Source organism: Canis lupus, chromosome 1, assembly GCF_003254725.2.
Source record: "Canis lupus dingo isolate Sandy chromosome 1, ASM325472v2, whole genome shotgun sequence".
Taxonomy (NCBI): Eukaryota; Metazoa; Chordata; class Mammalia; order Carnivora; family Canidae; genus Canis; species Canis lupus.
In genome coordinates, this window is record NC_064243.1 from 105334339 (window position 1) to 105456234 (window position 121896).

Sequence of the window (121896 nt, forward strand, 5' to 3'; positions counted from 1 at the left end):
TACTTAGGTGTGTATTTCATAGAAACAATTTTTCATATACCCAAAATAGTTTTAAAAATCATCAAAATCAGAATATTGACATTGATACAGAACTATTACCCAATCTACAGAGCTTACTCAAATTTTACTGATTGTCTCATTAGTGTTTTTTATAGTAAATAGAAACAAATATTTTTCTAGACTTTTCCTTAGTATCCTGCTCATTCTGTAGCAGGTACACTGGCTTTCATTCGAATGACAAGGCTCACTAATTATTGCTCAAATGCTTTAGGTAAGAAACCATGTGGATCCAATGAATGTGCGGTGAATGCTTATGAACCCCTCATGACCATGTGTCAGAGAACTCATGCAGGAAAGAAATCCCATGAATGCTGTGATTGTAGGACAGCCTTTCCCAGCAAGTTAAAGGTAACTATTTATCAACAGACTCACACAGGAGAGAGACCATTTGGATGCAATCAATGTCAAAAACCCTTCATTACAAAGTCAGCACTCATCTGTCATCAGAAAACTCATCATAGAGAAGGGAAGTCCTATGAATGCAGTAAATGTGGGAAAGCTTTTCCTTGGAAGTCAAAACTCACTTTACATCAGAGAACTCATTCGGGAGAGAGACCTTTCAGATGTAGAATATGTGATAAAGCCTTCATGGTTCAGACACATCTGACTGTACATCAGAGAACTCACACAGGAGAGAAACCATATGAATGCTCAGATTGTGAGAAAGCCTTCTCAAAAAAGGCCCAGCTCATAATCCATCAGCGAATTCATACAGGAGAGAGACCATATGGATGCAGTCAATGTCAAAAAGCATTCATTACAAAATCAGCACTCATCTATCATCAGAAAACTCGTCATAGAGAAGGGAAATCCTATGGATGCAGTAAATGTGGGAAAGCTTTTCCTTGGAAGTCAAAACTCACTTTACATCAGAGAACTCATTCGGGAGAGAGACCTTTCAGATGCAGAATATGTGATAAAGCCTTCATGATTCAGACACATCTCACTGTGCATCAGAGAACTCACACAGGAGAGAAACCATATGAATGCTCGGATTGTGAGAAAGCCTTCTCAAAAAAGGCTCAACTCATGATTCATCAGCGAATTCATACAGGAGAGAGACCATACGGATGCAGTCAGTGTCAACAAGCCTTCATCCAGAAGTCAGATCTCACTAATCATAAGAAAACTCAGCATGCAGTAGGGAAATCTCATGGATGCAGTGAATGTGGGAAGATTTTGTCCTCTAAGTCCACTCTCATTATACATCAGAGAACCCATACAGGTGAGAAGCCCTTCAAATGCAGTGTGTGTGACAAAGCTTTCACATCAAAGGCACATCTTATTGTCCATCAAAGAATTCATACAGGAGAGAAGCCCTATGAATGTTTGGACTGTGAGAAAGCCTTCTCCACTAAGGCACATCTTATGATTCATCAGAGAATTCACACAGGAGAGAGACCATATGGATGCAACGAATGCCAACAGGCTTTCATCCAGAAGTCAGGTCTCACTAACCATTTGCAAAATTGTCACGCAAGAGTGAAATCTCACGGATGCAGTGAATGTGGAAAGGTTTTGTCCTGTAAGTCAACTCTCATTATACACCAGAGAACCCATACAGGTGAGAAGCCTTTCAAATGTAGTATATGTGATAAAGCCTTCACAGCTAAATCCTATCTCACTGTACATCAGAGAATTCATACAGGAGAGAAACCATATGAGTGCTGTGATTGTAAGAAAGCATTTGCTACTTTGTCAACTCTCATTGGTCACCGGAGAACTCACACAGGAGAAAGGCCCTATGGATGCAATGAATGTCAAAAAGCCTTCTTTCGGAAGTCAGCTCTTCTTAATCATCAGCAAACTCAGCATAGAGGAAAATTCTCTGTGCAATGACTATAGAAATGTGAGAAATAGTTTTTGGTTAGTCCTATATGTTCAGAGAACTCATATAGAATAGAAATGCCATGAATGCTGTGATTATACTAGAACTTTATGGAACTTCTATAGGAAATGAATGTTGTAAGCCTTTCATCTGAAGACTCTTCCCAGTATACCACAAGGGATCTTACCAAAAGAGAGAAACAGAGATGCAGTGATTGTCAAAAATTTCATTTGAATTTCAGAGGCTATGTATTTAAGAGGCAACACTTGTGGATGTAGTGAAAGAGGGAAAACATTCTTTTCAAATCACATTTTTATACATTAGGGTGTTCATTTGGGGGAGGGACCTTGCAGATGCAGTGAGTGCAGAAAAGCCAAGAAAAATCACATCTTGTTGTACATAAAAATTTTAGGAATGTTGTGATGATGATAGCATTCTCTAGAAAGTAAAAACTCTTTTACCATCTTGTACAGGAGAAAGATCCTACAGATGCTATGAATATCGTATGGTCTTTCTAGTTAATGCATATCTTCCTTACATCAGCAAACTCATGTAGGAGGAAAACTCTATTCATGTATTAAAATGTAGTAAAAGCCTTCATCTGGATGTCAAAGCCACTAATTTTCTGCAAACTCATATAATAGATAAATCCTTTGGCCCCAAAATTCTTTGCATACCAAGAAAGAAATGTCATTAATTGCAGTGATTATCTAAAATGCTTTATTTACAAAAAATGCTTTGTTTACAATTCAGAGCTTTTTAAAATAATTTTGTATTTTATTGAACAGATCTAAATTTCACATTTTCTGAAATGTAAAGCAAAACCAGGACTTTAAGAATGTAGAATAGTAAGGAGGGTGAAGTCATATTCACACATTTAGTGAGTAGTAAACTAGAAAGTACATAAAACTTTGAGTTGGAATCAAAGGAAAACTTGTTCAGGACTGAAGGAAGGTACTTGGTTTCTTATTACAAAAATCTCCCATTGACTGAAGGCTACATAAATAAAAAAGTGTCAGTTTATGAGGAAGAAAGACCCTCTGAATTGCACAAAAGCCCATTAGGCAGGAAAATTGGCCAGGATAGAAAAATGTGGGCTGTGGGGGCAGGGTTATGGAGGGAGGCCAAGGCTCAGATCCAGGACCTGTAGGTAGGAGCAGGCTGAGAAGAAGTCTGGAAGTAGAAGTTAGTGCAGATCTTTCTAATTGCTCTCTAACTCATGTAGCAGAGAAATCCTATTCTCTGGGAACAATTTCCAGGTTCAGTTAAGTTATGAAATCCTTAAGGAATCATACTGTATATTATAGAAATACTGTGATTATGGTCACTAAAAATGCTTTCTATGGAGGATTGGATATCATTAAACATCATAAGCTCTACACAGCAATAAATGTGGCAAAAGCATCAATGATTGTGTTTTATCTTTGTATTTCTGGATTTGTTTCTTTACATCTGACTGTATCTTCAATTGTGACGCATGTTATATTTGATGGAATGTCATCATTTAGTTGTTACTACTTTTCTATGTTTGATGGCATTTTAGATTTGGGTAATTAGTTAAATTCAAAACTATGTATAGAATGAAATTATTTTGTAAGGGCTTAACATAAGTGTTTTAGAAAGGATTCCAGAGAATATTCTACTATAAATATTAAATACTTTCACTGCAAATATGATGCCATTTGAATATATGAAAAAATAAGAATAAGTTGAATAGTGATAAGGGTATGTAGGGGTTATATTGTGGACTACACTATATAACATGGACTTTATGTATTTGACTTTATTACTTTTTGGAATTACATGAAGGAATATAATTTTTAGGGTTTAATAAATTCTCAACATAGACATAGAATATTAGGTAATAAAATTTCACGTAAACAGGAATGTTCTATTTCCTTATAAATCAGAATGTCGGGATCCCTGGGTGGCACAGCAGTTTGGCGCCTGCCTTTGGCCCAGGGCGCAATCCTGGAGACCCGGGATCGAATCCCGCATCGGGCTCCCGGTGCATGGAGCCTGCTTCTCCCTCTGCCTGTGTCTCTGCCTCTCTCTCTCTCTCTCTCTCTCTCTCTGTGACTATCATAAATAAATAAAAGTTAAAAAATAAATAAATAAATCAGAATGTCTTGTAATAGATAATTTGACTCAATAAGAATTCTAAAGAATTAGACTGCGTAAGTTTGCTCTCCTTATTTTTACTGTCTTTTGTAATGTTTCTGCCAAGTGTGATGATCCATCACTCCTTGAAACCTCCTTATTTCTTAAATATGCAAAAGTGATAAAAGGTTTACATGAAGTACTAAAAAATAAGCAACATATGAGATGAGAGGGGAGAAAAGACTTGAGTTCATGTGTGCAACCATGTATATTTATTGCAAGTGCTGTATAATGCAGGAACTTTGAATTTATTATGAAAACGTATCCTGGGAACTAGAAACATTTTCTCTGTTAGCATTTCCTAAAATGCCCAATATTTACCAATATAAAAAATAACATTTTATGGTGCCTGGGTAATCAGTCAGTTGAATGTCTGCTTTTGGCTCAGGTCATGATCCTGGGGCCCTGGGATTGAGCCCGACATTGGGCTCCCTACTCAGTGGGGAGTCTACTTTTCCCTCTACCTCTCTCTCCCTCTGCCTCTCTCTCTCTCATGTGCTTGCTCTCTCAAATAAATAAAATCTTTTTTAAAAAATAACATTTCAGAAATTTGAATTCTTGAACATAGCTTGAATGGAAAGTGGTTCAGTTGCCTTGGAAAACAATTTGGCAGTTCCTCTAAAAACTTAAACATAGGATTATCATTGACCCTGGAATTCCACTCCCAGCTATATTTTCAACAAAATTGAAAGCAGGTACTTCAGTACTTGTACATGAAATGTTCACAGCAGCACTGTTCACAATAACCAAAAGGTGAAAATAATCCAAGTGTCTGTCAGTGAATGAATGGATAAACAAAATGTGGTGTGTGTGTGTGTGTACAAGTGAAGTGTCGTTAAATGTTATAAGCCTCAAAAAATGATAAGTGAAAGAAGCCAGACACAAAAGATCACATTTCATATTCCTGTTTATATGAAATGTGCAGAATAGGTAAATCTTTAGAGATAGAAGGCAAATTGGTGGCTACCAGGGCCTGAGAAGAGGACACAGAGACTGAGTAATGGTTATGGGTTTGTTTGTTTTTTTAGAATGATGAAAATATTTTGAAACTAGGTGGAGGTGATAATTGCATAATATTGTGAATGTAATAAATGTCACTGGATTGTATACTTTGAAATGCTAATTTTATATTATGTGAATTTTTACATCAATAAAAATATATTCAAAAAAGTATCATTGCAAGAACTCTGGCATTCAAAATACAGATAAAAATCAACATTTATTTATGAAAAAGATAACTGCTTAGCAAAACAGACATAAATACATCTTCAACTTAATAGATACTAGCTACCAAAGCTGGGCAGTGAATATCACATCTAATGATAAAATTTTAGAGATGTTCCCTAGTTGTCCAGCAGTGAGGTCTGCTGCAACTTTTCTCCAGAACATTCCTGGAGATCTTAACTAGCACAGTATGACAATAATAAAAATGAAAGAACTTAAAATTGGGAACCAAGGAAAAACGTGTCATTATTTGCAGATGATATAATTGCCTATGTGGAATGACAGGAAGATCCACAGACAACCATGTAGAATAGTAAGAGAATCATCTCTGGATACTTGATCAATATGCAGCTTCAGTTGAGTGCTAGGCAATAATCAGAACATTTTTGAAAAGTATTCACAATAAAAATTATAGAATTTGAAAGGTTTGTACCACTTTATTAAAAATTTTCAAGATAACCAAAATAAAGGAAGAGGTAGATTGGTTATTAAATGTGAGGGCTTAATGTCACAAAGATAACCTTTACCTCAAATAAGTCTTTTAAGTTCTGAGATGCAGTCAAACACTGTTGAACATACAAGAACTGATGGATGGGGCACCTGGGTGGCTCAGTGGTTGAGCATCTGCCTTTGGCTCAGGGCGTGATCCTGGAGTCCTGGATCGAGTGCTGCATCAGGGAGCCTGCTTCTCCCTCTGTCTATGTCTCTGTCTTTCATGAATAAATAAATAAAATCTTTTAAAAACTGATGGAGTATAATTCCTATGAACTTCTCAAAGAAGTTCCTGAAATGTGAATTTTACCCACAAGAGATGAACAGGTAAACAAGAACTGAGATTAAGCATTGAATTCCTCTAAGCAGAGCTATAAGAGCTTTGGCAGATTGTGGGAATTTTAGTCTCAGAGCCTAAAATGCTAAAACAATGATCACATAGAAATTGTAAAACAAAAATTTGGGAGAGAATTGGGGAAAGAAGATAAAAATTTGTGTAAGAATCTTGCTCTCATCATTTTAGTTTAGGGAGGGAGGTAAATATCTAAACTGACTTATCAGTGGAAGAGCAAGTACACATAAAGTATAAAAAGAAACATCAAGAAAAACCTGCAGTTAGGGGGGATCCCTGGGTGGCTCAGCGGTTTAGCGCTTGTTGGCCCACGGCGCGATCCTGGAGTCCCCGGATTGAGCCCCGCGTCGGGCTCCCTGCATGGAGCCTGCTTCTCCCTCCTCCTGTGTCTCTGCCTCTCTCTCTCTGTCTATGTCTATCATGAATAAATAAATAAATCTTTAATTAAAAAAAAGAAAAATCTGCAGTTAATCCTGGGCAATGGAAGGAAAGGAAGTGGGACCGTGTGAATGGCATTATTACTCATAGCAGGGATTCAAGGATTAGGGTGGAAGCACCTTCAGAAATGCCAAGTGGAGGGCTGCCTGGGTGTCTCAGTCAGTTGGGTGTCTGCCTTCGGCTCAGGTCATGGTGCTGGGGTCCTGGGACCAAGCCCCATGTCCAGCATCCTACTCAGCATGATGTTTGCTCCTCCCTCTTCCTCTGCCCCTCCCCCTTCTCACTCACTCTCAATGAATACATTTTAAAATCTTAAAAAAAAAAAAAAAGGGGGGGATCCCTGGGTGGCGCAGCGGTTTAGCGCGCCTGCCTTTGGCCCAGGGCGCGATCCTGGAGACCCAGGATCGAATCCCACGTCGGGCTCCCGGTGCATGGAGCCTGCTTCTCCCTCTGCCTGTGTCTCTGCCTCTCTCTCTCTCTGTGTGTGTGACTATCATAAATAAATTAAAAAAAAAAAAAAGACAGAAGCTTTAAAAAAAAAAAAAAGGCAAGTGGAGTCACTTGTTTACTGTGCTACCTTGGCCCCTGGACAATTCAAGAAGACAAATTTGGAAATGGCCTGAGAGGGGTGTGGGACAGGCAGCAAGGGCCAGGGCTCCTGCAAGAAGGTTAGGATAGCATTTGTCTGGATGACTCAGACATCAACAAAGATCACACCCTTAACAATGAAACATCAAAACTTAGTGTCTACTGTGAATGTGACACATCTCAACACCATGACCCTTGAGTGGGAGCGGAACTTGGAGATTAAGATTCACTTTGCAGACCCCAGTAGGACCTTTCTCAGCACAGATCTGTGTGTCCTGTGCTCCCTTAGACACAGGGTTCACTGGGTCAACTCAGCAAAGTTTCCTACAGCTGCACCTGCTAATTAGTTTGTGTCTTAGTAACCCCCAGGAACTGCTGATGCTGACTTGTCTTGGGACTACCATTAACAGCACCACAGTCCCTTTGCAGAAGGTGTCAACACCTTGTGGGTGGCAGGGTAATTGCAGCCCATCGAGGGAGGTGAACTCAGGGAATCTTATGACATGTAACTGCTTTGGTTCTACTTAACATATATTTTGGTGGCCACAGACTTGCTTCCAGTTTCACTAGCAGTCCTGGTGAGTGTTTCATTATGACTCATAAAGTTTGTTGGAGGGGGGAGTGTTCAAAGGGAGAGGGCAGGTGCAGAACTGGACAGAACAGAGGTTTCCCCTTCGGGGTCTCAGTGCAGCTTTACCTCAGCTCTGGACTCCTTTCTGGGCTGATGGAGTAATTGGGGAGCATAACAGTGGAGACCCCACAGCAGGCAGGGGATGGTCATGGGTATGAAGCTGGATGGGGGCTGGCCATTGCTGAAGCCAAAGCCAGCCAGAGAGGAGACGATTGTAGTCCTCCCTTTATCCCCATAAGAGTGCAGACGAGGTGTTTCATTGGCTCAGACCACTGAGAACTGGACTCCGAGCAGTTGATAAGTTTGATGTCAAGATTTCAGGGTAAACGTTCAGACTCTAGTCGTGGCCCCTGTTCTCTACACATACATACAGAGACTCAAGCTACTCCATGATAGTCCTCACAGACAGATTTCAGGATTTGGAATGAAGCTGGAGAAATGGATGGTTGTGGGTCCTGCTGGGATTTGTGATAGTATATGCTTTTCTTCATCACTGAAAGGCACCATTTATTTTTTTATTTCATTAAAAAATTTATTCATGAGAGACACAGAGAGAGAGAGGCAGAGACATAGGCAGAGGGAGAAGCAGGCACAGGGAGCCTGATGTGGGACTCAATCCCAGGACCTCAGGATCACGACCTTAGCCAAAGGCAGACACTCAAACTGAGCCACCCTTGTGCCCCAAAAGGCACCATTTAAAAGCAATACTGAGTAAGAGTCCAGCCTTTGGGGCCAGAACAGATATTTTTAAATTCCTGACTCTGCCTCCTACAAACTGAGGGATTGGGAGCCCCTGACAGTGTGTCTCAGCTTCTTAACCTGTGAGCCAGAGGTAGGAACACTGTCACTCCTCACACTAAGTAGGGTGACTGAATGTTAAAGAGTGTGGCATTGCCTGCACACAGGAAATCTCTAGCAAATAGTAGTCATTGCTCCCTCTACTTGATTCTCGAGCCAGTACTTTGCAGCAAGATAGACACACAACTGGCAGCTTGTCATCAAATTCATCCCATCTCAGTATGACTCCATACTGACCTCCCAATTTCATCTTGTGTTGTTGTTTTGGAGGTTTGGGGGATGGATCTGAATGACGTGTGTGTGTGTGTGTGTGTGTGTGTGTGTGTGTGTAGCACAGAGATAGTCTGAATCTAGACATGGATATCTAGACACCTGCTTTTACAGTGTTCCAGTAAATTAATCTTCTCCCAAATATTTACAAATAATGAAACAGTATGTATCTCAGGTCATCAGACCTTGCTCACCAATTACTGGGATTGAGGGACCTTGGCAAAGTTAAATTCTGTCTTATTTTCTATCCATGTAAAATAGGATAAGAATATTCTTTGACACTGAACATTCAGTGTAAATTTACCTGAGGGCCCTAAAGCCAGACATACAGAAGGTCATCACAAAACTGTACCTGTTGGTATTTTCTCTGAATGGACTGTGAGCCACTTGTTGGCAAGCGGGTTAGAAATATAGAAATTGGTAGCTCTTCTAATATCACTTTTCCTTGATTTGTATTTCTATCTTCCTATGCGCTTTTCCTCTCATATCTCACTATGTTCCCCTTGATGTGAATAGGTTCTTCCTTTTTTTAAAAAAAGATTTTATTTATTCGAGAGAGAGAGGCAGAGGGAGAAGCAGGCTCCATGCAGGGAGCCCAACATGGGACTTGATCCCGGGTCCCCGGGATCACACCCTGAGCCAAAGGCGGTACCAAACTGCTGAGCCACCCAGGCTGCCCTAGGTTCTTCCAATTCCATTCTTCCTCATCGGTCATCTCTAAATCAGACCCAAGGATTATTTCCAGAGCTCTTGAAGCCAGGAGCTTTCTCAAACTTCACTGGCTCCAACTCGCAACTCTGACTGTGCCTAAGTCATGAGCAATGAACTTGTCCCTCACAGTTCCATTTATTTTAATTTTCATATTTATATTTGACTGATGTTGCCTTTAGGGCACATATATTAATTGAATTTTTCCCTTTCACTCCTACTTGCATTAAAATTTTTTTTTTTCATAAAGAAACCCCACAGGGACACCTGGGTGGCCCAGCGGTTGGGCATCTGCCTTCAGCTCAGGGCGTAATCCCGGGTCCAGGGATCAAGTCCCACATTGGGCTCCCTTCAGGGAGCCTGCTTCTCCCTCTGCCTGTTATCTTTGCCTCTCTCTGTGTGTCTCTCATGAATAAGTAAAATCTTTAGAAAAAAAAAAAAAAGAAAGAAAAAGAAACCCCACAAAGCACAAGCACCTGGGAGAAAAAGTAAACCTAATGGCACATTTTGGGTTCTGTTGCAGGAACTTTTCGTTCATGGCAAAACAAAGTGGATGACAGGATCCTAGGACATGGATTGAAGGGGTCAATTCCCACATCTGCCACTAACTAGTTTTGTAACTTTAAGCAAGACATTTGTACTCTCTGGGTTTCATTGTTGTTATCTGCCAAATGAGAATAATAATTAGTTAATTGGGTTATTGGAGGTTGAATGAAATCACTTCATTTAAAACCCTGAGAGCACTGGCTGGTACAGTGTCAATACCCAGTGATTTTTTACTTATTCCTTATCATCCTTACTTTCCTGGTCTCACAAAGCATAGGTTATATCGCACATTTCATTTTGATCCTGGAGCAGGGCTGGGAGTTGCTGGGATGTGATATATCAGAAGCATGTGTCAACTTTCCAGAAGGAAACACTAATTCACCCAGATCCAATCTGACTCATGACTTGGCTGTGTTACTCTGTCTCATATTCTGGAGTCTCTGATCCCAGTAGTGTTCTCACTACTGGATGAGAGGAGGGCCGTGGTGTTGACTGAGGCTAGTGTGAGAGGGTTTTACAAGAGCTCAGCAATACTGTCTGTGATCCTCACAGCTCTTTATGGAGCCTGTGTTGTTACTCTACAGAAGTCTCCCTAGGACAGATGAGCCAGTGGGTCCTGTGACAGGGCTGGAAGAGAAATGTGAGAAGGGAGACACAATTAGATCACAAAATAAGGAGATACAGCTGATAGTCAAACAGATTTGCAGATAGATCTGACTAGTCCTAGACTCTAACCCAAATCTCTGAGCTCTATTCTTTAGGGTTCGATGCTTTCTTTACTGTGTGGGACACTCTTTCCCCTTAGTATGTGGAGTCTCTCATGATATTCAAACAATACTGTCATTATATACATCTTAGTCATGTAGTGGCTTTCAGCTTCATGTAGAAAGCAATCAAATAAATATAGTACTGCATAAGTGTTAATATTTTGATGCTTTGTGGTATTTTTCTTTGAAATAATTGAGAGAAGCATGGAAATAAAGTTGGATAGAAATAATTTGGGGAATCAGAATTTTTAGTTTATTAGGGTGACTATTAAATTGGATGCAGCGGGGTACTTGGGTGGCTCAGAAGTTGAACATCTGCCTTTGGCTCGGGTCCTGATCCGAGTCCTGGGATGGAGTCCTGCATCAAGCTCCCCATGAGGAGACTGCTTCTCCCTCTGCCTATGTCTCTGCCTATCTCATGAATGAATAAATAAAATCTTTAAAAAATTAAATATAAGGGCCCTAAACATAAGGGGTGGGGGCTAAAGAACAAAGAGAGGCTTGTAGAAAAAAAAAATATATATATATATATGGCAGGAGGCCTTGCTTTAATAGGACTGTAAGACTTAGAAAGCTCCCATTGCTAAAACATAGTGCCAGCACAAGATAAGCAAGAGACCAGTGGTACAGAACGTCGGAAATCAGAGCCATGCAGAGAGCGGACACTTGACTTAGGATAGAGATGGTACAACCAACCAGTGGGGAAAATGATTAAATAATGCAAACTAGGGGGACCGCTTAGCGGTTGAGCGTCTTCCTTCGGCCCAGGGCCTGATCCTGGGGATACCGGATGAGTCTCACGTCGGGCTCCCAGCATGGAGCCTGTGTCTCTGCCTCTCTGTGTCTCTTATGAATAAATGAACAAAATTTTTAAAAATAATGCAGCTAGGATCATTACTTACACAATATTCACAAAAACAAATGACCGGACGGGCTGTGACTAACGAGGATACACAGGATCCTTCTGTAATGTCCCCCAGTTTATCTTGGGATACGGGATACAAGACTAATTCTTTTGGCGTGGATCGCGTTTGTCAGCGTCTGGTCCACAGCCGTTTCGATTATGAAGCACACGTCCAGAGAACTCTCCTGATGACGCCTCTGCTCCTTCAAATCCAATTCTAGTCTCCTAACGCTGGATTTCTCAAATGTGCCACAGATATCCTCGCCACCCCCAGTTCCCTGCCCCAGGACCGCCCTTCGCTGTACGGACCCAGACTTTCCCAATATGGCCGCGCCCTCCGAGTGGCTTCCTAAGGGCGACGAGACAGCGGGCTCAACCATTTCCGTCTCAGGCCTGGTCTGTGATTGGCTTAGCGCTCTGGTCAGCTCAGTAAGCGAGAGCGCTGAAGTCCTACTAAACATGCACCATAGCACTGACGGTCGCTGCCGAGGTGGAAGAACCGGAGTTGAGAAGTCTTGAAGAGAAAGGATGAGCTGGATTTGCACCTTTCAGTTCTGGCTGGCCGACTCCGGTCGCCTAGGGTGGCCACTTCGCTCCCCGTACGGCCCATGATCCAAGATGGCGGCACACAGTTCACAATGGCGGCTCCCACCGCAACGTTACGAAATCAGTGCGGTGGCGTAGCCCCGCGATAATTCTAACCAGCGTCAGAATGAGGGTTTGTGTGTTGATCACTCACTCCAAAGAACCACTGAATCGGCTACAGGGGTCAGCGAACCAGGTGAACGGAAGCGGAAGTGGCGTACCGAAGCTTGGGTTCCCACGGCGTAAGGTCACAGATTGGCGGTGGAAGTTACGTTAGGTTTGTACGAGCGGCTTTTAGAGTTGCGCAAGTGGAAATCCCGGGACTTGAGGTTCGGTTTGTGCTGGATATTCTTAGGGGATGGGATGATTGTTTCAGGCGGCTTCGGTGTGGTTGGGGGCCTTGGCAGAAGCTTGGGGTGGCATCAGTGTTTAGGACAAGAGACTCTTCCTACTGACAGCGACAGGTGGGCTCCGGGTCGCGCCCCAGGCCGTAGACAGAGGCATTGGGAGAGCCGCTGACCGAGGGGCCAGTCGGGGTCTGGTCGGTGAGGCAAGGATTGGGGGTTAGGCATCTGGGGTTTCTGGGATTCGGGTTTGGGCATCTGAAGGGTCCGTAATCCCCGTGAAAATAGGTGTCTGGGGGGTTGTGAATGGATGCTAGAGCGTAGTGCAAGGGTAGGGAGCAGCCCAGTGTTCGCGGGAGAGGTGCGTGGGGTTGGAACCGGAGGAGCTGCAGGGAGATGTTTGGGTGTGTATATTGGGGTGTCATATTTCCCGGCTTTTTAAAAAAAGATCTTATTTCTTCACGAGAGAGACACAGGGGCAGAGAGACATAGGCAGAGGGAGAAGCAGGCATCATGCGGGGAGCCTGATGCGGGACTGGATCCTAGTACTGAAGGATCACGACCTGAGCTAAAGGCAGACGGCCAAAAACTGAGCCATGCAGGTGCCTGTATTTCCCTGCTTTTTGTAAAAGCTGAATTTTAAGCATACAGAGAGAATAGCAAAATGATCGCCTGTATACGTGCCATCAGTACATCCATGAAGTGTTAAAATCGTATCATAAATACTTAGAATGTCTGTGTGTGTGTTAGCCAGTGTTCACACGTTTGCACACGCATGAAATCATACTAGTTCTAGCTTTTTCAGTTAGTAATAATCGTGCTTTGGATAAAGCCCATTTGCTATGACACTGTTACTGCACAAAGCTAGTCCTAGCTTTTTATGTCTGTTGTGCTACATATGTGTGACTTGGTGTAAAGTACTAAGTTCTGTAATTCTCAGTTTTCCCAATTAGTTTGGTATCTACCTCATAGATACTGCTGAGGGCCCTACCTTCAGGACCTCATCTAAACCCAGTTACCTCCCAAAGGCCTTTATTCCCAAATACACAATACACATAGGTTTGCAAAAAAAATTTTTCAGTAGATTCCACACCCAAGGCGGGGCTTGAACTCATGACTCTGAGATCAAGGTCACATCCTCTACCAACTGAACCAGCCTGGCACCCCTAAACACTAGTCCAACACTAGAGTTGGAATGTCCTTTATTTATTTATTTATTTATGGACATAAATATTATATCCATGATAGGTAGGTACTTGGCAGAAGGTAGCTATTATTATTTGAATGTATACTTTCTTAATGGGAGAAACAATTGTTAACTTTATATATATAAACATATACATACATATATACATTATTTATATGTATTTACATTTGATATTAAATGGAGTTTTCAGTTTTTTCATCACTATCATTATATACTTATCAATAAAAGCAGATAAAAGTCACTTTAAGTTCTGTAATGTTTTGAAATGTATTTTTAAACTGAATTATATTTTATGGATATTTTTCCTTTTTTAATGGATAAAAGTTGGCCAGATTAAATGCATATTTTAAAGGTTTTGGTTTAGTTTCACCAAACGCCCCAATAATGTTCCATTATCTAATGTTTATGTGCACAGTGTGCCAGGTTTTTTCTCCATCTTTAGCAACAATGAGTATATCATCCTTTTATTTTCTCATATGATACCCTGATTTAGAAAAAGTGATTAGTCTCAGCTTTTCTTTATAGTTTTGTTTACTAAAAGTCATATTTGTTTGAAAATGGAAAAGGCTCTATCCTTGTTCTGTCTTCCTAGTCCCTCCGTGTAACCCTCCCAAACTTTACAACTACTGTTCACAAATTAGTAATGTATTATTCCCTTGACTGGTATAATTTTATCACATGTATATGGATATACTCTTACCATAATGAGTACACTCTTTAGTTTTTCCAGTTTGTAAGTTTATAATAAGGATATTATAATATGGTCTTCTGAGGCTTGCTCTTCATTCAGTACAAGTCCGTGATTCATCCATCTTGCATGTAGGTTTGGTTCATTAATATGAATTTCATTACATAAATGCAACATAGTTCATGCATCCATTCTCATACTGTTGGACATTTGTTTCTGCATTTGAGCTGTTACAAGAAGTGAAGTTCTGTAAAGTCTTATACGTCTTCTAGTCATTGTGACATTTTGCATTTTGTCTAGTCTAGGGTATATACCTCGAAGTATAATTTTTGACATAAAGTAGATTTTTATCTAGAAGGAAAAGCCAAATTGCTTTTGTACCACCTTACTCTGTCATCAGCAATCTATAAAACTGCCTGTTGATTCATAAGCTTTCCAATACTAGTATTTTCAGTCTTGCTGTTTGACCATCTTTTGGGTTTAAACATCATCTCATTGTGGTCTCCATATGCACTGTTCTCATTACTAACATGGTTGATCACATTTTTATATATTCATTGGCCATTTTTTAATTTACTTTAATTTTAAATTGCAGTATAGTGGATACACAATGTTACATTGGTTTCAGGTGTACAACATAGTGATTCACCATCTTTATATATTACAGAGGCCAATTTTAAAACTGAGAAGTTTGTCTTTACTCATTTTAGAGAATAGTCACATATTTGGAATGCTAGTTATTTTGTAATAAATAATTTGACTGGCCTTTGTTCCCAGTTCCTGGGAAGTAGCCTCTAAATTGTTGGAATGTCTTGAGTACAGGAGTGTCTTTGTTATTTATGGTGGGTCTTGTAGCTAGTTATCCCAGTGAGGTGACTCAGGGTGAGGCTATTTATGCCAGAAAAACCAACCATATGATTAAAAGGTTGGGCTTTGAGCCTGGTGATAACCAGCTCAAAACTCTGAGATGGTAAAGGTGCTGGAGGTTGAGTCACATAACCAGGGATATTAGATCAGTCATGCTTACTTAATGAAATTCTAATAAAAACTATAGACATTGAAGCTCAGGTGAGCTTCTGTGGTTGGCAGTATCTTACATATTGTCACTCGTAGATATGCTGGATGAGTAATGTGTGCTGACTCCAAAGGGATAAGACAATGGAAGCATCTGGTTTGGGAGGCTCCCAGATCTTGTGTACCCTATTGTCTCTCTCAATTTGATGGGTTATGATTTGTATCCTTCTGCTATAATAATATTTTTTTAATTACTTATTTTTTTAAGAATTTATTTTTATTTTTTATTTTTTTAAATTTTTTATTTATGATAGTCACAGAGAGAGAGAGAGAGGCAGAGACATAGGCAGAGGGAGAAGCAGGCTCCATGCACCGGGAGCCCGACGTGGGATTCGATCCCGGGTCTCCAGGATTGCGCCCTGGGCCAAAGGCAGGCGCTAAACCGCTGCGCCACCCAGGGATCCCTAAGAATTTATTTGAGGGCAGCCCCGGTGGTGCAGCGGTTTAGCGCTGCCTTCAGCCCAGGGCCTGATCCTGGAGACCTGGGATCGAGTCCCACATCGGGCTCCCTGCATGGGGCCTGTTTCTCCCTCTGCCTCTCTCTCTTCTGTCTCTCATGAATAAATAAGTAAAAAAAAATCTTTTAAAAATAAAAATAAAGAAATGCTGTGGATTATTTTGTAGATACTCTTCCTTGTCTATTTCTAGTTTATTTTTTAAATTTTTAAAAGATTTTATTTACTTATTTGTGAAAGAGATAGCGAGCGAGAGAGCACAAGCAGGGGAAGGGGCAGAGGGAGGTGGAGAAGCAGACTCTTCACTGAGCAGGGAATGTGAAGCAGGGCTCGATCCCCAGAACCCTGAGATCATCACCTGAGCTGAAGTCAGATGCTTAACTGGCTGAGCCACCCAGGGTCCCTATCTCTAGTTTAGTAATTTTTTAAAAAATTGTCAGTGGAGAGACACCTGGGTGTGTCAGTCATTTGAGCAACAGATCTTGATTTCAGTTCAGGTCATGATCTCGGTTCTAGGATTGAGCCCCATATTGAGGTGTGCTTTCAGTAGGAAGCCTATTCAAGGATTCTGTCTCCCTCCCCCCCTCTAAAATAAATAAATCTTTAAATTGTCAGTGGCTGTTTTTTTCTTACATGTCTTTTCTTCATCTGTTCAGATCATTGAATGGCTCTTATTATCTTTGCATTCCTAGAATAAAATTCTTCCTATATTTGGTTTTCTTTTTATTATTTTTTTAAAGATTTTATTTATTTATTCATGAGAGACACAGAGAGAAGACAGAGTCATAGGCAGAGGGAGAAGCAGGCTCCTCGCAGGGAGCCCAATGTGAGACTCAATCCCAGAATCCTGGGATCACGCCCTGAGCCGAAGACAGATGCTCAACCGCTAAGCCACCCAGGCATCGTCCTTCTTCTTTTTTTTTTTTTTTTTTAAGATTTATTTATTTGAGAGAGAGAGCAGAGCAAGTGAGAGAACACAAGTGAGGAAGAGAGGGAGAAACACGCTCCCAACTGATCAGGGAGCCTAATGAGGGGCTCAATCCCAGGACCCCGGGATCATGACCTGAGCCAAAGGCAGATCCTTAACTGACTAGGTCATCTAGGTGCCCCTATTATATGTATTCTAACATCTCATACAAACTGAGTTACACAGTAAGTAGTTGTGTTAACAGGAGTCCCATTCCCTGGCTTCTCTTGAGCTCTGCCAAGAAAGAATTCAGAGCCAGAGTCTTAAGCAAGCAAAAGTACATTCTTGAGATGGGACAGCTGACAGGCCCAGAGGTGGCAGCTGCACTCCAGGTCAGGATTGTTTTTTCTTTTTGTGTTTGGATAGGTTATAGGTCATAGCTGGGGCAGTTTCTGACTAAGGTTGCAGCCAGTCATGTAAGAGATTCTGCCTGCCAGAGGAATTTTTTATCTTAAATGGTGTTTGTCGAAACTGTTTAGGCAGCCATTCTCTGGGGAGGGGACTAAAACCCCAATTTAAATGTATTATAATAAAGCTCGAGGCTACAGTAGGGTAGTGGTTATAGGGAAGAACACAAGCATATCCCCTGGGGTCTTTCCCAGGTGTTTGGAACTTGGCCTCTGCCCTTTTATAGTTGGAAATCACTTGTTGACTGCTCATATCTAGCTAACTGCCTACTCTGTCAGTTGCTGGTGTTTGGCTTCTTTCGCTTAGAAAAATACTTTTCAGATTCATCTATTTTGCTTAGAAAAATACTTTGCAGATTCATCTATGATTTTCCATTTATCATTAGTTTATTCCTGTCTACTGCTGAGCAGTAATGTACAGATATGCTGTGTGTAATATGTTCATTCCCCACTTGATGGATATTTTGTATTTGGGGGGTCAGTTTTGGATATTCTGAATAAAGTTGCAGTGTGTATTCATGTACAAGTCTAAGTGGCTGTACCATGTGTATTTTTACCAGCAGGAGAGTTCTTTTTCTTCATATCCTAGTCAGTATTTAGTATTTTCAGTCTTTTAAATTATAGCCATTCTGGGGTGCCTGGCTGGCTCAGTTGGTGGAGCATGCGATTCTTAATCTCAGGGTTGTGAGTTCGAGCCCCAAGTTGGGCCTACAGCCAATCAATCAGTCAATAAATGTAAATATAAATAAATCCAAACCATTCTAACAGGTATGTAGCAATATTTTATTTTGGTTTTAATTTGCTTTTGTTGTGTAACCTAAAGCAGCTATTCGTGTGTTCATTAGCCATCTCTACTATTGGGGGTAAGTGTCTAAGTCTTTTGTTCCTTTTTTACTAGATTGTCTCTTTTGTAAAGTTGGAAAAGTTCTTTGTATTTTTTAGGTAGAAGTCTTTTAGTCAAGTATGCATTTTGTTAATATTTTACTTTAGCCTCTGGCTTGATCCTTCATCTTATAAGTGTCTTTTGAGCATCAAAAACTTTTAGTACTGAGGAGGTCTAATTTATCACTTCTTTTATTGTGCATTTTGTGCCCTGTTCAAGAAATCTTTGCCTAATCCAAGGTCACTTGAAGTTTTTCTGTGCTTTCTTCTAGAAATTTCACTGTTTCCTCTTTTTAAAAAAAAAAAAAAAAAGATTTTATTTATTCATCAGAAAGATTGAGAGAGAGAGAGAGAGAGAGGCAGAGACACAGGCAGAGGGAGAAGCAGGCTCCATGCAGGGAGCCTGAAGTGGGACTCGATCCCATGACTCCAGGATCACGCCCTGAGCTGAAGGCAGTGCTAAACCACTGAGCCACCCGGGCTGCCCTGTTTCCTCTTTTTTAAAGTAATCTCTACACCCAACGTGGGGCTTGAACTCTCAACCCTGAGATCAACAGTCATGTGCTCTATAGGCTGAGTGAGCCAGGCACCCTGACAGTTTCAATTCTTACATTTATAATCTATTTATGTTAATTTTGGTATGAGATAAACACAAATGCCCTATTGTCTCAATAGCATTTGTTAAACATTTTATTATTTTTTCATCACACTTATGCTTATCTCTAACTTGTTGAATATATGGGGCATATATAAAGCATTTTTGGTGTGCTGGCCCACTGGGTCTCTCCCTTTGGCCATTTCTGTCTGTTTCTCTTGCTTGATTCCCCCCCTAGTTATGGGTTATATTTCCTTGCTTCTCTGCATGTCTGCTCTTATTGGATGTCATGTATTGTCAGTTTTACATTGTCGTTTGCAGGATTTTCTTTGATTCCTTTAACTTCCTTTGAGGTTAGTTCTGGGATGTAATCAAGTTACTCTGAAACAGTTTCTTTGAAGCCTTTCTTTTAAGCTTTATTTAGTGGGGTCAAAAGAGTCTTTTGTCTGGGATTATTTTGACCCCATTCCTGAGGTAATATTCTCCTGAGACCTCTGCATATCATGAGACCAGGCATATTAGAAGGTCTTTCCACACAGGCTAGTGGGAACACTAACTATTCCTGATCTTGTGTGATCGCCAGGTATTGGTCCACCTGTTCCCTTCCAGTGGCCTGGGTGGTTTCCTCACAGGTCAGTGGTCTTTAGCCGGAGACTCAAAGGAACCCTCTGTGCATCTGTAGAGTGAGTTTTCCCTCACTTCTCTAGTATACTGCCTGGCAAGTGTTAGCCATCTTTGCTTTCTCTGACTCTGAATTCTGTATTGTTAACTCTGCAATACTGCTAGACTCTTTTTGGGCTCCTCCTCCTCCCTGTGCTGTGGTCTAGAAAGTCTCCAGGCAGTGAACTGTGGCACACAAGGGTCTTCTCCTATTTCCCTTCTCTGATGTCTCTGTGTGAAAACAATTGTTTTAGACATGTTCCCCCCACCCTTTTTTTTAGTTGGTTAAGATAAAAGGATAATTCATAATTTGGTGATTTTCCCTGGAATCAGAGGTTCTATCAGTTGAGGGTTTGTGTTTTAATCCATGGTCCATCAGGTAGTGTGTGGCTGTTAGCTAGGTGCTGACCTTTCCTTTCTTGGTTTTCTCTAAAATGGAATAATTAGAGTCAATCCTCTAGGACTGTGAGGGTTAAGTGAAAAAAGAAGATGCTTAAAACAGTTCCTTGCATGTATAAGAACCTGCTTTTATTATTATTTCCACTTCAAACAAATCTTTCTTTGAATCCATAGATTCTGGCTTACTAGAATGAGGCACTTTCTATAAAGGAAAAAAAGTAGATCTCAAGTCTAGAAACTCATCCTTGCTGAGGATACTCTTGATGAGACACCTGAATTCTGAAAATGACCAAGTCCCAGGTGAGTGGTTTATTTCCCAGATTTCTAGAAGTTTATAGAAGTATATACAGTCTGATGGTTGTCAGAGTTGGTAAGGGGGTTCAGGGGATGGGCAGAATGAGTGAAGGGGAGTAGAAGATACAGGCTTCCAATTATAGAATGAATAAATCATGGGAATCAAAGATACAGGATAGGAAATATAATCAATGATATTGTAATAGTGTTGTATTGTGACAGTAGCTACACTTATGGTGAGCAGAGCGTAACTACAGACTTGTTGAATCACTATATTGTTCATGTGAAACCAGTGTAACATTGTGTGACAACTATGGTTAACAATTTAGAAAATGTATATAATCAAAGTGAATGATGTATATAGATATATTGCAGCTGGGAGAGATGTGTTTAGATTGGGAGACAATAATTATCTGGAGTAGCCAATCAGGAAAGGAGTTTTATCTTATCTGTATGTCTCATGTTGCAAGGTGCTAACAATTGGGACATTGCCACATAAGTGGCAGGATCCAGGAGCTGAGTTGCAGACATTTCTGTGGTAATACTGGAAACCATCACAAAAGAATAGAAACATGTTATAAGATTTACTTTGTACATAAAGAGGAAGTACATGAACTTTTTGAGTAAATATTTCCCAGACATTAAGTGTGAAGACGTATCTGTGATGGGTTTTCCTCCAGAGTATGGACCTAGTGAATGGTGATCTTCCTAAGGAAATGTGGGAGATATAGAAGGCATAGCTAGAAAACTTTAAAAATCTCTCTTATCTACAAAGAGAAGAATAGTTTTTACCTAAGGGTCATTGTGTAGATCATTGCATCAACATATTGTAAAGTGTTTAGAACAATATATAGCACATAGTAAGAGCTCTGTGTTTGCTTTTTTTGAGTATCATGATTCAATACATAGCATAGTCAATTTCTAAGAGGCAGTTCTGAGCATAACATACTTTTGTATATGAAAAACACTGCAGTGTCTACCAAGTGTGAAGGAAATGTGTACACTTGCTTCAAGGTATGTTGCTGCCTGTACCCAGGGCATCCGTTCTCTTTGTTCTCCTTTGTCTCACTGAACTTCTTGCAGTTCCTTGAACTCAGCATGGTATTTAACACTTTTAACACCTGCTCCCTCTGTAAGACCCACAGCTCCAGTGTCTTCTAGCTCTTGCTGTGGAACACACCACTAAACATGCTGCACCTCTGCCAGCTCGACCTTTTCTTCAGAACTATTAGGTCCTTACCCACTTGTGCCCATATTTGAACTTGAGTATACTCCTTTGTAACCCTTGTTAAACCATAATGTCTTGCTGTGTATAAAATCTGTAAAAGAGTATACTTGCTGCTCTGTAAGAGCAGAAGCTACTTGAAGTCAGAACTATGGTTTACTTTCTTTTTTGTTGCAGTGAATAGTAGGTAACATTAAATGCTCCTAATGTGGGTTGCAGATGCTTTTAGGTAAAGTCTGAACAACATTTTACATTGGGTGAGTGAATGAGTGAAGAAGTGACTGAAGAATGCAAAAAGGTGCTCCTGAGTGGCTCAGTCAGTTAGGCATCCAACTCTTGATTTCAGCTTAGGTCATGATCTCAGGGTCTTGAGATCAAGCCCCACATCAGGCTCTGTGCTCAGCAAGGAGACTGCTTGAGATATTCTCTCTCTCTCTCTCTCTCTCCCCCTCCCCCCCGCCACTCCCCCTGCATTCGCATGTGTGTGCTCTCTCTCAAATAAATAAATAAATAAATCTTTTTAAAAAATAAATAAATCTTAAAAAACAATGCAGAAAGGATAGTTTTAATGGATTAATTAGCTCACAAAGTATAAATCAAAACTAGATATAGAGAAATACTTGTTTATAAATTTCTATAGTAAAACTAATCAGAATAACATCCTATATATTTTCTATATTTTACTCCATTATGTAACTCCAGATTAAAAAGGATTATGTTATTACAGGGCTTGTTGTCATTCAGTGATGTGTCTGTGGATTTCACCTGGGAAGAATGGCAGCTACTAGATACTGTTCAGAGGAACCTCTACCGGGATGTGATGTTGGAAAATTATAGCAACCTAATATCATTGGGTAAAGACAATTTTCCTAAATATCTCAGCATGAGCCCATTAATTGCCTGTTTTTTTCCCCCATTGGTACAATTTATGGGTACTCTGGTATTCTTACTGATTTTGGAGTTGTATAGGTTATAAAACTTATTTTCTTTATGACTAAACAATGACGGTATTTACTTTCATTTTCTGAATGAAAAGTTTCTGTTTTGCTGAGATTTAATATCTATTCCCTGAAACAGAATTCTTCATCATAGGCCCTAATATTGCTCAGTTCTGTGTGATTATCTCTTGACAGGTTATCAAGCTACTAGGCCAGAAGCAATGGTCTACTTGGAGGAAGGAGAACAAGGAATGGTAGAGAGAGAATTCTTAAGCCAGTGTAGTCCAGGTGAGTACACCTGTGCAGTGGGAGTTAGTGGAAGCCAAGTGACAGTTGATCATTGGTGCATTGGGACCCTCGTTATTTTAATATTTTGTCTCATCATCTCTGAACCTTAAGAGGTGACTTACAGCAGGTGAAAAGAGGTCATCAGAGTGAATGGTGCTTCATTCTTTTACCATATATGACTCATTTGGTAGGCACCAAGTAGAAGATGGACCTCCTTTTATCTACTCTGGGTCAGATCTTGGCCTATTTCATTTGGTCTTTCTCTTTTGGCTTAGTTGTTCTTTTTCAGCTTGTTAGACACAACCCACCTTCCCCATATCTTATCCATATTCACATAGCTCTTCCGTTATGCTTTCAGATACTCATAGATTCCCTCAAAAGTTTGAGGACACCCATGTCCTTCAGTTCATTGCTTAATATTTATTTCTTTTACTGGATGCCTCTGACTTATCTTGTGCACTTGCTGTATCACTCTCTCCATTCTCCTTGGATAGTGACTTGAGATTCCATCCCCCTCTGTTTCATAATGGTAGGATTCACTAGTTTTTTCCCCCTAGAAGTAATGTGGCAAGTTTAGGGTTGGTATCAGGAAAATATTGAGAAGGATGAATGTGTGGAGAGAAGTAATGAAAATAATGCATTGGGAAAACTATTTTCTCTGAGCAAAAACTTTGTTCCATTTGTAGAAAGACCTCTTCAGTGTTTCTCAAGAGGAGAATGTTTGAAACAAAAGTCGGATTCAAAATTTCAGCGTAAAAACTATGCAGAAATGAATTCTGATCAATTAAACGGCCACAGGAAATCATTTTTCCATACTCTACATGAAACCTGCCATACTCAGGCCCAGTACAGTGAACATAATTTCTGTGTGAAGACTTTCAGCATGGTGAAAAATCTTAAAAGACATCACAGAATCCACACAGAAGGGAAACCTTATGAATGTAGTGAGTGCCCAAAATCCTTCAGGTATAAGTCAAAGCTCATAATACACCAGAGAACTCATACAGGAGAGAAGCCGTACAGATGCCCTGAATGTCAGAAAGCTTTCAGTACAAAATGTCATCTCACTCTACACCAGAGAACTCATACAGGAGAGAAACCGTATGGATGTATTGAGTGTCCAAAATCTTTCAGAACAAAGTATCACCTCATTCTCCACCACAGGACTCACACAGGTGAGAAACCCTTTGAATGCAAAGAGTGTGGAAAAGCTTACAGGGAGAAGACAAAGCTCAGATTGCACTACAGAACACATACAGGAGAGAAACCTTTTGAGTGTACTGATTGTGGGAAAAGTTTTATGCAGAAGTCAAACCTGATAATCCATCAAAGAACTCATACAGGAGATAGACCCTATGGATGTAGAGAATGTGAGAAGACCTTCTGTAGTAAGTCTCAGCTTGTTGTTCACCAGCGAACTCATACAGGAGAAAGGTTGTATGAATGCAAGGAATGTGGGAAAGCCTTCAATAAAAACTCACATCTCCTAACACATCAAAGAATTCATAGAGGAGAGAAACCTTATGAATGCAGTGAGTGTGGAAAAGCTTTTGTACACACATCACAACTTATTGTACATCAGAGAAATCATACAGGAAGAAAATCTTATGAATGCAAGGAATGTGGGAAAGCCTTCAATAAAAAGTCACATTTCATAACACATCAGCGAATCCATACGGGAGAAAAGCCTTATGAATGCAGTGAATGTGGGAAAGCTTTCATAGACAATTCACAGCTTATTGTGCATCGAAGAACTCACACAGGAGAGAAACCTTATGAATGCAAGGAATGTGGGAAAGCCTTTAATAAAAAGTCATCTCTCATAACACATCAGAGAATCCATACAGGAGAAAAGCCTTATAAATGTAGTGAATGTGGAAAAGCTTTTATTGACAAGTCACATCTCATTGTCCATCAGCGAACTCACACAGGAGAGAAACCCTATGAATGCAGTGAATGTGGAAAAGCTTTCATACGAAAGGCAATGCTCATTGTCCATCAGAGAACACATACAGGAGAGAAACCCTTTGTATGTCTTGAATGCCAAAAAGCCTTTAGCAGTATGGCAATGCTCAGTAGACATCAGTTGATTCACACAGGAGAGAAGCCCCATGGATGTAATGAATGTGGAAAAGCTTTCCGCCAAAAAAGCCATCTTATTATCCACCAACGGTGCCATACAGGAGAGAAACCCTATGGATGTGTTCCATGTGGTCAAATCTTCAACCAGAAGTCACAGCTCATTAGACATCAGAGACGCCACACAGGAGAGAAACCGTATCAGTGCACTCAATGTGGAAAAGCCTTTTTTGAGAAATCATACCTCAGTGTCCATCAGAGAAGTCACTCGGGACAGAAACCTTATCAGTGTAATGAGTGTGGGAAAACATTCTCTGTCAAATTTTTTCTTACTTCACATGAGGAAATTCATACCGGAAAGAAATCTCAGGAACACAGTGAGCACTGGAAAGACTTCAGTGAGATGTCAGATGAATACAAGAGAATTCATACAAGAGACATCCTATGAATGCAATAAAATTAGAATACTTCTGGTCGGTGTCAGTTTCAGAGAACTTATCCTAGGAGAGAGATCTTTTAAATGCAGTGAATATAGGGAAATTATCTGTCGCTGGTGTAGCATCATTTCATTAGGGAAAGGCATATGAATAAGGTGAAAAGTCAAAATCTTTTCTTGAGAGGTGAAATCCATTATATATTGCATAGAAATAAAACCTGAGTGCAATTTTTGATGGGTTATCCTGTAAGTTTTCTCTGAGAAGAAAAAAAAGCCTCACAAATGGTGTGAATCCTGGAATACCTTCCAAACACATGAGCTTTCATACCAAAGAAAATAGATGATGGAAGACTTGTGATAAGGGATGCCTCTGGCATGAAGTCCAAACTTAGTGTGCATCAGATAACACTTATTAAGGAGAATTAGTGTGGTGTAATGATGCTGGGAAAGGTTGCTTACATATAAACATTATAAGAAAAATTTCATTCCTGTCACATTACTATTTATTTACAGAAAATAACATGAAGTAGTCAGTTAGGAAGAACAAATAACTTTGGTATGCCAAAAGACACTTTGTTTCATGTTGGAACATATTGGATAGTCAAAGCAGTAAATTAAGAATGGTCCAAGATGAATATATTTGCTTTGAGTATTTTTGTAGTACATGTATATAATAGTTTTCAGGTTTCGTAAGATCATGAAAGACAGTTGTGTACCACAAAATCTTTGTTCATTTGTATGTGTAGTATCTGTCAAGAAATGCCAACATTGTAAATTTGTTTATATCATATAAACTGCAAGGGAAGTAATTAGACTTAAGATCAAGAATTTTTAAAAAACCCTCTTTACTGGTATAAATAAATGCATCTGGTAATAGTTTTAGCCCTTTGGAATAATAAAATTTTTAAAAATGTCTCCTGGTTGTCACTCAAGAAAAATAAATCCATTAAAAATTATTGAGAATTGGGGCAACTGGCTAGCTCAATTAGTGGAGCATGCAACTTTTTTTTTTTTAAGGTTTATTTATGTATTTGAGAGACAGCATGAGCAGGCAGGAGCAGCAGAGTGAGAGAGAGAAGCAGGCTCCCCACGGAGGAGGGAGCCCAATATGGGGCTTGATCCCAGGGTGCTGGGATCATGACCTGGGCTGAAGCCAGACGCTTAACCAGTTGAGCCACCCAGGTGCCCTGAGCATGCAACTCTTGATCTTGGAGTTTTAAGTTTGAGCCCCACATTGGGTGTAGAGATTACTTAAAAATCTTTTTAAAGGATCCCTGGGTGGCGCAGCGGTTTGGCGCCTGCCTTTGGCCCAGGGCGCGATCCTGGAGACTCGGGATCGAATCCCACGTCGGGCTCCCGGTGCATGGAGCCTGCTTCTCCTTCTGCCTGTGTCTCTGCCTCTCTCTCTCTCTCTCTGTGACTATCATAAATAAATAAAAATTTAAAAAAAAAAAAAAAAAAAAATCTTTTTAAAAACAATATTGAGGATGATGAGTAATCATGTCTTCTGTCCCTGGGTTCTGAAAAACTGGAAGCAGCTGCTATTTTCAAAGAAATGAAAACGTCTGGTAGTGGTATTTCTCAAATGAGGAATGTGGCTTAGACCTATGGCCAGGTATGCTTCCCACTGCTTTCTCTTATTTTTTGAAAGATATTTTTAAAGTCAAGTAACTTTTTTTTTTTTTTTTTTTTTTTTTTTTTTTTTTTTTTAAAGATCTTATACTTTAATTTTTTATTTATTTATGATAGTCACACAGAGAGAGAGAGAGAGGCAGAGACACAGGCAGAGGGAGAAGCAGGCTCCATGCACCGGGAGCCTGACGTGGGATTCGATCCCGGGTCTCCAGGATCGCGCCCTGGGCCAAAGGCAGGCGCCAAACCGCTGCGCCACCCAGGGATCCCGAGTCAAGTAACTTTTTAAGATTTTATTTATTCATGAAAGACACAGAGAGAGGCAGAGACACAGGCAGAGGGAGAAGCAGGGTCCATGCAGGGAGCCTGACATGGAACTCGATCCGGGGACTCCAGGATCACTCCCTGAGCTGAAGGCAGACGCCCAACCGCTGGGCCACCCAGGTGTCCCTGCTTTCTCTTATATCACCTAGTTTGTTAGCTTCCTAGGGCTGCCGTAACAAACTAGTATAAACTGAGTGGCTCAATACAACCGAAATTTAATGTCTTCTCTGGTCTAGAGGCTAAAAGTCTAAAATCAAGGTGTCATCTGGGCCATGCTCCCTCAAAAGCCTGTTGGGGAATCCTTCCTTGCCTCTTCTAGTTCTGGTGACTTGCTGGCAATTTTTATTATTCCTTACCTTGCAGCTGCATACCTGTAATCTCTGTGATGATGGCTTTACCCCTGTGTGCCCGTCTTTATAAGTACACCAGTCACTAGAGTACAGGCCCACTCTACTCCTGTAGGGCTTCATCTTTAACTCCATCTACCACTCTCTTTCCAAATACAGTCATGTTCTGCGGTATCAGAGGTTAGGTCAGCATACCTTTTTTTATTTTTGAGGGAGGGAGATAATTCATCTACAACACCTAGCAATTTGGATATAAACCTGTAGAGACAGTCTCAGTTTCAGGTCCAATACATATATCTAGGTGGGTACTCAGACTTGCCAAGCCTCCACAGTGGAGACTGGAAGAATAGTTGGCATTTACACCTCTGAGATGTAATCATGACATTACTCCCAAAGCTAAGAGATTAAATAGTGGAAATTAAAACACTGGGGATTTCCCTAAGATATATGAGCCATAAAAGCATATGGGAGATTTTGCTGCAGCATGATAAGAGGACACATTAATGTGACTAGCCCTGTTTGAACCTGGGTCTCCACTTTGTTGGGGGATCACAAAAATTGTCTTCTGCCGTTTGAAGAGGAACTCAAAAGTAAGGTCTTTGACATCTCCAACCTAGGTTGGAGACATTCAGGTGAAGTATACTTTTCTTTGATGATGTAACTAGCTTTCTGATTTCCCAGGATGTGTAACAGATTGGAGTTTGTTGTAGGGCTGGTAGATCTGCAGAGCCCACCAGATGCTTCCAGAAATTCAGTAGATCTCTGCATTTTTCCTGGGTTTAGGATTTGCAAGTCCCGCCCCCCCCTCCCCCGCCACACACACTCCACTTTGGCTCTGCTGTGGTCCCATCCCTCTGCCTCGTGGAGAGCCCCCCTACCCGCAGGCCCCGAGCTCGCCCACCTCCCCCCCCAAACCCCAGCCGCCCCTCTTCCTCACCGTCAGGCAGGGAGTCTGTCCTCCAGGTTGGCTTCCCTCTCCTACTGGCCCCGGTGCTGCTGCTTCCATGACCATCACTTTCAAATACCCTAGAGTTACTTCTATTCAGCGCACGTGTCTACTGGTGCTCTGTGCAGAGCACACCACCCTTCATCAGAGGTCTTTCCGGATTCCGCCGTCTAGCGGAAGAGCAACCACCTCTCCCTCTGGGCGGGGACCGTTTCGCCGCGGGTCGCATGCGCTACTGAGCATATGTAACGGCGTCGACGAGCTGCAGAGGTGTGGGCCTGGGAAGGCTTTCTCGAGGAAGCGAGACCTAGAGCGGAAGAAGCCTGCAGAGGCTTCTGCCCAGCCCATTATTTCAAGTCGACTGCTCCCATTGTGAAGAAGCCAATCATTGCGGGTGGCCGTATTACGCGATATGTATCGACTGTGCAGAATTCGAGTCTTTGGAAAGATGAGACCCTTTACCTCCACGTGCCCAGGAGTGAACGAGAGAAGCCGTCAGCGCTGGGTGGGACCAGAAGCAGAAGTGGCGTTGCCATCCTTCGAAATGGCGGCAGCTGCTGAGGTGGCTGCAGTTGCTCACTTACAGGTGCGGCGCCCAGCCAGGGCTCCGCGAGGGTGGCCCTTAGTTGGTGAAGGCAGCCTGGGGGCGTCTGGCGCTCGGAGGTGGCCTGGAGGCTCTGTGATGAGTGACTGCAGAGGTGGCTTGCGTGTGAGAGCAGGTGTCACGGGAGTGGGTCAGCGAGGGCTGGGGATCACTCCTCGGAGACTTTTGGTGGTCCGTGTTTGGTTGGCTGTGAGAGTCGGATAACCGAAATGTGGTGGGTCCCTGAATGGGGTCACTTGCTTCGGGATGAGATAGCAGTGTGGGCATGAGTGGTTGGACAGTCTGGTTTGTGTTTGTGATTGAGTAGCTTGTCCTGGTTGTGCACAGGTCTGACAAGTGTGGTGAATTGGGGAGATCCTGATGGGCAGGGGGCTTCAATAATTTGAGTCCAGGGGATCCCTGGGTGGCTCCGCGGTTTGGCGCCTGCCTTTGGCTGAGGGCGTGATCCTGGAGTCCCGGATCGAGTCCCACATCAGGTTCCCTGCGTGGAGCCTGCTTCTCCCTCTTGCCTGTGTCTCTGCCTCTCTCTCTCTCTTTCGTGAATAAATAAATAAAATCTTTAAAAAAAATAATTTGAGTCCACCACCTGGGAAGATGGGAACAGGTTTTCTGGGCGTATGATTGTCGTAGCTGACACACAATTTTGTCTATCATACCCAATCTTCTACGTAAGGCCTGTTTCAACTCTCCTTTGACCCCAAGTCATATTCTCTTCTTACTCTTTCTATGAAAATTGAAAATACTGTGAAGTGATTAAATTAATCTGCAAAATATATGTATTATGAAAGGTGTGGCTTCTGCCTTTAGTCCTTGGGTTTTTGTAAATTTCCCTCGTGTATTTTTCTTTCTGGTTGTTCATGAAACAGGTAGTGAGAAGCCAGCTTCCCCAAAATATGCTACCTAAAGATAACAATTGTTAGCTTTTCCTTATGTTTCTTATTTTAGGCTTTTAAAAAAGATTTATTTATTTATTTATTTATTTGAGAGAGAGAGAGAGACCCTGCTCAAGTGGGGGGAGGGGCAGAGGGAGAGGAGAGAGAATCTCAAGCAGACTTCCCATTGAGAGCCAGTGGGATTTGTGGCACGATTTCAGGACTCATGAGATCATGACCTGAGCAAAATCAAGAGTCAGAGGTTTAACCAACTGAGCCACCCAGGCACCCCAGTATATTCTGTAAAGATTTTATTTATTTATTTTAGAGAGATGAGAGCCTGAGCAGGGGGAGGAGTAGATGGGGAGAGAGAGGGGGAGATAATCTCCAGCAGACTCCACCCTGAGCACAGAGATCTGAGAGAGAGAGATCCTGAGATCAAGCCCTGCTTCAGGCTACCTGCTCAGCCAGGAATCTGCTTGAAAATTCTCTTTGCCCCTCTCCCCTTTCATGCTTGCACTTTCTCTCAAAAATAAATAAGTCTTTAAAAAAGAATCTATCTGGGCCCATTGCCAAGTTTTTATTATTATGCAGTTTTCCTTTTTTTCCTCTCTCTCTTGAGATTTTTTAGGAAAGTGGTCACAAGGGATCCCTGGGTGGCTCAGCGGTTTAGCGCCTGCCTTCAGCCCAGGGTGTTGATCCTGGAGTCCTGGGATCGAGTCCCACATCAGGCTCCCTGAATGGAGCCTGTTTCTCCCTCTGCCTGTGTCTCTGCCTCTCTCTCTCTCTGTGTCTCTCATAAATGAATGAATAAAATTTTTTAAAAAAGGAAAATGGTCACAAAATCTTTAAATTATTTTAGTGGAAAGAATGTGGATTTTTAGAGTTAAGTCTTGGTTTATATCTCAATTATACTACTAGCTAGAACATTGGGAAAGTTACCTAAACTCTGAGTGTCCAGTTTCTCACTTGTATAAACTAAATTGATAGTGACTGTGAGGGTTGTGAACTGAACATTAAGTGAAATCTATGTAGAGTAGCTAGAATAGTGGGTAACATAATTGCCACATGATAAGTGGTGGTTGTTATTACTGATATAGATGCTGGTGTAGAGCTTTTTGCACTTTTAACTGTTTCTCTTATTTTCTTTCTGTTAAACAGTTGTACTTGATATGCCATCTAAAGTAAATATTCCCCTTAAATCCACAGGTCTCACTTTCCGAGAAAAGACAGATTCTACAATGTGAGGAAGTAGAGGTTCCTGAACAAGCAGTGTCTTGTCGCTCTTGACCAGAGCTCTTAACAAGATTCAAAGAAGACCTGGAAAAGTCTTTGAGCAGATGCTGGAGTTACGGGCCATTTCCCAAGAGCAGCTGAAAATGACCAAATCTCAGGTGAGCTGGCTTCCCAAAGGATTTGAGGACATTTCTAAGAATGTACCTAATTAAGAGCAACACTACACACAGAGGAAAGTCAGGTGGGAAAAAGGCACAGAAGGAAGATTAGCATGCAGCCAGTTGGAACATAGGTGTATATACAGATAGTAGGTAAACATTAAAATATTGCTATGGGCAGCCTGGGTGGCTCAGCGGTTTAGCACCGCCTTCAGCCCAGGGCCTGATCCTGGAGACCTGGGATCCAGTCCCACATCAGGCTCCCCACATGGAACCTGCTTCTCCCTCTGCCTGTGTCTCTGCCCCCCACCCCTCTGTGTCTCTCATGAATAAATAAATAAAATCTTAAAAAAAAATAAAACATTGCTATGTAAACCACAGCGTTCGAAGTGGAGTTGCCAGTTTTCCTCTGGTGCCAATGACAGCCATAATCAAAAGAAAAACAGGCATTTTTATGAAGTACATTGTTTTTTGAAGTACATTTTCCATTAAGACAGTTCCTTACAATCAGAAAATGCTTTCTGGCACTTAAGCACGAAGTTTTTGTCAAAAAACAAAAGAGTTAAAAAAAAAAAAAAAAAAAAAAAAGAGTTGCCCAAAATCAGTATCACCAGTCTCTTCTCCCTTTCTTATTTGAACCCATTCTGGTTGCTTTTAATCTCCTCCTTCTAAAAGTGTTTTGTTGTGTTGTTTTTTTTTTAAATCAGGATCACCAATGATTTCTGTTGTTAGATCTCATGCTCATTTTTTAAAAATATTGTTTATTTATTTGAGAGAGCGAGAGTGCACAAGCAGGGGGAGCAGCAGAGGGAGAGGGAAAAGCAGACTCCCTGCTGAGCAGAGAGCCTGATGTGGGACTCAATCTCAGGACCCAGGAATCATGACCTGAGCCAAAGGCAGGTGCTCAACCAGTGAGCCACCCAGGTGCCCCAAAATGTACAAATCTTAATGAACCATTGAGTAGTTTTGACATATTATGCTTACCTGTGTTGCATGGTTTTCATGCACCCATTGTCATGACGATGTGATTTTTATCCTAATTCTGTCCATCTGGTGAGTTACACTACTTGATTTTTGAATGTCAGGATATTTTTGGTGAGTTTTAAGTTTCTTCCATAAAGACAAAACTGGATTCACCAAACCTTGGGTATGTAATGTATTGTAAAAAGGATAATAAATTTGTATGTATATTTTCCATATCACTGAGTGAAAAATCACTTGAAATAAGAATATGCCATTATTTCAATAAGAAATAAGAATATAACATTGTTATTTAAGGATGTGGTTGTAGACTTCACAGTCTACAGTAGGTGGCTACTGGATGCTGTTCAGAAGAACGTATACTGAGATGTAATGTTGGAAAATTATAGCAACCTCATGTCTATGGGTAAGGACCCTTGGTGAAACCCCAGTCTATTGCCATTCCTTTCTTAACAGCTGGAATTTATAAGTTTTCTGAAGTGTTTAATGTCTTTGAACTTAGGATTTATAGATGGTGGAACCTTTGTGTCTGTCTGAACCTAGAGCAAGGATCATGCTCTCACCTTCCAGATGAAAGCTTTTCAGTTTGCTGAGGTGCTAACTCTGAAAGAGCTCCTTCCTACATCTTCAGAGTTCCAAAGACCAAGCTCTTTGTGTCATGTTTATCCAGAAGCAGATTGTTAGGCTTCCAGTCTAGCAGCAGTCCTCCATCTGGAGCAGGGAGTCAGGAGTTGTAGAGGGGGAATCAGTAATGTCCAAGGGCCATCTAGGTGAGTGGATAAAAGGCAGGTCCATGAGTGAAAGCCTAAAGAACTAGAGCCTTTGATAGTTATTTTGAAAACACTAAAAAAATCCTTAAATCCTAAGGGCTGGCTCAGTCAGTAGAGCCTGTGACTCTTGGTCTGGCTGGCTCAGTCAGTAGAGCATGTGACTCTTGATCTCAGGGTCGTGAGTTCAAGCCCCACTTTGGGAGTAGAGATTATAAACAAACAACAAACAAACAAACTTAAAAAAAAAAGACAGAGATACATGCTTTAGGTCTTTGCACTCTGTGTTGGATCTGGAACATAACTAGGACCTGGCCTTCTTGGTTGTTCTTTCTAGCATTTATATTCTTCATCACCAATAGTGTTCACGTTGCCTTTCTCCTACTCAGAATTAAGCTTCCAGATACCCATGCATTTTTCCCCTTTACCGTGGCTCTATGCCACTCCACTTCCCTTCTGTCTTCTCCTCTTCTACTGGATGCCTTTAACTTGTATCCTATTTCCAGAATACCATTTCTATCCTTGATCCTTGATCCTCCTTATGAGAGTTTGGCCCCTTCCAGTACCTAATCATATTCATTGGTCTTTCTAGAAGACACCTGGCAAGTTGATGATGATACAGATTGACTCCAGGAAAACTCTGACAGACTGGATCCCATGGAGAGGCACCAGGAATGTGATGTGTTTGGCAGAATATTTCACCTGAGAAAAGACTTTGGTCAATTTGATTCAGATGGAAAAACTTTGAAACATAATTTAGATTTACTTTTCCAGAACAGAAAAAAAGTAAAAAAGCTGACAAGTTAAGTCTACTCAAGCAATTATTTTTCCACAGTATGCACAAAAACACCCATTCTGGAATTGTTGTGAATGTGATTGTAGAGAAGCTGTAAGTAAGACATTGTGCCTGAATATGAGTCATATAGAAATGAAATTTTATAAATGTAGTGAATGTCAAAGATGTTTTAACCATGTGTTACAAATCCTTCCATACCAAGAAGTCACATAGGAAAGAAACCCTATGGATGCAGTGAATGCAGAAAATTTTTCTCATAACTCACGGGTCATGGTACACTAGAGAATTCGCACAGGGGAGAAAATATATGAATGTGATGAATGTCTGAAAGGTTTTATTCAAAAGACAGAGCTTATTTTACATCAAAGAACTCACAAAGGAGAGAAGCTTATGAGTGCAGGGAATGTCTGGAGGCTTTTAGTAGTAAGTCTCAGCTCACTATACACACCAGAAGTGTCACCCAGGTCAGAAACCCTGTGAATGCAATGAATGTCGTAAAACTTTCATTAGTAAGCTGCATCTCATTAAGCATAAGAGAACTCATACAAGGGAAAGACCCTATGGATGTAAGGAATATGAACTTTCTTTTTTTTTAAGATTTTATTTATTTATTCATGAGAGACACACACAGAGGCAGAGACATAGGCAGAGAGAGAAGCAGGCCCCATGCAGGGAGCCCAACATGGGACTTGATCCCAGGACTCGAGGATCACACCCTGGGCCGAAGTCAGACACCCAACCACTGAGCCACCCAGGCATCCCAAGAACTTTGTCTCTTAAGTTTAGTCTCACTTTACATCATAAAGCACATAGAGGAGAAAAGCCCAATGAATGCAGTCAGATTCAGAAAGTTTTCATCCGCAGATCACAGGTCATTAACACCAAAGAACTTACACTGGAGAAAAACTCTTTTCACATAAACAATGTCCAAAGGCTTTCATCCAGCAGTCAGAGTTCGCTTTATAGCAGAGAATTCATACTGGGGAGAAACCTTATAAATGCAGTCAATGTCAGAAAGGTTTCATTTGGTAGTCAGAATGTGTTTTACATCAGAGAGTTCATACTGAGAAGAAGCCTTTCTACTGTGGTGAATGTTGAAAAGTCTTCAGCACCAAATCATCACTTAGTATATGCCAGAGAACACACTCAGGAGAGAAGCCCTACAGATGCAGTGGTTGTGGGAAAGTTTTCTCATAGAAGTCACAATTCATTGTACATCAAAGAACCCATACAGGAGGGAAACCATATGAATGCAGTGATTGTCAGAAAGCCTTCAGCTGTGAGTCCCTACTGATCAGACACTGAAGAATCCATACAGGAGAAAAGTCCTATGTATTTAGTGAATGTGGGAAAGCTTTCACCTGGAAGCCTGGTCTAAGTGACATCAAAGAACAGATACAGAGGGGCACCTGGGTGGCTCAGTGGTTGAGCATCTGCCTTTGGCTCAGGTTGTGATCTCAGGGTCCTGGGATGGAGTCCTACTTCAGGCCCCCCCACAGGGAGCCTGCTTCTCCCTCTGCCATATCTCTGCCTTTCTCTCTCTGTGTGTGTGTCTCATGAATTAAAAAAAAAAAAACACATACAGGAGAGAGACCCTACAGTGCGCTGAATGTGTGAAATCCTTTGGTGTCAAGTCATACCTCAATAGATGCCAAAGATATCATATAGTAGAGAAATCAGATAGATATGGTGAAAATGAGAAAGCATTTAAGGAGGTCATCCCAACATGAAATTGCAGGCATATGGGAGGCAGTTCTTTTTTTTTTTAATTTTTATTGATTTATGATAGTCTCACAGAGAGAGAGAGGCAGAGACATAGGCAGAGGGAGAAGCAGGCTCCATGCACCGGGAGCCCGATGTGGGATTCGATCCCGGGTCTCCAGGATCGCACCCTGGGCCAAAGGCAGGCGCCAAATCGCTGCGCCACCCAGGGATCCCTGGGAGGCAGTTCTTATAGTGACTAAAGAAAAGCTTCCACTCTGATGTTTACTTTCGTAGAGAATAAAATGAGAAATAAATCTAAATATGACAGTATTTTCAGTAGATAAATATGACAAAAATCTTCAGTAATAATCTGCTATGCAATTGTTCATCAGGAAAATGCATATACAAGAGAAACTGAATTCAGTAAATGTGCAAAAGTTTTCACACAGAAGCACACAGGGGAAAGAAACTACACAGGGGAGGAGTGTTGCAATATTTTCACAGAGAAACCAAATTTCAGATGCATGAGAGAGTTTACCCCACAGTGAATCATAGAAGAGTAACAAATGTGAGAAAAAAAAAACCTTTATTGAAAGTCAGAAGCATGTGATAGTGGAGAATTACACCAAGGAATAACTCTGGTTGCCATAAAATGCTTGAAAACCTTTTCTTTTTTGAAAACCTTGTCTTATTATGAAAAAAATGTCCACAGATAAAACATAAAGAATGCAAACCTACGGGGGTGCCTGGGTGGCTCAGTGGCTTAAACATCCAACTCTTGATTTTAGCTCAGGTTATGATCTCAGGGTGGTGACATCAAGCCCCATCTTGGGCTTCTCAATCAGCCAGGAGCCTGCTTAGGATTCTCTCTCTCTCCCTCTCAGCCCTCTCTCTTTCTGAAATAGATAATTTTTTAAAAAGGGGGTTGCTGGGGTGGCTCAAGATGCTTGGTTGAGCATCTGACTTGGTTTCACCTCAGGTTATGATTTCAGGGTCTGAGATGGTATCCTGTGTCAGGCTCTGTACTAGGTTGGGAGACTACTTAAGATTCTTTCCCTCTGCCCGTCTCTCTATTCATGCTTCTTCTCTTTTTATCTCTAATAAATAAGTCTTTAAAAGGCGTGGGGGTGGGCACTTGGGTGGCTCAGTTGGTTAAGCGTCTGCCTTCAGTTCAGGTCATGATCCCAGGGTCCTAGGATCAAGCTCTGCGTTGGACCCCCTGCTGAGCAGGTGTCTGCTTTTCCCTCTCCCCCTGACTTCTGCTTTCTCAAATAAATAAAATCTTTTAAAAAATTTAACTAAAAAAATTAAAAGACTGCAAACCTATGGATTTATTAAGTATGGTGGTGACTACACCATGAAATGCAATTTTACTGTGTATAAAATTTTATATTTAGGAAAAATTAAGGTCAATAAACTGAAGAAATCATTTCCTCTAGAAATAATTTTATATGAAGGAAGTCATGTTCTTCCTGTGAATACCATGTTGATAAAACATTTCAAAAAGGCTTTCAATATGAAGAAGAGATCAGTGTTCACTGTGGGGTATGAGACTTTTTAATTGTGTGTATAAATGGAATTTTTGGAATAAGAGAAGTTACCAACAATTTCAGCTATATATCTAGGTGTTTATTTCCTGACAATATCATGGAGCATGCTTTTTGGGCTTTGAGAATTATGACTATTTGAGCTATGTGTGTAAGTTTATTTATAAGTAAGAAGCGAACACATGTTTCGTAACTTCATTTTGATCTGATTTCAAAATTACAGAAAAGTTGCAAGGATAGTTACAAAGAACTTAAAAAAAATTTTTTTTGAGAGATTTTTTTTTTTTTGAAAGACAGCATGAGTGAGTGGGAGGAGGAGCAGATGGAGTGGAAGAGAGAATCCTAAGCAGGCTCTATGCCCAGTGCAGAGCCTAACATGGGACTTGAGGTTTGGTCTTATAGTCCTGAGATCATGACCTGAGCTGAAATCAAGACTGATTTGATGACTGAGCCACCCAGGTCCCCCATATAAAGGTTTTCGTCCAGATTCCCCAGGTATTAACATTTTACTGCTTTTGCTTTATTATATTCTCTCTCTCCACGTATATATACATACATACATACATACATACATACATACATACATACATACATATTGTTTTCTTTTTCTGAGCCATTTGAGAGTAAATTTCAGAGGTGATGCCTCTTCAGTGTGTAAATACCAAGAACAAGGACATTCTTCAACATAATCATGGTATAACTATTAAAATCAAGAACACTGATTCAGTACTATTATCTAATTTACAAATTTATTAAAAGTTTGTCATTTGTCTCTGAGAAAGGAAGAAAGAAGAAAGAGAGAAAGAAAGAGAAAGAAGGAAGGAAGGAAGGAAGGAAGGAAGGAAGGAAGGAAGGAAGGAAGGAAGAAAGAAAGAAAGAAAGAAAGAAAGAAAGAAAGAAAGAAAGAAAGAAAGAAAGAAAGAAAAAGAAAGAAAAGAGAGTAACCTGTCTGGCTCAGAAGAGAGTGCAGCTCTTGATCTTGGGGTCTTGAGCTCATGTCCCACATGGGGTATAGAGGTTACATAAATAAAAAACTTTAAAAAATATTAAAGAAAGAAACCAAGATCAGGCTGCTGGGTGTACCCCATTGTGACTGAGATGTTATAGATTTTAGTCCATCTCAGTAGACAGAACTAGAAGGTACACGTGCCCCCTCATGCCCATACATTTTAAACCAACATGATGCTTCCTTCTAGTCTTCCTCATTTTCATATTTGTTACTGTCTTCTCCAAGGGATCTTTCTCTCATTGCTGTGAAAATATTTACTTATTTTCTCAATCCCTAGAATACACAGAAAGGAATTTAAGGCAGCTAACTTTTACTGTAGTGAAAAAATTTCTGACTATACTACTATTCACTGATAGTTCTTTTTGTCCCAAATATGAAAATGTATAGTTAAAATGCTGTGTTTAAAAGTTAAGATGCTTTGGAAGGGGGTGGAGGGCATCTGGCTAGTTCAGTTGGTAGAATGTGCAGCTCTTGATTTTGAAGTCCTGAGTTCAAGCCTCACATTGGGTGTGGAGATTACTAAAAAATAAATTAAAAAGTTACTTGGGACAGTTTAAAAATTACATTGGAGTGATTATGAATAATAAAGTTAGATTAGTTATTTTCTGTTTCTGTTCTTAGAATTTTTGTACCCATCCTTGTTGATGTTGGTATTATTTTTTATATGCAAAACATTAGCATGGCTCCAGAAGTCAAACTATACCCAAAGGTATACTCAGCAAAGTAATTTATGTGATTTTTAGTTCATAGGCTTCTCATAAAAAATTCCAGCATATCTATTTTATGTCATAACAGTGCAGTATCATTGTAACTGGAGTAGTATGAATTACTATACTATCTGCAGACTATTTTTTTAGATAAGGATAAATGAGGACATATAGAGAAGTAATGGCTCTTTTCCAATATTTCTGAAAGGGTTGAAGTTCCTTTAAAAATAAGATTTTATTTATTTATTCATGAGAGACCTAGAGAGAGAGGCAGAGACATTGCTTACGTATATTGTGGAAGGATCACAGTGAATTTAGTTGACATCTGTCTCTTAGGTCAATAAAAAGAAAAAAATTTATCCTTGTGACAAGAACTCCCGGATTTACTCTTTTAACAGCTCTCAAATATACCATACTTGGGATACCTGGGTGGCTTAGCGGTTGAGCATCTGCCTTCGGCTCAGGGCATGATCCCAGGATCTAGGATAGAGTCCTATATCAGGCTCACTGCGGGGAGCCTGCTTCTCCCTCTGCCTATGTCTCTGCCTCTCTCTATGTCTCTCATGAATCAATCAATCAATCTTAAAAAAAAAAAAAAGTACGATACTGTAGTGTTCACTGTAGCCATCAGGGTGTACATTACATTCCTAGTGCTTATTTTTCTAGTAACTGAAGTTTGTACATTTTTAAAAAGACTTTATGTATTTATTCATGAGAGACAGAGATAGAGACAGAGACATAGGCAAACGGAGAAACAGGCTTCCTGCAGGGAGCCTGTTGCAGTACTGGATCCCAGGACCCCAGGATCACGACCTGAGCCAAAGGCAGATACTCAACCATTGAGTCACCCCAGCACCCCTGTTTGTTTTTAGATTCCACACATAAGTGAGGTCAAACAGCATTTGTCTTCCTCTGATTTATTTTATTTAATATAATGCCCTCAAGGTCTACCCATGTTGTCACCAAATGGCAAGATTTCCTTGTTTGTTGGTTTGTTTGTTTTATGGCTAAATAATAGAATATGTAATCTGTTTATCTGTATTTTTAACTACTTTCCTGGCTTCTGTTGTGGCCATGGTGGAAATCAACATTATGGAAACACCACCACAGACCATATTTGGGGGAGGCAGGGAGGTGAGGTTGGGAATATGAGGGCAGACAGTGTAAAACATTTATAACCTATTTTCAGTCTAGTGACAGTGAGGGGTGAGGTGAGGGCCAGTCTCTGTAATATACATTTGGATGAATGAGGATATCCTGGGTTTCTTGGAAGATTGTTTATTCAGGGAGCCCCAGAAAACTCCATCTAGAGAAGCTGACAGGGAAGGAAGCAAGTTTTGAGCCTCTCCCAGTGGGGATGAAGAAGAGAGGAGGAGATTCAGCAGAACTCTGCTTCCTTAAATGTGTCTTAGCCCCAAGCAACCACTAGGTGGGAGTTGTGTTCCAACTTGAGTTTTCATTCACTCAAGTAAAGGTAACGGGAGTAGCGTCAACCCCAAATCAAGCCTGAGTTGTTTTGCTATTGCTGTACTTTGATTCTCCCAGATTTCTCTCTTCTAAGAAGCCAAATTTTAGGTAACATAGCTCTGATATGAATAGGATGCCCTACTTCGGGCTGCCTGAACTGCTGAAGCCAAAAGGCTTCTTTAATGTAAAGGGGAATGGACATAAGAGGAATTGATTAAAAAAAAAAAAAAATTACCAGGACACCTGGGTGGCTTATCTTTTTTTAAAAAATAAGAAAGTTTTAGAGTGCCTGGGTAGCTCAGTGGTTGAGTGTCTGCCTTCAGCTCAAGTCGTGATCCTGGGGTCCTGGGATCGAGTCCTGCATCAGCTCCCTGCATGGAGCCTGCTTCTCCCTCTGCCTATGTCTCTGCTTCTCTCTCTGTGTCTCTCATGAATAAATAAATAAAATCTTTAAAAAATAACCTTCTTACTCTAAGGGATAACAAAGGTGCAGAAAAGTGAATTAAACAAGTATACAGCTTGTCCTATTCTTAAAAAACAAATATCTGAGACCCCTGGTGGCTCAGCGGTTGAGCGTCTGCCTTTGGCTCAGGGCGTGATCCCGGGTCGGGGGATCGAGTCCCGCATCGGGCTCCCTGTGAGGAGACTGCTTCTCCCTCTGCCTGTGTCTCTGCTTCTCTCTGTGTCTCTCATGAATAAATAAATAAAATATTTTAAAAAATAAAACAAATATCCATGTGCCCCCACAGAAGTCAAGATCTAGAAATTTACCAGAATCCCAAAAGCCTGCCAGCCAACCTTGCATACTTTTCAGATCAAACCTGCTCTCTACTCCTAGCTGTGATCACCCGCTTGGCTTTTATGTAATAAATCCCTTGCCTTTTACTTTTTAAATTTTTTTAAAAAGATTTTATTTATTTAACTGAGAGACAGAGGGAGGGGGGACAAGCAAACTCCCCGATGTGGGGCTTGATCTCAGGACCCCAAGATCACAACCTGTGCGAAAGTCAGATGCTTGACAGACTGTGCCACTAGGCACACTAATCCCTTGCCTTTTAAAAGTAAACCTAAGTATGTATACCTAAATGTAGTGTAGTTTAATTTTGCCTTTTGGAAAACTGTACATAAATGGAATATAACAAATCTATTCTGATATATGTGGCTTTTCATTTAACAGGATGATCTTAAGATTCATCCATGATATACAGGCTACTTTGGTCATTTCTATTGTATAGTAACTCATTTTATGAATATATTGCAATCATTCATCCTACTGTTGATAGACATTTGGTTTGTTTGTAGTTTGGGGCTATTATGAAATATGTAAGTATTTATAATCTTGGGCACACTCTGTTGTTCCGCTCTGTTTGTCACTCACATATCATGTATGTGTCCTTGTGTTCATAGGCACATGCTTGTTGGCAGGAAATATATCTAGGAGTGGATTTGTTGGGTCATAGAATGATTTTTTAAAATACTTTAATGTGCAAACTGGAAACATGTACAAGAGTAGAAAGCTTCAAAAACTGAAAACATTTTGTTGATCTTTCCAGTGAGAGAGATCAGTTTGCTTTCCCTTCCTTTTTTCCCCTGGGGAATATTTCTAATCAAATACCATATGTCATGTCATTTGGCCCTTAAATAATGTAGTATCTATAACAGATAAGGATTTTAAAAGACTAGAGTCAGGGCACCTGGGTGGCTTAGTCAGTTAAGCATCTGCCTTTGGCTCAAGTCATGATCCCAGGGTCCTGGGATCTGGCCCCACGTCAGGCTGCCTGCTTCTCCCTCTTCCTCTGCTCCTCCTGCTTGTGCTTTCTCTCACTATCTCTTTCTTTCTCTCAAATAAAAATAAAATAAAATAAAAAGACTATAGCCACCATACCATTACAATTGACAACAATTTTTAAATATATTAGGGTTCTCCAAACAAACAGAACCAATAGGTTCTGTGGTTGTATGATTTATTGCAAGGTTATCGGCTTGCGTGATTGTGGAGGCTGAGAATTTGGAGTTGGAAAGGGTGGGGAAGATATATTTCTGATTAATTGGTAATTCTGTTGGCTGTTCCTATGGAAGAGTAGAATATTGACAGCTTAACTCACCCACATTTGCCACTTTAAAACCAAAGCAACTGCAGAGGACCTTGAACAAGATACTGGGGACAGCAACTTTTCTGTCAAGATGTATTTTGCTAACTGAACTGCCCACATTGCCCTCCTAATAGCTGCCTCACCAGCCCCACAAGAAGACCATTTGTTCTTGGTGGCTGTAGACTATAAAGATATATCTGTATTTCCAAGATCTGATACTATTTCTTATTTTGTTCTTGCTGCTAATCATCAGAGGAATCTGATTGCACATCAGTTACCAGAGAGCTTTGTGAATAAATATGGATTCCTGCATTCTGCACCAGACTTTGTTAATCAGATGGCTTGATGCTGCAGTGACTTAACCCATATTAAAAAAAAAAATACCCAAGTGATTCTGACAGAGCAGTATCAGTTGTAGATTCATACTTGGGAAATAGTTACCTAGATGGTATTTGGAGCTAGGACAGCCATGAGATGGGAATGAGAGGGAAAAACACAGTTGCTCTATCTTCAGCATCCCAAGATTATGAGACATTCACACAGATCTTCTTTATCTAATAACAAGTTTATCTAGTATCTTAGGGCGGGATGAAATACAGGAGAGATCCCCACTCTCCTATCTCTGGAATGTACATTCTGGAATGTGAGGACTTCCTGGATTAGAAAGCAGTTTTCCTTGTTCAGATGCACTTAGAAATTCACTCTGGGTAGGGGTACCCAAGTGGCTCAGTTGGTTGAGTTCTGATTCTTGGTTTCTACTCAGGTCCTGATCTCAGGATTGTGAGATGGAGCCCGGCACTGGGCTCCACACTGGGCGTAGATCCTGCTTAAGATTCTGTTTTTCAAAAAAAAAAATTAAAAAAAAAAAAAAGATTCTGTTTTTCTCTCCCTCTGCTCTCCTCCCCCCACCACACACACAAAATTCACTCTGGGGGAGCTCATGGAGGAGAGAATCTGGTTTTCCTAGAGGGTCAATCCCAATGAGGCTGTAAAGCTGCGGAGGCAGGCAGACTCCCATTTCCTTGCTTTGTGTTCTGGCAGCCACAGGGTGGAGCTCAATTTCTAAGTTTGTTTTCTTTAGCACTTGAGACAAGCAAGGACACAAAAGACAGCCAAACAGGAATTGTTTACTTCTGCTTCCTTTTGACCCCCCAGCTCTCCCTGTCCTAATAAATAAAAATTTAGAGAACTGCAATGCCTCTATGAATGAGTTACCCTACTTGAGGAGTCCAGAAGCTATGAAGCTTCCTGGTACAAAGGAAAAGGAATCCAAATTTTACTGAAATATTAAAAAAAAAAAAAAAAAAAAAAGTGGGATATAACAAACCTAAGGGCAAAAATGAATAAAAGATAAACATAAAGATTAGGGACACCTAGGTGGCTCAGTCAGTTAAGCATCTGACTCTTGATTCCGGCCCAGGTCATGATCTCAGGGTGGTGAGTTCAACCCCAGGTTGAGCTCCATGCTCAGTGGAGAGTCTGCTTGAGATTTTCTTTCTCCCTCTGCTCCTTCCCTCATTCTCTCTCTCTAAAGTAAATAAATAAATCTTTTCTTAAAAAATGAAAATTAATACATTTGTGTAAAAGAAATACCCATGTACCAGCAACAAGTCAAGACATAGATCCTGATCACCATTCCAGAAGCCATCAGCCACAATATACTTTTTTTCCTGATCATTTTCCCTCCCTCCTTTCAACTGTAACCATCATCCTTCTTTTTTTTTTTAAGAATTTATTTATTCATGAGAGAGACACAGAGAGGGACAGAGAGACAGAGGCAGAAGGAGAAGCAGGCTCCCCACAGGTAGTCTGATGCAGAACTTGATCCCAGGACCCCAGGATCACGACCTGAGCCAAAGGCAGATGCTCAACCACTGAGTCACCCAGGTGCCCCTATAATCACTATCTTGATTATGGTAGTCAATTTATCACTTTCCTTTATAATTTTGCTACATAGTTACATATCTCTAAACTATGTAGTTTAATTTAATTTAAAGGCTTCCATATATCCACCAAGAAAAGTTGTCTCCCTAAGAGATGTAGCAATGGACATTATAGCCCTAGCAATAAATAAGAGCAGGAAAATCAACCAAGTTATATGTAACCTTTATTTTACCCTACAGATAAACCTATACATATTGCAAAGGAACATGTGTGTACACAGCTATTCATAGCATTGTTTGTAACAACAAAAGTCTTAAAAACAATTTAGCCAAAGGGACAGAGAAGTGATTAGAAACAATTTAAATAGTCATTAATATGTAACTGATTAAATGTTTTGATACATCAATCCAGTGGAATACCATGCAAGCATTAAAAAGAATGAGGAAGCTCTTTATATGCTGATATGATATAACCATGGCCTGTTATTGCTTAGAATTTATTGCATCTAACCGAAAGGATGGCTGAGAAAAGTATTATTTTAGGTGGATGAATTTCAACCTACTTTTTGTAATGGAGGGGGATGAATATTGGGTTGGAAGCTGGCAGTCTGTACTACATCTTACCCTCTGTCCTCTCAACATCTCTGTATACTCTTCCAAGCAGAAGTAATCCCATCCTTCCCAAGGGTGGTAGCCCCAGTGTTTTATTTTGGAGTTTTAGATGCAATAAGGTCTATAAGTGTTTCTTTGTGATAAGCATTCCATAAAGTTATAAGAATCCTCACTTCCGGAGACCTAATATATAATGGTGCAATAGGAACTGGGCATACACAATGAAGACTTCCAATGAAGAACAGAAAAATAGGATGTAGCAGGTACTATTCTGTTGCAAATAACCAAGGCCAGTGAGCAGAATCCTAAGAACCCAGCTCTGACAGTGAAGCAAGTTTCTTAATTAGCCTATTTGGAAGCGCTGGTTCTATTGAGAAGATGTACACCGTCCTTTGCGCCTGGCTTTGCACTCTTGCATTTCTTACTTGTTTCTTATTTTCTGTGGCCACACCTTAGTTGGACATTTCTTGGGAACTAAAAAAGCATTTCCAGGAGTCAAAAATGCAAATGAAATGGGTACACTGCTATGTGCTGGAAATGCAAAACTTTAGGGATGACATGAAAGAAAGGAGAAGGAAGATGACAGTAAAGCAGCATATTGAGTGAGGGACTTTTGATAACAGGACTATCTAATATTTAGTTTGAGTTCTTTCTTTCGCCAGTGCATCAGGAAAGTATGTTGCCTAGTAACATAATTTGTGAGTGATATTTGCAGAAAGAAAAAAAAAAAGCTGAGTACTATCTTGGACTGACTTTTTTCCAAAAGAAAAGCACCAGGCAACATCCAAAGTGCTTTACTTGAAGCAAAAACTCAAAACCAGAGGTGTTCATAAAAACATAAACTACATGGGAATTTGTAAATATTGTAAACTGCAGTGAGAATCCCCTGGGTACTCTCAATTCATAAAATGAGGGTGAGAGGTCATTTTAGCTAGACATTAAAGGTTTTTACTTGACACCTGGAGGACACTTTTGTTATTGATTCGTTAATTCAGTATTTATTGAGTATCCATCTGTCACTCATTAGGCACTATTTTACATATAGGTGTAGGGATCTATCAGTGAACAATATGGACCAAAATCCCTCCCTTCAGATAGCTTAGTTATGTTACATCACTCCCATTATGTGAAGGAAACCATACCAACTACTATATACAGTTATTATACTGTTTCATGCCAATAGATTTGACAGTTTGGATGAAATGGCTAAATTCCTTGAAAGTCACAGTTTACCGAAATTGACAGAAGAGGAAATAGAAATAGTTATGGGACATAACTATTAAAGAAATTGAACTCACTGCTAAAAGCCTTCCCAGAAAGAAAACCCAAGGCCAATTGGCTTCACTGGTGAAAGTCTAAACATTTATGAAAGAAAAGAGTCAGAGGAATCGCTTCCCAAGTCTGTTTAGGAGGCCATTAGAAGTTTGGTGTAAAAGGTGATAGGGACACTAAGGGAAAGAAAATAGACCCATCTTTACATACACTGAAATGCAGAAGTTCTAAACAAATCTAGTGAGATAATTTATAAATAGACCAAATACATCATGACTAAGTGTGGCTTATCCTACGACTGCAAGGGTAGTTTAACATGCAGAAATTAATCAGTGTAATGTGTAATAAAAGGATAATACTAAATGATCATCTTCATATACACATAAAATATATGATATACAATCCAATAGCTATTCATGATTTTAAAAAAGAAAACTGTTAGTACTAAAACTAAGAATACAAAGAAATTTCTATAATCTGATTAAAAACAGCTTTTTAAAAACCCTAAGCAAAATTTTAATGGTGAAATAACAAATGTTTCCCCCCTATTATACTCTCTTATGTAAACTTTACAAACACCCCATCACTTTCTTTTCTTTCTTGTACTCTTTGACAAGCTCCACTTATCCCAGGGTACAGGCTGAGGTCCAAAATTAAAATAACATCTATGTCACTTTTTCCCTCCCAAATCAAGGAATACCAAAGTATTTTTCATGATGAGTGCTTCAGTATGACCCATGGTAATGTGAAGCTGAAAATGCGAGCAGGGTAGGAGCATGCAGAGCTAAAAAATGGCTCTCAGCCCCCTCACATTGCCTGTAACTCTGCTTCTGCAGATGGTAAAGCAGATTTGGCTGTTGTGTCAGTGGTCTGGGTTACATCCTCACTAAGGGCCCTCTCCAGACTGGCAGGCAGGGAGTGGATCAGTCTCTCTCGGAAGTCTTGGCCCATGAAGACGTAGAGCATTGGGTTGAGGCAGCTGTTGAAGAAGGCCAGGGAGCTCGTTGGATTAACCAAGACGTCAAGGATTTTGTACTTACCTTCAAACAACATCTCTTTGAGCCAGACTGTGCCTAAAAGGGCAATCAGTTGAAAGGGGAACCAACAGAGAAAGAAGGAAGCCACAACAGCAGTAAGGACCCGTAAGGGACGACTGGATTTAATCATGCCTTTTTTGTGTATCTTGGCAGCAATGAGCCCGTAGCAGATAGCAACGATGGACATTGGCATGCTGAAGCCAATGATAAACCGGATGATCCCTCTGGCTGTCAACATGGTGATGGCCACCTTCAATCTCTCTTCAATACTGTTGCCCCAGGATGCAAAATTGAAAGTACAGTATATATTCCCTGTTCCATCATTTACTGTAGTCAAGAAGATGAAAACTGGCAAGGTAAGGATTAGGGCAAGAATCCAAGGTCCAATGATCACTTTTGAAGCAAGGCTTACTGTACGGTGGTTCTGGGCCCAGACTGGATGCAGGACACAAATACAGCGGTCCAGGGCAATGAAAGCAATGAGGAAGACACTTCCAAACAGGTTAATGTCCACCACAATATGAACTACCTTGCATAGGAACCAGCCAAAAGGCCACAGTTCTCTCATAGCCATTGAGACAATGAGGAATGGTAGGGTGGCAGTGAAGGAGAAGTCAGCTAAGGCCAGGTTCAGGTAACAGATTGTGGTGACTGTGCGTGCCATCCGGAATCCAGCCACCCAGATCACAAGCCCATTGCCCAGGATGCCAAGGACAAAGGTGATCCCAAGCACCACCAATGGCAGGATATGCAGAACCTTGTAGCCAGCAGACTCATGGAGCATCTCTTCGGATCCATTCAGAGGGATGGAGAGGTTGTTTTCCATCTTGCCCACACCTGAAACATTTCAATTGCCATTTCTCATCTGTGGAACCATCTTATAGCATCCCTATTCATGGCCAACATTAACTTCTACTATAGCTCCCACTCCAGCCAGGAACCCCACTCTCCTGAAACTTGGCCAGTCATACTATAAAACTGGCATTCTCTTGCCTAATATGTTGGGAAAAGATAGTTCTCCATAGTCCCATAGTTACTCAGATGTATTCCACCTGTCAGGTTGCTTAATCAAGAGAATTACAAGGCTCTTATTCACTAGCAGAAAAGTACACTTACAGTATATAGATAAGAGAAAATTGATTGGCAGACACGGCTCAGTGAGGGAAATGCTAGACTCAGAGTGAGTAGGTTCACTTCTGACCCATCATTCACTGCATAGATGTTGGCAAGCTCTGCAAAGCTCTTTCAGCCCCAGGTTCTCCCAGACTCCCAGCTTCCACTATGAGAACCCTTTGCCTGCTATTTGCTTAGTATTGACATTAAAGTTTTAGAATTTGGTTTGAGTTTATAATTGAGGATCTTGAACAGTTACGGTAATATGTAGAAACATATTACATCATGTGGATTCTATGCTGGAGGAAGTCAGCAAAGGGGGCCCTATCTCTACTTTCAGCCCTCTGTTTCCTTTGCTTGATATAGAGCTCTTCTCTGGGATGTGAAGAAGTTTTGCCCATTGCGTAATGTTCATGTTCTGTGGGATAAGGAGTATGAGAGTAATAAAATTTGTTAGTAATATCTGTGGGGTTCTCATCAGAGACCATGCATTGTATTAATTGCTATATATGGGGATCTAGTTTGATCTACATAAAAAGCTATAGTGCTCGTTATTTCTGGTTTTCATAAGAATAAGTTGATGTGGGCAGCCCCAGTGGCTCAGCGGTTTAGCACTGCCTTCGGCCCGAGGTGTGATCCTGGAGACCCGGGATCGAGTCCCACGTCAGGTTCCCTGCATGGAGCCTGCTTCTCCCTCTGCCTATGTCTCTGCCTCTCTCTGTGTGTCTCTCATGAATAAATAAATGAAATCTTTAAAAAAATGTTTTTCTTGATCTTAAAAGTAAGAATGCCCCCCCCCAAAAAAAAGAAAAAGAATTTTAAAAAATGTAGTGTCTGCATCTGGACCAGGTCACATCTATAACTACTGCATCCAAATTCAACACAGAGGTCTGTGTGGCTCTCACCTCTATGCTACATTAACAGATTTCCTAATATTATGATCTGTTAACTGTATCAGAAATATCCAGGGTGGCTGGGGTGCCTGGCTGGCTCAGTCAGTGGAGCATGTGACTCTTGATCTCAAGGTTGTGAGTTCAAGCTCCACACTGGGTGTAGAGATTACTTAAAAATAAAATCTTAAAAAAAAGAGAGAAATATCCAGTGCGGCTATTAATAGTGAATATTCATGAACCTCACCCTAGAATCTCTTTACATAAAAGCTAAGGTGGTCTTTTATGGCCTCAAAAATTTGAGAGTCAATTTACCCTGACCTATTCAGCCTCCTTAAGAGAAATTGCAGTTACTAAGCACCTGTTAACATTTAATACTCATAATCATATTGCAAAGTGTTGGGGCACCTGGGTGGCTCAGTCAATTAAATTCCTGACTCTTGATTTTGGCTCAGGTCAGGATTTCAGAGTCATGGCATGGAGCGCCATGTCAGGCTCTGCACTCAGCAGGAAGTCCGCCTAAGATTCTTTCTTTCCCTGTTCTGCCTCTCCCTGCCCCTCTCTCTAAAATAAATAAATAGGGGCACCTGGGTGTTTCAGTCAGTTAAGCATCCAAGTTTCAGTTTCAGCTCAGATCGTGATCTCAGGGTCATGAGATCGAGCCTCATGTCAGGCTGCATGCTCAGCACAGAGTCTGTTTGAGATTCTCTCTCCCTCTCCCTCTGCCCCTCCCACTCATGCTCTTTCTCTCTCTCTAAAATCAATAAATCTTTAAAAAATGGGAATAAGGGATCCCTGGGTGGCGCAGCGGTTTGGCGTCTGCCTTTGGCCCAGGGTGCGATCCTGGAGATCCGGGATCGAATCCCACGTCAGGCTCCCGGTGCATGGAGCCTGCTTCTCCCTCTGCCTGTGTCTCTGCCTCTCTCTCTCTCACTGTGTGCCTATCACGAATAAATAAAAATTTAAAAAAAATGGGAATAAGGTGGGGGAATGGGGTAATTGGTTATGGGCATTAAGGAGGGTACTTGATGTAATGAGCGCTGAGTATTATATGCAACTGATGTATCACTAAATTCTACCCCTGAAACTAATAATACAGTATATGTTAACTAACTTGAATATAAATAAAATTATATTAACATACTAATAATAATATTGCAAGGTATCTGTTATCATCCCTCTTTTTTTTTTTTTTTACGATTTTATTTATTTATTCATGAGAGACACACAGAGAGAGGCAGAGACACAGGCAGAGGGAGAAGCAGGCTCCTGGCAGGGAGCCCGATGGCGGAATTCAATCCTGGGACCCTAGGATAACACCCTGAGCTGAAGGCAGATGCTCAACCACTGAGCCACCCAGGAGTCCCAGGAACATTTTCCATGTGCCAAGAGCTCCTTTAGCCCTCACCACAACCCTCGCATATGGCACTTGAGGATTGATGTATGCCAGCATTTGAGCTCAGCCAGACAGATTCCACCAGAATTGTCCCCTCGACTCTCTTCCACTTGCCAGACTTCCTTAACAGAGTCAAATTCTCTCTACTCACTCTTTAAGCACCTATGAGGCTCTCAGAAGATATGGTGCGCTCAGTGATCTATAGATTTTGGTTTAAAAATGCTGCTACAGGGACATCTGGGTGGCTCAGCGGTTGAGCGTCTACCTTTGACTCAAGTTGTGATCCTGGAGTCCTGGGATTGAGTCCCACATTGGGCGCCCTGTGGGGAGACTGCTTATCCCTCTGCCTATGTCTCTGCCTTTCTCTCTGTGTCTTTTATGAATAATAAATAAAAATTTTTTTAAATGCTGCTACAACGAGGAAGGACAATCGTGCAATGACAGGAGGGGCAAGGCCAGTGAGGCAAAGTTGTAAACTCTGGGCCCATCCTAGTTGTAGTGTAGGAGAGAGAACCTATGAACCACACATGATACTACTGTGGATTATGAAGGCTGCTATTTGGTGAGCTCCTCAAATGTGCCAGTCACTGTACATTTTATAATCTCCAGTTACAACACCCTTGTTTTGGGATAAACATTATTGCCATGTAATATAAAAGGAAACCATGGCTCTGACAGGGGAAGTGACTGGCCAGGTGTCACAACTATTACGGCGGCACCACTAGATTATGGCAATTTCAAATGGAAACTCAGCACTTCCGTGTTAGCTTACTCTACTTCTCTCTCTCTCTCTCTTTAAAGATTTTATTCATTCATGAGAGATACACACACACAGAGAGAGAGAGAGAGAGAGAGAGAGACAGAGACACAGGCAGAGGGAGAAGCAGGCTCCATACAGGGAGCCCGATGCAAGTCTCGGGCCTGGGACTCCAGGATCACGCCCTGGGCTGAAGGCAGGGGCTAAACCGCTGAGCCACCCAGTGATCCCCAGCTTACTCTACTTTTCTAGCGTATTTGCACTTCCAGATTTTGAAATAACTGTTTCAGTTCTCCTTTTTTCCTCTCTGGTTTTACCCGGTCTTTCCCCTCCTAATCCCCACTCTCAGCTAATGCCTTTGCCTCATATTATAATGGGAAGATGGTAACCACTAGAAATTTTTAGCCTGCCCTGCTCTAAACCTTCCAATCTACCTGCACCTGTTGTAGCAAATAAAGAGTTCTCATTCTCCCAGCAGCTACCCTCCTATATTTGTTCTGTATCCCTCTCTACCTCATCTTCCCGAAAACTTTCCTCCAGCATTGTCCCTTTTCTTTTCTGCCAAAGACAAAAGCCCAAGATTTTCTTTCTACTGGGTCATTCTCACTATCCCATAAATGTTATAATCTCTTTTCCCTTTAAAAAGAAACCATCCTGGGATCCCTGGGTGGCGCAGTGGTTTGGCGCCTGCCTTTGGCCCAGGGCTCGATCCTGGAGACCCGGGATCGAATCCCACGTGGGGCTCCCGGTGCATGGAGCCTGCTTCTCCCTCTGCCTGTGTCTCTGCTTCTCTCTCTCTCTCTGTGACTATCATAAATAAATAAAAAAAAATTAAAAAAAAAAAAAAAAAAAAGAAACCATCCTGGGGCCCCTGGCTTGCTCAGCGGATAGAGCATATGACTCTTGGCTTTGGGGTCATGAGTTCAAGCCCCACATTGGACATTGAATTTACTTTAAAAAATAAAAATTTAAAAATAAAAAGAAACCATCCTTGACCCGTATTCCTTTCCAGCTTCAGCTCTATTTCTCTCAAGAGACTTCTTTCTGTGAAGAGGATTCTCAGCCAAACTTTAGAAGGGAGCCTCTCCACTCCTCGCCTCCCATTTTCTCCTAAACATACTCCAGACTGACTTTGCTGCTCAGAGCTCCACAGAATGTGCTCTCCTCAGGGATACCTGTGGCCTCCTCACTGCTGACTCCAGTGGTCCCTTCTCAGTCCTCATCTTGATACCTCAGTGACATAGGACCCATTTGACCCCTTCCTGCTTCCTAAGACACATTTTTCCTATGCCTTGAGATGATAAAATGCACCCACAACACACTCTTGGTTGTTATTATAGCTCAATTGGCCACCTCTTCTCAGCCCAATTTCTTAGCTTTTTCTCCTCTAAATTTAACTTTTTTTATTTTTAAAGATTTTTTTAAAAGATTGTATGTATTTAGAGAGAGAGAGCCTGCACATGCAAGCAGGGGAAGGGGGCAAAGGGAGAGGGAGGGAGAGAATCTTAAGCAGACTCCACACTGAGTGCGGAGCCCCACTTGGGGCTCAATCTCACAACCCCCTGAGATCATGACCTGAGCCAAAATCAAGAGTCAGATGCTTAGCCAACAGCCACCGGGTGCCCCTTAAAGATTTTATTTTATTTTATTTTTTAAGGATTTTATTTTTACATAATTTCCACACCCAATGTGAGGTTCAGACTCACAACCTCGAGATCAAAGAGTCCTGAGCTCCACCAAGCCAGGCGTCTCAGTCCTGATAACTTCTAAGCTCCTTAAAACTCTAGTCTGATATACCCACCTGACTTCTTGACTAAAACAGATCCTTGATGTCTTTCCCTTATTGCCCAGCCTAATCCAAGTCTGTCTTCTGTCTGCAAAGCAACTGAATCCACTCCCAGAATCATTCCCATTCCTTGTCCATGGCCCCCACTTCTGGCCTGCATATTTGGACCAACCTTGCAAATAGCTTGTTCCTGCTACAAATGCCTCCCCCTGAGTACCGCTCACCCAAAATCCATTCTCCAGACATTAGCCAAATGATCTTTTAAAAGATCATGATAGATCATGACCTTGTTCTGCTCAACATCCTCCAGTGGTTCCCAAAGTCCGGACTTCCAAACTCAAGTTTACCAAACACTCTTGGATCTGCACCATCTATCCTTTTGTGACCCAATTTCCAAAGTGTGAGGGAGTCCCCACATCAACAAACAATTTTTGAACATCAGCAGGTGTCTAAGAACTCAACTCCATTCTGACACTATCAGATTGCACAGGTTAAAAGTTCAGTACTAAAAGATGCTCCCTGCACCTAGGGCAATTCAGATACTAGGTACAAGTCTGGGGTACCTGTGGTTCTGACTGACTGGCTGTAAATCAGAGGTTCCTACAACCTCTTCCTCGGATTCAATCCATCTGTTGCAGTGGCTCACAGAGCCCAGAGAAATATTTTATTTGCTATATCACCAGTTTATTATAAAAGGATATCACTCAGGAACAGCAGATGAAAGAGATACATAGGGCTAGGTGTGGGGAAAGGATGTGGAGTTTTCATGTCCTCTTCAGGTGTGCTGCTCTCTCCATGTTTTCACCAACCCAGAAACTCTCTGAAGTCTGTCCTTTTGTGTTTTTATGGAGGCTTCATTACACAGGCATGATTGATTAACTCATTGGCTATTGGGGATTGAACTCAGTCTCTGTGGTTGATTTTCTCCCATCCTTAGGTGCTTTCCGAAAGTCACCTCATTAACAACAAAAGACACCTCTGCCACTCTCATCACTTAGGAAATTCCAAGAGTTTTAGGAACTCTGTGCCAGAAACAGAACGAAAACTAAATATTTCTCTTTCTTTAAGATTTTATTTATTTATTTGAGAGAGAGAGCAGAGAGCACAAGTGGGGAGTGGTGGAGGGAGAGGGAGAAGCAGGCTCCCTGCTGAGCAGGTGCCAATGCCAATGCCAGGACTCAATGTCCTCCCAGGATCATGACCTGAGCCGAAGGCAGACACCCAACTGACTAGCCACCTAGATGCCCCCCAACATCACACTCAATCATACTTCATACATCGCTCTAGTCTTACACAATGCATTCTATCCATTGAACTCCTTCGATTGCTTGAACATGCCAAGCTCATTGCCATCTTGAGGCTTCTGCATCCTCTGTTCCTCTGCCTATTATGCTCTTTCAAGCTTCCCACATTTGGCTCTTCAGTAAGAATGAGTTATTACATCTTCAGAGGCCCCCCCCCCCCCCCGGCCCACAATACAGGGCAGCTACTCCAGGCAGGCTTATTCTACGAGATATTCTTGTTTGTTTATCCATTCTTTCATTTCCTATTCTAAATATCCTCCACAATGGTATAAATGCTAGAAGACTACCAAATTTTTTCAGTGCTAAATTTCTAGAGTAATGCTGTCCAAAGGAAACATACATGCGAGCCACATATGAGGCTTACCATTCTTTCTACAAAGTAAAAGAAATTGGGATAATATATTAATTTTAATAATATATGTAACCCAGCATATCAAAAAGAATATCATTAGAACAGGTAGTCAATATAAGAATTATCAGTGAGCTATTCTGCATTCTTTCTTCATGCTAAGTCTTTTGAATATACTAAATGTCTTTTACAGCACATCTCAGGTTGGACCAGTGAGAGCTCAATAACCATATATAGCAAGTGGATTCTAGATTGGATAGCCTAGCTCTGAAGGTTTAGGAGGTATCTGCCACCTAGCAGATGTTCAAATAGTAATTTTTGAAATTGTCAGGGTCCCAACTTACCACTGGCTGAGATCCTTTTTCTCTTGTTAGTTCCTGGCTTCTTGCAAAGTGACTCAAGTTGGGCAGACACTTTATTGAACAAAGGGGGAGGAAAGATGAAGCTGGAACCAATCAGGTGACAGAAACCCGGGGCTTCTTGCAACTTCCAGAAAACACCCTGAATATGTTGTCAGTGTACTCTCCTCGGAGACTGAAGTCTGAATATTCCCCTCACCTCCAGCCCTATTACAGGAGACAGGAATTGACCCCTCTAAATATCAAGAGTCAAGAAGTGTGGGTGTCCCAGTCTTTTCTCCTTAAGAGGTTCAGGAAAATGAAGGAAACAATTATTGAAGGTAGAAGAACTCAAGGCAAGCAGTAAAAAGCAGAGATAATGGTTAAGCAAAAACTTGTTTCTCTTTTCACACAGCACTTCTGACACCAAATGTGTAGTAAAGGGCTCCATCCTACAGCAAGACTGCCCCCATTTCAGATGCTACTTGCAAGTCCCTGGTTGTCACCTGCAGCTGACTGACCAGCTATAAATCAGGGGTCTCTGAGGCCCTCTCTTCAGGTCCAATAATTGGCTAGAGTGGCTCGACAAACTTAGGAAGCCAATTTGCTTTCGTTTACCATTTTATTATAAAGGATACAGCTCAAAACCAGCTGAAGCCAGTGTCCATCTTGTCAGTTCAGAAGAAAAAATGAACAGTAGAGTGTGTATTGCCCCCAGGAATGGCGGGACCAGCTGAGGAACCTGTAGGTACGCAACGCCACTAGCTTACAAGTAGTTAATTAGCACTACCCTAAAGGTATAACCACCACATTTACTTAGTGAAATCTCTAACATAAAGAAAAATTTCCAATTCTCAGTCTCCTGAGTTGGAAAAGACCTCCAGATGACCAGATGAAGTGGTGCCAGAGCACCTGCTAACATGAACTCATGGGCCTCCAGTCAGCGGTTTTCAGCTTCTCAGGTGACTCCTGCCCCTAACTTTTGCCCTTTATCTTATTTTAAAGATTTATTTGAGAAAGACAGAGAGTGCATGAGCAGGGTGGAGTAGGAGAGAAAGGATTTCAAACAGACTCCCTGCTGAGCAGGTTGCCCAACACAGGGCTCTATCCCATGACCCTGAGATTATGACCTGAGCTGAAATCAAGAGTCAGACACTTAACCAGTTGAGCCACCCAGGCATCTCAGATAAAGCCCCTCACTTGCAAGCCATCAGGGAGTTTGGGGCTAATCAGCATTAGGTCCCCATTCTCCTAGGAGGAGCCACATCAGTAAATAACCCTCCTTTCTGCACTGCCAAAGCTCAGTGTCGGTTTTTATTGACTTGCTGCACATCAGGTAGACAAACTCTCATTTGGGTTGGTTATATGGCCAAATGGAAGGGATACATAGGCAAAGTATATAGAGGTTGGATGTGTACACTTTCCATATCCTCTCTGAGGGCACCACCATCCCAACACCATGATGTGTTCACTAACCCAGAAGCTCATCAAATCTTACGTTCAGGAGTTTTTATAGAGCTTAATCTCCAAACCCCTCCCATCTTCCCTACCCCAAAATCTGTGTGTGGGGCTGAAAGTCCCAAAGCTTTAGTCACCTAGTCCTTCAGAGGCTATCATAGGGTCCCCACTTAAGTCACTGTATTAGTATAAACTTTGGTGTGATCAAAAAGAGCTCCTTAGATATAATAAAATATATCTTTATATATTTTATGTAAAATATATTTTTTTTTCATTTATGTAAAAATGTGTTTATTTAAAATATATTTATATATTTTATCATTCAGGAAATTCCTGGGGTTTTAGGAGACTGTGCCAGGAACTAGGGACAAAGACCAAATATATTTTATAAAACATAATGCTAAAAGAAATAGAGAGGGCACCTGGGTGGCTCAGTCTTTTGAGCATCCTACTTTTGATTTTGCCTCAGGTCACTATCTTGGGGTTGTGAGATCAATGTTCAACATGGGGCCTGCTTGGGATTCTCTCTCCCTCTTCCTCTGCCCTTCCACCCTCCACCCCATGCCCACTTGCTAGAGCTCTCTCTCTCTAAAAAATAAATAAATAAAAATAAAAGGAATTGTAACCAGGAACACAGAGAGAGGTAAGGGAGATGTGTAAAAGAGGACCCTTCACCCAATATCATCATCAAGATCAATCCCCTAAACTTCTGCTCCTCAGGGAGATAACTTTGAGGCCACTGATCTGAAGAGATGGGTCCTATTGAGATTTTAAGCACCATCATACTGTTCTACAGAGTTATTCTCAAATCCAGTCGCTACAACCATGGAGAAGAGTGAAAAGCCAGAAGACAAGAGTCTAAGAGAAAGAGATGAAAACAACTATTTTCTTTTTTCTCCCAGAATCACCATACCAATGGGATGTTTTCAGTTATACGTATAGCAAACATGTGAATCCCTTAAACCATGAAGAAATTTATTATTATAAAGGTTTGGAGTTTTATTTTTTTTTAAATAAAGATTTTATTAATTTATTCATGAGAGACACTGAGAGAGAGAGGCAGAGACACAGGCAGAGGGAGAAGCAGGCTCCCTGTAAGAAGCCCAATCCGGGACTCAATCCTGGATCCCAGGATCACTCCCTGAGCTGAAGGCAGATGCTCAACCGATGAGCCATCCAGGCATCCCACCTTTCTCATTTTATAAGGGAGGAGAATCTGTCCTGGAGTCTCTGCAAACCTGCTTTTAACTTTTTACTGACAGAACTGAGTGACATAGCATTTCCAGACCAATACCAGGAAAAAAAAAAAGTCTTAATGAAGTTGCCCTGGTTGGCTTACAATGAAGGAAATTACTATCTGAATAAAATGGAATCCACTGATTAAGGAATAAGGGTGGTAGATATTATACTGGTGTAGGCCTCCAAAGGAGTTCTTGCTTGCTGCCTCCTGGGAACACAGAAATTAATCAGACACAGGCTCTGACCAACTAGATGAAAAAATGAGACAATGAAGTGAAGTGCTTGTGTCCTGACTCAGGTCCTTGGGCCCTCCAAGCAATAGAAATTTACTAGAGGCCAAACAGGAATTCTAGGGAAGGCTTTTATTGGGGCTGATGCTCAAGCACAAGGGAAACAGCACAAAGGAAAGCTGGCTCTCTGAACAAAGGCTAGAGAAAGTTTTTAAAGAGACTGAGGTGGGAAAGAAGTGACTCAAAGCAGGTAGTTGGAGAGATATGGGATATTGGCTCACAGGCGTAGCAAACAGAACATTCTTCATCATGCGTTGCATATTTCATTAATATGTTAAATCTCCATCCCTGGGAGTGTTTTTAATATTACAATCAGGAGGAGGGGCACCTGGATGGCTCAGTCCCTAGAGCACTTTAACTAGCTGCCTTTAGCACAGGTGATGATTTCAGGGTCCTGGGATGGAGCCCTGCGTTGGGCTTCCTGCTCAGCGGGGAGCCTGCTTCTGCCTCTCCCTCTGCCTGTTGCTCCCCTTGCTTCTGCTCTCTGGCTGTCTGTATCTCTCTGTCAAATAAATAAATAAAATCTTTAAAAAATATTATAATTAGGGGAAGTCGATGAAAGATTATTGCTGGGGTCCACCTTGGCACAGACTGGTTTGGCTTGTTCTTTGCCGGTCTTTGTAGTCAAGTCTACCCTTTGGTAAGCATCCTGCTTCCACATTCCTGGAAGATATGCTACTCAAAGGGGCATAGGATTTCAGCTATCAAGGCATGTTGGGTTTCATGATCAAGATTGAGGAGGACTCAAGTCCAGTCCCTGCTCTGTCTCATTTGGTCACAGTAGAGTAACAGTATACATAGTAATAGAAAGATGCCTGAGTTTTTATGAGATCCTCCAAAAGAAACAGTTAACTCAGAATGACAAGGCATAGTATCATTCAGAAAGAGGGTAACATCTAGGCTGAGTCTTAAAGACTCAGATAAAGAAGAGAAAGAAAATTGCATTCCAGGCAGAAGGGAGTGAAAATCCACATGAGAGAGGCCAAGAAATTGGTTAAATTGGTTATTGGAGCATAGGTGATGAGGCAAAGAGTGGTAAGTGATGCCAGAGGCCATCTCCTAGAGGGTCATGACTGCTACAAGGAAGACTTGGGGGCACCTGGGTGGCACAGTCGGTTGAGCATCCGATTCTTGGTTTTGGCTCAGATTGTGATCTCAGGGATGTGAGAAGTTCCATGCTCAGTGTAGAGTCTGCTTGAGATTATCTCTCCCTCTCCCTCTGCCCCTCCTGCTCATGCTCTCTAAATAAATAACTAAATAAATGTCTTTTAAAAAAATGAGCAGAGGACCTGAATAAACATTTCTCCACAGAAGCCATACAGATGGCCAACAGACACATGAGAAGACGCTCAACATCACTAATCATCAGGAAAATGCAAATCAAAACCACAATGAGATACTACTTCACCCTTTCAAAATGGCTAGAATCAAAAAGACAAATAACAAGTATGATGAAGATGTAGAGAGAAAGAAATCCTCATGTTGGTGGAAATGTAAATTGGTACAGCCACTGTCAGAAACGATATAGAAGTTCCAGAAAAATTAAAAATATAAATACTACATGATTCAGTAATTCCACTACTGGGTATTTATCCAAAGAAAACAAAACCATTAAAGTCATGTTTATTTTATTTTATTTTTTTAAGATTTTATTTATTCATGAGAGACACACAGAGAGAGGCAGAGACACAGGCAGAGGGAGAAGCAGGCTCCTCATAAGGAGCCCAATGTGGGACTCGATCTCAGGACCGGGATCATGTCCTGAGCCAAAGGCAGACGCTCAACCACTGAGCCACTCAGGTGTCCCCTAAAGTTGTGTTTAATTCTTTTTTAATTAAAAAGATAAGTGCACCCTTGGGATGCCTGGGTGGCTCAGCGATTGACCAGCTGTCTTTGGCTCAGGGCATGGTCCCGCAGTCCTGGAGTCGAGTCCCACATCGAGCTCCTTATGAGAACCTTGCTTCTCCCTCTGCCTACATCTCTGCCTCTCTCTCTGTGTCTCTCATGAATAAATAAATAAAATCTTTTAAAAAACCATAAGTACACCCTTATATTTATTGCAGTGTTATTCACAATAGCCAAGATATGGAAGCAACCAAAGTGTATCAATAGGTGAATGGATAATGAAGATGTGGTATACTTATATAAAGGGATATTAAAAAAACAAACAAACAAACAAACAAACAAAAAGGGATCCTTGGGTGGCGCAGCGGTTTGGCGCCTGCCTTTGGCCCAGGGCGCGATCCTGGAGACCCGGGATCTAATCCCACGTCGGGCTCCCGGTGCATGGAGCCTGCTTCTCCCTCTGCCTGTGTCTCTGCCTCTCTCTCTCTCTCTCTGTGTGTGTGACTATCATAAAAAAAAAGGGGGATATTATTTATCCATAAATAAGAATGAGATCTTGCCATTTGCAAAAATATAGATGGATCCAGAGGGTATTATGCTAAGTGAAATGTCAGAGAAAGACAAATACCATATGATTTCACTTAGATGTAGACTCTAAAAAACAAAAATGAACAAATAAAAAAAGCAGGAACATACCCATATATACAAACAAACTGGTTGTTTTGGGTGGGGGGTGGAGATGGTGGTGTGGGGATGGGCAAGATGGGTGAAGGGGAGTTGGAGACAAAGGCTTACAGCTATGGAATGAGTAAGTCATGGAGATGGAAGGTACAGCATAGGGAATATAGTCAATGATATGTAATAGTGTTGTATGGTGACAGATGGTAGCTACTCTTGTGGTGAGCATAGCATAATGTATAGAGTCATTGAATCATTATGTTGTGTACCTCAAACTAATATAACATTGTGTGTCAACATACTTCAATTTTAAAAAATTTTTTGAAAATAGGAGGGGAGCTTGTCAGATGTATGCTTTAGGAAAAACATTGTCCTAGAGTTCTGCAAAGCGATAGATTTGAGAATGTTCCCAATTGGAGGCAGAGACTTTCGAGTGAAGGAAGGATGTAGCAAGAGATTAAAGGAAAGTTGTTGAAGACCAGCCTAGGACAGATCTAGGGTCATAGACAGGTGTGGTCTGGGGAGAGATGTTCCTGTTACTATCGCTACATAATAATCCACTCTAAAACATAAGCAATGTCAAACAACCACTTTATTATGCTCATGAATTATGTGGGTTAGGAATTAGAACAAGGCACAGAGGAGATGCTTCTTTCTGCCCCCAAAGACTCAAAGGCTTTGGGGTGACTTGAAGGTTGGGGACTGGAGTCATCTGGATGTTCCTGCATCCACATGTCTGGTACCTGGGTGGGATTGACTAGAATGCTGAGGACCTACACAAGGCCTTTCCAGCATGGCAATCTCAGGGTAATCAGATTTCTTGCACAAGATCACCCAATCCCACCCAGATTCAAGGGGAGAAGTGCCAAAGAATTTTGTGGCTGTTTTCTTTAAAATCACAAGGGTAATTTGGTGAATTTGGGGGCTATGAGAAGAAGCAGAGTATATTCGGATGCTAAGGCTGCCTTAATAAAAGCCACAACTAGGAAGTTTATTTATTTATTTTTTTTTAAATTTTTATTTATTTATGATAGTCACAGAGAGAGAGAGAGAGAGGCAGAGACATAGGCAGAGGGAGAAGCAGGCTCCATGCACCGGGAGCCCGACGTGGGATTCGATCCCGGGTCTCCAGGATCGCGCCCTGGGCCAAAGGCAGGCGCCAAACCACTGCGCCACCCAGGGATCCCAGCTAGGAAGTTTAGACCATGGAAATTTATTTTCTTAGAGTTCTGGAGGCTGGAAGATCAAGGTGTCAGCAGGGCTGTTTTTTTCTGAGGCCTCTCTCATTGGCTTCTAGATGGATATTTTTCTTCTGTGTGTGTCTGTATCTTAATTTCCTCTTCTTATAAGGACACCAGTCAGGGGACGCTTGAGTGGCTCAGTGGTTGAGAATCTGCCTTTGGCTCAGGTCATGATCCTGGGGTCCTGAGATCAAGTCCTACATCAGGCTCCCTGCAGGGAGTCTGCTTCTCCCTCTGCCTATGTTTCTGCCTCTCTCTCTCTGTGTCTCTCATGAATAAATAAATAAAATCTTAAAAAAAAAAAAAAAGGACATCAGTCAGATTGGGTCAGGGCCAAATGCTCTGTCTCCAAATACAGTCACATTCTGAGGTAGTGGGGTTAGGGCTTCAACATATGAATTTTGGAGGGACACAGTCCCTTCCATCACATGGAATTATCAGAGGAGGTAATGAGATCAAATTCTGGAAATGGGCCTAAAGAGACAAATGAACCCAGGATGATGTGCCTGGAATTCAACAGCAAGGTTGGAGCTGGAGGCAGGGATTTGGGGATTATTAATGAGGTGTGGTTGAAGCCTTAAGTGTGGATAGGTTCACCCAGAGAGAATGTAAAACAGGGGAGGAAGAGATTCTTTTCTGATTACTAGCATATGGTAATATGTATTACACAAGAATCCATGCTAACTAATGATAATTCTTGCTAACTAATCCATGCTAATCCAGGATAACTTTGCATTATTTATCTTACTTGTTTTGCTCTAACATGTCCTCTGTGAACATTATTATCCTTAATTTACAGATGGTGTAACTGAGGCATAGTAAAGTTAAAAGAGAGGTCAAATCCAGCCCTTCATCTATTTTTGATTGGCTCATGAGCCAAGAATGGTTTCTATATTTTTTAACAGCTGAGGAAAATCAAAAGAATAATATTCTGTGTCAAATAAAAATCATATACAATTCCAATTTCAGTGTCCTTAAATAAAATTTTATGGCACATAGTCATGCTCTTCATTTATGTATTGTCAATGGCTGTATTCGTACTATAACAGCATGTTTGAATCGTCGTGATAGAGACACTATGGCCAAAAAAATATAAAATATTAACTACTGTGGCCCTTTACAGAAAATGTCGGCCAATCCCTGGGTTGGATGGCTTGATCAATTGCAGAACTAGTAAGTGGTAACTTTGGATTTCTAGCCCAGGCCATTTGGCTTCACCATCTCAGGCACTGTGATTTATTGAAAGATTTTGCTGTTCACAAAGGCCGTTTCAGATATCAGCTACCACAAGGGTCAGAGATTTTTGAAACATGGGCAGGAATTTGCCTGACCAAGGCCAAGCCCAATATCATTTCCTGTTTGGCCTTACACAGATTAGATACTGAGGACACTCAGGAATCAGTCCACTTGGACTCCTTTTTTCCACCTTAGTCACTTTGCTTCTGTCAGTTTTGCAAATCCTGGTGTGTTAATCTGGGCCATTTGGTAGCAAAGAACAAAACTCATATATGCTTCAGTAAAGAGGGCTTATGGGAGACATACAGGGGCACCCAAGAAGCCCAGTTTCAGAAGAACACCAGACTTCCAAAGACCTGGAAATTTGTCTGGGAGTTAGTCTGTGGGGTCCCATGTCTCGTTTTCTCTCAGCACCTGAGTCCTTCTCTATGCATAGTAGTGCCCTCTGCCATTCTTCACTTTAATTTCCAGTAAAACTATGACTTTCTTTTGATTCTTGGTCACATCCACACTTGTTACCCTTCCTCCTTTGGGGACCTTCTAAAATGTGTCTTATATGTAGGACCCCGAAGAAATTTTTATAAGACATAAATCTGAACATGCTCTACTTCCAATTAAAAATCTTCAGTGAAAAAAAAATCTTCAGTGAGGGGCGCCTGGGTGGCTCAGCAGTTGAGCATCTGCCTTTGGCTCACGGTGTGATCCCGGGATCCAGGATCAAGTCCCACATGAGGCTCCCTGTGGGGAGCTTGCTTCTCCCTCTGCATATGTCTCTGCCTCTCTGTGTGTGTCTTTCATGAATAATTAAATAAATCTTTAAAAAAAATCCTTCAGTGAGTCCCATTTCATCCTCATCTTCCTGGCCTGGGATGCTGTGTGTGAAGTTTGGAGCTGTGGTAGCTATCTTGCAGACATTAGGTGGCAATCTCCAGGAAGAAAGCCACCAATTAGGGATGATAAAGTGGAAGGATTAAAATAAATGTGGTTCTTGATGGTGCTTTTCCGACAGAACCTAACTTGCCAAAATTCTTGTAAAGTAGACCATAAATGTTGTGTTGGGTTTAGACATTGTTAGTTGTAATTATAAACTGTAAATGACTTATAACTGAAAGCACCCTAATTGATTCAGGGTCTTGGGAATAATGTTTTTAGGATGACTGTCTTTATTCTTCGCAGGAGACCAGAACTTATGACTGTCCAGAGCCAGTACAACAGTCTGTGGAAAGTCCAGGTGGCAAATGTATCTCTATGACTGGGGAGCTCCACCATGGCACATCATAATCGTGGGGACAAGAGACTCTTTGGAGTGAGTTATAGAGGAATGCAAGGTGAAGAAATAAAAATAGTGAATATACAGAATTCCTTCAGTATGTTTTGCTGTGAAAGAGAGCCAAGAAATTTGTTAGAAACTAAAGAAGGATGTGGAGTAGAAGAATATATATTTTTTAAGATTTTATTTTTATTTATTTGAGAGAGAGAGAGAGAGTGAGCATGAGTCGTCAGGGGAGAGTGGGGGCAGAGGCAGAGGAAGAGGGAGAAGCAGGATACCCAAGGAGCTGAGCAAGGAGCCCAATGCAGGGCTCCATCCCAGGACCCTGGGAACCAAAGGCAGATGTTTAACCGAGCCACGTAGGCACCCCTCAAAGAATACATTTTTTATAAGATAAGAGGTTCTAGACCATATTGGGGTGCAGGTGAGAATGATGGAGTAGAGAGAAAATATTGTTGCTACAGGAGAAAGGGGGAAAGTGAAGGAAGGTAGTTCTTGAGAAAGTGGGATGGGGTGAGATTCAGAAGACAAGTAGAAGGATAGGTCTTGGGAAGGGGTACTTGCTTGTTGGTCACGGAGGCAAAAGCAAAGAACAGCCATGCAGGAGCAGACAGAAGGGTGGATTTGGTGGAGTACAAAGCAAGGGCATCAGCTGTGAGTGGGCACGCTAGAGGAGGTTCAGGGCTTTAAGGAGAAAGCAGAAGGGCCAAAGGAATTATTATGGACGATGGGAAATGAGGGTAATAGGGAAGCAGTAGTCTTCCAGAGCAGTGATGCCTGGTCTCCACATGAAGACACTGGTGCAGGCTATTCCATGGGACCCATCTACAGGACTCAGCTCTGCCTCCTCAAAACTGCAGCCCTAGATCTTAGGGCAGTCGCCTCCCCTCTCCAAGCCAGAGTTTCTTCTTCTGTCATTTGGTGATGATGATGTTTAGCCAGTTTGGAACTTGCTGAGCTCAGAGGCAGGAAAAGTGGGGATGCTGCAAAGTGATGGCCCGTCGTAGAAGAGGCTCAGTAAATGGGAGCCACCATGACTTGTACTGGTTGCAGATAGCAGGCTTCCTGTCCACCCTCAAACTGTGGTGGAGTAATAGGTGCACAGTGTATCCTCTCCTGTCATTGCAGAATCTTCCTTATTCATTGCTTTGCAAATGACTGCCTTAAAGATTCTTGAGGACAAACAGTTCTCAGGGTGTCTCTGTGGTTAGTTGGGGCAGAGAGGGGCGGAGGAATATCTGCAAGTTACTTTTCAGACTGTAGGGCATTGAAGTTCCGTAGAACCATGAACCATGTATGTAACTTTAAATGGTCTGGAAGGTACTTTGAAAAAGTAAGAAACAAATGATGTTAATTTTTAGAAAATATTTTACTTAATCTCCAGTAGCCAAATAACTGTCATTTCAATATGTAGTCAATATAAAAATTACTAAGGAAATGTTTCACACTGTTTTTTTTAACATTCTAAGTCTTTGAAATCTTATGGGTGCTTTTACTCTTACAGCCCATCTCAAATAATACTAGCCATGTTTTGAGGGCTCAAAATATGGGGGTGAATGGCTGTTGTACTAGACAGCTCAGGTGCAGAGGCAGGATGACAGAGCAGGAGCAGACGGAGACTTTGGCTACAATCTGATAGCTAGAGCTGCTGAGTGACAGTAGGCAATTAACTTAATGCTCTAAGTTTCAGGTTCCTCAACTGCAAAATAACTAAAAACCAAACATTATTCAGTACATATGGTGTGTCAAGCACTGGCTCAGGTTTTGTGGTATTAACCTATTTCATTCTCCGACAACCATTTGAGAAAGGCTGTCACAAAGTTTAGAAGGGAAGTAAAGCTCTTGGCAAGAGCTCAGCATGTATTTTGCACAGCCAATCTAACTAACTCTTATCCCCAGCAACGTATTTGGACTATAATTACTACCATGCTCTTCTTCATTCCCAAGATCAACCCCACACAAGGGATGGAGAAGGGCACCCCTTCTATATCTGGTCAGGATAACCAAAGAGACAAGAGCCTGATTTCTTCTAGCACAGAATCCACAAGATATAATGCTTGATGACACATTGTTATCTCTCACAGATCCATTTTGCCTATCTTTGAAAACCATCTGAATATTGTGCCTGACCTCTCCCAATGGCAGAGGAAAGGGAGGCTCTCATGCCCCTTTAGAGAGAGGAGGGTAGGATCTGAGACCGGGAATTTGCAAGGCTTGTAGCCCTCAGGCAGAGAGTCATGGGAGGAAGAAAGTCTTAGCTCATGTCTGTCTGACTGTGAGTCACTGGAGTTGTCTCTCATCAATCAATCATTAACTAGATGTCTGTACACCTTTGTTTTTCTTCACATTTTAAAAATTGTGGTAAAATAGCACATAATATTTACCATTTTAAGTACATATGTTAGTGGCATTAAGCACATTCGTATTGCATAACCATCACCACTCTCTAGTTCTAGAATTTTCTCATCACCCCAAACAGAAACTCAATACCCACCAAACAGCAATTCCCCATTCCCCAGCCCCTGGCAATGTGAATCTGCTTTCCAACTCTGAATTTGCCTGTCCTGGATATTTCATCTACATGGAATCATATAATATGTGACCTTTTATGTATGGCTTCTTTCTCTTTTCAAGGTTCATCCACATTATAGCAAGCATCAGTGTTTTGTTCCTTTTTATGGCTGAGTAATATTCCACTGTGTGGATGGACCACACTTTGTCTCTCCATCCAATCCATTCATTAATGGACATCTGGCTTGTTTCTACCTTTGGGCTACCGTGAAGAGGGCTACTATGACCATTTGTGCATGTTTTTGATAGAGTTTTTGTTTTCTCTATATACCTTTTGCCCAGTCTTTTCTCTTGGAGGGCAAAGACACTATCTTCCTTAGCTAAGTGATTTTGTCAGTAGGTGGTTTGTGTGTTAGCAATTGTGGAAATGTCTGTGATCATGTGATTTATAATTAGAAATATATATTTGGTCTTCGCCCCTGTTTCCGGCACAGAGTTCCCAAATCTCTTGGAATTCCCTGTGATGGGAGTGATGAAGTTGATGTTATGTTAATGAGGTGATTTTTGAAAAGCACCTAAGGATGGAGGCCAGTTACCAGAGGAGCCAACTTTCAGTTCCCACTCCATCTGTCACCTCCTGGGAGGGGAGAGGGGCCTGGAGATTTAATTCAGTCACTAATGACCAAATATTTATTTTTTTAAGATTTTATTTATTTATTTATTTATTTATTTATTTATTTATTTATAAGAGGCACACAGAGAGAGGCAGAGACTTAGGCAGAGGGAGAAGCAGACTCCCCAGGGGAGCCTGATGTGGGACTCGATCCCAGGACCCGGGGATCACACCCTGAGCCAAAGGCAGATGCTCAACCACTGAGCCACCCAGGTGCCCCATAACCAAAGATTTAATCAGTCATGACTATGTAATGAAGCTTCTATTAAAGCCCAGAAGGGTGGGTTTTGGAGAACTTACAGTTTGGGGAACCAGAATGCTTTCACATGCCACCATGCTCGGCCCCCAAACTCCATGGGGACAGAAACTCCTTTGATTGGGACCTCTCCTTACATTTCACTTCATCTGGCTGTTGATTAATATCCTTTAATATCCTTGGTAATAAGATGGTAATCTAGTGAGTAAACAGGTTTCCTGAGCTCTGTGAACTACTCTCGCAAATTAATTGAACCCAACGAGGGGGTCATGGGAACCTGATTTATAGCCTGTTGGTCAGAAGCAGGTAACAATTTGGACTTGCACCTGGCATCAGAAACGGGGCGGGCAGAGAGGAGGAATCCTGTGGGACTGAGCCCCCCCCACCCCCAACCTGTGGGGTGTGACTCTAACTCAGGGTGAATAGTATTGGAATTGAGTTAAACTGTAGGACACCAGCCGTTGTCAAAGAATTGCTTAGTGGTGTGGGGAAAACCCCACATGTTGAAATGAGGTTCAGAATCAGTCACTCCTCACTTTCTGCTTCCTTGACCCACTCTTTGTCATGGCAGCCATGCATCCAGCCCCAAGTCTAAATCTCTAGTGGAGGAATTGGATTATAAATTTAATTTTAATCCATTTAAATCTAAAGAGCTGTATGTGGCTAGAGGCCACAGGCTTGGCTATGTTGCTCTAGGCTGACTGAGGGTCCCCCTCCCCCTCTCTCCACCTCACTCTGAGCTCATCGAGACTGTTCTGAATCCTGTCTGCGTCTGTGTTCTGGCCACAGAATCTGGCGTGTACAGGCCCTAGGGAATATGAAGGAATGAGTACCCTCACACTCTCCTGTTTGCCTTTGTATTCCCAAATTTCTCTCTACTTTTGACAAATGTATTTGTGAGATAGCCATTGGTGTATTCTGATAACCTTTAAAACCAGAGAGACCTGTATGTCCTCAGCCCAGAAGATCACAAATCAACCTAACATGCAGGGCCGTGAAAGGAGCATGGGGCTAAGGGGCTTGAATATGTAGATTTCTAGGAGGCTCTGGCTCAGCCACAAATGGTGCCAACACAGGCATCACATCATTGACTATTTGGAAATCAGGAAAAGCTTGGTTCCTATTACTCAAGCGGCCCCTGATCTACTTCCCCTTCTGGCCCCTCAGCTGTGCTCCTTTGGAAATCATGGAAGATTGAGAAGTTTTGCCTCTTCAGAATATAGATCCTGTGAGGGGTAGAGAACAGAGAATCTCAGCTCTAGAGAGACTAAGGGGGAGAGCTGGGGACCCAGACTCCTGGCCCTGAGGACTTCATGGCTTTGAGCCTCTGCCTTCCCACCTGTAACATGGGTCTGTGAACAATCCCACTGTAGAGGATTGTCTGCAGAATGAAGGGAGACACAATATTCACACAACAAAGTACTCCTCTACAGAAATGAGAATGAGCCACTCATGACAACACGTGTGCACAACTGTGGATGAAACTCATAGTGTTGAGCAAAAGCCAGGCACAAGAGGTGCCTGGGTGGGTCAGTCAGTTGAGCACCGACTCTTGATTTTGGCTCTGGTGATGATTTGGGGGCCTCTGGGTCTCAGGGTCATGGGACAAGCCCTGCCAGCAGGCTCTGTGCACTCAGTGGGGAGTCTGCTTGAGATTCTCTCCCTCTCCCTATGCCCCTCCTTCCACTCATGCACATTTGCTCTCTCTAAATAAATAAAATCCTTTTTTTAAAAAGAAGAAAAGCATAAAAGAGGATGCACCATATGAATTTTTAAAATTTTATGTTAATTTTTTTCTTTGAGAGAGAGAGTGAGACAGCAAAGCAGGCTTCTTATTGAGCAGGAGGCCCAATGTGGGGCTTGACCCCAGGACCCCAGGATCATGACCTGAGCCAAAGGTAGATGCCTAACCACCTGAGCCACCCAGGCACCCTGCACTGTATGAAGTTTTAAAACAGGAGTCCATTAGACTTGGGACACTGCCTCTGGCATGGGGGCAAAGGGGAGGGGGTGGGCTGCATGCACAGGGTGAGGGTTAGGGGATGGTGAGATGTCCTCTTTGATCTTCTGACCGTTTGTTGATGGTACATTTATGATAAGTATGCTCTGTACATATATTATACTTTGGTAAAATTTTCATTGAGAGAGAAAAACAAAGGAGGGCAAAGAGAAGAAAAGAGGGAGGAAGAGGGGATGGAGGGGCCCAGGGACAAAGAGAAGAGAAAGGGAGAGGGAGTACTTTCCTGGCACGGGAGAGGTAAAGGTAAAGTGTGGGTTTCAGGGTTTTTTCAGGGTTTTCTGCAGCTGCAGAGTTGAGGTGGGTGAGTTGACATAGGGCTCAGTGAAGACAGTGAAAATCATTTCCAACCTTTCCCCACCCCACCTCATTCACACAGAGGGGCTGTGAGAAACACCAGCACCGCGCACACAGAAATATCTGGGTTCCAAGCACAATCGTCAGTGACCTGAAGCATCTGGTTAGTGCCTGAGGCAGAGACCACCACAGACAAATGCCCACTATAGGCAGTATTGTTTCCACAGGCTACAGATGGCCTCAGTCCCCCAAGCCTCAAAGTAGGCAGAGACCATGATTTCTGGAATCTGACATGGTGGAGGTCTTAGGTCTCAGATACGTTCTCACAAAGAGACAGTTGTTAAAATTTCAGGAATTTATAGCCATTATTAGAAATCTACCATATAAAATTAAGTCACATTTTAAAAAGACAACAAATTCTTAAAATCCATCACTTCCTAATTTCTTTGCTATAGTGGATGAACAAATCAAGTTCCAATATCTTTGTTTCACGTTTGTCTCTCTCATTAATGTAAGTAAAAATACCACCCAACATTCATGTCAGACCTATACTCGTTCATCAGTGACATGAGCTATGTCTTTGCTGGATTAGGTAATAATCAAATATTCCTTTGCAGTCTGATATTGTGATATTACTGTTGGCGACAGAATTATAAAAATCAGTGCTGGGTTTTTCAAGAAATAGCAAGTCTCCTGAAACTATAGTTGTATGGATTTTACAACAAAGAGTATCGTGTATTGTATTATTATTATTATTTTTAAAGATTTTATTTATTTATTCATTAGAGACATAGAGAGAGAGAGGCAGAGACACAGGCAGAGTGAAAAGCAGGATCCATGCAGGGAGCCCGACATGGGACTCGATCCAATCCCGGGTCTCCAGGATCCTACCCTGGGCTGAAGTCTGCACTAAACCGCTGAGCCACCAGGGCTGCCCTACGTATTGTATTATTATTGGTAACTGTGTGCCACCTATCGTTTATAATCAGAAAATCTTTTATTGTAAACACATTGTCTTTATATACAGCATACTTTTTTTTCTGGAGCCAGATGTTAACATTTACCAGCACAGGGCAGTGCAGAAAGCACATGGACTTCCCATTCTGTAAAAGCCATGTTCAAATCCCAGCTCTTCTGCTACTTGTGTGACCCTAGATGGGTCACTTACCTTTTTGTTTTTTTTGTTTTTGTTTTTTTAAAGATTTATTTATTTATGATAGACATAGAGACAGAGAGAGAGAGAGAGAGAGAGAGAGAGGCAGAGACACAGGAGGAGGGAGAAGCAGGCTCTTTGCTGGGAGCCCATCGTGGGACTCGATCCCAGGACTCCAGGATCGCGCCCCAGGCCAAAGGCAGGCGCTAAACCGCTGAGCCACCCAGGGATTCCCTCACTTACCTTTTTGAATTTCAGTTTTCTCTAACACAGGATCTGTAATAACCATCAGAGGGAGATCTTCAGTTAGAGCTAATGAATGTGAAGTGGGTGGCCCAGGGTGTGGCATAAATCATGGTCACCACCATTTTGGCTCTTTCCACCTGCCGGAGACAGGCATGCCCTCCCTCTGCTTTCTCCGTCCTCTGAGATCCAGACCACAGTGACATGGCCCTTCCCCTCAGACCTGCCCTCGCCCATCCTCAATCCTTGTTCCCCACAGCACCTCCCTTTGGCAATCAGCAGATGAGGGGATCATTCAGCAGACTCTGCTCTGAAATCCTTGGACCATGGTTTTCAACCTTCACAAGCTAACAACCATCTGGGACATTTGTTCAAACCATTTCCAGGGGCCCTGAACTCACGGAGACAGAATATAAGGGGGTGGGATGACTGGGATGCTGTGGTGCCCACAGGCCCATGGGTAGGACTTCCCGAGGTGCTGCCCAGAGTAGCTGGTGGTCATGTGCTCTTGGGCACCTTCCTTCATCATCTCTCTGAGTGCTCATTTCATCTTTTGGAAGATGGAACTCCCCCCTGGCATCAGAGGCACAAGGGCCAGGATAAGAGCTGGGGTGTAAGCCCACAGCCTAGTGCTGGCAGTAGACAGCAAGTAGAGGCTGCGTGGTTTCCTTTCCTCATCTCCCAGCATTGCGGTCGGAGCCCCCAGAAGACGGGCGCCTGCAGCACTGACTACAGAGAGAAGGGCTACAGGCCTCTGCTCCTCCAACTTCTTCCATATGGAGCCCACAGGAGCACCCCTTCATGGCACACTATCTGTGCTACACACTGTCCACTCCACCAACTTTTCCAAGCTTCTTGAAATAGTCTGGAGTGGCCAGGTCTTTTCACCCTCCTCCAGAGATGAGAAAGCTGGGACCCAGAGATTCGCTCTGTGGCCAGCACAGTTCCATCCATGCCCATCAGTGTGGTCATGGGCTCTCCTTGTCTGTGGGTGGAAGAGGGACATGTTGCCAGGGTTGGACATGACTTGCCTAAGGCCACCAGCCTTGGAACCCAGGTGCAGCTGACTCCAGACCATGGGCCCCTCCCAGACCCTACCTGGCTGATTTCCCAGATCACAACTGAGGTGGCCAGGGCAGGCGAAGGGTCCCCTGTTGCCACCGGAATCATTCATGGAGATCCTCATACTGCAGGTTCAGGAACAGTTGACACATATCTCAAATTGCAGTGTGCCAGGCAGATGCTCTTTCTCCCTTAATCTGAAGGGACAACTTGAGATATTCCTATTTTACAGATGAGGAAAGAGAGGCTCAGGGGAATGAAATGGCTCCTTGCCAAGAACACACAAGTAACTGCTTCCTCCTTGAGGGCCCCAGACTGTCCCTCTGACTCCACATCCTCCCATCTGTCTTCTGACTCAGACAGCTGTATTCCTTCCATGGAAGCTCACCAGGCCCTGGCCTGTGCTGAAAGTGGACTTAGGTTCACGGTGGACTGCTTCCAGAAGGAAGTGGTAGACACACAGAGCCAAAGCCATGTGAGCAGGAGTAAATTTTGGGTCTCACAAAATTTTCTGTCAGAGCTCAGAACAAAGTGGATCCCCAGGCCTCCTCTTCAGCACCCAGGAGTGCAGATCCCTCCCTCAGACCCAGGAGTCCAGGTCCCCAGGCCTCCAGCCCCTCCTCCCAGACCCAGAGGCCCAGCCCCCAGCCCTTCCTCCCTCGGTGACCTCCTTTTCTGCTGCCTCTCCCAGCTGGATCACACTGGCTATGAAACTGCTCTTCTTGGGGCCTCAGGCTCCCTCTCTGTAAAAAGAGACCTCTCTCTTGCTTCCCTGGGAGAGGATAGAACTCTCAGAAAAATAAGTCTCCTTCTTTTCCCTCTCCCTCTCTCTGTCTCTCTGTTTCTGTTTCCTCCAGGGACACAAACAGGAGCAGCAGAGGAGGCTGGGATGAGGTGTCCCCAGCTGCCAGGACAGGGTTAAGGGCAGGCAGGCCAACCCCGCCCCCCACCCTTCGTGGCCTCACAGCTTCCTCCTAGAGGCAGAAGGAGGACACGCAGTCTCTGGCCAGCCCCCCCCCCCCCACGCCCTCCACCCCCGACTCAGGATTTCTGCTGAATCTTAGAGGCCTAGGTGTTTCCCAGAATGAAGTGGGGGGGAGTGGAGGAGGAAAGACCCTGTGGGCTGCTGTGCTGCCAACAGGGCTGGGACCCAAGCCCTCTCTCTGAGTTCCCCGAAGTCCAGAGGCAGTCTGCTTCCAGATTTGGATCTTTGCTGATCCTGGGGCACCTGGCTAGGGTCCCTCCTCCTCCCTGGAGCTCTGAATCCCATCCCTCTCAGGTCTGGCACTTAGGGATGCCCCTCCAGTAGCTGGACAGTAGCTGGACAGGGATGGGGGAGGGTCCCTGCACTGGGATCTCTCCCTTGTCCTCTCCCCTCAGCCCTGTCTTTCCTCCTCTCTCCATCCACCCAGTTCCTTCCTCTTCTCTCCTCTTCCTCCTCCTCTTTCTCTTTCCTCTCTCCATCTACCATTTTGTCTTCCATCAGGATCTCACTCATTCGTCTGACACAAGTTTGTTGAACACCTACTATGTGCCAGGCTCAGGTCCAGATCCTGAGGAAACAGTAGAGACAAAGGCCACTGCCTGTATGGAGCCTGCCTCCTGACAAGAGGGATGCACAATACACGAGGAAGGCAAAACGTGGGCAACTTATAGTTCATGTAGGAAGGTGAAAAATGCAGTGCAAAATAGAAAAGAGCAAAGGGAGGTAAAGGGGAACAGGAAGGGGGGGGCGGTTTCCATCTAGACACCTTTGGCCAGGTAAGCCAGCCTCCCTCTTCCCCTCTCCCCTCCTTCTCTGATTCCTCCTCTCCCTCCATCCTCCCACCCCTTGCCCCCATCCTCTAACTCTCCCAAAGCACTTCCTTCCCACTCAGGACACCAGGCAGATCCCTGCCCGGATGTGCCTGGACTCAGGTATTTAACAAAACCCCATCACTTCCTCAGGTTATTTCCTGGGGGCCCTTGTTCTTCCTAGCTCCTCAGGAGACAAGTAACCATGGAGAAGGGGGACCTGCCCCCGAAATGAGACAGATGTCTCCAGAAGGCGCTCAGTGAGCTGGTCTCCTCGCTCCTCCAAGTTCTCAGGGGCCTCTGCTCCAGCCCCGCAGCTACTGCCTGCATCCCAGCTCAGACTTGCTCAGAGAAGACCCTGATAGAACCTCGCCACTCAGACACCCCTGCCAGGAGTCCCTGATCTCTCCATCCAGTTTGTCTGGCACAGCCTCCGCTCCCAGCCTTCCCTTGCACCCTCAGAACCAAATGTTGACCCCCAAATCTGCCCATCAAAACCCTGCATGGGGTGAACCCTGCTATGCACCCCACCCCTAGCCCAGTGCCTCTACAACATCAACCCACCTGTACTTTGCTGACCAGGACATTGCTTGCCTTGCCTGCCCTTCTTTTTTTTTTTTTTTTTTAATTAATTAATTTATTTATGATAGTCACAGAGAGAGAGAGAGAGGCAGAGACACAGGCAGAGGGAGAAGCAGGCTCCATGCACCAGGAGCCTGACGTGGGATTCGATCCCGGGTCTCCAGGATCGCGCCCCGGGCCAAAGGCAGGCGCCAAACCGCTGCGCCACCCAGGGATCCCCTTGCCTGCCCTTCTACTCCACTTTTGAACCACCAGCCACATCCCCACCCTTACCTTAGCTAACTCCTCATTGGTTAGGATTCTGCTCCTCTAGGACATCACCTCTTCCAGGAAGCCCACCCTGATTCTCCAGCTGGGTTAAAGCATCCTTGCACTGCTCTTTGATCCTCTGTTTACACAGCTGTCTCCTTCGCAAGATTGGCATCTCCACAAGGGCAGGGCCCAGGTCTGAGTCATCTCTGTGTGCCTGGCATCACCCAGCCGAGAGCCTGGCCCACCAGCGGTGCAGGAGATGTCCCTATAGTGAACAAATATTCTTTTCTTCTGCCCTTTCTCCACATCTGCCTTATTATCTCCCTACTCTTCACCCCTTCTGTCCTGGTTTTCTGTAAACCAAACTCTGATGTTTTCTGGTGAGGTTGGAAATCTTGAGAGGGCCATTGTGTACCCAGGGCACGGAAGAGAGATCAGCCTCCACTGGAGTGGAGGGTTCTGGAAGAGATGGCTGTCAGTGAGGGGAGCTAGAGGTGATCCTGCCACTACCTCTTGCCTCCTGTGGGAGTGCCTGGTTTCATCTGTCCTTGTCTTGGCTACTACCAGCCATGGTCATCTCTCCCTGCAAGGAATTCTGGGACACTGGACATGTGAATCTGAGGGAGAAAGGGGTTGGGAGCTTGGACTTTTGGAAGGGAGGAGGGACTAGGGGTCTGGGCTCCTGGATCTGAGGGAGGAGGGACTGGGGTTCTGGACCCCTGGGTCTGAGGGATGAGGGGACTGGGGGCCCTAACTCCTGGGTCTGAGGGAGGAAGGGGCTGGGGGCCTGGTCTCCTGGATCCTGGAAGAGGAAGCCATTGGGGTTTAAAGCCCTGATCCCTCCTTCCTCATTCACACTCTGGTTTTAGAAACATCTGGTTTTATACAGCTGCTCCACCCGGGCAGGGTGGGGTGGGGGTTGGGCAGCCAAATGCCCGGCTTCTGAGTGGAGCCTGGGCTGCCCCCACCTCCACCCTGGGGTAGAGGAATCTCCCTCCCCTCCTGCTCTGGGCTCAGCTCCCATCGGGGGATCCATCATCCTGACACAGCCAGACACCAGGCAGCCAGGCTCCTGGCAACAGCGTCAGAGACGCAGCCCCGCCCTGGTGAGGTGGGCGGGGTGCCTCTTACTTGGGCCCCAAACTGGCCTTCTCCCTGACAGCCAGGCTCAGGCAAGACCCAACCTAGCCATGGTTCCTCACTCCCTGCCTCCCAGGGGAACCCAGGGAGTGAGGACTTGGTGTCCTGCAGGGGAAAGCTCCAGGACAGGCTGGATGAGATGGACCAGCAGGGAGAAAGCAGGACTCGGAGGCAGAAAACAGTCAGAGAGAAGCAGCAAATGAGAGAGGGTGTCAGAAAAACACATACAGAGATGGAGCCTCAGAAGAAGATGCACAGAGACAGAGACAGAGACAAAAAGATACAGAGAAAGAGAAACAGCCAGGCAGGAACAGGGAGAAACAGAGAAACACAAAGTAAACAAAGGCAGAAACACACAGGAGAGTGAAAAAGGAAGAGAGAGAGACTTAGTAAGAAAGTCAGGGAGACCAAGTCAGAAATAAAGAGACAGACACAGAGCCAGAGAGAAGCAGACAGAAATGGACACAAAGAGAGAAAGAGAGAGAAAGAGGGAGGCATGGAGAGAAACAGGAACCCACAGAGGGAGCAGACAGACAGGTGGTCAGAGAGGCAGAGCCCGAGTGACAGGAGCTCAGAGAGAGTAGGAGGTGGGCATGATCAGCTCACAGAGGAGGGACAGAAAGAATTAGATTTGGGGTGCATTTTTTGTTTTTAATCATGGAGAAAGGGGACGCCTGGGTGGCTTAGTGGTTGAGCGTCCCCCTTCGGCTCAGGTCCTGATCCTGAGGTCCTGGGATCGAGTACTGCATCAGGCTCCCCTCAGGCTCCCTGCTTCTCCCTCTGCCTAGGTCTTTGCCTCTCTCTGTGTCTCATGAATAAGGAAATAAAATCTTGAAAAAAAAAATCATGGAAAAAGAAGGGCATGGAAACAGTGACATTTATCACTGAGTGGGGATACTGGTCTTGAGATGCCCCAGGACCCCGTGTCTTTGGCCTCCAAACGAGGCCACTGCCACCTTCACTGTGACTCAGGTTTCCTGAAGGTTCCCCGGGGCAGCGGCGCCACTACGCTGAGTTCTCCCCGTGCCCTTAGGGGGACCCGTCTCGGCGCCCAGCCCCCTCCCCGGCCCTGGCACAGGCGCACACATGCAGACCCACAAGCACTCACAGCTCTTTCCAGACAGCAGGCCTCGCCGCCAGCGCCCGGCCACACCCACAAGCACGCACGTGTGCGCATTTCCTCCATCCCTAGGGCTTCGAGGGGAGCGGCTGGGGTGCGGGAGAGGGGGCAGAAGAATGGGGCAGACGTGAGGAAAGACGCAGTGGGGCAGACAGCGAGGGAGAGGAAGGCAGGAATGGAGAGAAGAGAGCGCAGAGAGCGCAGAGAGTGCAGAGCGGGAGAAGGAGGCCTGGGAGGGCAGGGGAGGGCGCGACTGCGGCCCTGGGAACCGAGGCCGTCGGGCGCGGGGCGGCGGGCAGTGGCGGGAAGCGGGTGGAGCTGCCCGGCTCATCCGTGACCTCAGAGCCCCTGGCCCAGCTCCGCCCTGACGTCAGCCCTCCTCCGCCCCCGCCCGCATCGGTCTTCAAATGACCCCCGGGCTCCCGGGCCACAGCGAGACCCGGGAGCGAGGAGCAGGAGAGGAGCGCACGCTGGACCCGCAGCGATGACACAGGTGCGTGCGGGTCTGCCGGCACCTGTGCGACCACGTGGGTGGGGACCCCGGGCGCGCTGCTGTAGTGACGGCGACCCCCGCTGGGGCGTCCGGGTTCCATCCCCCCTTGTAGGTGGCCATCCCACCTGTAGTGTATGAGAGGGGACAGGCCCACGCTGATCCTGCAGTAAGCCCGCGTCCGTGTGCGGGGTGCGGCTGCGCGAGGCAGGGCTGTATTCGCTTGACATGGGGCCCGGATTTCTTCTGTTACGGCTGTTCAATAACTATGAAGTTGAACCAAATGAAATCGCGGCTATCTGGTCACGTTTGCCCTTTGAAAATGGTCATTTCATATGGCTCAACCTTAACTGTTACGGTTTTCTGAAACTCTGTCCCTTTGCTGGGACCCACGGGTGGGTGCTTAAGTGTTTGTGGCCCTGAGGGCATCCGATCCCTGGCTTAGCTCCTTTCTGCTCAAGGGGGTGTGTTTCCAAATTCACCTGTGTGGCTGTTGGTGAGAGTCTCAGGGTCACTAAGTTCTAAGAACAGAGGTTCTTAGAGGACATGAATGTTTTCTTTTGTGGGCACGCTCTGTGTGTCTCTTGGCAGAGACAGGAATATATGTGGGAATATATGTGTGGGGCTGTGTATGTGTGTTTCTGAGTGTTGACATTAGAGCCCTCCAGTGGTCCAGCTATCTCAGTGAACCCCAGCATGAATTGGGCCACCCTCCAGAAACTCAGGCAGGGCCAGGTTTGGATCAAAAGGACATAGAAGGAGAATTCCAGAAGTAATAATAATATGATTATTAATATTGAGTGATTACTATGCTAAAAACTCTACCTTATAGAAGTTAAAACTGTGTCCTATAATGTGAGCCACTTACATAGTTAAAAATTTTTTAGTGGCCACATTTTAAAAAGTAGAAAGAAAAAGATGAACTTAATTTCAATAATATATTTTATATAACCCAATGTATCAGGGGTCATCAAACTTTTTCTGTAGAAAGCTAGATAATCAATATTTAAGTTTTTTGTGTGCATATGGTCTCTCCTGCAACTACTCAACTTCGGTGTAGCATGAAATCAGCCATAAACAGTATGTAAACAGATGAGTGTGGCTGTGTGCCAGTAAAACTTGATTTAAGGATGCTGAAGTTTGAATGTCTAATTTTCATATGCCACAAAATATTCTTTTGACTTTTTTCACCCATTCAAAAATGTAAAAACTAGAGATGCCCAGCTGGCTCAGTTGGTAGAGCATATGACTCTTGATCTCCGGGTTGTAAGTTTGAGCCCCACACTGGGTGTAGAGATTACTTAAAAATAAAATCTTTGAAAAAACAAAAACAAAAATCCTAAAAACTAGTCTTAGCTTGCAGAGCTGTAGTGAAAAGGGTAGCAGGCATTTGGCCCGAGGGATGTAGGGTGCTGACCCTTGCTATCTCAGACATATCATATGCATGAATAGATGCATCAGACCATATTTACTACAAAGTAACATAAAACTTCATAACAAGATTTTTAAAACTGTCATTTCAGTATGCAACAATACAAATAATTTTTTAAAGATTTTATTTATTTATTCATGAGAGACAGAGAGAGAGAGAGAGAGGCAGAGACACAGGCAGAGGGGGAAGCAGGCTCCATGCAGGGAGCCTGATGTGGGACTTGATACTGGGTCTCCAGGATCACACCCTGGGCTGAAGATGGTGCTAAACCACTGAGCCACCTGGGCTGCCCCAATACAAATATTAATGAGATATTTAACTCTTTCTTTTCTCAACAAAGCCTTAAAAATCCAGATGTATAGCACACCTCACACAGATGCTATATACTTTCATTGGAGATACTTGATCTGGACCTCTATTTAGGTTTCATAAAATTGACAGGTGAAAAAGAAGCTTCACACACCCTACTTGTTTCAAACATACTTAAAAACTTTCCAATATTGAATCAAGTATCAGTTTCTATAGTTAAATATTTAAATAAAATTAAAAAGTCAGCTCCTCTGTCATACTGGCTGCTTTTCAAGCACCCAGTAGCTACATGTGGCTGGTGACTCCTGTATTGGACAACACAAGTCTGTATCCTAATGACTCATTTAACTCATAAAGAAGCCCATGAGATGGAAGCTGATGACACAGGAGGCAGTTTAGCTTAGAGGACCATGGAGCCAGACTGCCTGAGTGGCCTTGGGCAAGAGAATCACCTCACCTATGTAACAGGAACAAGTAACAGTATCTGCCACATTTGGAGCAGTACTTGATGTGTAGAAGGGGCTAAATCCCCAATTTACAAGACGAGAAAACAGAGTCATGTCTCTCTCTGATTCTGAGGTCTTCCAGCAATGTGTATTAGGCACTTGAGCCTGTTGGAGACCTGAGCAGTGAAGGAGACCATGGCCATGCCCTTGGGAAGTTGGAGAAAAGACTCCCCCTACCTGTGAGCTTCGTGACCTTGAGCAAGCCATTCTTCCTGACTAACCAGTCTTCAGTTTTGCTATGGGTATGATGGCACTGAAAACATTATCTGTTGCCTCCTGCACCCTCAGGCTCTCCTGGGGAGTAAAGCTTCAATATATAAGCTGATGGTTCAGTGACCAGATTCTTAGGGTTCAAACCCTAGCTTCTTTGCTATCCAGGTGTGACCTTGGGCAGGTTGCTGCATCTTTCTCTGACTCAGCTGCCTCATCTGTAAAATGGGGATGATTGTACCTACCTCATAGGGCTGTCGTGAGGACTAAATTAAATTAAATTAATAAAATAAAATAAAATAAAATAAAATAAAATAAAAGGCTTATCTGGTACATACCACATTGCATTATTTTTAAGATGATGATGATTAACAATCTCAACCCTAAGAAACCTCTGTGAGATGAGTGATTATTTCATGTACCACTAAGAAGCAGGAGGGGAGGAGAATCCTTATTAATTAAACATTCCTTCAGTGTAATCCTCGTGGATTGAAGAGCTGTTTAAAATGTGAGGAAATGTCCCAGATCGAGCTCCCCCCCCCAATTGGACACTCTGCGGGACACTTCTTCCTCTGCCTAGGTCTCTGCCTCTCTGTGTCTCTCATGAATATATAAATAAATCTTTAAAAAAAAATAATAATATAAAATGTGAGGAAATGGGTGCCTGGGTATCTCAGTGGTTGAGCCTCTGCTTTTGGCTCAGGTCATGATCCTGGGTTTCTGGGATCAGTCCCGCGTGGGGCTCCTCCCAGGGAGCCCACTTCTTCCTCTGCCTATGTCTCAGCCAATCTCTCTCTCTCTCAGGAATAAATTAAAATCTTTTTTTTTAATGTAGGGAAAAATATATTAGAATCAATATAATATAATCAGGCATCGAGCTTGCTGTTTGCCACAATTACTTTCATTGGTGAAAATAACTTTGCAGGGATCCCTGGGTGGCGCAGCCGTTTGGCGCCTGCCTTTGGCCCAGGGCGGGATCCTGGAGACGCGGGATCGAATCCCATGTCGGGCTCCCGGTGCATGGAGCCTGCTTCTCCCTCTGCCTGTGTCTCTGCTTCTCTCTCTCTCTCTCTCTCTCTGTGTGTGTGTGTGTGACTATCATAAATAAATAAAGAAAATAACTTTGCAGTACCCACAGGATTTTCTTTACAAAAAGGGGATGTTGTATTGACTTGGGGCGGGGGCGGGGAGGCATTCGGGGGAGACCTAGGTCTTCGCTTCCCGCTTCCCGGAGGAGGACTTCAGGACCCTTTCCCCTTTGCTATCCCCCAGCAGGAGCTGCCCAAGCCCACCCCGGCCGCCCGCCACTGCTCCGGCCTGGCCCGGCGAGTGCTGACCATCACCTTCGCGCTGCTCATCTTGGGCCTCATGACCTGGGCCTACGCCGCCGGGGTGCCGCTGGCCTCCGACCGCTACGGCCTCCTGGCCTTTGGTCTCTACGGGGCCTTCCTCTCCGCGCACCTGGTGGCGCAGAGCCTCTTCGCGTACCTGGAGCACCGGCGGGTGGCGGCGGCGGCGAGGCGGGCGGCAGCGCGGGGGCCCCTGGACGCGGCGGCGGCGCGCAGCGTGGCGCTGACCATCTCGGCCGTACCAGGAGGACCCTGCGTACCTGCGCCAGTGCCTGGCGTCCGCCCGCGCTCTGCAGTACCCGCGCGCGCGGCTGCGCGTCCTCATGGTGGTGGACGGCAACCGCCCCGAGGACCTCTACATGGTGGACATGTTCCGCGAGGTCTTCGCCGACGAGGACCCGGCCACCTACGTGTGGGACGGCAACTACCACCAGCCCTGGGAGCCGGCGGCGGCGGGCGCGGCAGGCGCGGGCGCCTACCGGGAGGTGGAGGCCGAAGACCCCGGGCGGCTGGCGGTGGAGGCGCTGGTGAGGACGCACAGGTGCGTGTGCGTGGCGCAGCGCTGGGGCGGCAAGCGCGAGGTCATGTACACGGCCTTCAAGGCGCTCGGCGACTCTGTGGACTACGTGCAGGTGAGTGCAAGGCGCCCGCGCGCACCGCCCGGACGGCCCGACGCCGGAGTAGGGCCGCCCCCCTTCTGTAGGATTCTTGGTTGGGTGCAGGGATTGGAAGGGGCCTCTTTCGGACTGTCTTTGTTTATCCAGCCATTCAGTGTAGGGACTCCTTCCGTCACTCGTTCATTCCTACATCCCTCTATCCGTCCACCCAATAAGGAGACGGCTCATTTGTTTCAGTCATTCGTGTAGTGACTCATTAATTCCTCCCTTTCTTCATTCATTCATCCTTCAGCTGCATACTCTTCCTTTCACTCCTACTCATACATTCTTTTTTAAATTGTTGTTGACATCACTCATACCTTCTTACATCCATCTTCCCAGTTGGAGGTCATTCGTTTATTTTATTCATTCATTTGTTGGATGCAGGCTCTTTCCTTCTCCCTCACCCACCCATCCATCCATCTAGTCATCCACCCAATCTAAAGATTTGTTCATTTATCCATCCAATGTAGAAGTCACTCATTGCTTTATTCATTCACCTTTTCAATGTAGAGATCTCTTCTTGTCCTCATCCAGTATAGGAATTGGTTCAGTAATGCACCACATTAGTTACCTATTGCTGCCTAACAAATGAAAACCACAAATTTGGCAGCTTGAAAGAAAACACTTATTATCTCCTAGTTTCCATGTCAGGAGTCTGGGCAGAGCTTAACTGGCTCTTCTGTTCCGGTACCATCAGGCCATGATCATGATGTCAGCTGGAGCTGGGTCGTATCTACAGCTCAGGGGCCTCTCCTAGGCTCCTATGTTTGTGGGCAGGGTTGATCTTCTTGTAGTTGTAAAACTTCTTCCAGGCAAGCAAGAAAAAGTCTCTAACTTCTAGACCTTCTTTTATAAAGGGCTCACCTGATTAGGCCAGACCCACCCAGGAGCTCTCAACAGATTAGGGATCTTAATTACATTGCAGAACTCCTTTACTATTTGTGTATTAGGTAATATAATCACAGGAGTTATGTGTCATCACTTTTGCCACATCCTATGGGTTAGAAGCAAGTTATAGATCTCACCCACATGCCAGAGGAAGGTATTGTACAAGGGTGTGGATCTTAGGGAGGCCATCTTGAAAGTGACTACAAAATTGGAAGTTAGGGCAGCCCTGGTGGCCCAGCAGTTTAGCGCCACCATCAGCCCGGGGTGTGATCCTAGAGTCCCGCGATCGAGTCCCATGTGGGTTCCCTGCATGGAGCCTGCTTCTGCCTCTGCCTGTGTCTCTGCCTCTCTGTCATAAATAAATAAATAAAATCTTTTTTAAAAATTGGAAGTTATGTTCAGATTGGGTGCAGTGTCCCAGCAGTTCCCTACCCTGTGATGTCCTCCCCTCAAGTACCAACCTGGCCTGATCCTGGCTCCTTCCACCCCACAGGTGTGTGACTCAGACACAAGGCTGGACCCCATGGCACTGCTGGAGCTGGTGCAGGTGCTGGACGAGGACCCCAGGGTAGGGGCCGTTGGGGGGGATGTGCGGATCCTTAATCCCCTGGACTCCTGGGTCAGCTTCCTAAGCAGCCTGCGGTACTGGGTGGCCTTCAATGTGGAGCGGGCTTGTCAGAGCTACTTCCACTGTGTGTCCTGCATCAGTGGTCCCCTAGGTGAGCAGGGGTAGGGCTGGGGAGGGCCATGGATAGAGTGGAGGGGGTGAGAGAGAGTCAGAATGGGATGTAATTGAGATTGAGGATGGAGCTGCAACAGGGATGGGGGATAGGGATGAGACTGGAAGTTGGAGGTGGGATGGTGTTTGGTGGGGTTGGAGGAAGGGTGTGGATGGGGATAGGGCTTGGGGCTGAGGAAAGGTTTGGGGGAAGAGAATGGGTTGGAGTTGGGAGTCAAGGACAGGGCTGGGGCCAAGTTTGGGGTTGGTGGTGGGTTTTTGGAAGGAGATGAGTAGGGAATAGGGCTGAGAATGGATATGGGGTTGATGATGGAGTTGGGATAGTTTTGCTGTCAAAGTGGATATGGGTCAGGGATAGGATTGGGGCAAATTTTGGGATGAGTGTGGGGTTGAGGAAGGATTGCTGTTGAGAATGGGATTGGGGCTGGAGTTGTCGCTGGAGACAGGGCTGAGGACAGGATTGAGATGGTTGAGGATGGGGCCAAAATTGGAGGTGAGTCGGGTTAGAGATAGGATGGGGGACAGTAGAGGCTGATGCTCCTGTTCTCCCCACCTCCACCCAGGCCTATACAGAAACAACCTCCTGCAGCAGTTCCTTGAGGCCTGGTACAACCAGAAGTTTCTGGGTACCCACTGTACCTTTGGGGATGACCGACACCTTACTAACCGGATGCTCAGCATGGGCTATGCCACCAAGTAAGCCGAGGGGATCAGGTGGTTGGGTGTGTGTGGAGGCCAGTGACTCTGTGTGTGTGTGTGTGTGTGTCTTTTGGGAATTCTCCAAATCCAAAGTATCTGGCAGGACAGTGGGCTCTACCAAGTGAGACATTAGGGGAGAATGGAAGATACTGGAAGGGGCAGGGTTGGCTGATTGTGTGACCCAGTGGACTCTACTAAGTGAGGCAAGGTGGGGGGTGGGGAATTCCACCTAGAAGGTACAACATGAGATGGGGCACAGTGGCTCTACCGCGGCCTCACAGATTACTCCGAGTGAGGTGGGAAGGGAGAGTGGGATCTAGTGGGAGAGTGAGCAAGAAGAATGGAGTACTTCAGGAAGAGTCGTAATCCAGTGAGACTGGGTCAGGTTCAGGGGAAAGAGATTCTACAAAACTAGGCCCTGTGAAAGGGCCGGAGAGAACTTAGGGTATACCAAAGGAACCCATGCATTCATTCACAAGGCAAATATTTATTACAAAGTGGGTTTTTAAAAGTTTAAGTAACCTCCATACCCAGTGTGGGGCTTGAACTCACAACCCCAAGATCAAGAGCGGCAGGCTCTTCCCATGTAACGAGCCAGGCGCCCCTCATTACAATGTTTTAGGCTCTGGGGATGCAGCCATTAACAAGAGACACAAATTCATGCTTACGCATACTGCTTACTAGGGAGACCATGACCAAGGAGTATCCAGTAGTACACTGGATAATGCACATGCCAGGAAAGGGGAGGTAGAGTCTGGAAGCAGGGAATGAAATGTTAACTAGGATGCCCTTCCTAGGCATAGAGGTTGGATATGATGCGGCCGGAACCCTAGCAAGGGAGAGAGCATCCGGGAAGGAGGACAGAGTGGTAATGGAGTGCACTCCAGAAAGGCTTACAGGCCACCCAAGCACTTTGAATGAAGACAGGGAGCCATGGGAGGACTGTGGACAGAGGGGTGATGTGTTGTTTAACAGGATGCCTCTGGCAGCTGTTTTGGGTACGGACTGCAGGAGACCAAGGGCAGGGCAGGGAGGCTCCTGAGGATGCCTGGCAGCCAGGGTTAAGAGACTGGACAACAGTGTCAAGTAATACCCGCGGGGAGAGAATAGTGGGACGCCTCCTAAGAAACGCAACTGTTAGCGGCCACCTGATGACATTCCAGGAGCAGGATTCTAGCCTTGTGTGGGCTTTGCCACACACTGGGTGGGGACTGACTAGGATGTCTGCTGCGGCTGCAGGAAGGAGGCTTGATGGGTCCCTTGAGCTCTAACACATGGGATGCCCTGGGTAGGAACAGCGCCTGGCTTATTCCTCACCACAGGGCCTGCCAGTAAGAGCAAGCGCTAGAGTATTCGTAACAGATTAGTGATAGCATTAGTAATAGGTCAGTAACTGTGACGATATTAGTAATGGCAGTAGTGATATTAGTCATAGCGCAAACCGTAGTAGTTGCTAATATTTATTGAGCAAGTACGACATACCATCCTAAGCACTTGGCCTCTAATCCCGATTCAGTTCTCACAACAGCCCTGTTAGGTAGGAATCCTGGTCAGTCCCATTTTACTTAGGAGAACATGAGGCCCAGGGAGGTCAAGAATGCTTGCAGCCCAGCAGTTGTCCGGCAGTGGCCTCTTCTGGCTCTAGTCTCTGTCCTGGCCACCGAGAGGGCCGTCCTGATGCCTGTCCTGTCCCTTCCATCCAGGTACACCTCCCGGTCCCGCTGCTACTCTGAGACTCCCTCTTCCTTCCTGCGCTGGCTGAGCCAGCAGACACGCTGGTCCAAATCATACTTCCGCGAGTGGCTGTACAACGCGCTCTGGTGGCACCGGCACCACGCGTGGATGACCTATGAGGCAGTGGTCTCGGGCCTCTTCCCCTTCTTCGTGGCGGCTACGGTGTTGCGGCTCTTCTATGCAGGCCGCCCATGGGCGCTGCTGTGGGTGCTGCTGTGCGTGCAGGGTGTGGCGCTGGCTAAGGCGGCCTTTGCGGCCTGGCTGCGCGGCTGCCCACGCATGGTGCTGCTCTCGCTCTACGCGCCGCTCTACATGTGCGGCCTCCTGCCCGCCAAGTTCCTGGCGCTGGCCACCATGAACCAGAGTGGCTGGGGCACCTCTGGCCGGCGGAAGCTAGCCGCCAACTACGTCCCCCTGCTGCCACTGGCCCTCTGGGCTTTGCTGCTCCTGGGGGGCCTGGTCCGCAGCTTGGTGCATGAGGCCCGGGCTGACTGGAGCGGCCCTTCCCGGGCTGCCGAGGCCCACCACCTGGCCGCAGGGGCTGGCGCCTACGTGGGCTACTGGGTGCTCATGCTGACGCTCTACTGGGTGGGTGTGCGGAGGCTCTGCCGGCGGCGCTCAGGTGGCTACAGAGTCCAGGTGTGAGTCTGGGTGTGCAGGGTGCCCACCCAGGGGACTTCAAGGGAGGCAAAAGAGGAAACCAGCAGGGGCCCCAGGAGCCACAGACTTGCTGGGTGATTCTCTGGGGCTCAGTTTCCCTCCTCTGTGAAGCGAGGGGGTGTTGACCCAAGATTCTTGAGGCTGGGACTTCAGGGTCTCTGGGAAGGGGGTATTTATTGATCAGGGCATGGATTTTTAGGGGTGGGGGACAAGGGTCTCCACATGCTGTCCTGGGGCCTGCTTTCTCCCTGTTTTTATTTAATATCCATTTGTACTGTGTGACTAGGATATAATAAAGAATTTTATTTATTTTCTCCTGAGTCTCCCCCTTTTCTTTGAGACCTGAGGGGTTATAGGGCTGAAGGTTGGGGACTTGTGGCTCTGTCCTAGGTGCCAGCTGTTTGAACCTAGAAGGGTCCTTCTTCGGGAAACAGGGATAATAATCCCATGGGTCGGAGATGTGAGGGTGAAAATTCTCAGCACAGATACTTAATGGAGTACCTGCTATGTGGTGACACTGTTAGGTACTGAGGAGGGCCTTTTCCTGGTCTACTTGGCTGCTCTCTAAGAAAGGGAAGCCATACCTCATCTCCTCAAACCCCTAGCACCTCACCCTTACTTTGCTTTCCATCTCACTGAGAAAACAAAAGTGACAAGAAAAAAACCAGTCCCACCTGCATATCTTTCCACTGATCTCCATCTGTGCCCACACAGGCCACACCTTCCTCATTACTGACCGCAAACTGACTGTGCTCCAATGCCAGCCCATCCCACTGGGGCATTAAGTCTCATGCCTTCAGGTCTACTCAAAGATCTCACTCCTTCCATTCTTCCCACATCATCAATTCTTCCCTCCCCATGAGGTCTTTCCCACCAGCATCCAAATGTGCTATCACTCTGTGACTTTTAGGACACCCTGTCTTGACCTATTTCCTCCTGAGCTACTGTTTTTTTTTTTTTTTTTTCCTTTTTTCAAAGTAATCTCTCCCCCTCAGTGGGGCTCAAACTCATGACCAGGAGATCAAGATCTTTTGCATGCTCCACCGACTGAGCCAGCTAGATGCCCCATACTGTTTCATTTCTAACAGCAAAACTCCTTGAGAGCTGTTTATCTTTGTCTCCAATTTCTCTTCCACAAAGTTCAGCCACATTAAGTGCCTAATTCAATGGTCTTTAGTAACTTTATAGACTCCTGCAGCCATTACCATAATCTAATTTTAGAACATTTTCATCACCCCCCAAAAGGAACTCCACATTCACTGGCAGTCACTTGCATTCCTCACCCCGAACCCACCTCCATGCCCTAGGCAACCACAATCTATGCTTTATCTCCACAGATTTGTCTCTTCTGGACATTTCACATAAATGGAATCATGCAATATATATTTTTTTGTGACACAAAGTTCATCTGTGTTGTTGCATGTATCATTGGCTCATTCCCTTTTACTTCCAAATAATATTCCTCTGTAGGGATATATTACATTTGGTTTACACATTTATCAGTCGATGGATATTTGGGATGTTTCCATTTTTTGGCTGTTGTGAATAATGCTATAGACATTCACAGACACGTTTCTGTGTGAACAGAAACTGTGTGTTAGATGTGTCTTAGATTCTCTGTGTGTTAGATTCTCTCAGGTGGGCTTCTCTAGGAGTGGAGTTGCTGAGTCATATGGTGGTCCTGTTTAATTCTTAAGAAACTGACAGGTGGTTTTCACAGCGCCTGTACCATTTTATATTCCCATTAGCAAAGTAGGAGGGTTCTGATTTCCCTATATTGTCACCAACATTTGTTATCACCTGATTTTGTTTAAAAAAGATTTTATTTGAGAGAGACAGTGAACATGAGTAAGGTGAGGAGTAGAGGGAGAGGGAAAAGCAGACTCTGCTGAGCAGGGAGCCCAAGGCGAGGCTTGATTCCAGGACCCTGGGATCATGACCTGAGCCCAAGGCAGATGCTTAACCAACTAAGCCACTCAGGTGCCCCTCACCTGACTTTTTGATTATAGCCTCCCAGGGGGTGTGAAATGGTATCTCATTGTGGCTTTGATTTGCATTTCTCTGATGACTAGTGTTGCCTCCCACTGACTTTCAAATCCATGCCAATCAGATGGCTCCCAGCCATGGCTCTTTGGAAATGGCTCCAGTCAAGTTTATCAGTGATGTCCATGTTGCTGAAACCAATGGCCAATTCTCAGGCCTCCTCTCTCATGATGCAGCAGCATCTGACCAGCTGATCACTCTCTTCTTGAAGTGCTTTCTTCATTTGGCTTTCAGGGATGCCACAGCTGCCTTCTCAGCTTCTCATGGTTCAAATGGCTTAACTTTGGAGAAACTTCCTCCTATCCACTTCTCTTACGGATTTACACTCATTTCCTCTGTGCATTCAGTGGCATGGCTCTGAAACTTTTTTTTTTAATTTTTTATTTATTTATGATAGTCACACAGAGAGAGAGAGAGGCAGAGAGACATAGGCAGAGGGAGAAGCAGGCTCCATGCACCGGGAGCCCGACGTGGGATTCGATCCCGGGTCTCCAGGATCGCGTCCTGGGCCAAAGGCAGGCGCTAAACCGCTGCGCCACCCAGGGTTCCCATGGCTCTGAAACTTGTATCTTCAGATCAGACCTCACTCCAGAATTCCCGACTTGTATACCCAATTGCCTCCAAGTCACTTCCTCATCACCAGACCCAACGCCTCATCTGTCCTCCTCTTCCTCCCTCCTTGAAACCTTCCAAGAAAACTGCTCCTCCCACAGCATCCGTTATCTCAGTAAACAGAACTCTGACATTCTAGCTGCTCACATCAAAAATGCTAGAACTGCACTGCACACAACATATCCCCTACCACAGAGGACTATTTAATTTTTTTAATTCATTCTTTGATGACGTCAATCAGTCATGAAACCATTTACCAAGTATGTACTGAATTACACATTTTGCCAGGTTTGCAAATGCAGAAATGAGTAAGAGGCAGCCCCTGCCTTCCAGGAGCTCCTTGTCAAGTAAACAAAGAGTGTGATCCAGAGTTACACAAAGACACATGCCTCTGTGATTTCTATTTTCACAGCTGAGGGACAACTTAAATTATTAAAGCTATAAAAGATTATAAATTTAGATCCTCAGTTGCACTGGCCACATCTGACCCACTTCATGGCCACAGGTAGCTGGTAGCCACCACAATGGACAGTACATATCTAGAACATTGCCATCATGGCAGAGGATTCTACTGGACCCTCTGCTGCCCTGACCATGGACACTGCCCCTTCTCTTTTCTTCCTCTCACACCTAACATTCCAATCTATCAGCGAACCCCACTGATCCTACCTTCAGGACAGATCTAGAGCTCCTCACTGTCAGGGGCACCTGGGAGGCTCAGTCAGTTAAGTATCTGCTTTTGGCTCAGGTCGTGATCCTGGGGTCCTGGGATCGAGCCCCACATTGGGCTTCCTGCTTGGTGGGGAGTCTGCTTCTCCCTCTCATGCTCTGCTCTCTCTCAAATAGATAAAATTTTTAAAAAAGAAAAAAAAAAAAACCAAAAACCCAAACTCGTCACTGTCACCACAGTTGTCCCTGAGCTGCATCTCCTTCCCAAATTATAGCTGTCTAGATTATCACAGCACCTCATAGTGGTTCCTGCCCCCTACAGTTCATTGTCCATGCAGTAGCCATACAAATCAAATCAAATCATGACTTTCCTGGCCTCAAAAACTGCCCATTACTCTCATCTTAGAGGGAAATCCAGACCTTACAGTGGCCAAGGTCCTGCACATTCTCTCTGACTTCATTGTGTACTCGTTTCCTAAAGTCCTGCTCCAGATGCCTCCTGGCCACGTCTCCAATATTAGGTGCACTAGAGGGATTTTGCCCTTGCCGTTTCTCATTTGATCCGTGTCTTATTTTGTTTAATTTTCTTTTTATTGTCTGACCATCCATTACAATCTAAACTCCACAGGCACCTGGCTAGCTCAGTCAGTTAAGCATCTGACTCCTGATTTCATCTCAGGTCATGATTTCAGGGATATGAAATTGAGCCCCATGTCGGGCTCCACAAGATTCTTTCTCTACCTCTGTGCACTAGCCCCTCAAAGAATCTAAACTCCTTTAGGGAGCAGATTTTTGTCTATTGTGATTTTTTTTTTAAAGATTTTATTTATTTGTTCATGAGAGACACACAGAGAGAGGCAGAGATACAGGCAGAGAGAGGAGCAGGCTCCCCATGGGACTCGATCCCAGCACCCCGGGATCACAACCGTAGCCAAAGGCAGACACACAACTACTGAACCATCCCAGCACCCCATCTGTTCTGATTTCTTCACTGCTGTCTCTACAGTGCCTTGAAAATGCCTGGCACATAGAAGTACTCAGTAAAAAAAAAAAAAAAAAAAAAAAAGAAGTACTCAGTAAATATTCTCTGAATGAATGAAGGAGTGAGCAAAGGGGAATATATTAGTGAACAAGAATGAGCAGATGCCCAGAAGTAACTTATCTTTTAGGTGAGAAGACACAAACCAAAATAAAAAACACAGGTTGACATCAAGTCCCATGAGTAAAATGCACAAGTGAAAATAGAGAGGGGGATGTCAGCTGACAGGGAGGGAAATGGTCAGTGAAGATGACATTTGAGCTGGGACCTGTGCAGTGAGAGGGAGGTAGCTTTGTGAGTTTCACAGTCAAGTCACATCAAGTATGAAGAACATCATGTGCAAAGGCTGGAACGTGGGACTGAGCTTTGCATGTTCAAGAGACAAAAAAAATGACTAGTGGGGCCAGAGAGTAAAGAGGACAAAAAAAGGGAGGTGGAGTCCAGCTGCCTGCCAGACACAGAGTTGTCAGAGGGATGAAATTGGTTAATACATGTAAAGGTTTTTCAGAGGAAATCATAAGTGAGTTTAGACACAGAAGGGAGAAAACGTGATTCTAGGCAGGAAACAACAGCGAACCAGGTCCTGGAGAGGGTGACAAGAATCATGACAAATTTAAGGAATAAGCAAAGGCCAGACAAACTGCAGGGTGGAAAGATCTACCCATGACGCCTGCAGGGTAGAAAGACAAGGCTCACCAGATCAGCAAGGCCCAGAACCTGGGGCATCTTGGAGGCCCTAACAGGGAACTGGATTTTGTTCCAGCGGCAATAGAGAGCTAAAGGGTTTTGAGCAAAGGAGTGACCCGATCAGACATACTTCAAAATATTCCCCTGGCTGCTATGTGGAGGATGGACTGTAGTGCACTGAGTGGAGGCAGGGAGGTGAGTGGAGATGCTGCTGGAATAACCCAGGCAAGAGATGATGGTAACTGGGACCACAGAGAGAGGGTGGCTGCACAAGATGTTTAGGAGTTAAAAAGGCTGAGGCATGGAAGTAGAAGTGGAGGAGGAATTAAACTCTTAGGTTTCCAGTTGAGCAGCTGGGTGGTTGGTGGTACCCTCAGTAGGAAAGCCTTGGGGAGGAACAGGCTCTCAAAGAGACAACAAGGACTCCATTTGAGTGTGTGCTCTGCAGGTTGAAATGTCAAAGAGACTGCCAGAAATCTGGGGAGGGGCCTGAGCTTGTACCCAAAGTCCTCAGCACAGAACGTTGCACTGTGTCAGCTCTACACGTTACTGTTATTAGGGGAATATTCACCTGGGTATATTTGTGGTCTGGTGCCCCTCCTTCTACCTTCATTAGTAGTGAACACCTTCAAAGATGAGGTAATCTAGAGAGCTGACATATATTCTTTATTATAGGAATGAAAACAGGATAAGAAAGTGAGAAAAAGATACCTTTGTTAGTTGCCCTGGAAGTACCATCGAAAGAACATCCTGGGGAAACAAGGAGGTACTTGTGTTAGGGGGAAAGGTTGGGGACTAGATATATGGGTCACAAAGGTAGATAAGGCCTGCACTCTTGGATCTGAGGGAAAAGGGCCTGGTGGCCTGGGGGCCTGGACTCCTGGGTCTGAGGGTCTAGACTACTGGGTCTGAGGATGGAGGGCACTGGGGACCTACACTTCTAGGTCTGAGGGAGGACTGGATCTGAGGGAGGAGGGGCTGGGGGCCTGTACTCTTGGATCTGAGGGCAGAAGGGTCTGAGGGAGGAGGTGACTGGGGACCTGGACTCCTGGATCTGAGGGAGAAAGGGGCTGGGGGCCTAGATTCTTGGGTTGGAGGGAGGAGGGGGCTGGGGGCCTAGACTCTTAGATCTGAGGGAGGAAGGGTCTGAGGGAGGAGGTGGCTGGGGACCTGGACTCCTGGGTATGAGGGAGGAGAGGGCTGGGGCCTGGACTCCTGGATTTAAGGGTGCAGGACACCAGGTCTGAGGAAGGAAAGCAGATAGATACTGGGACCCCCGGGTCCCTGGGACTTACCACACCACAAGCGTCGCACTGGCTGATGCTAAGGCCGCGGCGGCGGCGAGCAGACACTGGTTGCTGGGCGTCAGAGCCCCGGAACTGGCCAGCAGCTCGCCCAGGCTTGGCCTCCAAGATTCGATCATCTCCGCCTCCCGGGGCGCCCAGTCCAGCACTTTCCGAAAGGAGACCTGCAGCTTGGTCTCCCCACGCGGGGGCGCACCTGTCACTGCGGAGGCGCGCACGTCAGTCGCGCGCGAGCCCCACCCCTCGCAGAGCCCCCCTCCCCGCGCAGCCCCGCCCGCACCGTTAAGAAAGAAATAGACCCGCGCCACGGGGAACTGGTCTTGCGAGATCTCGCAGCAGTAGGTCCCGCGGTGCTTGGGCTGCACCGGCCGGATCCGCACCAGGGGTCCTCGGGCCTGCAGGATGTCTCGGAAGTAGGACTGGTCCTGCGTCCGGACCTGCGAGACGCTCGGGCTGAAGCAGCCGGAGGAGAGGAGCCTCGCCCGAGCCCAGGTCAGATCCTCTCGGCCGGGTGTTGCCGAACCACCGTGCTCAAGTCCCGCCCCGAGCTAGGCCACGCCTTCTCGAGCCCTGGCCCCGCCCCACCCCCTTTTTCGCTGACCCTTCACGCATGACCACGCCCCTCCAAGCCGCCTCCCGAGCCTCGCCTGCGCTTCCAAATCCCCGGACCTTCCCCGGGCACGAAGCCTGAATCTAGCCCGAGCTCCCCTGCGTCCTGACCCCCATTTTCTAGAAAACCAAAACCCGCCTCCCACACCCTTCGCGCTGGCCCCGCTCCGACTCACACCTCCTCCTGCGAACTTCCAGGAATACGTGATTTCCTCCTTAGGCAGCGAGAAGTTCACAGAGCAAGAGAACTTAGCCTGTTGACCTCGAGTCACTGTCAAGTCCTGGACTGCAGACAGGTCCGCGTCACCGCCCGAGCCCGCCCCGTCCGGCCCAGCCCCTTTGCCGGCTCAGCTCCCGTCCCTCCGGTTCGTCCGGTTCCTGCCCCTTGCAGGCTCCGCCCCTCACCTGGGCAATCCAGCGAGAGTTCGCACACGTCGGAGTAGCACCCGCGGCAGCGGAAACTCCGGCTCGCCTCCTGGACCCCTGTGGGACGGAAGCGCTGCACCTGGGATCCATCCGTGTTCCCCGCCCTGGTCCCTTGGGCCAACTTAAGTGTGTTAAGCCTCCCGGGCTCTAACGGCCAGACAAGCCCTGGGCGCCGCCTTCCCTGTTCTCCCTGGCTGGCTCTCAAAACTCTCCGGCCTCTAGGACTCCTATTGGCTCGCTTTTGCTTTCGGACCCGCCTTGTATGAGATTTGTGAGCAATATCTGGTCTAATTACTCTTGTTCAGGGCTCTTATTGGTCTTCCACTCGAAGTCACAGGTGTCGCGCCCAACCACCCGCCTTCCCACTCGGTTCCGAGCTTTGAACGAAGTGCTTACCGCAGGGAGGGATGCAGGCCTCGACTGTGGAGAGAGAGGAAGCGTTACTACCCTGGAGGAAAGTGCGCATCCGAAACTCCCCCACGGGATAGGCTAACTGGGCCAGGTGGCGTTCCTCCGGGGGGCGGTGCCAGGTCTGGTACCGCCCACCCCAGGGGCGGAGCCAAGCCTGCTGCTTTCCTCCTGCAGGCGGGGCCAGGACTGCTGCCCGCTAAGGTCAGGCGCCGGCCTGAGGCTTACTAGGGATTCGGGGCCAACCCAGGTGTAGTTCAGTGAGGGGGCGGGGCAGTGCCCTGGGCCATAGTTTCAGGGGAGGCAGCCCGGTTGGAAAGGAAACGTCACAAAGTGCACGGGGCCAGACTGAGACCCGGGCTGATCTGGGACAGGACTATCGGAAGATGGGGTCCTAGCTGGAAACCTTCCGTTGAAGCAGGGACCTGATCCTAGAGAGGTCCTCGCAGGGGAAGATGCTGTGTCAGGAGTGACCCTCCAAGGGACGTGGCTCGGAGGGACTGGGCCGAAAGGAGAGAGAGGATGGCTGGCTCAGGAGTTTTGTGTGTGTGTGTGTGTGTGTGTGTGTGTGGTGTGTGCGCGCACAGCCCAGCTTCTTTTACCTTCTTTAAGCTTCTTAATAACTTCCTGCATTTTCTTCGCAGCGTTGGGAAAAGCAACCTTAAAGGAGCCTAGAAGGGGGAGGGGCCCTTGTAAGTAAAAACCCACCTCCAAGGCCGGTCAGTTGCTATTGCAGTGTTCCTCTCTTCCACAGCCACTCCCCATCCCCTCATCTCATCTCCCACTCTGTCTACCTGGAAGACTGACAGATCCCCAGGCCTCCTCCGGTCTGCTTCTGAACTCTCTGTGACTGAACTACTCTGCCTTCTCTGCATTGATCTTGTTGGAGGGAAAGGGGAGGATGGAGATCAAATTCCTCACCAAGTTCTGCTAGGCCCTACATGATCTGGTCTAGTTTCCTCTATTCCATCCGTTGCCCATCTTTCATTTCCCCTAGTATGAAAACAACCATATTCTCTAGCACCTCAGGACCTTAGCACATGGGGGCTCTTTCTAGCCCATCTTCCCCCCCATCCCACTCATCCTTCATCTCCTACCTCGCGTCATCTCCTTTGAGATTTTCCCTGACCATAAATCTAATCTAATCCATGTGCCCCTATTTTTGTCTATCAAGGTGTTCCATCCATCCCAGAGTTCTCGCTAGTTTACAACTGTGTGTGTGTATATCACACAGTGATCATCTCAGTCTGTCTCTTCAGGGAATAAACATATCATTCTTCAGTGCTGTATCCCCACAACCCAGAGAGGGCCCTGAGTCTTAGAAAGTGCTCACTAAGTATATGTAGAATGAATTCCAGGATCCAGCTGGAATGGAGATCACAACTGGTGGCCCGTGGCTCCAGTCCATCCCTTGAATGTGTTATATTTGGACTGGAAAGTATTTTTTAAAATGAACCAGTTTCCATCATATAAAATTTGGGAAAGTCACCATAAAATGTTTGGCATCTCTTTTTAGAAAAGTGGAAGAGCTATAATACAAGAGACTATATTTTCATGAGGCAGCAATTAGCTAGAGCTTAGTGGCAGCCACCCCCTTTACACAGGGCATGCACCTGCCACTTCCACACGGTCTCCAGACTTTATTAATTTAAATTTTCTTTTACTCTCTTTATCTCTGTTCTTACGGGTGTTGGAGTTTTGACCATTGGAATGGCCTCCAAACTGTAAGGTTTTGTGGCTCTTCCCAAAGTGGATGGGTGGCCACTTATTTACCAGTGGAGGTGGTTCTGGAAATTAGAAATGTGGGAGATGTGCGGTGCCTGGGTGGCTCCTTTGGTTAAGCATCCAAGTCTTCTAACTCTTGATTTTGGCTGAGGTCATGATCTCAGGGTCATGAGACTGAGCCCTGCATTGGACTCCAAGCTCAGTGCAGGCATGCATATAGCGTGCTCTCACTCAAATAAACAAACAAACAAAAATTTTTTTAAAAGAAATGTGGCAGGTGTTATGCACCGAATTGTGTCCCTCTCAAATTCATAATGCTAAAGCCCTAACTCCAGGACCTGGGGCTATGACTTGGAGATACAGCCTTAAAGAGGTAATTAAGTTAAAATGAGATCAGGGTGGGCTCGGGTCCAGTATCACATTGCTTATAAGAGGAAATCTGGATACAGACACACAGAGGGAAGATCATGTGACCAGGGGGAGAGAAGATGGTCATCTACCAGCCAAAGAGGGAGGCCTCAGAAGGAACCAAACCTGTTCACCCTGACACTTTGATCTTGGACTCCTAACCTCCAGAATTGTGAACAAATACATTTCTGTTGTTTAAGCAACCCTGTATATGACACTTTGTTACAGCAGCCCTAGCAAACTAATACACAGGGATTGCTAGTTGCCTCCAAATACCTCTTTAGTAACATCACACTGCATTTCAGCTGGGAAAGCACCCCTGGCCCCTCCAACCACCCAGCTAAAAGACTATATTCCTCAACATCCCATGCAGCTAGTTGTGGTCATGTGACCCAGTTGTGATCATATAACCAAGTTTTGGTCACCAGTGGAAATGGAAGTGTCATGTGCAAGTCATAGGAAGTAGCCTTGAGAAGAGAAATGTACCATCTTATGGATCTTCCCCTTCCTCTATCCTGCTGCCTGAAACTTGGATTTGATGGCTGGGGGGGGGGCTCCAGCAGGCATGCAGAACCATGAAGATAAGGGCTGCATCCTAGGATAGCAAAGTAGGAAGTTGGAAGGGGTTTGGGTCCCCAAGAAAATGAAGTGGTGCCTCCATACAAAACTTAAGTGCCTGCCTACCTCAAGATTTCTAGCTTGCTTAACCATTGCACGTTCCTCTGTGATTTCAAACCGCACAGAAAGGGAAGGGAACTGAGAATATTGGCAAGAGGGCGGCTGATGTGATGATCCTTGGGTATAAACTAGAGCCAGGAAGTGGGTTCAAAGTGAGAGGTCAAGGACTTAGAGGTCTCTCTTTGGCCACAGGGCAGGCGTGTGGTCTGGAGATGGCAGGATAGCCAGAAGGATGTGGTCAGAGTGGGGTGCTCAAATGAGAGGCCAGGATGTTGGAAGAGTCATCCAAGGAATGTCTTTGTGCCAAACCTAGTGACTCACAGGGAGGATGAGTGTAGGATTATGCCAAGTGAGCCACGATTGGGGGGGGGGTGGGGTGTACGTGTGTGTGTGTGTGTGTGTGTGTGTGTGTGTGTGTGTTATATCTAAGCAAACCGTGGGAAGAAAGCAGGGATGGAGTGAAATGTCCAAAGAGGCCAAAGGGTGGAGGTTATATCAAGTGAACCACAAGGGGGCATGGGTGGTTGTGAAGTCTACCCAAAAGAGGTGTGTATCAATAGGAACCTCAACTGTTTCTGACCATGTGGGTTTCAGTCCTGGCTCATCCATCTGTGAGAACACCTGCCTCCCATCTGAGATATCCATTTCAAGTCCTCTTCCTTACATGACCTTGTCCAAATATGTAACTTTCCTGATCCTCAGTTGGTAAAATGGAGACAGTATCAGTGTCTACCTATTAGGGTTGGCGGGAGGCAGAGGTGATTTAATGCCATACTATATAAAAACATCTTCATGCCAAACTATGTGCCATTTAATGGCTGCATGAGAGAGTATCTGTAAGTGCTTAGGATGGTGTCTGTCACACCATGAGTGTTATAGAGATATTACCATTCTCCAAGTTTGAGATGGAGAAACTGAGGCACTTCCTACTCCTCCTCCCACCCCACCCAAGCTTGCCCCTTTCAGCTCAGCCCTCGTCTTGGTCCACCTGGACCACTGCCACTGGTCCAAACCACCATGAACCTTCTCCACACTGGTCCGCTGCTTCTGCCTTTGGTCCACATGGCCTCAATCAGGCCCTGTCTCTCTCTCCCTAAAATCCTCTGATGGCTTGAACATCAGTTCAAGGGTCGAAAAGAATGGTTCTCAAACTGTGCTCCTGGAGCTGCAGCAGCATCACTTGGGAACTTGTTAGAAAGGTCTACTTCTGTGGGACACATGGGTGGCTCAGTGGTTGAGCATCTGTCTGCCTTCGGCTCAGGGCAAGATCCTGGAGTTGCAGGATCAAGTCCCACATTGGAATCCCTACATGGTGCCTGCTTCTCCCTCTGCCTGTGTCTCTGCCTCTCTCTGTGTGTCTCTCTCATGAATAAATAAATAAATTAAAAATCTTAAAAAAAAAAAAAGTTCACTTCCCGGCCCTTACCTCAGACCCACTGGTCAGAAATGGAGAGTAGGACCCAGGAGTCTGCATTTTAACAAGGCATCAGGAGATTCTGACACACGCCGGGGCTTGAGAACCACTGGCCTATGAGCTCCAACAGGATGTGGTTCTTTGCAGCCTCTGATTTCATCTCCTCCTGCTTTTTCCCTTGTTGATTCCACTCCAGCCCTTGGCACTGGCTCTGCCCTCTGCCTGGAAAGCTCTTTCCCCAGATTATCTGCGTGGCTGTCACCTGGTTCAGGTCTTTGCTCAATTAGACCTTCTCATTTGCAACTGCCCTGACCAACCTATTTACAATAATTATCCCACTGGGCACCCTGTTCCCTGCCCTCGTTTTCCTCCATATCCTGGATGACCATCTGACACCCTAGTATTTCATTGATTATATTTATTGTCTGTCCCTCCCACCCCCCAATCCAAGCAACCTGAGGGCTAGTGGTTTGCACATTTGGACACAGCTATATCCACAGTGTTGTTTCTGGCACATTCAATGAATACCTGTCGGTCATATTGCACTGGCTTCCCTCGGCCTCCAGTCTGTCCTCCATACAATCCCAGAGGGTCTTTCTACACCCAGAGCTAAGCCTGCCCTTCCCTTGCTCACAGCCTTGCTCCTCCAGGACAGTCTCAAGTCTCCTTGACCTTTCAGCTAAATCCTGGGCCTGTGTGTCTAGCTGCCTCCTGGATGTCCCTCGAGTCCCACACACTGTCACTGTGTCCTAGCCCAGCTCACCATCTTCTCCCACTCCTGCTCTTTCTCCCTGGTTCCTCATCTCAGGGGAGCTGGACCCTGGGCACTGTCCATTACACCCCCACCCCAGTCCCCAAATGGACCATCAGACCCAAGGCCCTGGATGACTCTCCCCTTCATCCATGCCCACTTCTCCATCTTCACATAGGCACCCCCCCAGCCCAGGCCTCCCTCACCTCAGCCTCCTCCCTGGCCTCCCAGCTTCTGCTGTCTCCCTGAGCCACTGTGTCCCACACACAGCTCTAAGGGGGTCTTCTACAGGCAGAACTGGACTTGTTCCTCCTTTCTTCAAAACCTTGTATGACAAGATGGCCCAAGTAGGGAGAAAGAGTGTTTTCGGGATTCCTGAGCACCTCCCCCCACCCCAGCTCTGAGTTGCTCAGGCCTCTCCTTGGGGGTGGGGGATATGTAGCTGAAGTTCATGCTGACTCCCAATACCCCCTTCCCTCCCCCCGGGTGGACAGGAACCTCCCTGTTTTTCAGGATCATTGTCAGAAAGCTTGGTGGGCAAGAGCAGAAAACAAAAGGCATAACAGCAGATGTAGAAATGAGCCCTGAGCCCTGGACCTCTGACTGGCCAGTTCATGCCGCAAACAGCACTCAGCCTCCCCCCTCCCTCTCCCTCTGAGGTCTGTCTGGTCAGGAGGCTCCTCCCTCTGAGGGAGGCAGCAACACACCCAGAACCTCATAGCCAGGGAGAGGGGGAGCCACACAGCCAGTTCAGAGCTCCTCTACGTGATCCCAGCGAGGCTTCAGACTCTGGTCATTTCTGCGCTGTCCTTTGACCTCCCCACCAGCATCCGCCCATCCCTACTCCACAACAAGTAATCAAGTTCACTCAGCTTACCAGCACTATCTCCTCCCGATCCTCCCACATTCTGGGGCCCCCCCTGCACACACATCCACCTCTTGGGGGCTTCCACCCCACATCCACCAAAAACCATCCCCAGCCCACTCACCCTGGGCCATGGCCATCTCCTGGAGAGAGTGGGTCATCTGGGTGAAGGCATCATGCAGGTGGTTTCTCTCATAGTCATCTGGGAGTAAGGGTGGAGGGCAGAGGCTGGCAAATGCATACACCTCAACACCACATCCACAGTGTGGACAGTTCCTATCTCTCTAAGATACCTTCCATCTCCAAGTCTCTGTCCCCTCCCTACTGCTACCCCCCATCTCTGACCCAGTCTCAGCTCTCTTCTCCCCTCGAGTCCCTACCCCCTCACCCCTCTATTCTCCCCCCTTTGTGGGAATCTCAGTGGTTCTCAGCACTGTCTGGTATCACTCAGTGTTATCCCCCAGGACCCCGGAGGATGGTGGCAGTTCTCCTCACTGATTTCAATGTCTAGGAGGCCCTTAAAGGCGGTGATGAACGCCTTCTGACACTTCTCCAGCTCAGGGCCCTCTACACCAGCAAAGATCTGGCAGATGCGGACACGCTCCTCATAGGATGTGAAGCAGAAGAGACAGGCCCAGGCGGGGCCCCTGAAGACCATGAGGGCCACCAGGGCAGATGGGACAGTACTGCCTTGGGCCAGCAGGGCCATAACTGAGGGTCTGGGTCCCCGAGCAAAGTGGGTGACCTTTGTGAGGTCACCACTGGGTGGGGGAGGGGCATGCAGTCTGGGGTCAGAGGTTGGATTTCGGAGGCTGGTCAAATGTCAAGCTCTGGATTTTCAGGGAGAAAGGGTGTGAGGAGTCAGGGGTCGGGCGGGCAATCCCCAGGCTTGTGGTTACGCCAGACGCCAGGCTCCCAAGAACCTCACCTGTGACCCTGGATGTCCTCACAGGTTAAAGGGTCTCAGGGACCCAGAGGCCGGCAGTGTGGTGTGTGGTGGCCTGACAGGCCCTGGTGTGGGGTGGGGGTGGGGGTGTCAGAGTGGAAATGGCACAAAGATACTGAGAAAGCCCAAGAGACAGAAACTGAGACGTGGAGAGATATCAGAAAGCACAATAAGAGAGAGATGGAGAGACAATCTGAGAGGCTGCTGTGTAGACCCACAGAAGACTCCAGAGACACAGCGGAGATGGAGAGATAGAGAAAGCGAAGTAGAGGTTTCTTCTTGGGAGAGGAACTCTTTGAGGGCAGTGGGAAGAGGGGATGCAAGGACAGGACAGGCGAGAAGCCCAGCTCCTCCTCCCAGGGTCCCCCGGCATGGGGCAGTGGTCAGGGGCTGGGGTCCCCGCCGGGCGTCCCGTGCAGGGCGCAGCCTGGGGAAAGCTAGGAGGCCGTATAGTGATCTCCGTGGGTGTCCTCCTCAACTATACAACCTCCTACCTCAGCCCGGGGGGCGCGGCAGGTGGACAGACAGACGGATGGAGGGACAGATGGGGGCCAGGAGGGCCAGGGAGGGTGGGGAGGGCCGGGAAGACCCCAGCCGCGATGGTGAGCCCCCGACACAGACCCACAGACTCGAGCTTGTGTGCGGCGAAGGCCCCGCAAGGTCGGTTCTACGGGTGGGTGCCAGGACCCAGGAATCCGGGCCCCCGGCCCCCTCCTCCCAAGGAACCCAAGAATCAGCCCCTTGGCTCCTTCCTCAGCAGAGACCCAGGAGTTTCAGGCCCCTAGCCCCTTCCTCCTCAAAGGTGCATGGAGTCCAGGCCAGTGGACCCTCCTCTTTCAGACTCAGATGTCTGGGCAGCCCCCTCTTCCCTCAGGCCCTGAGAGTCCAATCAGGCCTGCTTCCCTGGGGAAGGCGGAGCCTGGCTCCCTGGATGTGGAGTCAGAGGGAACCTCACCTGTTCCGGAGCTCAGTCCCTTGGGCAAGCAGCTCCCTACCTACCTGTCAGATTCTGGAATCCGGGACTAGGGTGGAGGCAGGGACAGGAAGCCTTCAAACCTTTCTGGATATTTTCCCCCTCTCTCATGTCTTCTTTTAGCCTCCCATCACTTATAATGATGATGACTATGGTTCCCGAGCACTGACACTGCCCCAGGCCTGGCCAGGTGCTGTCCGCTGGCTGGCGCTGGCTGGCGGCTGCAGAGATGAAGAGAAGCTTGGCCAGAGTCAGGCCAGTGGGAGGAGCCAGGCCTGGTGGGCGGCGGCCAGGCACCCAGCGTCCCTGGCCCAGGGCTGAGCTGAGCTCGAGCACCTGCGGGTCACTGGTCAGTCCCTCTGGCCAGTGCTGGCTGTCCTGCTGCCTCGGTCCCACGCTCCAGCTCCATCTCCCCGGCTCTCTCCTCCTGCTGCGCCTGGTCTCGGAGCCTGGTCTCGCAGTCAGCCCGCGGCTTACCTGGTCTCCACCTCCTCCTGCGTCTGTTTCTCGGGCTCCGCATTGCTCCCGCTTCGGCTCTCGTCCTCCTCTCCCCTCCGTGGTTCCGGCGCTCTCCCTCGCAGATGGCCTCTCCCTCTCTCTCCTTTCTCATTCTTTTTCTTTCCCTTCTGTCTTTCTTCCTCCCTAGTCCACCTCCCTCCCTCGCTCTTTGTCTCTCATTCTCTCAGTCTCTTTCTTCCGCAGGGTCTCTGTCTCTGGCCGGCTCCCTTCTTTCTATCTCACATCTCTGTCTCCCTCTGTCTCTTTCCTCCGTGCTCTCCCCTCCCACCCTTCTTTCTCCCTCCCTTCTTCGCCCCCTCTCTGCCTCTCTCTCTCTCTCTCTCTTTCTCCTTCCCTCTCTCCCTCCCCCTCCCAGCTCAGAGCCAGGTCTGGAGCTGGGGGTGGGGTGGGGGTGGTTCGAGAAGGGGCCCAGGGCTGGGGTAGCGACCTGCTGAGGAGGGGGAGGAGAGGCGGGCAGGGGGCGGAGGAGAGCTGGAGATGGGGGGCCAGAGTCGGGTCCGGCTCTCATCCCCCCTTCCCTCCTTCCCAACCTCCCAGACCCTCAGGCGGGGGCGAGAGTCAGGCCAAGGTGGGGAGGAAGGGGAAGGGAGGAGGCTGCCCCCGCCCCCCCACAACCTGGCCCAGAGCCCAGGCCGGGTTCCCAGCATGCCCCGGGGCTGCCTGGGGCCTGAGGAGGGGGTGAGAGGGGAGCTGAGAATCTTAAAGATTTGCCGGACCCGAGCGTCTCCCCACTCCACCAACAGATTCCTCCTTGGGGAAACTGAGACCCAGACGCGAGGGTCAGGACTGGTTCAAGGTCACCGGACACGGCGTTGATGGAGACACGAACTCCCCGGGCCCAGAGGCCCGATTTGGGGAAGGGGTTGGCGCTGGACTTCCCTCAGGTCTGGGTCCCCCTCCCCCTCTCTGCAGACCCTGGGGAGCCCCCAAGGGTCAGAGAGCAGACCCAAACAGTCTGGCACTATGGCAACCAGCTGGCCCCGCCCCCTTAACCCCCGGAGGGCTGGGATCCAGCTGGGGCTTAAAGAGAAGGTGGGGACGCCTGGGTTCGGGGGAGAAAGGAGCCAGAGGCCCGGACTCTGTCGTTCCGTGAAGGGTGGGGGCTGGGGTGTGGACTCGCAGGTATCAGGGAAGAAGAGGCCGGGGGCCAGGACTCTCTCGGGTCCTGGGGGAAAGGGGGCTGAGGGTCCGGATTCTGAAATTCTCAAGGAGGGGGCTGGGTTGCGGACTCCCAGGTCTGAGGGAGGAGGGGGCTGGGGCCTGGAATCCCAGGTCCCCAAGGGAGCCTGGATGCTGGGCCTCTCCTCCGCCAGACATCCCCTGCCCCCGCCGCTGACCCTGGCCTGTCTGGCAGCCCAGACAACCTCCCCCCCTCCGCCCCCACCTCGCACGGCTCACCCTTGACCCCTCAAAGCCCCGCAGCCCCATCCCTGCCCCTCCCCCTCCCCTCTAGCCAGACGTTAACCCTTCCGCTGCCGGAGGCACCTCCAAGGCCAACCACTCTCCCTCCACCTCCCCAGAGGGCTCGGGCGGGCATCTTGCCATAGCGTCCTCCAGCCTCCGTCCGCATCCAGCTACCCCGGCCCCAGCTCTCTCCTCCTTTGGAATCCGGGGGCCGTTCCCCGCCCTCTCCTCCGGACCCCAGGAATCCAGGCCCCCCCCAGGCCCCCTCCAACCAGGATCCGGGAGTCTGGGTCCCCAGCCCCCTCCTCGTCCAGGAACCCAGAACCCCAGGCCGCCGCGGCCTCCTCCTCTTCCTGGGACCCCGGGTCCGCGCCCCAGCCCCCCTCCCCACCCCCACTCCCCAGCCAGCTTTCCGCAGACTCACGGCTCCGCGGCTCCCGCGTCGGAGGGCAGGGGCTCCCCGGCCAGCCCCCAGGCCGCGCCGAGCCGGGCCCGCCGCCGCCCGCTCTCCATCCTCTCCCCGCCTCCGCCGCCCGACGGCCTCTCCCCTTCCTCCCGGCGGCCCCGGCATCCTCCTTCCCTCCTCCCGACTCCCTCCGGCCCGCGTCTCCGCCCGGGACCCCGCGGGCCGGCCCCCTCCCCGGGCGCCCCCGCGCCGGCCCCTCCCCGCCGCCGGCCCGGCCCGGCCTGCCTCCCCCGGCCCCGGAGCTGGCCCCGGTCCAGGGGAAAAAATTCCATCCAGCCCCGGGGAGGAGGCGCGGGCGGGGGAGGGAGCGCGGGGAGGCCGGCCGGGAGCGTGACGCAGGGCGGAGGGAAGGGACAAAAGGGGCCGGGGCGGCGGGGCGCCGCGCTCCACTTCTCCCTCCCTCCACCTCCCGCGGCCGGCCCGGCTCTCCCCTCGCCGCTCTCTCCCGCGCCCTCCACCTCTGCTCCCTCGCCTCCCGCGCGGTGCATTCTCTCCTCCTGGTCTAGGTCTCGGTGTCTCTCCTCTTCCTCCTCCCGCCCCCCCTCCTCCCTTGCCTCCCTCCCTGCCGCAGCGGGGTCTGCTCCCCTCCTCGCTCTCCCCCTTCCTGCCCTCCCAGCCTCCTTCTCCTCCCTCCGCTTCGGTTCCCCCCCGCCCCGCCCGCTGCCCGCACTGGGGCCCCAAAGGTGAATCAGACCCATATCTCCCCTTGCAGACGGAGCTCACAGTATGATGGAGGAGACAGCCCCAGACGCAGGCAGTTCCAATCCAGGGCGATCGGGGTATGACAGAGCCAGAGGCCAGCGGCCGTGGGAGCCCAGGGGCGCAAGGGGTCCTTTCAGCTGGAGGCTGCGGAAGGGACCTCCGAGAATCGGGAGAAGTTAGATCTGGGTGGCTGAGAAGGGGGCTGGCCGCAGCAAGGGCGTTCCGGGAGGAGGCTTGAAGGCAGGGAACCGGGGGCGATTCCGGGAGGACCGCAAAGCAGTCAGGTCTGCCTCGAGCCTTAGAGGACAGGAGCCCAAGATGCGGCTGAGGTGGTGGGCGGGGCCAGGCTCGCGAGCCTTTGGAAGGCCAGGCTGGGAACTTTCTCCCGGGGGTGACCGGGAGCCATGGACGGTTGTGGTCGGATCTGGGCGTCAGAGAGTCCCCTCTGGGGCCCTGTGGGGGATGGATGCAGGGGGAGGATGCCCGAGCTGGGGCTGGGACCTTGCGGACCCGAAGGAGGGGGTGGGGCAGAGAATGTGAGGAGGCAGGTGGGGCTGAGCACCGACAGACAGTGGGGTTGATAGGGAGGGAAGAGGTGAAGAAGATACCACACCCAGGAGTCTGGCTCAGGAACTGAGGGGACGGAAGTTGTTCCCAAGGGGAAACCAGTAGGAAGGGGGGACAGGAGAGGACAGGTGCCGTTCGCAGCTTGGAACTCCGTGGACTCGTGGGCCAGGGGACATTTAGGGACGACATGCAGACAGTGGTGGGTATAGGGTTCTGGGGCTCCCAGTGAAAAATGCATTTCCCTTCCACCCTGTCCCCCAGGCACTCAGTACTGGCTGGAATTGGCTTATGCTTACCAGTGCCCCGTGTATCTTTTCAGACAAGTTCTATACATCTGTGCACATATATTAAGCCACCTCCTTTTTGTTGTCCCCAGCTGGCATCACATAATCCTACTCTTTGGTTTTTTTAACACTCTATCTTGAAGATCCTCCTATATCCACGCTTACAGAGCTACTTCTTTCATTTTAGGGGCTGTATAGTATTCCATTGCATATTTACTTATTCGTGCTTATCCAATAAGCACCAGGTTTTTTGTTTTTTGGTTTTGGTTTTTTTTTTTTTTTTTTTTTTGGTATACAAAAGCTAATGCTTATGCATATGTAAATTGCTTTTTTTTTTTTTTTACTGATTTCTTCCAAGCCTCTGAACTCAGATATTTGATAAATACTTGCTTCTAGGTCTTTTAAATTTTGTTATTAATTACTAGTGATAGGAACAATAATTGGGCAGCCTCGGTGTCTTAGCGGTTTAGTGCTGCCTTCAGCCCACGGCCTGATCCTGGAGACTCGGAATCAAGTCCCACTTCTCGCTTCTCCCTCTGCCTATGTCTCTGCCTCTCTCTCTCTCTCTCTCTGTGTGTGTCTCTCATGAATAAATAAGTAAAATCTTAAAAAAAAAAAAAAGGAACAATAATGATGACAACACATACAACACATACCCTTTATTGAATGTCTAGTTCAGGACCGGTGTGGGCTAGGTATTTGTTATACATTGGATCATTCAGTCATCGCAGCAGTCTTAACTATTGGAATTGTTTTATCTCCGTGTAAGGATGAGGGAACCGAGGTCCTGCATAGTAAGTTAGCCAAACTCACAAAGTGAATGAATGGCAGAGTTAGGTTTGAACTCAGGCCTCTCTGACTCCAAGTTCTATGCCTTTTCTTGGGAGGTGAGCTGTCTGCAAAAAAAAATATGCAACTTATTCGAGATTAGTATTTGGCTCAGTTTAGACTGGTCATGCACACAAACCTACATAGGATAAAAAGGACTTTTGCCCCTTGATTTGATATCCAGAATTACTGTCACTCTGCATTTACCCCAGATGCCCTGTAGTCGGGACCGGACTGTCGCCTTGCCCTGGCTCTGATCCCGTCATGTTGTGATTCTCCATGTCTGAATCTGGCTCTGGGAATTCACTGAGGGCACGATCTAGGTCTGAGTCATCTCTGTGTCCTCACTATCACCCAGCACAGGGTGTGGCTCAGAGTAGGGGCCTAGGAAAATGTTCGCTAATGAATGGAGGGATGGATGAATAACAAATGGCTCTATGGGTTAGGCTGGAACTGGAACTTAAGCCTCTGGGATAAAAGAACATAATTCCCATTAGTTCCTGAAACATAAGGCCTCCATTCCCATTGATTAGTGAGTCACAGGAACCACTGTTTCCATCATTCCCTGATAATACAGAGTTCGCAAATCCCTTGGTACCTAAGACCCAATTGATGCAATTCCCACCAATCGCTGAGACTCCGGACCCACCTTCCCATCAGCCCCCTGGACCGAGGACACTGTTCTCATCAGTCCCTGGAACTCGGGACCCACCTTCCCATCAACCCTGGAGGCACAAAGGCCCCATTATCATCAGACATTAGCATACAAGCATCAGACATTAGCATACAAGTTTATTCTCGTTAATCCCTGATACACAACATCCCTAATTCCTATACCCCTAAGACACAGGGACCACTAGTCCCTCCCACTCCTGAGATACAAATTTTGCCATTCTTATTATCCCTTGGGACAGTGTGCCAGTGGAAAATAGAAACAGCCCACCCATCATCACAAGTCCATCCCCAAGTTCCCAGAATAGGAACTGTTAGCCAGGAAGATACCTGCCTTGAAGTAGGTCTGAGTCAAGAACTCACTGATTAATACTACAGAAAAGAAGGCCTCAGGTCATGAAGAACATCAGAGTAGCAGAGAATCCTTCCATGTGAAGGATCAACCTCAAACCCAAGATAATCCTCCTGTACCTCCAGAAAATCCTTCCACATGGGGGTTAAACTCCAAACTCAAGATAATCCTACAGCACCACTTAATCCCCACAGGTGCAATAATCCTTAGACTGGCAGAGCATCCAAAATACCAGATGATCCAAATGCAACATGCTCCCATTGCACCATTAAATAATCCGAGATGGGGCAGCCCGGTGGCTCAGCGGTTTAGCGCCGCCTTCCGCCCAGGGTGTGATCTTGGAGACCCGGGATCTAGTCCCCCCGTTGGGCTCCCTGCATGGAGCCTGCTTCTCCCTCTCTGTGTCTGTGCCTCTCTCTCTCTCTCTCTGTCTGTCTTTCATGAATAAATAAAATCTTTGGGAAAAATAAATAAATAAATAATCCGAGATGGACACTTGCCCCTCACAGAAATTGAGGACAGCTGCGCCTTTTCTGTGTGTGTGTGTGGAGAAGACAAAGCTTTATCCCTTTATTAACCTTTTACTGGACCTGGGGTGGGGGTGGGGGGATTCGTGTGAATTTTGGGCAGAATTTCTCCACAGCCCGTTTCTTTCCATTAAGGCCATTTCTTCTCTTCTCTCTCTCTCTCTCTCTCTTTTTAAGATTTTATTTATTTATTCATGAGACACACACAGAGAAGAGAGGCAGAGACATAGGCAAAGGGAGAAGCAGGCTCCATGCAGAAAACCCAAGGTGGGACTCGATTCCCGGTCTCCAGGATCACGCCCTGGGCGGAAGGTGGCACTAAACCGCTAAGCCACCCGGTCGTCCCCATTTCTTCTATTCTGAATAGTGAAGGGCCTTTAGCTGCTCTGTTCTTTGCATCTCTGCAAAAAGGTAGGGAAGGTGGTTCTGAGAGGTTCAAGGAGATGAGTGGATGGGGCTCTTGTATACTTCCCATTCTTCTAGTAATGGAGCCTCTTTCCTGTGAGAAATCCACTCTACAAGACTAGTAAGAATGTTCTAGCACTAATGCTCCCTCCCTTCCTCCTCCAAAACGTGTAGTCTGGGCATGTGATCCAACACAGACCAATCTGAACATTCATTCATTTGTGACCTCCAACCCCCAACAGAACTGGTTAGAATCCAAGATTTTACTTTTTAATCCTTTTTTGAGATTTTGTTTTCTAAGTAAACAAAAAGTAATCTCTACACCCAATATGGGGCTCAAACTCACAACCCTGAGATCAAGAGTCTCACACTCCATGGACTGAGCCAGCCCCTTCACTCTTTTTTTTTTTCCCCCTTCACTTTTATCTTGACACCTTATTTTATGTCTTCTAAAATATACAAGCATTTGTACACACATAGAAAGTTTTTGTTTTCCAAGAATAGACATATTGTATATAGCAAGGTGTTTAAAAGCAGATTCTGAAGCCAGGCTGGCTGGGCTTAAATTCTGGCTCAGCCATTTTCCTAGTTGTATCTCTTTATACCTCAATTTTGTCATCAGTGAAATAGGTGTGATAATTCACAGTACCTACATCACAGGGTTGAGATATGAAGATTAAAGGAGTTAATATATGTAAAGTACTTAAAGCGGGATCTGACACATAGTAAGCCATATAGGATTATGTTGTTATTATTCCTACAAAAAATAGCTAGCTCTTTATTTAATTTCTGCATACACATGCACAGCATTTTATAGAAATGGGACAATTTATACCTATGGAAATATTTTTACTACATTCTTCTTCCCCCTCCTCTTCCCTTTTTTCTTTGCTTTCCTTTTCTTACCTTTTCCCTTCTTGTCCACTCCCCAGGTGCCTCTCCACCCTGAAACATGTATGGTATCTGTCGTGAATTGAGTTATGCGCCCCCTGCCCAAATATGTTGAAATCCTAATCCCCAGTATCTGTGAATGTGACCTTATTTAGGGGTCTTTATAGATGCACTCAAATTACAGTGAGGTCATACCGGAATAGGGGAGGCCTTAAATCCAATAGCTGGCATCTTTATAAAGAGAGAAAGATTCAAAGATACCAAAGAGACACATAAGGAAGAAAGCCATTTGAAGGTGGAAGCAGAGATCTGGATGATGCATCTGCAAGCCAAGGAAAGCCAAGGATTGCCGGCCACCACCAGAAGTGGGAAGAGGTCAGGAAGGAGCTGTCAAAGGGAGCTGACACCTGGTATCCAACTTCTGACCTCCACAACCATGAAAGAATAAACCGCTGTTGTTTAAGCCACCCAGTTTGTGGTAATTTGTTACAGAAATTCTAAAAAGCAAACCATATCCATGTTAATCTGTTTCCATACTAGGTGCTTAAGTAAACACACATACGCCCACGCATATGCGTGTGTGTGTGTGTGTGTGTGTGTGTGTGTATTTGGTTTGCGTTAAAATTCCATTTTGGCCTCTGCACTTGTTCAAATTTTTCTGACTTCAGGCTTCGTTCAGTCTTTTGAGGGTTGAAACACTGAATGCCAGATTGAAGGTTATTCTTAGTATCCCTGAGCTTGCTGGATTCAATGAGTATGTGATCAGTTGGGTTACCATTGCTTCTAACCAGCATAATAGCGTTAGGGATATTGAACAAGCCAGGTGGTTCCTAATTTAAGATCGTAATAGTCACTTTCAAATTTGAACACCCTGGTGTAATATGGAGTGAAAATCTTGTTTGTTCATTCATTCAAGGTTAAAATTTTATCAGTCAGCTGAAGTGTGTGTGTGTGTGTGTGTGTAATTACATAATTACAGGAGTAAGATGCTGAAATAATTAATGATGATTGTGAAAGCCTGTAGACTGTAGGTTAGGTTTTTCAGGAAAAGGTCTCTAAAAAGAAATTAGGGTTTAGGATATTAACTGGGAGTTGCTGAAAGGTTCAACAGCCTGAAGGGGTTAGGTGGAGGGAAGTAGGATATCTAAGCGGGTCCCAAAGGCAGCGCTAGAGCTGAATGCCCCCAGGCACGTGTCTCAAATTGTGGCAAGGGGACCAGGTCTTTATATTATACATTGACCAGGTGATGGATGTGGGCTGTCCCCAGGAAAGGGCTATGACCATGGGTGGGGCAGCTCCCTTCCCCTGAGGGCAATCTGGGAGGTGGGGAGAGGGTAGCCACACAAAACTTCAAGACCTCAACACCCCCAGCAGCAACCTGAGACGGGGAAATCTGTCTATTACACCATGACTTTTACATGCCCAAAATAAATCTTGAGAACTTCCGTGTAATTATACAAATCAGGAAATAGAGTATGTTGGTGTGAATATTAAAGGTGTTTTATTTAGACACCATTAGGAAGACAATTTTTTCCTCTTGGAATTGACAAATGTAAAATGTAAATAATAACAACAAGGCAAAACAGCAAAGATCAGAATGAATGGAAATTCAGACATCGTTTTTATGGCAGGCTGCCTTCTTTGAAGAATTGTTTTGTATTCTACCATTCATGCTATTTTAAAAAATCTAGTAATTACAGTCGATTTTTTAGTTATTTAACTGTATTTTCAAAAGTATTACTTCACATTTGTAAAGATGAATTTTAAAGATTTTATTTGTTTATTTGAGAGAGAGAGAGCACAAGAGGGAGGAGCAGAGAGTGGGGGAGACAGACAAGCAGACTCCATTCTGAGCTTGGAACCTGTCCTGGGGGCTCCATCTCAGGACATTGAGATCTTTCTTTTTTTTTTTTAAGATTTTATTTATTCATTCCTGAGAGACACAGAGAGATAAAGAGGCAGAGACGTAGGCAGAGGAAGAAGTAGGCTCCCGGTAGGGAGCCTGATGTGGGACTCAATCCCCGGACTCCAGGATCACACCCTGAGCCCAAGGCAGACACTTTTAACTGCTGAGCCACCCAGGCATCCCAGGACCCTGTGATCTTGAACTGAGCTGAAAGTAGAAGCTTAACCAACTGAGCCACACAGGTGCCCCATGAAGATGAATTTTAAAAGGTTGACAACTTTGGTGAATTAAATTTCTTGAAGTGGAAATAAAACTCTAAAATCACGTATAACAACCATGATAAAACATCTTTGATCCAGACATAATAATGAATGAAAAGAACAGGAGAAAAATGGAAAGTGTTAGAAATGAGATGCCCTAAATACATGTTGTTCTCACTAATCAAACTTCAAAACAACATATTTTATAAGAATGCTTTTGAAAGATTATATATAAAGTTTTGAGTCTATTGAAGCCAAAAGCTTAAATCAAAGCTGCCAAATTGACTGCAAAATACTATCAGCCATTTTCAGAAGTGGAAGATGAATGATTCTCAAAATGTACCCAAACTATAATTCCCACAAGTTCTTTCTAGAAAACATGTTTTGAATAATTCTGAAGGCACCTGGGTGGCTCAGTCAGGTAAATATCCAACTCTTGATCTCAGCTCAGGTCTTGATCTCAGGGTCATGAGTTCCAGCCCCACATTGGACTCCATGCTGGGCATGGAACCTACTTTTAGAAATAGAAAAAGAAAAATTATTCTGGATCTTATTAAACTGTACAGAGAATTACTGTATGTACTATATGTACTATTAGATCTTGTACATGAAACATTTGGATATAAGAAATAATCAGGTGTCTTTTTACCTGATTTAAAATAAATTTAACTAAAAAAAAAATAATAAATTTAACTATATTTCCAGTAGGTTGCTGTAATATTTCTGGGTCTTATGCATAGTTAACAAGATAGTGAATATGGTTTATGAAATGTATGTAAAGCAGAAAATCAGTGTTGTCATTAATAATGGAACAAAAATGGTGAAGGCTGTGAGGGAATTAGAAATTACAGGCTTATTGTGATTTGTTCACACTCTTTAGTTGTGTGTCTGAAAGTGACTGGAGTTTAATACCAGGTAAAAGAATTACCAGCCACAAGCAGAAAGATGGCTGACTACTCTGTCATCATTCTTCTTCAGCCAAAATCAAACTCATGACATACAAGAGTCTCTGGAATTATATTCATATAGAGTATTCAAACAAAATGGCAAAGAAGCTCTTCCATGTTCAAACACCTACTTGAGCAAAAGAAGAGGTTTATTTATTTTTATTTTTATTTTTTTAGTAATCTTTATATCCAACATGGGGCTTGAACTTATTACCCTGGGATCAAGAATCACATGCTCTTCTGATTGAACCAGCCAGGTGCCCCAAGAAGAGAATTGATAGCATACTCTGCAATGACTGTACTAAAGTAGCAAGACTTACAACTGAGAGTTGCTTGCAGACCTATTGGTTTATTTGATAAACCTACTAAAACAGTAACCAAACCAATGTGCTTTGAGAGTGGAGGTCTTTCTTCCTTCCTTCCTTCCTTCCTTCCTTCCTTCCTTCCTTCCTTTCTTTCTTTCTTTCTTTCTTTCTTTCTTTCTTTCTTTCTTTCATTCAAGATTTTACTTATTTATTTATTTGAAAAAGAGAGCACAAGTTGGGGGAGCGGCGGAGGGAGAAGGAGAGCATCTCAAACAGACCCTACACTGCATACGGAGCCCAACACAGGGCTCAATCTCACAACCCTGAGATCATGACCTGAGCTGAAACCAAGAGTCAGATGCTTAACCAACTGAGTCACCGGTGCCAGAGAGTGGAGGTATTTCATAGTGATACATGTTATAAAAAGTTTGCCATTGTTCTCCTCCTACAAGGTGCTGAAACTGGTGCATAGTTATTGAGAACTGAGCTACAGATGGAAATTCAGACACCATTTTTATAGTGTAGGTAGCCTTCTAAAATGGCCCCAATGTTTTCTACTTTCTGATATTCAAGCCCTTGGACAATCCAACTCTCCCTTGAGTGTGGGTGGCATCTAGCAACTTGGTTATAACTAATAGGATATGATAAAAGTAATGGGATGTCATTTCATTTCTAAGATCAGATTACAAAGGCCAAGGCCTTCTATCTAGCAAATTCTCTCTATTGCCTTCTTTGGTTTCATGCACTAATAAATTAAGTGGCTATCTTGTGAGCTCCCATTTTGGAAACGCCCATGTGTCAAGAAACTGAGGGAATCCTCCAATAGCCAGCAAGGAACTGAGACACTCAGTTCAGTACAGAATCCAATATGTAATGTTGAACAAAACCGATGAATGAACTTGGAAGTGAGCCACTCCAAGTAGGGCCTTCAGAAGAGACTTTAAGCTTGGACTAACACCTTGGTTATAGCCTAGTGAGAAACTGTGAAACAGAAGACTAAGGTAAACTATGCTTAGATCCTTGACTCATAGGAACTATAAGATAATAAATGTGTTGTTTCTTTTTTTCTTTTAGTTAAGTAAGCTCAATGCCCAATGTGGGACTTGAACTTAAGAACCTGAAATCAAGAGTCACATACTCTAAACTGAGCCAGCCAGGTGCCCAAATAAGTGTGTTTTTAAGCGCTTAGTTTTGGGATAATTTGTTACACAGCACTAGATAATGAATACAATTCTGATATCCTGGAAATCAATGGCCTTATTCCATTGTCATATTTCTCATTCAAGACTTAAGAACAGATTATTCCTGAATGATTATGCAAAATAGCAAGTGCATGCAAAAACCTTAGGAAAAAATCATGTGAAAGGGCAGGGCTTTCTCATTTTTGGTAATGTCAGGCTGGGTTATTTAGATCAACCCTTCTGCTGAAAACAACTAAAAGCGCTGAATAAAATACTAAAAAGTTCTTGCAAAATCATGAAAGATGTGACAATCTAGTGAGGATTTCTCAGCTAAGGTTTATTTGTTTGTTTGTTTATTTTATTTATCCATGAAAGACACAGAGAGAGAGGCAGAGACACAGGTAAAGGGAGAAACAGGGTCCCCATGGGGAGCCCAATGCAGGACTTGATCACAGGACCCTGGGATCATGACCTGAGCCAAAGGAAGACACTCAACCACTGAGCCTCCCAAATGCTCCCCCAGCTAAGATTTATTAAGTGAGAACTCAGAGAAGTAAGAAAAGCATTCCAAGGTGCTTTTGACCAATGAGCATTTGCTTACTCTAACTATGACAACGAGTTGTAGTTTTCAACAGGCACCTGGAATGAAGGGACCCTAAACAAAGCAGTACCACACTAGTACTAGGGCAAATGGAAAAGCATACTTAGACCCCCTCTGGAGGAAGTTACTTAAATTGCAAAAGGAAAATGATCTCAGAGTAAGAACATGGTAAATGTATAGATCTATCAGTCAGAATCTCAGTAGGAAACTAATGGACCATGAGGCGCCTAATTAAACATAAACTAATAGAGGTATAACTAGTTACAGAGGGGTGACAGGATTAAGAGGTCCAGGAAGGGATGTCGAGAGATCTAATACAAGCAACAGTAGGGAGCTAACACTACCCCCAGACCTGATGGGACAAGGAAGGGAAGAATGGTACCTGAAGCCAGTGAAACCTGTAGCCTTGGAGGATGGGTCTATTAGTCAAGGTTGTCTGGAGAAACAGAACCAATAAGGTATAGATACGTAGGAAGAGATTTATTACAGGGAATTGATTGGCTCATGCAATTATGGAGGCTGGGAAGTCCCACAATCTGTTCCATCAAGCCACACATTAAAAATATTCACAAAAATGTAGAACAATGCCACTCTTTTCATTGACTTTTGTTTGAAAAGATATAGGTGCTTTTCATTAAATATATTGTGTTAACGTGTACTTTTAAAATGTGATTTTAAATGAATTAATTCATAAATCTTTTGAAATTTTCTCCAATTTTATTTCTATTTACTTATTTATTTAGTCATTTATTTTCTGAGAGAGAGAGGGAGAGACAGCGTGAGCAGGGGTGGGGAGGGGCAGAAGTAGAGGGAGAAAGGAACCTAAGCAAGCTTCACACTCATCGTGGAGTCAGCCACGGGGCTCGATCTCATGACTCTGAGATCATGACCTGAGCCAAAATCAAGAATGGGACACTCAAATGACTGAGCCAACCATGCACCCCCCATTTTAATTTCTAAAAAGGCAATTATTCATAGATATAACCTGCATAAGCAAAAGCTCTTAGGGCCCTCAATACTTCTTTTTCATAACATAATGGAGTCCTGAAACTAAAAATTCTGAGACCTGCTTCCTCACACAGTTACACCAGATGTACATGTACAAATGTTCACTGCAACTTTATTTGTCATGGCATCAATGTGGAAGTGATCCAAATGTCCACTTAGAATCAGATGGATAAACAAAGTGTGGTATGTCCACACAATGGAATACTATGCAACTAGGAAAAGAAATGAACTAGAGGAACACAACTACGTAACAACTCTCACATGCAAAATGTGGGAGAAATAAGATAGAAATAAGATAGAAATAAGATAGAAAAGAATGCATAGTCATGTTTCATATAAATATATAACCTTGAAAATGGACAAAAGAAAACTTGTAAGGGATAGCCTTAAAAAGAAGAGTGAGGGTGAGATTATCAATAAGTTAGAATGTTTCCAACTTCTGGAGGGATGGAAGGGTTATTGAGAACACATGGAAGAAATTCTGAAATATTGTGTATATTTTATTTCTTGACCTATGTGTCTATAAGAGTGTTTAAAGTTATTCATGATATATGTATGAATACATTAGTTGCATGCATCTTTCTCTAGGTAATACTTCACAAAAAAATACAGCTGAGAGAAACAATCTTTTTTTTAAAAAAAAGATTTTTATTTATTTATTCATGAGAGACACAGAGAGAGAGAGAGAGAGAGGCAGAGACACAGGCAAAGGGAAAAGCAGGCTCCATGCAGGGACCCCGACGTTGGACTCAATCCCAAGACTCCAGGATTTCACCCTGAGCGGAAGGCAGGCACTAAACCGCTGAGCCACCCAGGGATCTTGAGAGAAACAATCTTACATCTGCATCAGAAACTGTTGAAAAAGCAGCAAAGATTCAGCTTGTGGTTCATCTTTAATGAAATTACACCATTGCCTTTTGATCAAATTTTCCTGAAGAGGAAAGAATTCTTCCCTTTAATCACTTCTCTTAGTGAGGAAGGAAAGCTTAATAATGTGGTGGTAAGGTCACTATCATGGGGAGCCTTTACTGGCAAAGTGAGCTTTTATTTAATATCAGAACTGTGCAGTACAGTGAACAGAGAAAAAGAAATAGCAGCTAAAAATGCCAAGAAATTATTGTTCCCATGCTCTAATGTTGAAATGTCAAAGTTAGACCACCATGCAGTTTTAATTTTAACTCTTTATGTTGAACTAATTTTAGTGGTTTGAAAAGTTGCAAAAATAGTACCAAGAATTCCCACATACTTCTCTAACTTTCCCTAATGTTGACTTCTTATGTAACTGGTGCCAAGAATACACAATACGGAAAGAATAATCCCTTTAACACATAGTGTTGGGGAAACTGAATATCCACATGTAAAATAATGAAATTGGACCCTTATCTTCTACCATACACAAAAATCAATTCAAAACGGGTTGAAGAATTAAGCATAAGACCCAAAACTATAAAGCTCCTAGAAAACATAGGGAAAAACTTCATGACATTGGCCTTGGCAATGAATTCATGGATATGACCACAAAAGCACGGGCAACAGAAACAAAAACAAACAAGTGGGACTACATCAAACTCAAAACTTCTGCACAGCAAAGGAAACAATCAACAGGGTGAAAAGACAACCTATGAAATGGAAAAAAATATTTACAAACCATATATCTGATAAGGAATTAATCTTCATAATATAGAAGGAACTCCCACAATTCAAGAGTAAAACAAAACCAAACGAACAACAACAATAACAAAAAACCCAAAACCGCCTTAATAACTCAGTTTTATCTATCTATCTATCTATCTATCTATCTATCTATCTATCTATCATCTATCTATCTATCTATCTATTTATATTTCATTTCTTTATTTGAGAGAGAGAGAACAAACATGAAGAGGGGGAGAAAGAGAGGCATAAGCAGACTCCTTGCTGAGCAGGGAGCCCGACATGGGGCTCAATCCCATGACCCTGGGATCATGATCTAAGCCCAAAACAGACACTCAACCCACTAAGCCACTCAGGTGCCCCAATAATTCAATTTAAAAATAAGCTAAATATTGAATAGACATTTTTCCAGAAGACACAAATGGCCAACAGATACATGAAAAAATGCTTAACATCAATAATCATCGTGGAAATGCAAATCAGAACCACAGTGAGCCATTACTTCATACCTATCAGTATGGCTATTTTTAAAATATTATTTATTTATTCATGAGAGACACAGAGAAAGAGGCAGAGACATAGGGAGAGGGAGAAGCAGCCTCTCTGTAGGGAGCCTGATGTGGGACTCAATCCCAGGAGACCAGGATCACAACCTGAGTCAAAGGCAGACACCCAACTACTGACCCAACCAACCCCAGGATGGCTATCATAAAAAATAAAACAAACAAACAAAAACAACAACAAATGTGGGTAGGGATGTGGAGAAATTAAAACCTTTGCATTCCATTGGTAGGAATGCAAAGTGTGCAGGTGTTAATGAAAACAGTATAGAGGGATACTTGGGTGGCTCAGTCAGTTAAGCATCTGACTTTTATTTCAGCTCAGGTCATGACCTCAGGGTCTTGGGATTGAGTCCCACATCAGGCTTCACACTCAGAGGGGAGTCTGCTTGAGATTCTCTCTCCCTCTGCCCCTTCTGCTCAGGGTCTCTTGTTTCTCTCTCAAATAAGCAAATCTTTAAAAGAAAATGAAAGAAAACAATATGGAACTTTCTTGACAAATTAAAAGTAGAATTATCTGTGATCCAGCAATCCCACTTCTAGATATTTATCCAAAAATATTGAAATTGGGATCTTGAAGAGTTATACACTCCCACGTGCACTGCAGCATTATTAATAGTCAAAATGTGTTAATGTCCATTGACAGGTAGATGGATTTAAAAAAACAACTGTGGTATATACATATGATGTAATATTATTTGGCTTTAAAGAAAGGAAATCGGGATCCCTGGGTGGCGCAGCGGTTTGGCGCCTGCCTTTGGCCCAGGGCGCGATCCTGGAGACCCGGGATCGAATCCCACGTTGGGCTCCCGATGCATGGAGCCTGCTTCTCCCTCTGCCTGTGTCTCTGCCTGTGTCTCTGCCTCTCTCTCTCTCTGTATGACTATCATAAAAAAATAAAAAAAAAATAAAGAAAGGAAATCCTACAATATGCAAAAACATAGATGAACCTTGAGGACATCATGCTAACTGAAATAAGCCAGTCATAGAAAGAGAAATACTGAATGATTCCACTTATATGAAGTATCTAAAATAGTCAAATTCGTAAAATCAAAGAGGGGATTGATGGTTTCCAGGAGATGAGGAAAGAGGAAATGGAAAGTTATCAACTGACATAAATTTCAGTTAAGCAAGATGAATGAATTCTAGAGTTCCATGGTACAACACTACCTATAGTCAACACCACTGTATTGCACACTTAAAAATTTAAGAGGTACAACACTTAAAAATTTAAGAGGTACAATACTACCAACATTATTATATATTTAAATAATAGTTTTTTCTTTTTTTTAAAGATTTATTTATCTGAGAGAGAGAAAGAGAGAGCACATGTGTGCACAAGAGGGGGAGGGGCAGAGAGAGAGAGGGAGAGACTCTCAAGTAGACTCCCCACTGAGTGTGGAGCTGAAGCAGGGTTTGATTTCATGACTGTGAGGTCACAACTTGAGCCAAAACTAAGAGTCAGATGCTTACCCAATTGTACCATCCATCTCTATATACCATCTTTTTTTTTTTTAAGAAAAAAATCTTTATTTATTTATTTATCTTTATTTATTTATTTATTCATGAGAGACACAGAGAGAGAGAGGCAGAGACACAGGCAGAGGGAGAAGCAGGCTCCCTGTGGGGAGCCCGATGCAGGACTCGATCCCAGGACCCCTAGATCACGACTTGAGCCAAAGGCAGATACTCAACCATTGAGCCACCCAGGGGTCCAGTACCATCTTATTTTTAAAATTAAAATGTAAAAAAAAATTTTTTTTAGAGGGGGATAGGGCAGATGGAGAGGAAAAATGTTAAGCATGCCCCATGCCCAATGCGGAGCCCTACATGGGGCTTGATCTCAAGACTCTGAGATCATGACCTGAGCTGAAATCAAGAGTCAACCTTCAACCAACTAAGCCACTTCTAAGGCACACTCTAATTCTTTTCTTTCTTTCTTTCTTTCTTTCTTTCTTTCTTTCTTTCTTTCTTTCTTTCTTTCTTTCAGATTTATTTATTTATTTATTTATTTATTTATTTATTATAGAGAGAGAGAGGCAGAGACACAGGAAGAGGAAGAAGCAGGCTTCATGCCGGGAGCCCGACATGGGACACATGGGACTCGATCCAGGGACTCCAGGATCGCGCCCTGGGCCAAAGGCAGGCGCTAAACCGCTGAGCCACCCAGGGATCCCTCTAATTCTTTTTCTAATTAAGTTTGTAGTTTCTTTATAATCCTCATCCAATGAGAATCATTATCAAAGCATTAATATATTTAAAATAACAATGAAAAACCCATACACGTTTAGTTAATATATTTAATGAAAAACACATTTTCAAAAATAAAAATCGATGTAAAGAGATGTTTTACATTTTTGCAAGTCTCTTTAATATCTGGCTTAATGGGAGATAACTGAATTTTCATACCTGCTTCTTTATTCAATTTGTTGTGATATGTTTTTTTTTATTTGCCTTGTATTCAGTGGTATCAGTGTATATATAGTTTATGCAGGTATTATTCAGTTGATGAACATTCCATTTGTCTCCAGTTTTGTGGGTTTTGTTTTGTTTGCTACCATGAGTAATGCTACCATAAACATCCTTATATGATCATCCTTATGTATTCCTATTTCTGTCTCAGTGGGATTGAGTCTCTGGAATAGGATGATTGAGATTAAGTGAATGTGTAATGTAATGCTAATAGATGATGCTGTATTGCTTCCATACGTAAGGGTACTTTTCCTCACATTCATGTCAGCTGAGGGTGTTCAAATTCTTTGTATTTTGCCATCTAAAGTGACATCTTGATTTTACTTAGATATATATTTTTCAAACTCCTGGTTAATTTGAGCAGTTCTTTCATATTTAGCCTTTTGGATTTGCTTTTCTATGAATTCTCTATTCTCATTTTTTAAATTTTTAAATTTTTATTTATTTTTTTACACATTTTTATTGGAGTTCGATTTGCCAACATATAGTACAACACTCAATGCTCATCCAGTCAAGTGCCCCCCTCAGTGCCCGTCACCCAGTCACCCCACCCCTCCGCCCCCCGTCCACCTCCTCTTCCG

The 121896-nt window shown here is 44.9% G+C and overlaps 5 protein-coding genes and 2 long non-coding RNA genes across 28 annotated transcripts in view; 4 read left to right on the forward strand and 3 right to left on the reverse strand.

The window, feature by feature from the left end:
- LOC112643385 (zinc finger protein 577-like) overlaps positions 1–4586 on the forward strand; it is a 46409-nt gene extending 41823 nt beyond the window's left edge. For all 8 annotated transcript variants that reach the window (XM_049108285.1, XM_049108291.1, XM_049108280.1 and 5 more), the window contains one exon: positions 272–4586. In XM_049108285.1, the coding sequence (XP_048964242.1) occupies positions 272–1899 (1628 nt within the window). In that variant the 3' untranslated portion in view covers positions 1900–4586. The remainder of the gene's footprint in view (positions 1–271) is intronic.
- A 7809-nt stretch (positions 4587–12395) lies between these two features.
- LOC112643372 (zinc finger protein 268-like) lies at positions 12396–26204 on the forward strand. Of its 8 annotated transcripts, none has more exons than XM_025421378.3 (6): positions 12396–12680; positions 20204–20329; positions 21297–21337; positions 22276–22402; positions 22682–22774; positions 23461–26204. In XM_025421378.3, the coding sequence occupies exons 2-6, from the start codon at positions 20293–20295 to the stop codon at positions 25299–25301; spliced, it is 2139 nt and encodes a 712-aa protein (XP_025277163.1). In that variant the 5' UTR covers positions 12396–12680; positions 20204–20292; the 3' UTR covers positions 25302–26204. The 8 variants fall into 8 exon arrangements, with proteins under 8 accessions (XP_025277163.1, XP_025277167.1, XP_025277165.1 ...); XM_025421379.3 differs by having other exon boundaries at positions 12488–12628; XM_049108256.1 differs by lacking the exon at positions 12396–12680 and adding an exon at positions 12751–13297.
- Positions 26205–44569: 18365 nt separating this feature from the next.
- On the reverse strand, positions 44570–55377 carry FPR2 (formyl peptide receptor 2). Its single transcript, XM_025421421.3, has 2 exons — positions 55223–55377; positions 44570–48120 (listed from the first exon to the last, which is right to left on the reverse strand). Exon 2 carries the CDS (start codon positions 48107–48109, stop codon positions 47054–47056), a length of 1056 nt encoding a protein of 351 aa, XP_025277206.1. The 5' UTR covers positions 48110–48120; positions 55223–55377; the 3' UTR covers positions 44570–47053.
- An 8691-nt stretch (positions 55378–64068) lies between these two features.
- Positions 64069–76091, reverse strand: LOC118352936 (uncharacterized). Its single transcript, XR_004810905.2, has 3 exons — positions 75335–76091; positions 71624–71656; positions 64069–65796 (listed from the first exon to the last, which is right to left on the reverse strand). It is a non-coding gene; the product is annotated as an uncharacterized LOC118352936 (long non-coding RNA).
- Positions 76092–77682: 1591 nt separating this feature from the next.
- Positions 77683–87562, forward strand: HAS1 (hyaluronan synthase 1). Its single transcript, XM_035705896.2, is given in 6 exon segments — positions 77683–78066; positions 81793–82107; positions 82109–82501; positions 83910–84135; positions 84719–84851; positions 86558–87562. Coding segments are annotated over 6 exon segments (1752 nt in total). The 5' UTR covers positions 77683–78057; the 3' UTR covers positions 87234–87562.
- SPACA6 (sperm acrosome associated 6) lies at positions 85326–101815 on the reverse strand. 7 transcript variants are annotated; one of them, XM_049093436.1, is made up of 10 exons: positions 101382–101811; positions 101011–101088; positions 95648–95716; positions 95034–95057; positions 94617–94694; positions 94388–94497; positions 93883–94039; positions 93594–93804; positions 93010–93048; positions 85326–87406 (listed from the first exon to the last, which is right to left on the reverse strand). In XM_049093436.1, exons 1-9 carry the CDS (start codon positions 101593–101595, stop codon positions 93015–93017), a joined length of 975 nt encoding a protein of 324 aa, XP_048949393.1. In that variant the 5' UTR covers positions 101596–101811; the 3' UTR covers positions 85326–87406; positions 93010–93014. The 7 variants fall into 7 exon arrangements, 5 of the variants coding, with proteins under 5 accessions (XP_048949393.1, XP_025277210.3, XP_025277211.3 ...); XM_025421425.3 differs by lacking the exon at positions 85326–87406 and adding an exon at positions 89053–89654 and having other exon boundaries at positions 101382–101810; XR_007401945.1 differs by lacking the exons at positions 85326–87406; positions 93010–93048 and adding an exon at positions 89053–89654 and having other exon boundaries at positions 93594–93798; positions 93883–94055; positions 94390–94497; positions 101382–101815.
- Positions 93956–121657, forward strand: LOC118352275 (uncharacterized). 2 transcript variants are annotated; one of them, XR_007401947.1, is made up of 3 exons: positions 93956–94094; positions 105907–105973; positions 120873–121657. It is a non-coding gene; the product is annotated as an uncharacterized LOC118352275 (long non-coding RNA). The 2 variants fall into 2 exon arrangements; XR_007401946.1 differs by lacking the exons at positions 93956–94094; positions 120873–121657 and adding exons at positions 105566–105700; positions 110464–110889.
- The last annotated feature ends 239 nt before the right edge of the window (positions 121658–121896 follow it).

Excerpts from the sequence above, each read along its gene's own strand:
- LOC112643372 (XM_025421378.3), top strand. The coding sequence starts at position 20,293 with ATGAGACACCTGAATTCTGAAAATGACCAAGTCCCAG. Across the intron at positions 21,338-22,275 it reads ATGTGTACACTTGCTTCAAG|GGCTTGTTGTCATTCAGTGA; the intron begins GTATGTTGCTGC and ends ATGTTATTACAG. Across the intron at positions 22,775-23,460 it reads CTTAAGCCAGTGTAGTCCAG|AAAGACCTCTTCAGTGTTTC; the intron begins GTGAGTACACCT and ends TTCCATTTGTAG.
- FPR2 (XM_025421421.3), bottom strand. The coding sequence starts at position 48,109 with ATGGAAAACAACCTCTCCATCCCTCTGAATGGATCCGAAGAGATGCTC.
- SPACA6 (XM_025421423.3), bottom strand. The coding sequence starts at position 101,595 with ATGGCCCTGCTGGCCCAAGGCAGTACTGTCCCATCTGCCCTGGTGGCC. Across the intron at positions 101,089-101,381 it reads CCTCCTAGACATTGAAATCA|ATGACTATGAGAGAAACCAC; the intron begins GTGAGGAGAACT and ends CCTTACTCCCAG. Across the intron at positions 89,655-93,593 it reads AGTGCGACGCTTGTGGTGTG|TTTCAGAGCCATGCCACTGA; the intron begins GTAAGTCCCAGG and ends TAAAAAAAAAAG.